The following is a 125,566-nucleotide window of genomic DNA, read 5'->3' on the forward strand; positions in this document are numbered from 1 at the left end:
TAGTGTGACCCGGGGCTTCTAGTCGCCATCAGGCTGTGGTAGCTCATAGAGCTAAACGCCCGGGCATGACGGGAGTTAATGTAAGTCTTCAGGGCCCAGTTTTTCAAACGTTATCTGGTCGGATTTCGGCAATTGGACAGGATTAAATGCATAGAAAAATGTATAAAATAGAATGGGCGTATCATTGACTTGAATGGGGACACCCATTCTATTCATTCTAACTCTGTGCATTTAATCCTATCCAATAGGCAAAATCCACATAGATAACTTTTGAAAAACTGGGCCCAGGTCTTAGGCAAGGTTACTTGTCACGAAAGCGTGGTTCAATGAACCAAAGCACGGGTCTGGTTTCGCATCTGTATCCAATGACGAAGTCCACAAGAGGAACAGCATTGCTTGTTTGATAAAAAACCTTACTAACATGCCATGCCACCCAATTACAATTGTTGGCTGACAAATGACTATATTTTGGGGGGGAAATTTTGTTTTCTATTGTTTTTTCACAGCACCCCACAAACAACACAAAAACAAAACACATTCCCCAAGGTGATCAACATATGGTTTCCAAATTTTGTCAAACACTTCCGGTTCTTGTTTAATTTTATAATATACAAAATATAATATACAAAATAATATACAATATACGAAATAATATACAAAATATACAAAACAGTATGTAGCTAGATAGTTCAGCCCTCCAGTTTGTTATTTAGGGTGGGTATGAGGCTTTCCAACTGATCGCCAATATTTACATTTCCCAACAGATACAGTGCCTTGCAAAAGTATTCACCCCCTTGGCATTTTTTCAATTTTGTTTCATTACAACCTGTAATTTAAATTGATTTTTATTTGGATTTCATGTAATGGACATACACAAAATAGTCCAAATTGGTGAAGTGAAAAAAATAACTTGTTTAAAAAATAAAAAAAATAAAAAAAATGGACAAGTGGTGTATTCACCCCCTTTGTTATGAAGCCCCTAAATAAGATCTGGTGCAACCATTTACTTTTAGAAGTAAAATAATTAGTTAAATAAAGTCCACCTGTGTGCAATCTAAGTGTCACATGATCTGTCACATGATCTCAGTAGATGTTCTGTAGATGTTCTGTCCTGTTCTGAAAGGCCCCCGAGTCTGAAACACGACTAAGCAAGTGGCACCACCAAGCAAGTGGCACCATAAAGACCAAGGAGCTCTCCAAACAGGTCAGGGACAAAGTTGTGGAGAAGTACAGATCAGGGTTGGGTTATAAAAAAATATCTGAATCTTTGAACATCCCACAGAGCACCATTAAATCCATTACTAAAAAATTGAAAGAATATGGCACCACAACAAACCTGCCAAGATAGGGCCGCCCACCAAAACTCACGGACCAGGCAAGGAGGGCATTAATCAGAGAGGCAACAAAGAGACCAAAGATAACCCTGAAGGAGCTGCAAAGCTCCACAGCGGAGATTGGAGTATCTGTCCATAGGACCACTTTAAGGTGTACACTCCACAGAGTTGGGCTTTACAGGAGAATGGCCAGAAATAAGCCATTGCTTAAGAAAAAAATAAGCAAACACGTTTGGTGTTCGCCAAAAGGCATGTGGGAGACTCCCCAAACATATGGAAGAAGGTACTCTGGTTAGATGAGACTAAAATGTAGCTTTTTGGCCATCAAGGAAAATGCTATGTCTGGCGCAAACCCAACACTTCTCATCACCCCGAGAACACCATCTCCACAGTGAAGCATGGTGGTGGCTGAATCATGCTGTGGGGATGTTTTCATCGGCAGAGACTGGGAAACTGGTCAGAATTTAAGGAGTGATGGATGGCGCTAAATACAGGGAAATTCTTGAGGCTGGGACGGAGGTTCACCTTCCAACAGGACAATGACCCTAAGCATACTGCTAAAGCAACACTCGAGTGGTATAAAGGGAAACATTGGCCTAGTCATAGCCTAGCCTAGTCAAAGCCCAGACCTCAATCCAATTGAGAATCTGTGGTATAACTTAAAGATTGCTGTATACCAGCGGAACCCATCCAACTTGAAGGAGCTGGAGCAGTTTTGCCTTGAAGAATGGGCAAAAATCCCAGTATTTAGATGTGCCAGGCTTATAGAGACATACCCCAAGAGACTTGCAGTGGTAATTGCTGCAAAATGTGGCTCTACAAAGTATTGACTTTGGGGGGTGAGTAGTTATGCACTCTCAAGTTTCAGTTTTTTTGTCTTATTTCTTGGAAAAATGCCAAGGGGGATGAATACTTTCGCAAGCCACTGTATAATCGTGGAGATGGATGGATATAAATTCCTAGACACAATGAAATGATAGCACATACGTTATCCCAAAATGGTGTCAGTTTGTCACAGGACCACAGCATACGGTGCTTTTTGCATCTCCAACAGACATGTGACATTTCTGGGTGCATTACATGCATTCTGGCAGGAGTGTAGTAACTCATATGAATTATCTTAAAATGCAGTAATTAATGTCTTAGGTCATAGGAGCAGGTATTAACATTTTCACATATCTGTGACCAATGGTTCTCCTCAATGTCTTCCTTAACATCTGTGTCCCATTGTTTCCTTATAGGTTCTGAACCACCAGGTAGAGTTTCAATCAACCCTTGATTTAACTTGATTGAATGAGAGCAGAGATCTATCATAATACACATGTTCAAAATGTATGGTGCCACTTTGGAACCAGGACTTAAAGGTGTATAGGGTATTGCTTTATAGGGTAAATATAAAACAGTCAATTTGATTATTTTCATTCCAAATTAAGTTGGAGAACAGGCCATTTATTTAACTTAAAAAGTTGGATGGAATATAAACTGACAGGGCCTGGAATAAATACGTCAACCTTAGTAATATATACATTTTTATTATGTTAACCCTACCTAACATAGAAATAGGGAGAGATCTCCATCTCTGAACATCAGATTCAATCTAATCTATTAAAGGAAAATAATTGATTGTATATGCTTCTTCCAGACTGCATGGTATCAGTACACCCCGGTATTTCATGTCTTTGTCCATTTCCACCTGAATGTACTTTCTAAGCTTGAGAAGTCATCATTAGAAATGGGCTTTATTTCAGTTTTCTCCCAATTCACTTTGAATCCTGATATAGCACCATATGTGTCCAACAGTTGTAAAACAAATGACAGAGATGTTGGAGAGGAACATTCAATATGCCTGTGGATGAGAGGGCACATGAGACATTGCTTCAGTTAGTCATGTCAGGAGAGAGTTGACAATGGTAGTGGTCATCACCTCTTAATCAGGGAGCAGGAGGGGACTTAGCTGGAAATACAAATAGCAGATACATTCCATTACAGCTGTGCCATCGTAGGTTCAAACAACAAGTTTATCCATGACGTTAAACACAGACTGCGCATCTCGCCCACATCAAAGTACCCCAAGAAACGTTTCTGAATTAAGCCCTGATCATCCCCATACCTGATGATAACTGACAACTGCAAGCAGACTGGTGGCACTATAGGTCCCAGAGTGGGGGGGTAATTTTTACCCCCTGGGGCCCAGAGTTTTTGCTTATCTGTTAACCTAACCAGGAAAACTCTGGACCCTATAAGGTATGTCAATGATTAATCAGTTGTAAAAAGGTTTTATAAGGGCTATGATGGGACCAGTTTTTTCTAATCAGGTCACATGAAACTGAAAAAAACCTCCAGCAACCTTATACTTGGACTAGATTAGGAGGTGGATTCTTCTACCCAGAGACAGAGACAACAACTGATAGACAATAGAACTCACAGGACTGAGCTTGCTTTATGCACGTTTGCGTCATGCAGGCCTATTCAACTGTAGGCCTTATAAAAAATTAACTCAAGTCTGTCATCACTATTATGTTGATTGATTAATTCCAGTGAATAATTAGTTATCCTGACCAGATGAACAGGGTGCATAGGCTGTATGCAGCTGCTATTGTTAGTAGCCTACAGTTGATCAGACTGAAAAATGGTCTCGTTTTCATCCCATACAGCATGTCAGATCTCTAATGTTTAGGTGTAGCCCAGGCTGCTGTAACATTTATGTAATGAGTTTCTGCTTGTGTCTGTCTGGAGTGGTTGCATTATCATCTTTGCTAAATAAATACCGGAGGAAAGTGGAAAGCATACTTGAGCACGAGCGAACAAATGCGCTGCATCAACCTCTCTTTAATCTAACTTTTAATGGATGATGCAATGGAAGCTATCAAATCTTTCTGAATTGATTTTGCCATCCCAGAGATGACAGTAGAAAGTTCCATATGTTCAACAAGTAATGTGCAATTACCACTGCAAGCTCCTTGTAGTTGCACTTGTTAGCGGAACTTTCCCTCTTGTCTTGTCCTCTAAAAACCAATTCTTGCATACCCAAAAACGCAGTGGTGTTGATAAGCTGCTTGAGAACATCCCTGTTTCTTCTTACTTTCTGGTTGTGTTGCGCATTTTGAATATGCAGACCTTCATCATGATAGATGCAGCTTCTTCCCAGAAGCTTGAATCTGATGTGGGCATTTATATGCTCCCTGCTTTTGTTTTGCCGTTTAGCTGAACGATCGATGTTCTTCATGTCACTGTACCCCTCTTTCGCTCAAGGCTCAGACTTTCCAAAAATCAGGCAAGGCCAGCAGTACAGGCGGCTTGATGAAAAGCTCCCTGTTAACCAGCTATACTTTTGATACCAGTTGGTATTGATGAAAAGCTCCCTGTAAGCCAGCTATACTTTTGATACCAGGTGGTATTAAACGCCCTCACCTTTTCATCCTTCTTCATGAAACTGATCTCAGGCAGAGGTCGACCCTCAGTTTTAATTTGCATCTTTTCCGTGTACCCCAGAGAATGAAAGTGGTTCTTCAACAAAAAGTCAACAAAATTTGCAGTAGCGTTGCTGGTGAAAATTGCACACTGGAGTTGGTAGCTAGTTAGCTACTGCTACTTGCTACTGAAGTTAGCAAGGCAAATTGAAATAAATTGCAATAACTGGACACAAAATAGAGTTCTAAAACCAAGAAAACTATTTATAATCTACCTCCTCCGTCTCCTGTAATTTGAAGAAACTAATTTGAATTGAATAATATATCCAATTAATGCTCAACTACCACTTTTCAATCTATATCCAATAACGTCACCAACTCATCAAGCTTCTCAACACATAAACTCAGCAAAAAAGGAAGCGTCCTCTCACTGTCCACTATGAACATAACAAGATTCAACAACTGAGACATAAACTGAACAAGTTCCACAGACATGTGACTAACAGAAATTGAATAATGTGTCCCTGAACAAAGGGGTGGTCAAAATCAAAAATAACAGTCAGTATCTTGTGTGGCCACCAGCTGCATTAAGTACTGCAGTGCATCTCCTCCTGATGGACTGCACCAGAATAGCCAGTTCTTGCTGTGAGATGTTTCCTCACTCTTCCACCAAGGCACCTGCAAGTTCCCGGACATTTCTGGGGGTAATGGCCCTAGCCCTCACCCTCCGATCCAACAGGTCCCAGACGTGCTCAATGGGATTGAGATACAGGCTCTTCGCTGGCCATGGCAGAACACTGACATTCCTGTCTTGCAGGAAATCACGCACAGAACGAGCAGTATGGCTGGTGGCATTGTCATGCTGGAGCGTCATGTCAGGATGAGCCTGCAGGAAGAGTACCACATGAGGGAGGAGGATGTCTTCCCTGTAACGCACAGCATTGAGATTGCCTGCAATGACAACAAGCTCAGTCCGATGATGCTGTGACACACCGCCCCAGACCATGACGGACCCTCCACCTCCAAATCGATCCCGCTCCATAGTACAGGTCTCGGTGTAACGCTCATTCCTTTGACGATAAACGTGAATCCGACCATCACCCCTGATGAGACAAAACCACGACTCGTCAGTGAAGAGCACTTTTTGCCAGTCCTGTCTGCCTGCCTTACAACAGGCCTTCAAGCCCTCAGTCCAGGCTCTCTCAGCCTATTGGGGTCAGTCTGAGCACTGATGGAGGGTTTGTGCGTTCCTGTCGTAACTCAGGCAGTTGTTGTTGCCATCCTGTACCTGTCCCGCAGGTGTGATGTTCGGCTGTACCGATCCTGTGCAGGTGTTGTTACACGTGGTCTGCCACTGCGAGGACAATCAGCTGTCCGCCCTGTCGCCCTGTAGCGCTGTCTTAGGCGTCTCACAGTACGGACATTGCAATTTATTGCCCTGGCCACATCTGCAGTCCTCATGCCTCCTTGCGGCATGCCTAAGGCACGTTCACGCAGATGAGCAGGGACCCTGGGAATCTTTCTTTTGGTGTTTTTCAGAGTCAGTAGAAAGGCCTCTTTAGTGTCCAAAGTTTTCATAACTTTCATAATTGCCTACTGTCTGTAAGCTGTTAGTGTCTTAACGACCCTTCCACAGGTGCATGTTCATTAATTGTTTATGGTTCATTGAACAATCATGGGAAACAGTGTTTAAACCCTTTACAATGAAGGATTTTTACGAATTATCTTTGAAAGACAGGGTCCTGAAAAAGGGACGTTTCTTTTTTTGCTGAGTTTAGAACCCCCCCATCATGCTTTGTAGCATAACCCCAATACAACACACTAGGTTCATTCTCTGATCCTAATCCTATGATTGAATGGACAACATGTCAGTACATACTATAAAAGCTTTGATTGGTTGGAGGTCGTCCTCTGGAAGTGGTCATAATTACCATGTAGGTCTATGGCATCGACTGTGCTACAAAACTATGCTGAAGTGGTCAAGTCCATATCCATTTTTCTAACACAGGGTTGCTACAGTTATTGTTATTTGTGGATGTAATCATCCTTTTTTGTAAAAAATGTTGTCCTGGCCAGTATGATAGGTATACGTGTACCTCTTGTTTTCCTTAAGCCAAAAGAAGGGAATAGGTTATCCCTCTCAGGGTCAATAGCAAGAGGAAAACAACATAAAAAGCACTTGCCATCACTGTGTTAATTAAGAATAAAATTAATTCGATGATTTAGGCATTATGCATCATTATAATATATTAAAAAGATAAATTAATTTAAATGAATGGAAACAGATGCAGGCCTATAACCACTGGGGTAGCCTACAGTTCCATCGAACTGCATACAACCACATGTGGTGCGCACTCCTTTTAAACCACCGGGGGGACTGAGCGGGCGGATTACTAGAACAGGTTAGTATAGTGACTTTATTGACATGAATGCAACATCCGTTCTACTCTGGGCATCAGTAGAGCCAAAGCGGGTGCAATTTATTCACTTGATTTTTCAGTTTAACGGCTACATGTTCAGGTGGCCTAGCTACATTTCTTGTACATTCCCACCTTGTGATTCAGTTAATGAATTAATTTCCATACCATTTCCAACAAAGAGCTGGAAATAATTATTGAAAGGTGCATAATTGTGGGCTTCGCACACATAGCGGGATTGTTTTTCTCTTTCTTTTATAAACTCTGTAATTGCCCATGTTTCTTCAACGTTCATTCAACCAATTCATTAACATTATCAATTGTACTAAAAGGATAATCGACACATGATAATATAATGTTTCCCAGGAGAGAGAGACCAATGGAAATAAAAGTACTAAGTGCTTACAATTTCAGCGTCTTATGCGGTTTGACATTTGATCTCTCCCAGTCTTTTTTCCCGTATGGGCCATTTCAATTATTTCCACCCACTCAGGCCTTTATAGCCTATTGGCTGGGAAGCATTCAAAAATAATTGTCCAGATCATAGCAATCATCATGTTGTCTTGTTCACTTGTCAGTTTGTTACTTAAACGAATTCCTATTCATTACCTATTCAGTATTTAGTATTGTATTAGGATCCCCATTAGTTACTGCTAAAGCAGCAGCTACTCTTCCTGGGGTCCACACAAAACATGACATAATACAGACCATGAATAGACAAGTACATCCCAAGGACAGAACTACATACATTAAAAATAAGAATACACGGTTTCATACATTTATGCCTTTATGCCTACTGAATGCAAGTGCAACACATGAAAATGGAAACGCCACAACAAGGAAGTACGTTGCAAGTAGGCTGACACTTCCCCTGACGTGAATATAGCAACCTTGTTTCGCAAAATTCTCCTGACATGAATTAAGCTACCTTGTTTCTATAGTTACTGTCCATAATGCGTATCCTGGGGTAAAGTATTAAACCTATTACTATTGTGAATGTTTGTCCTTGACGCTGTGTCTATTTGGGCTACGGTTTGCAACACGCACATCATTTGTGGTGTGTGTCTCTGTGTGTGTGTGTGTGTGTGTGTGTGTGTGTGTGTGTGTGTGTGTGTGTGTGTGTGTGTGTGTGTGTGTGTGTGTGTGTGTGTGTGTGTGTGTGTGTGTGTGTGTGTGTGTGTGTGTGTGTGTGTGTGTGTGTGTGTGTGTGTGTGTGTGTGTGTGTGCCTTATCATCTAGGTTTGGTTATATTGTGTCTGTTCACAGGCCTGCCTGGAGATATCACCTCAGATGGTCTGGAGGTGTCCTTCGCTACCAATCATGTGGGTCCTTTCCTCCTCACCAACCTGCTTCTGGGTAAGACACCACATATCTTCTGGGTAAGAAACCACATATCTTCTGGGTAAGACACCACATATCTTCTGGGTAAGACACCACATATCCTCTGGGTAAGACACCACATATCTTCTGGGTAAGACAACACATATCTTCTGGATAAGAATATCCCAATTGAAAGAGGTGATTCAGCCCAGCTTGAACAAAAGGAAATTCTTACACTTCAAAAACATTCTTTATGTACTGAACAAAAATATAAACGCGACATGCAACAATTTCAACGATTTTACTGAGTTAAAATTCATATAAGGAAATCAGTCAATTGAAATAAACTCATTAGGCCCTAATCTATGGATTTCACATGAATGGGAGCCAGGCCCACTTGGGAGCAAGGCTGAAGCCAATCAGAATGAGTTTTTCCTGACAAAAGAGCTTTATTATAGACAGAAATACTACTCAGTTTCATCAGCTGTCCTGGTGGCTGGTCTCAGACGATCCCGCTGATGAAGAAGCCGGATGTGGAGGTCCTGGGCTGGCGTGGTTACAAGTGGTCTGTGGTTGTAAGGCCGGTTGAAAGTACTTCCAAATTCTCTAAAACAACATTGGTAGAGAAATTAACATAAAATGATCTGGCAACAGCTCTGGTGGACATTCCTGCAATCAGCATGCCAATTGCACGCTCCCTCAAAACTTGAGACACCTTTGGCATTGTGTTGTGTGACAAAACTGCACATTTTAGAGTGGCTTTTTATTGTCCCCAGGACAACATGCACCTGCGTAATGATCATGCTGTTTAATCAGCTTCTTCGGGTGGATGGGTAATCTTGGAAAAGGAGAAATGCTCACTAACAGGGATGTAAACAAATTTGTGCACAAAATTTGAGAGAAATACGTTTTTGTGGGTATGGAACATTTCTGGGATCTTTCATTTCAGCTCATGAAACATGGGACCAACACCTTACATGTTGCGTTTATATTTTTTCCTGGAGAGTCACCCATTAAAGTGTCGTGGCCCGGTAAGGAATGTTTTTTCATGCTACATTCTACACCTTACATTGTATTACTGTATGTACTTCCCCTCCCACATCTCTCCCCTGCTCCTTTCTTTCCCTTGCTCCCTCCCCACCTCCCATCCCTTCCTCACTTCCTCCTTCCCTCCCCTCCCCCTCCATCCCTACCCCTCTCTCTCTCTCTCTCTCTCTCCCTCTATCCTCTCCCCCCTGTCCCTCCCCTCTCTCCTTACCTCTGTCCAGACCTGCTAAAGCGATCGGCGCCGGCGCGCATCGTCAACGTGTCATCTGTGAACCACTGGAGGGGCGTGGTCAACTTTTCACACTTCAAGGGCGAGAACCTGGCCTACACCATGGACAGCGTGTACAACCACACCAAGCTGCACAACATCATCTGCACTAACGAGCTGGCGCGAAGGCTACAAGGCACAGGTGGGTAGGAATGCCTCAGCAAGTTTTCATAAAGCGTCTCAGAGTAGGAGTGCTGATCTAGGATCAGTTTTGGCATTAGATCATAATGAATAAGATTACATGGACAGGGAGTACCTGATCCTATATCAACAAGCCTACTCTGAAATGGTTTTGGAATAAGGGCCCTGGTTCCATTTAGCTTGTACACAATTGCTCTATCCTGGCTGGCCCCTTACCCCACAGTTGAATCTCATTCATAGCACGTCTGATACTGATTTGGCTATATGACCGGCGTGTATATTGGTAATGTTTGGAAAAGTGCTACAGTCCTTGTTTAGAACACATAGTATAGCCATAAGCTCTTTCACTGCTGCTAAAACAACTGTATAAGTGCATAAGTAACATTATACAATGAGCATCATTCCTGAGGGGCCTAACGGGGAACGTGGTTATATAACGAAAGTTAGGCACCAAATATCTTCTGTGCAGCTGTAGATGGAGTTTCCCTGTGTGAGTCAAACTTCCCATGGAATCAGATTCAGGGATAGCAACGCAGGGTAATGGAGGGATAGGGGTAAGGGCTTTAGTGTGGTTTATAATGTGTTATAGTGTGTGTGTGTGTGTGTGTGTGTGTGTGTGTGTGTGTGTGTGTGTGTGTGTGTGTGTGTGTGTGTGTGTGTGTGTGTGTGTGTGTGTGTGTGTGTGTGTGTGTGTGTGTGTGTGTGTGTGTGTGTGTGTGTGTGTGTGTGTGTGTGTGTGTGTGTGTGTGTGTGTGTGTGTGTGTGTGTGTGTGTGTGTGTGTGTGTGTGTGTGTGTCTCACAGGGGTGACAGCCAACTCCCTCCACCCTGGGGTGGTGATGACAGAAGTGATGAGACACTATAACTTCCTGGTTCGGTTCCTATTCAACCTGATTGGAATCTTTTTCTTCAAGGTGAATACTTTGTATCATAACACTCTGGTGAAAATTAGAAGGAAAAAAATGTTTTTAACACTATTTTACAGTCCTGTTTCATGTAAGAAGTTAACAGTGGAACATTTCTGGTGACCCTGTTCCCAGGTCTGTTTGTGTTGTCTTGCCAACTTCTATGGTCATAATAAGACAGCACAAACATCTGTGACCAGGCTAATTTTCTGGTTCTTAGGGCTCTATTCAATCTGTATCACTGAACCGTCACAGATTGTGCGGTAGACATTTAAAGGTAATTTCACAAAATCTCTTTAGCAGATGTCTCTGAGTAAACATGGCAATTGTGTAAATGTTCTGAGCTCCAAGTTAAGGGACACTCCCCTTCCTGGCATTACTCAAAGAAACAAAGTCCCGACAAAGATATCTACTAGCACTCAATGTGCTTACACATTGTTGTCTCTTTTATGCAGAGGTGGTTAATGTTTATGCTCTCACCCACTTCTCCCATCTCTGTCCACAAAGTCTTCTGAAGAAGGGGCAGTGAGCACCATCTACTGTGCTGTCGCCGAGGAGATGGAGGGAATAACAGGAAAGTACATTGACAGCGACTGTTCCCTGGTCCTCCCCGCCCCTCTGGCCAGAGACACCGCCCTCGCAGTCAAGGACTTTGAGTTCTGCGAGAGATTGACATCCAAGCTCTGAATAATTACCAGAAAGATACGGAGAGAGAGAGAGAAAGAGAGAGGCTAGTTTGCAGTGGGGTCAAATTCCTTTTGAACTCCATTTTCCCTTATTATGAAGGATTAATAAAAAAATGCAGGGTCAAATATGTCTAGAAATTCTGTTTCTATCTTAAGTGTATTATTCAATAACAGACTATATAAAATACAGTTGAAGTCGGAAGTTTACATACACTTAGGTTGGAGTCATTAAAACTCGTTTTTCAACCACTCCACAAATTTCTTGTTAACAAACTATAGTTTTGGCAGGTCGGTTAGGACATCTACTTTGTGCATGACACAAGTAATTTTTCCAACAATTGTTTACAGACAAATTATTTCACTTATAATTCACTGTGTCACAATTCCAGTGGGTCAGAAGTTTACATACACTAAGTTGACTGTGCCTTTAAACAGCTTGGAAAATTCCAGAAAATTATGTAAAGGCTTTAGAAGCTTCTGATAGGCTAATTGACATCATTTGAGTCAATTGGAGGTGTCCCTGTGGATGTATTTCAAGGCCTACCTTCAAACTCAGTGCCTCTTTGCTTGACATCATGGGAAAATCAAAAGAAATCAGCCAAGACCTCAGAAAAAAATTGTAGACCACAAGTCTGGTTCATCCTTGGGAGCAATTTCCAAACGCCTGAAGGTACCACGTTCATCTGTACAAACAACAGTACACAGCTGTCATACCGCTCAGTAAGGAGACGCATTCTGTCTCCTAGAGATGAACGTACTTTGGTGTGAAAAGTGCAAATCAATCCCAGAACAACAGCAAAGGACCGTGTGAAGATGCTGGAGGAAACGGGTATAAAAATATCTATATCCACAGTAAAACGAGTCCTGTATTTTTGAGTAATTTTTTTATTTCACCTTTATTTAACCAGGTAGGCTAGTTGAAAACAAGTTCTCATTTGCAACTGCGACCTGGCCAAGATAAAGCATAGCAATTCGACACACAACAACACAGAATTACACATGGAGTAAACAAAACATACAGTCAATAATACAGTAGAAAAATAGGTCTATATACAATGTGAGCAAATGAGGTGAGATAAGGGAGGTAAAGGCAAAATAAAGGCAATGGTGGTGAGGTAAATACAATATAGCAAGTAAAACACTGGAATGGTAGATTTGCAGTAGAAGAATGTGCAAAGTAGAAATATAAATAATGGGGTGCAAAGGAGCAAAGTAAATAAATAAATATAGTAGGAGAAGAGGTAGTTGTTTGGGCTAAATTATAGATAGGCTATGTACAGGTGCAGTAATCTGTGAGCTGGTGCTTAAAGCTAGTGAGGGAGATAAGTGTTTCCAGCTTCAGAGATTTTTGCAGTTCGTTCCAGTCATTGGCAACAGAGAACTGGAAGGAAAGACGACCAAAGGAGGAATTGGCTTTGGGGGTGACCAGTGAAATATACCTGCTGGAGCGCGTGCTACGGGTGGGTGCTGCTATGGTGACCAGTGAGCTGAGATAAGGCGGGGCTTTACCTAGCAGAGACTTGTAGATAACCTGTAGCCAGTGGGTTTGGCGACAAGTATGAAGCGAGGGCCAACCAATGAGAGTGTACAGGTCGCAATGGTGGGTAGTGTATGGAGCTTTGGTGACAAAACGGATGGCACTGTGATAGACTGCATCCAATTTGTTGAGTAGAGTGTTGGAGGCTATTTTATAGATGACATCACCGAAGCCGAGGATCGGTAGGATGGTCAGTTTTACGAGGGTATGTTTGGCAGCATGAGTGAAGGATGCTTTGTTGCGATATAGGAAGCCGATTCTAGGTTTAATTTTGGATTGGAGATGCTTAATGTGAGTCTGGAAGGAGAGTTTACAGTCTAACCAGACACCTAGGTATTTGTAGTTGTCCACCTATTCTAAGTCAGAGCCGTCCAGAGTAGTGATGCTGGACGGGCGAGCAGGTGCGTGCAGTGATCGGTTGAATAGCATGCTTTTAGTTTTACTTGCGTTTAAGAGCAGTTGGAGGCCACGGAAGAAGAGTTGTATGGCATTGAAGCTCGTCTGGAGGTTAGTTAACACAGTGTCCAAAGAGGGGCCAGAAGTATACAGAATGGTGTCGTTTGCATAGAGGTGTATCAGAGAATCACCAGCAGCAAGAGCAACATCATTGATGTATACAGAGAAGAGAGTCGGCCCGAGGATTGAACCCTGTGGCACCACCATAGAGACTGCCAGAGGTCCGGACAACAGGCCCTCCGATTTGACACACTGAACTCTATCAGAGAAGTAGTTGGTAAACCAGGCGAGGCAATCATTTGAGAAACCAAGGCTGTCGAGTCTGCCAATAAGAATGTGGTGATTGACAGATTCGAAAGCCTTGGCCAGGTCGATGAATACTGCTGCGCAGTAATCTCTCTTATCGATGGCGGTTTAGGACCTTGAGCATGGCTGAGGTGCACCCATGACCAGCTCTGAAACCAGACTCAGTTACACCAGTTCTGTCAGGAGGAATGGGCCAAAATTCACCCAACTTATTGTGGGAAGCTTGTGGAAGGCTACCCGAAACGTTTGACCCAAGTTAAAGAATTTAAAGACAATGCTACCAAATACTAACCGAGTGTACGTAACCTTCTGACCCACTGGGAATGTGATGAAAGAAATAAAATATGAAATAAATCATTCTCTCTATTATTATCTTGGTGTTCTTTTTCCAGAGGAAAGGAATCTGCACAGGTTGGAAGAGCCAGTGCACAGTGTGTGTGTACCCTCTACATCTGCTATAGCATCCCTGAGAGAAGATGCTGCCACCACCTTTCAGCAGAGAACAAAAAATATGACCATGCATGAAAAGTTAGCCAGAGAATTTCATGAGCATAAAATGAAATATCTGATGGAAGAACATGAAAATGAAAATTCTATAGGTTGAATTGGATATGAAGTTGGAAGAGAGAGGCATGATCCAAAAAAGATACAGTAACGAAACAATTGTGATTACCAGCTATAGTGAACAATATGATATGTAAAAAAAATACATGTTTTGTCATTTGGATATCCATGAGTGAGAGTATTTTAATCACCACATACTACATTTTAAACCAGCCTTGGTTTAGTCACTCATTTAATTTTGCTGTGCACTATTTGAATTTTGTACAGAACAAACATTATCAAAGCAAAAATAAGCCATAATGAATACATTCCATATTTAAATGCATCTCATCTAGTTGAAGTGCTGCAATGTGAAAGCAACTCTGTGTGCAAGTCCTCGTTGGTCATTGCCTGCTGCTTCAGGTAGATGTGCAGCACAGCTGTAGCAATGACACCTTGCAGCATCTTCTTGACTTGAAACGAAGTGTATTGCGTAAACACTGGAAACGATTTTTCCATAATCTAAACATACGCTTGACCATCCCTCTCATGCGGATATGAGCTCTGTTGTATCGTTGCTGCTCAGCTGTTGTGGGATTTATGTATGGAGTGAATAAAAAGTTACTCTGACCATATCCACTGTCACCAAGTAGTAGTCCACTATGTTGTCCTCTCTGAAACTGAGCACACAATGAAGAATCGTGAGTTGCACCTTTCCAACGGGCAACAATGTTTGAAAACTCTAAATTAGGAGTGCATACAACCTGAACATTGATGGAAAACCAGTTCTTACGGTTCCTGTACTCCTCAGCATCAGGAGTTGATGGACACTTGATGGGAACATGACATCCATCTATGAAGCCAATCACTCCTGGGAAGTGTCCATGTTCATATAATTGCACTTTATCGTTGGCTTGGCCAGCAGCATCAGGAAACTTGATGTAAAGACTGCTCAGTTCACAAATGGCCCTTTGATCTATTCTACACACAGTTGCTTCACTGGCACCACACGAATCCCCAGTTTCACAATGAAAGATTCCAGACGCCAAAAACCTCAAAGTAATCAGAACTTGGAGAGAATTGGGTAAAGGCCTTCCTCTTTGAGACGGAGAAGAAAGTCTAGGCTCAAACCAAGATATTATCTCCAATGCATTTTCTTTGTACAAATGAAAGCGGTCTCGAAAAGCTATTTCAGCAAAGTAATTTAATGGATTACTCCTATCCACAAGTACTCATCTGGCTGGCCTCTGTAAGGCATGTTGGTCTTCATTTAGATATTCCAAATAGTCCATGCTCCCTCACAAACAGTACTAATCAGAAGTTAAACCTGCCTCTGAAGGTTAATTTAAGCTTCAATTTAGTCCTTGAGTAGCTCTAATCCTCCTTCTTGCAATCGGCTTTGTTTAATCCAGAACAGGCAAAATCTACGACCATTTTAAGATAAGTCTGTGCAAGTCGCTTTGAGTTAAGACAGCTCAAACATGCATTTTAGTCTGGGACTAGGCTTAAGCCTTGTCTGTGAAAAAGGGCCCATTAAGGCCTACTCCTGACTTAATCTAAGCCCTGTCTGTGAAACCGACCCTAGAAGTTTTACATTTCCTGATAGGCCAACAGGTGCCCAATCTCTCAACCTCATAAATATCTACCAAGAAGATGTTTCAGGCTATCAATCAAGTTAGAGTAGCTAGCTTGTCTAGCTACATTAGCTGCTTAGCTGGTATGGCTGCTGGCAAGGTTGGTAGACTTCAGAAATGCAACCAATTACTAAATGTACTGAACAAGGCTCCTTTCAATCTTTTACCCAGATTTTAGCAGAAATGCAGGGCATCATATTTAGTTTCTTAAAATCTCTTAATTAAGGATCCTCCTCTTTTTTTAAATTTTCGCCTAAAATGACATACCCAAATCTAACTGCCTGTAGCTCAGGCCCTGAAACAAGGATATGCATATTCTTGGTACCATTTGAAAGGAAACACTTTGAAGTTTGTGGAAATATGAAAGGAATGTAGGATAATATAACACAATAGAGCTGGTAAAAGATAATCCAAAGAAAAAACCAATCCGTTCTTTTGTAATTTTTTTGTACCATCATCTTTGAAATGCAAGAGAAAGGCCATAATGTGTTATTCCAGCCCAGGTGCAATTTAGATTTTGGCCACTAGATGGCAGCAGTGTGTGCAACGTTTTAGACTGATCCAATGAACCATTGTATTTCTGTTAAAAATGTTGTATCAAGACCGCCCAAATGTGCCTAATTTGTTTATTAATACCTTTTCATGTTCAAAATTGTGCACTCTCCTCAAACAATAGCATGGTATTCTTTCACTAATATCTACTGTAAATTGGACAGTGCAGTTAGATTAACTTTTACTGCCTCAGAAACCCGGATCCGGGAGCACCCCCCACCCCCCACACACTGATTAGCATAGATAGCATAGCTTCAGAAGTAGATAGTAGCATCTAAATATCATTAAATCACAAGTCCAAGACACCAGATGAAAGATACAGATCTTGTGAATAAAGCCACCATTTCAGATTTTTAAAATGTTTTACAGGGAAGACAAAATATGTAAATCTATTAGCTAAACACGTTAGCAAAATACACCACTATTCTAACTCCATCAGTTTCTTACTCCTTCAGGTGCTATCACCAATTCGGCTCAACTAAGATATTGATAGCCAATAACCTATAAAAAAAACCATCAGATGACAGTCTGATAACATATTCATGGTATAGGATAGTTTTTGTTAGAAAAAAGTGCATATTTCAGGTAGAAATCACAGTTTACAATTGCACCGACCATCACAAATCCACTAGAATTACTAGATAGAGCAACGTGTATGACCAATTTACTCATCATAAAACATTTCATAAGAATAGACAAAGCATAGCAATGGAAAGACCCAGATCTTGTGATTCCAGACAATATTTCAGATTTTCTAAGCGTTTTACAGCGAAAACACAATAAATCGATAAGTTAGCATACTACATGTGAAAACGTTACCAGAGCATCGATTCCAGCCAAAGAGCGCTATAACGTAATCACCGCCAAAAGATATTATTTTTTTCACTAACCTTCTCAGAATTCTTCCGATGACACTCCTGTAACATCATTTTACAACATACATATACAGTTTGTTCGAAAAGGTGCATATTTAGCCATACAAAACCGTGGTTACACAATGAAAATACTAGGAAATCAAGCCTCAATATGTCTGACGTCATCTATCAGAGTGATCTAGTTTAATTAAAAGCTAATCATATACTTGACTAAAAAATACAGGGTTGACAGGAATCGAAAGACAAATTAGTTCTTAATGCAACCGCTGATTTACATTTTTAAAATTATCCTTACTTTTCAATACAGGGTTGGCCAAGTGAAGCTATACAAAACAAAATGGCGAAAAATGCGTTTAAAATATTCCGACAGAAACACGGTTTATCATATTAAATATTGCTTACTTTGAGCTGATCTTCCATCATATTCTTGGGCAATGTATCCTTTCTATGTTATAAACGTCTTTTGGTCGATAGATGTCCTCTGTCCTTCGAAATGTCCACTAACAACGACCGAGACCGCGAAACGTTCCCAAAGCTAGAAAGTGCACGACAAATACATTCCTCAGAATCGCACTAAACGGATATAAATTGCTATAAAACGTTTCAAATTAACTACCTTATGATGTTTTTAACAACTATAACGACTGAAAACATGACCGGAGAAATAATGCTGGTTAGAAAACGATTTGGAACGAGGCAGGTCCGATGGCCTTCACGCTTGAGGCGCACGTTGAGAAAGAGGGGTCTCTGTACATTTTTGTCATTTATAATGGCTGTGAACGTCCCATCGAGTTCATTGAAAACGTGATGACGTACAGACACCCAGAGGAAGACGTAGGTAGTGTCGGTTTCTTCATAGCATTCACTGTGGCCTTATAAACAGACCCCAGATCAGAGGTAAAAATTTCTGAAATCTGAACCCTGTCATGAAAAGTGCTGTAAAAATTGTTCTGTACCACTCAGAGACAAAATTTCAACTCCTATAGAAACTATAGACTGTTTTCTATCCAATAATAACAATAATATGCATATTGTACGATCAAGAATTGAGTACGAGGCAGTTTAATTTGGAAATGTAAAAAAAAAAATAATGCTAACAGCTCCCCCTATTGACAAAAGGTTAACAAGTTTTCTGCCAATATCAGATATGTCTATGTCCTGCGAAATGTTCTTGTTACTTACAACATCATGTTAATCGCATTAGCCTACATTAGCTCAACCGTTCCATGGAAGGGACACCAATCCCGACTAACTTAAAATAAAAAAACACCAGTCAGGAGGATCTGGACAGCTCAAGATTTACACTACATAAAAAATTGTCAAAGACTCCAGCCGCCCTAGTCATAGACTGTTTTCTCTGCTACTGCACGGCAAGCGGTACCGGAGCGCCAAGTCTAGGTCCAAGAGGCTTCTAAACAGTTTCTACCCCCAAGGCATAAGACTCCTGAACAGCTAATCAAATGGCTACACAGACTATTTGCATTGCACCCCCCACCCACCCACCTTCTACGCTGCTGCTACTCTCTGTTATTATCTATGCATAGTGTCGTGGCTGAATCATAATTAGTTAGGTAACATAGATAGATAAGATGTTATTTTCATCATATGCTTGTGAGATACTTGTCATTAGAATGGTTCCCTATGGACTATAGGGTTGGCAGTGCATTTTCCCTTCTCAGCTAGGGCTTAGTCACTTGGGGCCCAGAGAGGGGAGAGGTCAGGCTTGTCTTCATATGTCAATGTATCTGTTAAACCATGTAGTGCTATGTAGAATATCAGAAGGGCAGGAGGACAGAATGGAACATTGTCTTCTTATGGGAATGTGTCTGTAACTATTCCTAAACCATGTGAAGGGATGGCGTTATTAATGGGGAACCAGTTAGTTATCTCATACAATGTCTGTACGCCAGTCACTCCCTACTTTTCTCATTGGGGGAAGGAGTATGGCAGTGTCTGGAACCATTGTATGTCCCCTCTGAGGTTGCCCTTATCTTGACCTAGTATATGACCTAAGAGGCTCACTGTCTTTTCTGAGCTTATCCAGGAGGGGGTGTATTTTAGATGGGAGTATCTAGAATTGACAATTGATATATGCCATTGGATGAGGTAATGTTTTGGTACCAAGCATGAGATTGAAACCTCGTCTTAGGAGACCAAACTGAACGATAATTTATAGCTAATGCTGTCTAGCTATGGGATACTCATCTTTCAAGTAAAAGGTTATTTGTAAGTTGAGAGGGGTGTATCTTGGCTATAAATGATACTAAGAATTGTTTTGTAGACACTCTCAGGGAATTCATTTATAGACACTGAATTGATCTGAGAGTCAAAAAGGGCTATGGTGAAGCTCATATATTATTAAAGATGGACTTTATAATATAACTCTGACTTGTGTGTGGTTGGCTCTCTCATCATTGAGTAATACAGGAAATTACCACGACAATAGTCACTTTAACAACTCTACCTACATGTACATATTACCTCAATTACCTTGACACCGGTGCCCCCGCACATTGGCTCTGTACCGGTACCCCCTGTATATAGCCCTGCTATTGTTATTTACTGCTGCTCTTTAATTTTTTGTTATTCTTATCGCTTGCTTTTTTTTAGGTATTTTCTTAAAACTGCATTGCTGGTTAAGGGCTTGTAAGTAAGCATTTCACTGTAAGGTCTACACCTGTTGTATTCTGCGCATGTAACAAATAAAATTTGATTTGATATATACAAAAGTATGTGGACACCCCTTCAAATTAGTGGATTCTGCCATTTCAGCCACACCCGTTGCTGACAGGTGTATAAAATCAAGCACACAGCCATGTAATCTCCATAGACAAACATTCACAATGGAATGGCCTTACTGAAGAGCTCAGTGATTTTCAACGTGGCATTGTCATAGGATGACACTTTTCCAACAAGTAAGTTCGTCAAATATCTGCCCTGCTAAAGCTGCTCCAGTCAACTGTAGGTGCTGTAATTGTGAAGTGGACACGTCTAGGAGCAACAACAGCTCAGCCGTGAAGTGGTAGGCCACACAAGCTCACAGAACGGGACGGCCGAGTGCTGAAGTACGTAGCTTGTAAAAATTGTCTGTCCTCGGTTGCAACAGTCACTACAGAGTTCCAAACTGCCTCTGGAAGCAACGTCAGCATAAGATCTGTTCGTCGGGAGCTTCTTGAAATGGGTTTCCATGGCCGAGCAGCCGCACACAAGCCTAAGATCACCATGCGCAATGCCAAGCGTCGGCTGGAGTGGTGTAAAGCTCGCCACCATTGGACTCTTGACAGTGGAAACGCGTTCTCTGGAGTGATGAATCACGCTTCACCATCTGGCAGTCCGACGGACAAATCTGGGTTTGGTGGATGCCAGGAGAATATTGAGAATTTTCCAGACCATGTGTGTTAATTATTAATTGCAGAAGAGCTAGTAAGATGAGTGCTCTCTACATGTGCTCTGGGTCATTAGACAGCATTAGACATGCACTTGTCTGGGGAGTGGACACGAAAGGTTAGTCCAGGAACTGTGTTATGGCCTAATATGTACTGTTGCTATGGTTACACCTCTTGGGACTTTTCCAGAACATGGGTGTCCCTTTCAGAGGAGTTAGCAGGATGACATGTCTGGTTATTTCTGTAAATTGCCAAGGACTGTTGCTATGGTCCTACATGCATGCACCTGTCTTAAGGCGAGTACATGTCTGTATTTTTTAACTATTGGTGTGTCTCTACAGTTTCCATGCCCTAATATGAAACCAAACAAAAATTAGTGCAAGGCAATAAGATAACGGTGGCTAAATGCCAGAGGGGATGAGTCATTAAGAGGAGTTACTATGGAAGTGACGTAAGAAGGAAAAATGTATAAGTAGTATGTGCCAAGACTGGAAGTAGTTGTTTTTCATGAACCAGCTCTGCTTTTATTATGTTGTAATAAAAGTCTATTTGAACTCACAGGCTCCGGTATTTGAGAAATATGATTGACTGAATATTTCCACGACAAGAACGCTACCTGCCCCAAAGCATAGTGCCAACTCTGAAGTTTGGTGGAGGAGGAAAAATGGTCTGGGGGTATTTTTCATGGTTCAGGCTAGGCCCCTTAGTTCCAGTGAAGGGAAATCGTTACGCTATAGCATACAATGACATTGTAGACGATTCTGTGCTTCAAACTTTGTGGCTACAGTTTGGGGAAGGCCATTTCCTGTTTCAGCATGACAATGCCCCGTGCACAAAGCGAGGTCCATACAGAAATGGTTTGTTGAGATCTGTGTGAAAGAACTTGACTGGCCTGCACAGAGCCCTGAACTCAACCCCATCGAACACTTTTGGGATGAATTGGAACGTCGACTGCGAGCCAGGCCAACATCAATGCCCGATCTTACCAATGCTCTTGTGGCTGAATGGAAGCAAGTCCCCGCAGCAATGTTACAATATCTAGTGGAAAGTTTTCCTCAAAGAGTGGAGGCTGTTATAGCAGCAAAGGATGGGACCAACTCCGTATTCATGCCCATGATTTTGGAATGAGATCAAATCAAAGTTTATTTGTCACATGCGCCGAATACAACAGGTGTAGACCTTACAGTGAAATATTACTTACAGGCTCTAACCAATAGTGCACAAAAGGTGTTAGGTGGTCGACGAGCAGGTGTCCACATACTTTTGGTCATGTAGTGTATGCTACAGGACTGTTTAGCTAGCAGAGACTGGAATATGTTCCGGGATTCATCCACTGGCATTGAGGAGTATACCACCTCAGTCACCGGCTTCATCAATAAGTACATCGACAACGTTGTCCCCACAGAAACTGTACGTACATTTCCTAACCAGAAGCCATGGCTTACAGGCAACATCCGCACCGAGCTAAAGGCTAGAGCTGCCGCTTTCAAGCAGCGGGACACTAATCCGGATGCTTATGTAACGGATGTGAAATGGCTAGCTAGTTAGCGGGTACGCGCTAATAGCATTTCAATCGGTTACGTCACTTGCTCTGAGACCTGAAGTAGGGTTTCCCCTTGCTCTGCAAGGGCCGCGGCTTTTGTGGAGCGATGGGTAACGACGCTTCGTGGGTGTCAGTTGTTGATGTGTGCAGAGGGTCCCTGGTTCGAGCCCGGGTATGGGCGAGGGGACGGACTAAAGTTATACTGTTACATTGATGCTGTTGACCCGGATCACTGGTTGCTGCGGAAAAGGAGGAGGTTGAAAGGGGGGTGAGTGTAACGGATGTGAAATGGCTAGCTAGTTAGCGGGTACGCGCTAATAGCATTTCAATCGGTTACGTCACTTGCTCTGAGACCTGAAGTAGGGTTTCCCCTTGCTCTGCAAGGGCCGCGGCTTTTGTGGAGCGATGGGTAACGACGCTTCGTGGGTGTCAGTTGTTGATGTGTGCAGAGGGTCCCTGGTTCGCGCCCGTGTCGGGGCGAGGGGACGTACTAAAATTATACTGTTACACTTATAGGAAATCCCACTATGCCCTCAGACGAACCATCAAACAGGCAAAGCGTCAATACAGGATTAACATTAAATCCTACTGCAATGGCTCTGATGCTCGTCAGATGTGGCAGGGCTTGAAAAATATTAAGGACTACAAAGGCAAGTGTCTTCACTAATATTTCAACCTCTCCCTGACCGAGTCTGTAATACCTATATGTTTCAAACAGACCACCATAGTCCCTGTGCCCAAGTAAGCAAAGGTAACCTGCCTAAATGACCTCCGACCCGTAGCACTAACGTCAGTAGCCATGAAGTGCTCTGAAAGGCTGGTCATAGCTCACATCAACACCATGCCGGAAACCCTAGACCCACTCCAATTCGCATACCGTCTCAACAGATCCACAGATGACACAATCTCAAATCGCACTCCACACTGCCCTTTCCCTCCTGGACAAAAGGAACACCTATGTGAGAATGCTGTTAATTGACTACAGCTCAGCGTTCAACACCACAGTGCCCACAAAGCTCATCATTAAGCTAAGACCCTGGGACTAAACACCTCCCTCTGCAACTGGATCCTGGACTTCCTGATGGGCCGCTTCCAGGTGGTAAGGGTAGGCAACAACACATCTGCAACGCTGATCCTCAACACGGGGACCATCGGGTGCGTGCTCAGTCCCCCCCTGTACTCCCTGTTCACCCACGACTCTGTGGCCAAGCACGACTCCAACACATTAGGTTTGCTGACGACACAACAGCCTGATCACCGACAGATGAGACAGCCTATAGGGAGGAGGTCAGAGACCTGGCAGTGTGATGCCAGGACAACAACCTCTCCCTCAATGTGAGCAAGACAAAGGAGCTGACCGTGGACTATAGGAAAAGGAGAGCCGAATAGGCCCCCATTAACATAGACGGAGCTGAAGTGGAGCGGGTCGAGAGTTAAGTTCCTCGGTGTCCACATCACCAACGAACTATCATGGTCCAAACACACCAAGACAGTTGTGAAGAGGGAAACTGAAAAGATTTTCCATGGATCCCCAGATCCTCAAAAAGCTCTACAGCTGCACCATCGAGAGCATCCTGACCAGTAGCATCACCGCCTGGTATGGCAACTGCTCGGCATCTGACCATAAGGAGCTATAGAGGGTGGTCCGTATGGCCCAGTATATCACTGGGGTCAAGCTTCCTGCCATCCAGGACCTATATACTAGGCGGTGTCAGAGGAAGGCCCAAAAAATTGTCAAAGACTCCAGTCACCCAAGTCATAGATTGTTCTCTCTTCCACCGCATGGCAAGCGGTACCGGAGGGCCAAATCTAGGACCAAAAAGCTCCTTAACAGCTTCTACCCCCAAGCCATAAGACTGCTGAACAATTAATCAAATGGCCACCTGGACTATTTACATTGACATCCCCCCTTTTTGTTTTTACACTGCTGCTACTCACTGTTTATTATCTATCCATAGTCACTTTACAAATGACCTTGACTAACCTGAACCCCCGCACATTGACTCAGCCTCATTATTGTAACATCTTTTTTACTTTGGTTTATTTAGTAAAGATTTTCTTAACTATTTCTATAACGACACAATGTGAGACCCAGATGCAGACACAGGAGGCAGATGGTTTGAGCTCTGATATTTATTATAGTCCAAGGGATAGGCAAAAGGCAGGTCGGTGACAGGCAAGAGTTCATAGCCAGGGCACAGTCCAAAACGGTACAGGGCAGCAGGCAGGCTCGAGGTCAGGGGCAGGCAGAGTGGTCAGGCAGGCAGGCAGGCTCAGAGTCAGGACAGGCAAGGGTCAGAACCAGGATGATGAGAAAACGAGAGACTGGGGGAAAACCAGGAGCTAAGAGAAAACCGCTGGTTGACTTGGCAAGCAAGACAAACTGGCACAGACAGAAAACACAGGGGATAATGGGGAAGATGGGCGACACCTGGGGGGGCTAGGGACAAGCACAAGGACAGGGGAAACAGATCAGGGTGTGACAAATTCTTGAACTGCATTGTTGGGTAACGGCTTGTAAGTAAGCATTTCACAGTAAGGTCTACACCTGTTGAATTCGGGGTCATGTGACAAATAAAATTTGATATGATTACATTTTAGCTATGCAGAAAAATGTACCGTTTTTACATAGAATTAAGCATAATGATAATGGCTCTAGATTGCAGGAAAAAGCTGTTTCAAATGCAAAATACTCCAACTTCCAAGCGGCCATCCTCACATATTTTGTGTGTGTGTGTGTGTGTGTGTGTGTGTGGGGGGGGGGGGGGGGGGGGGCCTAGTGGTTAAGAGTGTTGGGCCAGTAACCGAGAGGTTGCTGGTCTGAATCCCCGAGCCGAATAGGTGAAAAATCTGTCGATGTGCCCTTGAGCAAGGCACTCAGCCCTAATTGCTCCTGTAAATTGCTCTGGATAAGAGTGTCTGCTAAATGACGTAATTGTATGTGCTCGTGTGTGTGCTCATGCGTGCACATTTGTGCATGCTTATGTGTAAAGAAGAGGGAATGTTGTCAATTAACTCACTACCAGCAATGAGTGGTTGTTTCTTTACATTACATAGACACTGCAATCTAGAATATAGGGTATGTAAGTGTGACATATATGGATATACAGGAATTTCAAAAGACAAGCAAAGTAATGTTGAAATGATTGTTTCCCTTTATTCATATCATTGACACCTAACAAACTAGCTGTGCATGTATTCCTGGTCAATTATAGTATATTGGCCCCTTTGATGTCTCCTGTGGTCTTCTGTATCCTCATTTGGCTGAGAGAGAGAAAGAGAAAAGGAGCAGAGTGAGAGAGAGAGAGAGAGAGAGAGAGAGAGAGAGAGAGAGAGAGAGAGAGAGAGAGAGAGAGAGAGAGAGAGAGAGAGAGTACAAACATGTAAGAGCCTCTCAACTTTAAGCACTGTATACCTGATTTGTGTTTTTACCAGATTTTGTACCTGAAGTTTTTTGCAATATAGTACAACGTTTGAACATGCATTGCACAATATACATATACAGTTAAAGTCGGAAGTTTACATACACTTAGGTTGGAGACATTAAAACTCGTTTTTCAACCACTCCACAAATTTCTTGTTAACAAACTATAGTTTTGGCAAGTCGGTTAGGACATCTACTTTGTGCATGACACAAGTAATTTTCCAACAATTGTTTACAGACAGATTATTTCACTTAATTCACTGTATCACAATTTCAGTGGGTCAGAAGTTCATAGTTACATACACTAAGTTGACTGTGCCTTTAAACAGCTTAGAAAATTCCAGAAAATTATGTCATGGCTTTAGAAGCTGCTGATAGGCTAATTGACATAATTTGAGTCAATTGGAGGTGTACCTGTGGATGTATTTCAAGGCCTACCTTCAAACTCAGTGCCTCCTTGCTTGACATCATTTGAAAATCAAAAGAAACCAGCTAAGACGTCAGAAAAGAAATGTAGACCTCCACAAGTCTGGTTCATCCTTGGGAGCAATTTCCAAACGCCTGAAGTTACCAACAACAGTACGCAAGTATAAACACCATGGGACCACGCAGCCGTCATACCGCTCTGTCTCCTAGAGATGAACGTGCTTTTGTGCGAAAAGTGCAAACCAATCCCAGAACAACAGCAAAGGCCCTTGTGAAGATGCTGGAGGAAACAGGTTAAAAAGTATCTATATCCACAGTAAAACCTGAAAGGCCGCTCAGCAAGGAAGAAGCCACTGCTCCAAAACCGCCATAAAAAAGCCAGACTAAAGTTTGCAACTGCACATGGGGACAAAGATCGTACTTTTTGGAGAAATGTCCTCTAGTCTGATGAAACAAAAATAGAACTGTTTGGCCATAACGACCATCGTTATGTTTAGAGGAAAAAGGGGGAGGCTTGCATGCCAAAGAACACCATCCCAACCGTGAAGCACGGGGGTGGCAGCATCATTTTGTGGGGGTGCTTTGCTGCAGGAAGGACTTGTGCACTTCACAAAATAGATGGCATAGTGAGGATGGAAAATCATGTGGATATATTGAAGTAACATCAAGACATCAGTCAGGAAGTTAAAGCTTGGTCGCAAATGGGTCTTCCAAATGGACAATGACCCAAGCATACTTCCAAAGTTGTGGCAAAATGGCTTAATAAGGACAACAAAGTCAAGGTATTGGAGTGGCCATCACAAAGCCCTGACCTCAATCCTATAGAAAATGTGTGGGCAGAACTGAAAAAGCTTGTGCAAGCAAGGAGGCCTACAAACCTGACTCAGTTACACCAGCTCTGTCAGAAGGAATGGGCCAAAATTCACCCAACTTATTGTGGGAAGCTTGTGGAAGACTACCCGAAACGTTTGACCCAAGTTAAACAATTTAAAGGCAATGCTGCCAAATACTAATTGAGGGTATATAAACTTCTGACCCACTGGGAATGTGATGAAAGAAATATAAGCTGAAATAAATTCTCTCTGCTATTATTCTGACATTTCACATTCTTAAAATAAGTGGTGATCCTAACTGACCTAAGACAGAGAATTTTTACGAGGATTAAATGTCAGGAATTGTGAAAAACTGAGTTTAAATGTAGTTGGCTAAGGTGTATGTAAACTTCCAACTTCAACTGTATATTAAAGGTAAAACAAAAAGTAATATTTAAAACATTTAACCTTGTCTAAACAAAAAAAGGGTGACGTTTCAGCTTTGTTTTTGTTGTTGTAACTATACAGTTTTTTGGGGACTATTCCGTTGGTCTCACCAGGGAAATTAAGCACACCTCACTGGTCTGTATTTGAAATGCAGACCAGTCAGAAGATTTGACACACCTACTCATTCAAGGGGTTTTCTTTAGTTTTACTATATTCTACATTGTAGAAAAATAGTGAAGACATCAAAACTATGAAATAACACACATGGAATCATGTAACCAAAAAAGGGTTAAACAAATCAAAATATATTTTATATTTGAGATTCTTCAAAGTAGCCACCCTTTGTCTTGATGTGAGCTTTGCACACTTTTGGCATTCTCTCAACCAGCTTCATGAGGTAGTCACCTGGAATGCATTTCAATTAACAGGTGTGCCTTGTTAAAAGTTCATTTGTAGAATGTCTTTCCTTAACTTCTTTCGGATCAGTGGGACGCTAGCGTCGACAACATCCGGTGAAATTCCAGAGCGCCAAATTCATATTAATTTACTATAAATATTTAACTTTCATAAAATCACAAGTGCAATACATCAAAATAAAGCTTATCTTGTTGTTAATCCAGCCGCCGTGTCAGATTTCAAAAATAACTTACGGCGAAAGCATACCATGCGATTATCTGAGGAAAGCGCTCAGCACACAAAACATTACAAACAGTAACCAGCCAAGTAGAGGAGTAACAAAAGTCAGAAATAGCGATAAAATGAATCACTTACCTTTGATGATCTTCATATGGTTGCACTCACAAGACTCCCAGTTACCCAATAAATGTTTGTTTTGTTCGATAAAGTCCCTCTTTATATCCAAAAACCTCTGTTTTGTTAGCGCGTTTTGTTCAGTAATCCACTGTCTCAAACAACATCCGGTGAAATTGCAGAGTGTGAAACTCAACAAAACAGAAATTCTCATAATAAACATACATAAAAGATACAAGTGTTATACATCAGCTTAAAGATAAACTTCTTGTTAATCCAACCGCTGTGTCAGATTTTAAAAAGTCTTTACGGCGAAAGCAAACCACGCGATTATCTGAGAACAGCGCCCAGCAGACAAATCATTACAGTAACCAGCCAAGTAGAGGAGTAACAAAAGTCAGAAATAGCGATAAAATGTATCACTTACCTTTGATTATCTTGATATGGTTGCAATCCCAAGACTCCATGTAACACAATAAATGTTTGTTTTGTTCGATAAAGTCCCTCTTTATATCCAAAAACCTAAATTTTGTTGGTGCGTTTTGTTCAGTAATCCATTGGAACAAAGCGCGGTCACAGCAGGCAGATGTAAAATCTAAAAAGTACAATAAAGGTCCGTAGAAACATGTCAAACAATGTTTATAATCAATCCTCAGGTTGTTTTTGTCATAAATAATTTACCATATTTCAACCGGACAATAGCTTCGTCAATAGAAAAGGAAAAACAAGAAAGGCGCGCTCCCGGTCATGCGCAGGACTCATGTCTGGAAATTTCCACTGCCCTCTCATTGAAAGTAGTGTTTCTCCCTCATTTTTCAGAGTAAAAGCCTGAAACAATGCCTAAAGACTGGCCACATGTAGTGGAAGCCATAGGGATTGTGAACTGGGTCATAAGTCTTTGTATGGTGGATAGGCTTTCAATGGAAAAACATTTCCTGGATGGATTTTCCTCAGGTTTTTGCCTGCCATATCAGTTCTGTTATACCCACAGACATTATTTTAACAGTTTTGGAAACTTTAGAGTGTTTTCTATCCAAATCTACCAATTGTATGCATATCCTATATTCTGGGCCTGAGTAGCAGGCAGTTTGCTTTGGACACGCTTTTCATCCAAAATTCCGAATGCTGTCCCCTATCCCAAAAAAGTTAATGCGTTTGAGCCAATCAGTTGTGTTGTGACAAGGTAGGGGTGGTATACAGAAGATAGCCCTATTTGGTAAAATACCAAGTACATATTATGGCAAGAACAGATCAAATAAGCAAAGAGAAATGACAGTCCATCATTACTTTAAGACATGAAGGTCAGTCAATCTGGATAATGTAAAGAACTTTGAAAGTTTCTTCAAGTGCAGTCGCAAAAACCATCAAGCGCTATGATGAAACTGGCTCTCATAAGGACAGCCACAGGAAAGGAACACCAAGACTTACCTCTGCTGAAGAGGATAAGTTCATTAGAGTTACCAGCCTCAGAAATTGGCAATTAACTGCACCTCATATTGCAGCCCAAATAAATACTTCACAGAGTTCAAGTAATAGACACATCTCAACATCAACTGTTCAGAGGAGACTGTGTGAATCAGGCCTTCATGGTCAAATTGCTGCAAAGAAACTACTACCAAAGGACACCAATAAGAAGAAGAGACTTGCTTGGGCCAAGAAACACAAGTAATGGACATTAGACTGGTGGAAATCTGTCTTTTGGTCTGATGAGTCCAAATTTGAGAATTTTGGTTCCAACCGCTGTGTCTTTGTGAGACGAAGAGTAGGTGAACGGATAATCTCAGCATTTGTGGTTCCCACCGTGAAGCATGGAGGTGTGATGGTGGGGGGTGCTTTGCTGGTGACACTGTTTGTGATATATTTAGAATTCAAGGCACACTTAACCAGCATGGCTACCACAGCAACGATACGCCATCCCATCTGGTTTGCGCTTAGTGGGACTATCATTTGTTTTTCAACGGGGCAATGACTCAACACACCTCCAGGCTATGTAAGTGCTATTTGACCAAGGAGAGTGATGGAGTGCTGCATCAGATGACCTGGCCCCCACAATCACCCGACCTCAACCCAATTGAGATGGTTTGGGATGAGTTGGACCGCAGAGTGAAGGAAAAGCAGCCAACAAGTACTCAGCATACGTGGGAACTCCTTCAAGCATTCCAGGTAACTACCTCATGAAGCTGGTTGTAAGAATGTCAAGTGTGTGCAAAGCTGTCATCAAGGCAAAAGGTTAACCACCTTTTGCCTTGACAGCTTTGAATAATCTAAAATATATTTTGATTTGTTTAACACTTTTTTGGTTACTACATAATTCCATATGTGTTATTTAATAATTATGATGTCTTCACTATTATTCTACAATGTAGAAAATAGAAAAAATTAAGAAAAACCCTTGAATGAGTAGGTGTGTCTAAACTTTTGACTGGTACTTTATGCATTTGAACCAGGCTGTAAATGTCCCGTAATCACCCATGATGACAGACAGTTGTGGCTGTTATGTGCATCTAATTTCATGTGTTATATCTCTATGGTCATGGGTACCTTTCTTCTCTGCCTGATCCACCATTTCATGGATGATCTCTTCCAGCACGGGGGCCACATGCTCCAGCTGTTTGGCTGTCAGTCGAACACTTATCTCCACTGTCTTCCCCTGTCCACACACATTTATTAGACTTTTATAACACAAAATAGTCAACAACAAAAAACATTCACACATAGTGTGTGTGTGTGTGTGTGTGTGTGTGTGTGTGTGTGTGTGTGTGTGTGTGTGTGTGTGTGTGTGTGTGTGTGTGTGTGTGTGTGTGTGTGTGTGTGTGTGTGTGTGTGTGTGTGTGTGTGTGTGTGTGTGTGTGTGAGTGTGTATATACTTACAGGAGTTCCACCATCGTCCTCAGGAAGCTGTTGGATGGTGACATCCTGAAACTGTCCATCCTCTGACCGAGGCTCCATGTCCTTCCTCTCCAACTTATCCTGTAGGGCCTAAACACATACACAAACATACGTATTTTAAAATAATGTGTCTGAATCAACTACTTCTATTGGAAGTATTTTAAAGCATTTTCAACTAATTTCTGGAAAAAGCCTACTGTTTGAAAACATTTTTAAATACTTATATCAAATACCAAATAGACATGGGTTCAAATTCATGGGAGTATTTATTAATATTGTGTATTTGAGTCTTTTTTATATATTACAATATTCAACTACTTGTTTTCAAATCAAAAATATCAAAATACTTACTTTCAAATGTCTTTGAATACCCCAAATAATATTTGAACCCAGGTCTGACACAGATATAAAAATATTGTGTAGAACAGACATGCCTCAGCTTTAGAAATCATATCAGCTCTGGTCATGGCATTTTTATCTGCAAAATACAGTACAGTGCACCCTTCTTAACGTGACACTGGTATCTTCCCACTGGGCACAGACGTCAGTTCAACATTGTGTTTTGATTTACATTTGGTTGAGTTATCAACTAACATGAAATCAACAAAAAATGTCACCCTGTCATTGGTTTTAGGTTAGAAAAAAAGACTACATTCCCTGATGTTGATGACTTTTTGCAAATCCAATCCGTTTTCCACGTTGATTCAACGTCATCACATTGTTTGGTTGATTCAACCAGTTTTTTCCCAGTAGGTTGGCTGTTTTGTTTACCTCTGCCCCCCCCCCCCCCTTCCTGTGACTCACTTCACGCTTCTCACCTTCATCTCCCTCATCTCTTTGGGGCTAAAGAAGGAGAAGTGTCCCTCTGCCCGTTCACCCAGCATGGCCACCAGACACACCAGCACCACACAGCCTGTCACCGCTCCACGCATGGTCATCCTGCGTAGTCCTGTCCAACACAAACATGTTTGTACGATGTTGTTTGACCATTAAAGAATAATGATGCTGACCAAGACAATTGACTTGTGTAATGTAAACATCATGTAATGAAAGTAAACTGATTGCACAGATGGCTGTTCACACAAACACTCAAGCACAAGCACGTACATATGCAGACAGGCACACAAAAAAAACACACACACGGTGAGTAAACTCCTTCCAGAAGTGGGATTATTATAATTTTTTACTTCTGTTACGCAACAAAAGTTCTCAACAGATCATATCTGTCCACACTCAACACATGTTTCTACACTTATGTCTTCATATCTATAGTTGGATACTGAACATGGTTCTATTTACATAGATGTATGCACTCAATTAAAGAGCGAGAGAAGAGCAAAGGCTAAGAGAAGAAAAGAGACGCTGCAGGGAAGTCTGCAAGCAGATTAGGATAAGAAGTGGAAAACAGACAATACACACTGAAAGATAGACTTACCAAGCAAAGATTGACAAATATACAGAGAGAGAGACAGATACAGAGACACAGAGACAGAGACAGAGAGAAATAAATACAGAAAGACAAACAGAAAATGAGACTGACAAATAGAGACAGAGACAGATAAAGACAGACAGAAAAAGAGAGACCAACAGAGAAAGAGAGACAGACACAGAGACAGACACAGAGACAGACAGACAGAAAAAGAGAGACCAACAGAGAAAGAGAGACAGACACAGAGACAGACAGATCCATATCGCCAACTTGTTGAACTACCCACTCAGTTTTCCTGTGTGAGTCCCTCCTGGTGATGATCTAACTGTCTGTGTCCTGTTGTTCTGTCACCCTGCTAGAGACCCTGCTCTTTATATGGATCCCCATCCTCATCCCTCGGTCTATTTTACTGTCCCCTCTGACGTCTGCTCCTCAACAGATCTACCAGCCACTCTCCTCCAGCTCCCGGAAACACAGGCATGTCTTAATGGGAATGGGCTGCCTTTCTTCTTGAATCAAATCAAAGTGTATTTGTCACGTGTGCCGAATACAACAGGTGTAGACCTTACAGTGAAATGCTTACTTACAGGCTCTAACCAACAGTGCAACTTCTAAGTAAAAAAAGGCTTAGGTGAACAATAGGTAAGTAAAGAAATAAAAACAGTAAAAAGACAGTGAAAAAGAACAGTAGCAAAGGGGGTTACTGTGGGAAAAAAAGTAGAAAAGTAATCATATGTTTTTATAGGATTTATTATGTGTTTACAGTACTATTTCCCTTGTTATTGTCTTACTGCTAGAATGTCAGAGCACAGACAATTCTGATTAAAGAGGACATTTTGAGAGAGAAAATTCTATGCCAAATGTACATGCTGTTTTTGAGTGTTTGTTTGTGTGTGCGCATGTATGTGTGTGTGGGGGGGGGGGGGGGGGGGGGGGGCTGCTTCAGTTATAGCCAATAATACATTCTCAGCTCTTCAGTAATATCCTGTCTACCGTGACGTTTATGACCTGGCATTGTAACACTCAGCTCCACACATGGCACCACATACATTCATTTCTTGGTAACAGGTTACCGTGGATGGCTTTTACCATACCTTTTCCTGCTGTAACACTTCACTTGTTTACTATTTAATCAATCATTCTTGCATGGTATTTTAGAAAAAACATTTTAGATATCCTTCATATGACGTGGACCTTGTCTAAATGGACCGTAAATGGACATAATAAATTCATAGAGATAAATGTAAAATGTGTTTAAAGTGACTGGTCTTTGTTGTAGGCTATCCTTTGCTTGTTCTGACAGTGTTGTAACTTTCTCTTTTTATTTGTATGCAATAAGCGTGATTGACTGAGCATGAGGAAACCTTTAATGTCTAGATTTGGCCAGTTACATTTTTTGTTGAGTGGTTAGGGACAGGTTGAAATTTACTGGGGGGAGGGATGGTCCAAAATAGGAGAGGGGTTGTCAAACTTTAAAATGTTTGCTTTGAGGAGAGTTGTGTTTTTTTATTGGGCACAGGGGAGGGTAGTGCCCAATAAAACAAAGGTTTGCTATTGTGTGGCTATTATTAAGCTTTAGCTAATGCAGGCCTGTGAAATGAAGGCAGTGCACCCTGGCGGTCCAACTGACTCCGACAGGTGAGGTGAAGAAGACTGTTTCAGGCCTACCAGAGTTAATCCTATAATCTACAAATATAATGCTTATCTTTATACAAAATATTCTGATCGAACATTAACAAATTAGCCTCATTCTGTACGTCTGTATCTGTATAGCAAACGCAGTAGCCATCTGACATAAAGAAATTAATGTCGGTGTCATAGCAAGCCACCAGCATATCTCTATCTCTCTGGGGTTAGGACTAAGCTTCTGTTCCTTATATACAGTTGAAGTTGAGGTCAGAAGTTTACATACACCTCAGCCAAATACATTTAAACTCGGTTTTTCACAATTCCTGACATTTAATCCTTGTAAAAATTCCCTGTCTTAGGTCAGTTAAGATCACCACTTTATTTTAAGAATGTGAAATGTCAGAATAATAGTAGAGAGAATGATTTATTTCAGCTTATATTTCTTTCATCACATTCCCAGTGGGTCAGAAGTTTACATACACTCAATTAGTATTTGGTAGCATTGCCTTTCAATTGTTTAACTTGGGTCAAACGTTTCAGGGAGCCTTCCACAAGCTTCCCACAATAAGTTGGGTGAATTTTGGCCCATTCCTTCTGACAGAGCTGGTGTAACTGAGTCAGGTTTGTAGGCCTCCTTGCTCGCACACGCTTTTTCAGTTCTGTCCACCAATGTTCTATAGGATTGAGGTCAGGGCTTTGTGATGGCCACTCCAACACCTTGACTTTGTTGTCCTTAAGCTATTTTGTCACAACTTTGGCAGTATGCTTGGGGTCATTGTCCATTTGGAAGACCCACTTGTGACCAAGCTTTAACTTCCTGACTGATGTCTTGAGATGTTGCTTCAATATATCCACATAATTTCCATCCTCATGATGCCATCTATTTTGTGAAGTGCACAAGTCCCTCCTGCAGCAAAGCACCACCACAACATGATGCTGCCACCTCCGTGCTTCACGGTTGGGATGGTGTTCTTCGTCATGCAAGCCTCCCCCTTTTTCCTCCAAACATAACGATGGTCATTATGGCCAAACAGTTCTATTTTTGTTTCATCAGACCAGAGGACATTTCTCCAAAGGTACGATCTTTGTCCCCATGTGCAGTTGCAAACCGTAGTCTGGCTTTTTTATGGAGGTTTTGGAGCAGTGGCTTCTTCCTTGCTGAGCGGCCTTTCAGGTTATATCGATGTAGGACTCATTTTACTGTGGATATAGATACTTTTGTACCTGTTTCCTCCAGCATCTTCACAAGGTCCTTTGCTGTTGTTCTGGGATTGATTTGCACTTTTCGCACAAAAGTACGTTCACCTCTAGGAGACAGAACGCGTCTCCTTCCTGAGCGGTATGACTGCTGCGTGGTCCCTTGGTGTTTATACTTGCGTACTATTGTTTATACAGATGAATGTGGTACCTTCAGGCGTTTGGAAATTGCTCCCAAGGATGAACCAGACTTGTGGAGGTCTACAATTTCTTTTCTAAGGTCTTGGCTGATTTCTTTTGATTTTCCCATGATGTCAAGCAAAGAGGCACTGAGTTTGAAGGTAGGCCTTGAAATACATCCACAGGTACACCTCTAATTGACTCAAATGATGCCAATTAGCCTATCAGAAGCATCTAAAGCCATGACATCATTTTCTGAAATGTTCCAAGCTGTTTAAAGGCACAGTCAACTTAGTGTATGTAAACCCACTGGACCCACTGGAATTGTGATACAGTGAATTATAAGTGAAATAATCTGTCTGTAAACAATTGTTGAAAAAATGACTTGTCATGCACAAATTAGATGTCCTAACCGAATTCTAATTTCAGTTTGTGAATCATTGTACCATCTAAACCGCTGTGAAATATCTTTTCAATAAGCAAAATATAGCATTTTCAGCTGTTTGAAGCTGGTGGACAAAACCTAAAGTAAAAGATGTTAAAATGGAACTTAAGAACGGGAAGCATTGAAATAACGCACATAAAACAGATCTACCCCTTCTTAGTCTTGCATTCAATGTGAATGATAGATCTATAAATCCCATTTCTATTTGAATTTGGTGGGGTCGCCCAAAAAGTTACATATTGCAGCGTTAAATGTGTACAAATGTTACGTCCGTAGATGAGTCTCGGACACACCCCTCAGCACCACGTCATCTGCCCCCCCCCCCCAAAAAAAAAAAATTAGGGGCTGCCTCTCGGGTTTCCGTCGTGTCCTCTCCTCCTGACCACGCTGCTTGGTCCGTTTGTGGTGGGATCTTCTGTTACGTCCGTTGATGAAATGAGGAGACCAAGGGGCAGCGTGGTAGGCGAACATCTTACTATATTTTAAAATGAACACCAAAAACCAACAAAATACAAAACGAACGTAAAGTTCTGCAGGCTATACAGCAACTAACAAAATCAAGATCCCACAACCTAAGGTGGGAAAAAAGGTTGCCTAAGTATGATCCCCAATCAGAGACAATGATAGACAGCTGCCTCTGATTGGGAACCATACCCGGCCAACAAAGAAATAGAAAAACTAGAATGCCCACCCAAATCACACCCTGACCTAACCAAAAGGATAAATAAAAAGGCTCTCTAAGGTCAGGGCGTGACAACAAAACAAGTACAAACTGTTTGTTAGGTGTTAAGCCTGTGTTAAAATATCCTTAAAATGATTAAAATATAATAAAGTGATTGTGTAGAATTGTGTTCGGGAAATAAAGACAGACATGGTTTTTAAAAGGTAGAGGTAATATTTAATTCAGTACAGAGATTTCTAGGCGGCTTAATTTACCTTGTCCTGCGGATCAACATGCCCGGGGTAAATTGTGCCAAGAGACCAATTTTTTTGGACAGTCTATGTTTTAAAAACTATCATGTTTTCTAGGGATACACATCATCTTGAAATATATTTAGATATCTTTGTTAGAAAAAATACTGTATTTCCCTTGACTGAGGGATTGCTCAATTTACCCCACTCTCCTCTACAATTGTATTTACCCTGTTACTACCCCCCTATATTCCCTCCCAAACAACCACTGTTCAGACAAGCTTGTGGCATGAATGGATCTTTAAGTCTGCTACATTGAGGCACTGAGGGTAGAAGAGCATGTCGTCAACCTCTGGTCTCAGATCAGTTCAATTGCTCTAATCCTAATCTTAACCAACATGGGATGAAAAGCAAAAAACCTTATATCCATGAGGGTTGAAAGATTCTGGCAACTTTCTCAGGTTTTTAAGAAATCCTGGTTGGAGAATTACGGAATTCCTGCTTATTCCCTCCTGATCCCGGGAATCTTCCACCCTGGAAAACTTGGAAACCTGGAGGTCTGGAAAACCTGGTAATTTTGGGAAAATAACCTGGGCACCAGGCAAGCTGAAACTATAACACCCAATCATATAGAGACACACACACACACACACACACACAAACCCATACTCACTAAAACAACTGGTCCAGCTAGACTTGGGAGGAGCATGACCCTTAGACGAACAGAGGGTGAGCAGAGGAAACCAGCGATGACATCCATATAAATATACAATTGGTGAGTTATTGTTTTCTTACTTAAAAATTAAACATGTTGTTTTGAAATAACTTGACTCACTAGGCTATCCTTTGTCTTTGGAAATAAGTTGTGCGCATATACTAAAATGGGTTATTGGCCAAATACTATGAAGCACTGATCACTGATGTTGACATAATGTAGTAATACCTCAATTATGTAAAGTAGTAGTGCTCCAAACATCATAAAGTAGGAATTGTAAAGCTGTTATCTGTGATTTGAAAGACCAATTTGACCAACCTACTGACCGGTAGAATAGCAGCACTAGTTAACAAACTCTCTGTCAGGAAGGGATTTGAGCCATAGAAAACCTCAAAGTCACCAGGGTGGCAGTCGAAACTAGAACAGGAATAAGAAAACGTTGCATGACAACCTGAACATGACAAAACCAGAAATATTTCATTTCAACCTGGTATGTACCTCAGAGTTGTACCTCAGAGTTGGGGTCAATTCCATTTCAATTCAGGAAGTACAAGTACAATTCCATTTGAAATACTCTTCAATGCTTTTCAATAAGGAACATTTGGAATTGGGATTTGTTTTACTGTATGAATAAACTGGAATTTAAATGGAATTGGCCCCAACCCTGATGTACCCAAATCCTGTGGCATTCTTAGCATATAGGTTGTAGGGTGCACCCTGAGCATACAGTGCATTCGGAAAGTATTCAGACCCTATGACTTTTTCCACATTTTGTTACATTACAGCCTTATTCTAAAATTTAATAAATCGTTTTTTCTTCATTAATCTACACACAATGCGACATAATGACAAAGCAAAAACAGTTTTTTAGACAAAATAACCCAGGAAATATCAAATTTACATAAGTATTCAGACCCTTTACTCATTACTTTGTTGAAACACCTTTAGCAGCGATTACATCCTCGAGTTTTCTTGGGTAAGACGCTACAAGCTTGTCACACCTATATTTGGGGAGTTTCTCCCAATCTTCTCTGCAGATCCTCTCAATCTCTGTCAGGTTGGATGGGGAGCGTCGCTGCACAACTATTTTCAGGTTTCTCCAGAGATGTTCGATCGGGTTCAAGTCCGGGCTCTGGCTGGGCCACTCAAGGACATTCAGAGACTTGTCCCGAAGCCACTACGGATTTGTCTTGGCTGTGTGCTTAGGGTCCTTGTCCTGTTGGAAGGTGAACCTTCGCCCCAGTCTGAGGTCCTGAGCGCTCTGGAGCAGATTTCCATCAAGGATCTCTCTGTACTTTGCTCTGTAAATCTTTCTCTCGATCCGGACTAGTCTCCCAGTCCCTGCCGCTGAAAAACATCACCACAGCATGATGCTGCCACCACCATGCTTCACCATAGGGATGGTGCCAGGTTTCCTCCAGATGTGATGCTTGGCATTAAGGCCAAAGAGTTGAATCTTGGTTTCATCAGACCAGAGAATTTTGTTTCTCATGGTCAGAGTCCTTTAGGTGCCTTTTGGCAAACTGCAAGCGGGCTGTCATGTGCCTTTTACTGAGGAGTGGCTTCCTTCTGGCCACTCTACCGTAAAGGCCTGATTGGTGGAGTGCTGCAGAGATGGTTGTCCTTCTGGAAAGTTCTCCCATCTCCACAGAGGAACTCTGGAGCTTTGTCAGAGTGACCATCGGGTTCTTGGTCACCTCCCTGACCAAGGCCCTTCTCCCCGATTGCTCAGTTTGGCCGGGCAGCTCTAGGAAGAGTCGTGGTGGTTTCAAACTTCTTCCATTTAAGAATGATGGAGGCCACTGTGTTCTTGGGGACCTTCAATGCTGCAGACATTTTTTGCTACCCTTCCCCAGATCTGTGCCTTGACACAATCCTGTCTCGGAGCTCTACGGACAATTTCTTCGACCTCATGGCTTGGTTGTTGCTCTGACATGCACTGTCAACTGTGGGACCTTATATAAACAGTTGTGTGCCTTTCCAAGTCATGTCCAATCAATTGAATTTACCACAGGTAGACACCAATCAAATTGTAGAAACATCTCAAGGATGATCAATGGAAACAGGATGCACCTGAGCTCCATTTCAAGTCTCATAGCAAAGGGTCTGAATATGTAAATAAGGGTAAAAAAATTCTAAAAGACTGTTTTCACTTTGTCATTATGGGGTATTGTGGGAAGATTGATGAAATACATTAATTTTATAATTTTTAGAATTAAGCTGTAACGTAGCAAAATGTTGAAAACGGGAAGGGGTCTTCATACTTTCCGAATGCACTGTTTACCTGTCTTTATATGCCAGGTGAAGAGTTACAGTAATATTTTACCTGACCTACAGTATGTTACATATGACATTCAAAGAAAACTACAGCCCTGTACCCTATGTAACTCTCAACATTACAAAATATCAAAGGTCCGTTTTTGCTCTGAAGTGTAATGTACGTCACAAGCAATGCAAAGCAATGAAAATGACAGCCTTAATGATCACTATTCATCACTAAGGAAACCTCAAAACACCAATACCAGGCAGGCGCTTAAGTGAAACCCACAAGGCAAAAGGAAGGTTGGCTGCCCAAAGAAGACATTGAGAAGGATGAATGAGGAAGAGATGAAGAAGGCAGGAACCACCTGGAATGAGGTCAAGAAAACCGCAAAGAACAGAGTTTGCTTAATATGCACCGTTGAGGACCTTTGGAGCTGAAAGGAATAAATCGAGTAAGTAAAGTCCATGAAAGTCTAAATGCCAGTTGTGTAATATATTAAATTCAATTGACTGCCATGACAATACTGTGTGTGTGTTTCAGCTTGTGACCATGGCACGCTCCCTTGACCTCTTGGATGACCTGGAGCAGGATCAGAAGAGCTGCCGCAATGATTGGGTGCTAGAGCAAGAGAGGGGTATGAAAAGGTGAGTTTTTGTACTGCATTTATACAAACATTGTAATATCTCTTTAACTACCTCTGACTAACACAAAAGCTCACACTCTTGTGTTCAGTTTTCATGTCAGCCTGTAACCTTAAAAACATGACCTTTCTTAATTATGTGTTAGGACTGTTCTTAATTATGTCAAACTGAATGTGCAATTGTGGTTAAATCCCTCCCTCTTTCTAGTGAGTTGAGGGCTGGTCTCGTCTGTCCATTGTGCGAACAGGGGCTGAGAAACTCAGTGTCTTTCATCTGCGGACACATAGTGTGCAGACAGTGCATTGGTAGCTACAGGGACCAGCCTGTTCCATTAGGAGACCCTGCCTGTCCTCAGTGTGGAAAGAGATCCAGAACACATCCTGAATTGAACCTACATCCACAACAGCAATCTATTGTTAGACAACAAGAGAGTAAGACAAATTCTTTATAAGAACAAAAAGGTAATTTAAAAGTCGTCTAAGTTGCAAATCATGGTCCGGATTCAATCCGATGCCGCATTGTAGCACGCTAGACATTTAAAGGTAATTTACGATTGAGCCAACATCTTCAGCATTTCCTGTGAATGCCATCTCCGCGAACGCATAACATTGCCTGTGAATGGCGCTTTGTCGACGGTGCTCTACGGATTGAATCCAGGCCCATCTTATGTGAGCTTCTGTTGGCAAGTAGAGTCTCATTTTTTTTGTGTGTGTGTCAAAACAGGGTACCTGTGTGTTGAGGAGCACAGACCAGCCCCTCTCCCAACCTTCATCGCAGCTCAAACTGGAGGCGTTAAAGAAAGAGAGACAGGGAGAGAGAGAGAGGGAAAGAGAGAGAGAGACGTTGGGTTATATTAGGTTCAGAGTGGTGTTGTACTTTCTGAGGTTACGTTGGGTTATATTAGGTTCAGAGTGGTGTTGTACGTCTTAGGGCTAGGGGGAAGTATCCTGAATTTCCGCCTGTCTGACGTGCCCAAAGTAAACTGCCTGTTATTCAGGCCCAGAAGCTAGGATATGCATATAATTGGTAGAATTTGATAAAAAACACTGAAGTTTCTAAAACTGTTTAAATCATGTCTGTGAGTATAACAGAACTGATATGGCAGGCGAAAACCCGAGGAAAATCCATCCGGAAAATTTCTTTTTTGGAGGTCACAGGCCTTTTCAATGGTTCCCTATTGAATATACTTAATAGCTCCCAGGGTGCAGTACCTATGGCTTCCACTAGATGTCAACAGTCTTTAGACAGGGTTTCAGGCTTGTTTTTTGAAAAACGAACAAGTAGTTGTAGTTTATCCAAGGTGTTGTCATCAGGACAGTGAGACATTTGGAGCACGTGAACGAGGGCGTGCTATTCATTATTTTCCTTTTCTATTGAACACCGTTCTTTCCTTCTGAAATATTATCATTTATTTACATATTAGGGTACCTGAGGATTGATTAGAAGTATTGTTTGACTTGTTTGGACGAAGTTTACCGGTAGCTTTTTGGACTCATTTGTCTGTATGTTGAACGAGTGTATTACTGAAGTCAATGGCGCCAACTAAACATACTTTTTTGGATATAAAGAAGGACTTTATCGAACAAAACGACCATTCATTGTGTAGCTGGGGATTGGGATTGCAAACAGAGGAAGATCTTCAAAAGTAAGTGATTTATTTTATCGCTATTTGTGATTTTGTGACGCCTGTGCTGGTTTGGAAAACATGTTGGATGTGGGGCGCTGTCCTCAGATAATCGAATGCTATGCTTTCGCTGTAAAGCCTTTTTGAAATCGGACAACGCAGTTCGATTACCAAGATTCTACGCTTTTGAATGGTGTAAGACACTTGTATTTCCATGAATGTTTAATATTACAGTTTTTTATTTTGAATTTGGCGCTCTGCAATTTCACCGGATGTTGTCGCAGGTGCCACTGATCCCTAACAGGATTTATTTTAACATTGTCCCACATAAAGAAAACTCCAATGTAGAAGGCTCCATAAACATCAATGTCACTCTGCAAGCTCAGACGAAAGGTCAGTTGTTCGTTTCTCTTATGTACCCTTGTAACAGCATCATGTTGTGGGGGTGCTTTGCTGCAGGAGGGACTGGTGCACTTCACAAAATAGATGGCATAGTGAGGATGGAAAATCATGTGGATATATTGAAGCAACATCTCAAGACATCAGTCAGGACATTAAAGCTTGGTTGCAAATGGGTCTTCCAAATGAACAATAACCCCAAGCATACTTCCAAAGTTGTGGCAAAATGGCTTAAGGACAACAAAGTCAAGGTATTGAAGTGGCCATCACAAAGCCCTGACCTCAATCCTAAGGAAAATGTGTGGGCAAAACTGAAAAAGCGTGTGTGAGCAAGGAGGCCTACAAACCTGACTCAGTTACACCAGCTCTGTCAGAGGGAATGGGCCAAAATTCACCCAACTTATTGTGGGAAGCTTGTGGAAGGCTACCCTAAACGTTTGACCCAAGTTAAACAATTGAAAGGCAATGCTACCAAATACTAATTGAGTGTATGTAAACTTCTGACCCAGTTGAATGTGTTAATAGAAATAAAAGCTGAAATAAATTGTTCTCTCTACTAATATTCTGACATTCACATTCTTAAAATTAAGTCGTGATCCTAACTGACCTAAGACAGGGAATTTTTACTAGGATTAAATGTCAGGAATTGTGAAAAACTGAGTTTAAATGTATTTGGCTATGTAAACTTCCGACTTCAACTGTATTTTAAAGTGACAATATGTAACTTTTTGGGTGACCCTGGTCAAATTCACATAGAATGTGAGTTATAGATGTATCATTTTACTTGGAAGCAAGTCTAAGCAGTGGTATATATGTTCTATGTGTGCTTTTTCTATGCTTCCCGTTCTTAAGTTTTGTTTTTGTGTCCTATACACCAGCTTCAAAAAGCTGAAAATACAATATTTTTGTTTATGGAAAATATATTTCACAGTGGTTTAGATGATACAATCATTCTCTACACTATACTATATTATTTTGTCACATAAACTGAAATTAGGCTAACTATTAGAGTTTTAGCAACTAGGAATTGGCGGAGCGATTTCTGCATAATGCAACTTTAATATCTTGTTATCTTGCTTGTTGTATTTTTGTATCTTTGTTTCGCATTTAGGATGAGTCAGTGTTTTCTGACAGAGACATGTTGTTACACATTGGCAACAGTTCTCAGCTCAAACTCTTCTCCCTTGAGAGAGTTTGATGTGAGTAACAATGACCTGCAGGATTCAGGTGTGAAGCTGCTCTCTGCTGGACTGGAGAATCCACACTGTAAACTGGAGATACTTAGGTGAGAAATACATAGGTGGGCAAAGGGAGAGATGGCTAAATATACAGAAATATAATTTTCAATAATCAAAAATGTAATTTCAATATACAGTACCAGTCAAAAGCGTGGACACACCTACTCAAGAGTTGTTTTTATTTTTTACTATTTTCTACATTGTAGAATAATAGTGAAGACATCAAAACTATGAAATAACACATGTGGAATCATGTAGTAACCAAAAAAGTGTTCAACAAAATATATTTGAGATTCTTCAAAGTAGCTTTGCACACTCTTGGCATTCTCTCAAACAGCTTCATGAGGTAGTCACATGGAATGCATTTCAATTAACAGGTGTGCCTTGTTAATTCGTGGAATTTCTTTCCTTCTTAATGCATTTGAGCCAATCAATTGTGTTGTGACAAGGAAGGGGTGGTATACAGAAGATAGCCCTATTTGGTAAAAGACCAAGTCCATATTATGGCAAGAACTACTAAAGGACACAAATAAGAAGAAGAGACTTGTTTGGGCCAAGAAACACGAGCAATGGACATTAGACTGGTAGAAATCTGTCCTTTGGTCTGATGAGTCCAAATGTGAGATTTTTGGTTCCAACCGCTGTGTCTTTGTGAAACGTGGAGTAGGTGAACAGATGATCTCTGCATGTGTGGTTCCCACCGTGAAGCATGTAGGAGGAGGTATGATGGTGTGAGGGTGCTTTGCTGGTGACACTATCAGTACTTTATTTAGAATTCAAGGCACACTTAACCAGCATGGCTACCACAGCATTCTGCAGTGATACGCCATCCCATGTGGTTTGCGCTTAGTGGGACTATCATTTGTTTTTCAACAGGACAATGACCCAAAACACACCTCCAGGCTGTGTAAGGGCTATTGATAAAGGAGAGTGATGGAGTGCTGCATCAGATGACCTGGCCTCCACAATTACCCGACCTCAACCAAATTGAGATGGTTTGGGATGAGTTGGACTGCAGAGTGAAGGAAAAGCAGCCAACAAGTGCTCAGCATATGTGGGAACTTCTTCAAGACTGTTGGAAAAGCATTCCTCATGAAGCTGGTTGAGAGAATGCCAAGAGTGTGCAAAGCTGTCATCAAGGCAAAGGGTGGCTACTTTGAAGAATCTGAAATATAAAATATATTTTGATTTGTTTAACACTTTTTTTGGTTACTACATGATTCCAAATGTTATTTCATAGTTTTAATGTCTTCATTATTGTTCTTCAATGTAGAAAATAATCAAAATAAAGAAAAACCTTGAATGAGTAGTTGTGTCCAAACTTTTGACTGGTACTGTATGTGTTATACGTTTCAATTGATTTGTAAATATCAGGCTTTGAAGGCCCTGACGGTATGCCACTGGACTAGCTGTGCTTACATAACTATATTCAACCTCCAGCAGTCCTGTTGTAAAATCATGTTGACATCTCTCTGTAGGCTGTCATTCTGTGGTATCACAGAGGAAAGCTGTGCTTCTCTGGCTTCTGTTCTGAGCTCTAACCCCTCCCACCTGAGAGAGGTGTACCTGAGCTTCAATCACCCAGGAGACTCAGGAGTGAAGCCACTCTCTCCTAGACTGGGGGATCCACACTGTAGATTGGATAAACTAAAGTTTGTATGATAACTGTGTAAAATGTGTCTTAGGTCCCACTCTCCCCAATCACTGCCCAAGTCTAGTACCTAAGCAAGGGTCGTTACATTACAAGCAATGTGTCTGTCATTAACTTAATGTCTATTCCTTTGGTTAAGACCGGAGCTGCTTAAAAAGTGTAAGTGACTTTGCTAATGATATTGCAATTTAATGTAATTGCTATTGACCCACTGCTTCTGATACAATTTTCTGACTTCTCTTGGTTGTGCAGATGTTACTATGGTCACACTAGACCCAAACACAGCAAACATAAATATCTCACTGACTGAGGAGAACAGAAAGGGGACATGGGTGGAAGAGGAACATCCATATCATGATGACCCAGAGAGATTTGAGGATATGTCACAGGTGCTGTGTAGAGAGCCTCTTACCAAATGCCATTACTGGGAGGCGGATTTGATTGGGGAGTGTGATATAGGAGTGTCATATAAAAGTATCAGCAGGTGTGGAGATGAAAAGGATTGTAAACTGGGAAGCAATGACAAGTCTTGGTGTCTATTGCCTTCCACAATAATACGGAGATTAATATTCTTAACCCAACCCCCAGAACCGAACCCCAGAAAGTAGGAGTGTATCTGGACTGGCCAGGTGGCACTCTGCCCTTCTACAGCGTCTCCTCTGACGCCATGACCCACCTGTGCACATTCCAGGCCACATTCACTGAGCCCCTGTTGGAGGAATTAGATAATTCCTCTAATGTACTCATTAATTAAATTCAATCTGTCTATTTATAAGAATTTGTAAGATACTTATTAACATAAAATAGACAGGATACAGTCTTATTAAAATTAGATAATAGTATTTATTCTCGGAGCACGCTCCCATTTGACCATAATCAACAGTTTATATAACAAGATATGACGTCATAGGTTACAGAATAAATCTCCTCGTCCTGGCCTATATAAAATAGGTTCAAAAGTTCATTACAACTTCCCAGCGCACACACATGACACACAATATAATCTATCCTCCTGAAGGCTCACTATAATTTATTACCACTTTAGCAGACAACTCAAGATAATGGAAGACCTAAAAAGTTACCTACAGCCTTATCTAAACACCTCAGGGCTAAGTTGGGTCAGTTCAACCATAGTTTAACGACCCTTTCTGCTTATTTTATAACCCACAACACAAATCTCTTTTCACCAGGCGTGCAGAGTTCAATTAGTTATAGTTTTATCTAAAGCTAGAATTTTTTTAAATTATTTATTAACAAAATTCCTAACAGCCCCTCTACCCAGCGTTTGGTGTTTTGCATAACTCTTCAGTGTCCCTTGTGGATACCAGCAGTCCAGTGCCAGCTGTGAATCCCATTTAGTCTTGAATTAAGTAGAATTCCCTATGCTGGATGACAGTGCTTAAGTTGAGCTGGATCCTGCTGGAACAGGATTAGGCATCTTTCAATTTTGGACTGTTTCGTTCTGGAAACCATTTGCCAGGATCCGTTACCTCTCATGGCACAAACACTGTGTGCATTGTAAAAATTCCAATTAAATCAGACTATCACATTTACTTGAGTAATTCTCTATTAAGGTATCTTTACTTTTACTGAAGTATGACAATTGGGTACTTTTTCCACAACTGGCCATTGCTGTGATGAGAGAGGCTACAGGCACCTCTCTCTATCTCTCACAGAACTAGAATGAGAACTTTTTATGATCTCTTTCCCACTCTCTGCTCTGATAAACATGACATGAGCCTGCAACTGTCATCTCTCCAGAGTTGCACTTAATAATTAATTTCCTTATAGAATCATAGGGTGTTGGAGGTGCCGCAGCACCCCTAAAAATTGAAATACATTTGCCAAAGTTATAGAATGACTTTATAATTCAGAAGACTACACCAGGAGTAGGCCGATAATTTAACCACAGAGGATCAATAGCTTATAAAAAAATATATACCCTAGCTGTGGATTGTGTGTAGCCCAATCCCAAGGCATGCCTAATGTAGGGAATGCGCTGCAAATGTCAGTGAGCAGCATGCAGCAAAAACAGTCCTTGTGCAACATCGATTTGGAAAGCAAATGGATTCTGCTTAAAGGAGAAGACTGAACTGTGTAGGCAACCAAATATGTTATCAACTTCCAAATAGGCATATTGAGAGAGTAGCATTGTTTGACAAAGTAAAACAAGAGAGAGAAATAGGCTTTTGGCATGAGCGTATCACCATCGCTGGTGAGTGAGCTGAGCAACATTGGGTGAGTCTGAAATAAAACAAATTATACCTTTATTTAACTAGGCAAGTCAGTTAAGAACACATTCTTATTTTCAATGACAGTCTAGGAACAGTGGGTTAACTGCCTTGTTCAGGAGCAGAACAACAGATATTTACATTGTCAGCTCGGCGATTTGATCTTGCAACCTTTTGGTTACTAGTCCAATGCTCTAATCACTAGGCTACCTGCCATCCCAAATTTCTTCCTCATATTGTACAGTGTCTCCACACACCTAGGCCAAAAGGCTATTGATGGATTCAAGACAAGGTCGTTTTTATTCATCTCAGATTCTCAGTTTGTCAGTGTCAAAGTAGCCTGTTGTTTCGATCATTTGTGAGGTATTAAAACAAGATTCTGCTAAAGTCTCCAGTCATCTACAATTATGTAGAATCACATGAAATGTGTTTATAAAAGGCCTAAAAGGCTTAAAAAAATTCCTCATCTGTGCAACTTCTCCAAGTGTCTCTACTCTATTTCTCCAAGTGCCTCTACTCTATTTCTCCAAGTGCCTCTACTCTATTTCTCCAAGTGCCTCTACTCTATTTCTCCAAGTGCCTCTACTCTATTTCTCCAAGTGCCTCTACTCTATTTCTCCAAGTGCCTCTACTCTATTTCTCCAAGTGCCTCTACTCTATTTCTCCAAGTGCCTCTACTCTATTTCTCCAAGTGTCTCTACTCTATTTCTCCAAGTGCCTCTACTCTATTTCTCCAAGTGCCTCTACTCTATTTCTCCAAGTGCCTCTACTCTATTTCTCCAAGTGCCTCTACTCTATTTCTCCAAGTGCCTCTACTCTATTTCTCCAAGTGCCTCTACTCTATTTCTCCAAGTGCCTCTACTCTATTTCTCCAAGTGCCTCTACTCTATTTCTCCAAGTGCCTCTACTCTATTGCTCTATGCCAGCACACAAAAGCGATGCTAATACATGCAAAGCTTTATTATAAAGTTGTTGTTTTTTCATGCATTCTGAAACCTCAGAACCCCCCATGTCACCCCCCTCTCCGCTCACTTTTTATTCTGGCACCTCCCAATTTACAAATTAAGCACTGTTGGAGGATATTGCTTTTGCTATTACATTTTCATGACAAAGTTGAAGGGGGCATTGTTTAAAAAAAATCACTGACAGTTAGCTTGTAAATGTTTTAAAGAAGATAGAAAATGAATGAATTTCAAGTATTGACAATGTGTGAACAGTGTTGAATTGCAGAATCTAACTCCATTGACATTATTAATTTAAAATTCATTTCAAATAATAATATAGAATACAATTTGAATGACTGACTAATGAATTACATTCAAATCAGATTAAGCTAAATACTTATTAAAGATTGTATTCATTTGCAGATCTATAGGTATTTATATAGGCTGATATTATGGCTGTGATACTCCATAGAAATCCCCATTGCAATAATTTGCCTAAAGACCATAAGCCTCGTTTACAGCATCCCCTCCATCTTCTCTGTCCCTCCCAACTGAGCTCACCATTCACCAATCAGGTAGCGCACGACATGACGCAGAGTTCATGAATCTCGCGATACAAAGTCGACCCCACGGTAATACCGTCATGTAGCCGCGTGTTGAAAACTAAAATAGTCTTTATGCATTCGTGAAGCAGAGGAAAGGACACGCATAGCATCAGAGTTGTGCAATCATGGTAAGATATGTTTTTGTTATACGTTTCAGCATTTGAAATACCAACAAAAACTACTCATGATTAAACATGCTTTGGAAAATAACGTTAGTTTACCCAACTAGCTAACTTATATGGCATAGATTCCATTTCAGGGTCGAAAGATGAAGAGTTAACAAGTTAATAGTTACAAAAACGTGTTTGATTTATCATATCAGAATAAAATATTTACTGCATGCAATAAGCTTTCTATTCCAAATTGACGGTCATTACCCAACGTTAACGTTCTCAGCAAAGATTGGGAATGTGTTGGCAGCCTCACGACTAGGCCTCAGTCTAGTTAAAAATCCAGATTTGCGAAAGGAAAGCATACGTGATTTAATGAACACATTTAACATAGCTATTGATAACAGCCTAATTTGGTAAACATTTGCTATAACTGTTAAGTAGGTAATGGACTAGTTTAAATATCTTTACAATGTGCATGACATGGGTACTGCGTATTGATCCCCACAACACGTGGTGACCGTAGTCTTGTTTTAATGACGCGCAAGTTCTAATAGTTTCACGTTACAGTATTTTGGAGAAATACTGTCTAGTACCTACACTGAACTTAAATCTAAACGCAATAGAGGTTAACCATAGACACTAAAAGTTTCTCAAATTTTGGGTAGAAATGTGTTTACATCCCAGTTAGTGATCATTTTTTCTTTGCCAAAATAATCCAGCCACCAGACAGGTGTAGCATATCAAGAAGCTGTTTTAACAGCATGGTCATTGCAATGTGCAGTTTTGTCACACAACACCATGCCACAAATGTCTCAAGTTTTGAGGGAGTGTGCAATTGTCATGCTGCCTGCAGGAATGTACAACAGCTCTGTTGCGGTAAATCCGGTAAACTGCGAAGCACACAGGCATCTCCCACTCGCACAGCTGCCAAACTGAGCAGAGACCGCTGCTTCAGCAGAGAGTGCAGGTGCACTTGGCCAAATCAGTTCCAGTAAATAATTAAACGATTATAAATGTACACTGACACGTTGCGACCCGCCATTAACAGGAAGGTGGGTCGCGACCGACACTTTAAGAAATGCGGGATTAGGGCAGTATGAATTTATTTAGGTTGACAGATTTTTGTTTTATGAACTAACTTGTTGCATTTATTTTTGTGGGTATACATTATCAAGTCACACGACCCGTAGGCTGCGCTGACCATAGTCCACTTCTGGCATGTGACTTTATTCTCGCTAAACATCCTTTCTCTTGTCCACTTGGCATTATCTGCACCGCGTGGCTATTTCCATCATGTCAGTATACCGGCTGGGTGATAGTTGAGGGCATATCGGGGCAGAGTTGGGTTTTGTCATCGGTTGATTCCGAAAACGCTTTCCTGTACAACTGCAGTCCTGAAATTCATACTTTTAATAAATACGTATTGAATACAACTGATGTTTTCATTTGTTGCTGAAGTCAGCATGTGCCAATTCAATCGGTCTGCCCATTCAAGAATCCTTGGGACGTCCATACCCTTAATCTAACCATTTATTTCATCTTCAATGGGTGGTATGGTTTGGGCGGCAGGTAGCCAGCCTGGTGGTTAGAGCATTGGGCCAGTAACCAAAATGTTGCTAGATCGAATCCCTGAGCTGATAAGGTACATTTCTGTCGTTCTGCCCATGAACAAGGCAGTTTACCCACTGTTCCTAGGCCGTCATTGTAAATAAGAATTTGTTCTTAACTGACTTGCCTAGTTAAAAATAAAATGGTTGTCACAAGGATTCCAGATAGCATGGACCCAACTGACTCTCAGTTTAAGTAGGTGCACACGAGGGGGGAAAGTATATTCGCCATTACAAAATAATAGTAAACGTATGAATTTCAACACCGCGGAAGGACTGAAGTTGTACAGTTTAAATGTTTTCAGAATTACATTTTTTATTCAAATTGACTGACGGTAACTCACCTGGTAGCGGGATGTGTGAGCAACAACGTTATCAAAACTTCACCCTGCCTATGTGTGTGTGTGAACTGATTTGCATGTTCCTCAGCTAAATGCAAGCAGTGCGTTATTGCCCAAGCCCCATAATGTTTCGCTACTTGCATTGTGATTCCATTATTTGGTTAGCCACATTCGATACTGTAAAAACAGTGACAAACATTTTAACCTGCTCTGTCTTTTGCAGGTGCTGTTGCACGTGCTCTTTGAGCATGCAGCCGGGTATGCACTCTTTGTTGTCAAGGAGGTGGAAGAAATTGGCATGCTTTTGCCTCAGGTACGAATAACCACTTCCATATGTTAACATTTTTATTAGGATATACCCATAATTGATGACCGTTGAGCCAAGTTACTAATTACCCATATTCCACAGGTTGAAGACTGCATTCTAAACATGGGGAAATTCCATGGTATGGTGAGCCTCGCTGCTTTCTTCCCATTCAAGTCTGCTCAGGCTGCGCTAGAAAATATTAACGCCATATCGGAAGGTGAGTTGTTTGCTTTAATTTACTTACGTTCTTGTCCTTGCTCAGATGTAAAGCTGTATCAAAAATCTGTCAATCCACTGAATCAATGTGCTGACACATATCATCAAACCTGAACATCTGGGCCTGGCTATCTTTATGATACCAGATGGCATTAGTCACTATGTATGTTTCAACACACCCCCAACTGATTATCTTATCTTAATCTATTATAAATAATTAAAACATTTCCTCATGACACCCTGACTTGTTTCAGGTGTGGTCCACGCTGACCTGAAGCTGTTCCTGGAGACTAACCTGCCCATAGGGGGTAAGAAGAAAGCGATGCTGGGGGTGGGTGATGCCAAGATAGGAGGAGCTCTGCAGGAGGAGCTGGGCCTGTCTATCCAGACTGGTGGAGTGGTGTCAGAGATACTGAGAGGTGAGGACTCGCATGAACTACAGTAAAAGTAATTTGGGGGGGGGGGTTGTCATCTCATCTTTTATGTTGTGACTAGTAACTTGTGTGTAGCTGGCGATACCTGGCCTGTGGTGATGTCAATATAATCAACCCCTGACCCTCGTGATGGTTTATACTGACAATCTGAACGGGTCGTGAAAGTGCCTCCACCGTGCATACTCAATGTCACTACCCATCTCTCCCCTGAAGGTGTGCGTCTCCACTTCCACTCCTTGGTAAAGGGGCTGACTGCCCAGGCTGCCTCCAAGGCCCAACTAGGTCTGGGCCACAGCTACTCCAGAGCCAAGGTCAAGTTCAACGTCAACAGGTCCGACAACATGATCATCCAGTCCATCGCTCTCCTGGACCAGCTGGACAAGGACATCAACACGTTCTCCATGCGTGTGCGGTACGTACAGCTGCTGTGAATGTCAAGTCTCCCTCAGGGTACGTAGTAGTAGACCCAACAACCATCCACTTGGCAGTCTTGCTAACGGGACCAAATGATGATTATACCAAATCTGTCAATCCCCTGAACTCTTTATGTTGAGTGTTCCATCGGTGCTGACAGTCCCGCAGTATAAATGTCAGGTATGCCTTCAACCTGGTTGAGACTATCCTAACAACTTCTGCTCGCCCCTCCCCTTCTGCTTTATAGTGAGTGGTATGGCTACCACTTCCCAGAGCTGATCAAGATAGTGACTGACAACTCTACGTACTGCAAGATGGCCCAGCTGATTGGCAACAGAAAGGAGCTGAGCGAGGAGAGTCTAGAGAGCCTGGAGGAGGTAGTGATGGACAGTGCTAAGGCCCAGGCTGTCCTGGAGGCATCCCGCAGCTCCATGGGTCAGTAGCCAAGCCACACAGTATATTATACACACTTATAAAACCACCCCCTTTTTTGCCCATCTGGGACTTTAAGTGTCCTATATGACCAACACAGAGGGGTAGAGTATGATGGTTCTCTCATAAACCTGTAGTGTAGGCTCAAATCCTCACTGCGGATCCTGTCGGGAGATACAAAACGTATATATTTCAGTCATCTTCCCTTGTCTTCACAGTGGAGATGTTTGTACATTGAATTTCCGTGTCTGGGTATCGAGACTGCTGCTGAAACTGTTTTCCCCTGGCTTTCTGTAGGCATGGACATCTCTCCCATTGACCTGATCAACATTGAGAGGTTCTCCAACCGTGTGGTCTCGCTAGCCGCCTACAGGCTGGAACTCCAGGAGTACCTACGCTCTAAGATGAGCCAGGTGGCCCCCAACCTGGCTGCCCTTATAGGAGATGTGGTGCGTAGTAATTAGATTCAGCAAATGTCCAATCTACATACTCTTCCTAAGGGGACCGAATGATGTTTATACCAAATCTGTCAATCCCCTGAATTCTTTGTGTTGAGTCTTCCATCGGTGCTGACAGTCCCTGACACCTTCGCTCATGGGGAAATGTTCATCGGCCAACCTCTGACGTGGTGTTTCTTCCTTTAGGTGGGAGCACGTCTGATCTCCCATGCTGGCAGCCTGACCAACCTGGCCAAGTACCCAGCCTCCACCGTGCAGATCCTGGGCGCTGAGAAGGCCCTGTTCAGGTACTGGGGCACCCACTCCCTGCTGGGGAAACTGGCAGCTACTGTGATGGCAGGGCTGGGGCTAAGCAGAGAAGGGTGACTGGTGGTGTGACCCCTTCAGAGTGATCCCTCTCCCTTACGCACCCCCACAGTCTGAGCAGCTGCCTAGTGCACAGAGGTAGATACTGTAACTCCTACATGCCATACTCAACCAATAAATTATTGTGTAGAAGAATCAACAATCAACGGTTGGAACATGTTTCCAAAGTGACTTTCGCTGGAAACCCAACATCCATTCCCACCACACAGGGCTCTGAAGACCCGTGGCAACACTCCTAAGTACGGTCTCATCTTCCACTCAACTTTCATCGGCCGTGCTGCCGCCAAGAACAAAGGGCGTATCTCCCGTTACCTCGCCAACAAGTGCACAATCGCCTCACGAATCGATGCCTTCTCTGGTGAGTGTTAAGATGTCTGTTAACCCATGGGGAGAGCAGAGGACACACTTTGCTTGGGCCTAGTAGATCAAGGTCCTCTCAGCGGTTTGTTTCGGGTCCTGTTTATTATGACTCTTTTGGATTATTTGCAATGATGTTCTTATTTTTCGTCAACAGTAATCCACCTCTGGGTAGATGATGGTGACTAGCTAAATACTGAGCAAGGCTTTGGTCTCTTGACTACTGCTGCCCTGTGCTCTCCTGTGGTGGTATTGACGTTTCCTCTCCCTCCCTCTGACAGAGGTGCCCACCTGTGTGTTTGGCGACAAGCTGCGTGACCAGGTGGAGGAGCGCCTGTCATTCTACGAGACGGGCGAGGCGCCTCGCAAGAACCTGGATGTCATGAAAGAGGCTGTGATACAGGTGAGCTATGTCACTGACATGGGATTAATTTTCTTGGGTTTGTGAGGATGCTTTTACAGTTTTTGTACGGTAATAAAAATCCGAGAAGTAATGGAATTTTTACATTTTGATTTCTATGCCTGGAAGAGTTTTAGAAAATCATCAAATCTGAAACGTAATGGACATTTCTGTAAATTGAATTTTAAGCATGGGATCAGAGAGCAGCCAATACATTACGTGTACTTTTGTATGTGTTGGTCATGGGAAATTTGGTTACAAGTAATGAAATTCCATCTGTCAATGTGTATGAACCCTGCTTTTAGGACTCTTTTTCCTTGTAGATGTTTAGCTAATCTGCTGTGAGTGATGACGACACTTTCCCCGACTCAAACGTGGGGGTTTAACTGATTTAATGAGCCTGACACAGCTCCAAAGCACATCAGTGCCACTAGCAGCTAGTCTTCTAGAAGTATTTGCTGTTTAACCATGCTGTTTGGCTTACCACTCCTAGGCAGGAGAGGTGGCAGCTGAGATAAAGATCAAATTGGAGAAAAGGGAGAAGAAACGTAGGAAGCGGGAGAAGCTGGCAGCCCTTTCCACAGGCGATGAAGAGGTATGTATTGGTTTAGCTGTGTCCGGAAACTGAAAGCATGTTTAGATTTGGGATTTGACCCTTCTACATGGTTCTCTCTCAGTGTACAACATGCTAAACTAACTTGACTCCGAACCATTGGCTGGTCTTCTACTGTAGACCAAATCACTGAAGTGAGTCGGACATTACTGCTCTTGTCCTACTGCAATTAAAACTTATGCCATGGCGAAATTATGAAACATCCTAATGTGTTTTCTATTATGGGTTTATGGTGAGAAGGGAGAATGTGACGTCGCTGTGGTAAAGAAGAAAAGGAAGCATGCAGCAGAGGAAGCTGTCCAAATGAAGGAAGAGGCTCCAGCAACCGAGAATGGAGACCGCATAGCCAAAAAGAAAAGGAAACGAAAGAGTGAGGCAGAGGTGGTGGCTGAAGAGGCCCCCCAGACGGAGAAGAAGAAAAATGTTGAATAGAGGATTTGGATGAGACTGCAAATTTCTTAGTTCTGTACAGTATTTTTTTTTATATATATATATATATATATATATATTTTTTTTTTTACTTAAACCACCCAATGAGGTTGGAAGCAGATTGACTTGTGTAATCAGTGTTTGTCTCAATTTTATACCTTCCCCTCCCTATCCTCAACGCACTTCACACTGAAAGTGAATATTCAGCTCAGTGCCTTGAGGTTAATGTAATTATACATCCCCGTTATGTAAATATTTTCATGTCCATTTTCTCTATCAAAACTGTTCAGCGTAAACTTGCTTTCAACCATTTTTCAACTAAATATTATATACGCTACCTACCTGATGTCTGAAATATACTGAACAAATATATAAATGCAACATGTTTCATCAGCTGAAATAAAAGATTGCATAGATGTTCCATACACACAGCTAGTTTCACTCAAATTTGTTTACTTCCCTGCTAGTGAGCATTTCTAATCTGTCTGACAGGTGTGGCATATCCAGAAGCTGATTAAATGGCAAGTTTATTACACAGATGCACCATGTGTGTTTAAAGGCCACTAAAATGTGCAATTGGCATGCTGACTGCAGGGATGTACATTTCTCCGACATAAGCCGATTCGGGCGTCATTTTGGAAGTACGTTCAACCAGCCTCAACTGCAGACCGTGTATCCGTGCCAGCCCAGGACACATCTGGCTTCTTCACCTGCGGGGTTGTGAGAGCACCCAGTCAGACAGCTGATGAATCTGGGTTTACGCAACCAAAGAATTTCTACACATGTTTTCTCAGTGAAGCTCATCTGCAATTCTTGACCTGACTTCAGTGGGAAAATGCTCACCTTCGATGGCCACTGACACGCTGGAGAAGTGGGCTCTTCACGGATGAATTCTGTTTTCAAATGTACTGGGCAGACCGTGTATGGCGTTGTGGGTGAGCGGTTTGCTGATGTCAACGGTGCCCCATCGTGGGGTTATGGTATGGGCAGACAAACTAGACAAACACAATTGCATTTTATCGATGACAATTTGAATGCTGAGATACTGTGATGAGATCCTGAGTCCCCATTATCGTGCCATTCATCCGCAGCCTCATGTCATAAGGATCTATACACAATTCACAGGAGCTGAAAATGTCCCAGTTCCTCAATGGTCCGCATACTTGTTACCCATTGAGCATATTTGGGATGCTCTGGATATATATATATATATTTTCCACCTTTATTTAACCAGGCAGGCTAGTTGAGAACAAGGTCTCATTTACAACTGCGACCTGGCCAAGATAAAGCAAAGCAGTGTGACACAGACAAAACAGAGTTACACATGGAATAACATGGAATAAACAAGCCAATAACACAAACAAGTCAATGACACAGTAGAAAAAATTAAGTCTATATACAGTGTGAGCAAAAGGCATGAGGTAGGCAATAAATAGGCCATAGTAGAAGAATTACAATTTAGCAGATTAACACTGGAGTGATAAATGAGCAGATGATGTGCAAAAGAGCAGAAAAGTAAATAACAGTATGGGGATGAGGTAGGTAGATTGGGTGTGCTACTTACAGATGGACTATGTACAGCTGCAGTGATCGGTTAGCTGCTCAGATAGCTGATGTTTAAAGTTGGCGAGGGAAATATAAGCCTCCAGCTTCCGATTTTTGCAATTCGTTCCAGTCACTGGCAGCAGAGAACTGGAAGGAAAGGTGGCCAAATGGGGTGTTGGCTTTGGGGTTGATCAGTGAGATATACCTGCTGGAACGTGTGCTACGTGTGGGTGTTGTTATCGTGACCAGTGAACTGAGATAAGGCGGAGCTTTACCTAGCATAGACTTATAGATGACCTGGAGCCAGTGGGTCTGGCGACGAATATGTAGCGAGGGCCAGCCGACTAGAGCATACAGGTCGCAGTGGTGGGTGGTATAAGGTGATTTGGTAACAAAACGGATGGCACTGTGATAGACTGCATCCAGTTTACTGATTAGAGTATTGGAAGCTATTTTGTAGATGACATCGTCGAGGATCGGTAGGATAGTCCGTTTTACTAGGGTAAGTTTGGCGGCGTGAGTGAAGGAGGCTTTGTTGCGAAATGGAAAGCCGATTCTAGATTTGATTTTGGATTGGAGATGTTTAATATGAGTCTAGAAGGAGAGTTTACAGTCTAGCCGGACACTTAGGTATTTGTAGTTGTCCACATATTCTAGGTCAGAACTGTTCAGGGTGGTGATGCTGGTCGGGCGGGCGGGTGCGGACAGCAAACGGTTGATAAGCATGCATTTGGTTTTACTAGCATTTAAGAGCAGTTGGAGTCCACGGAAGGAGTGTTGTGTGGCATGGAAGCTCGTTTGGAGGTTAGTTGTCCAAGGAAGGGCCAGAAGTATACAGAATGGTGTCGTCTGCGTAGAGGTGGATCAGGGAATCACCCGCAGCAAGAGCGACATAATTGATATATACAGAGAAAAGAGTCGGCCCGAGAATTGAACCCTGTGCTACCCCCATAGAGACTGCCAGAGGTCCGGACAACAGGCCCTCTGATTTGACACACTGAACTCTGTCTGCAAAGTAGTTGGTGAACCAGGCGAGGCAGTCATTAGAGAAACCAAGGCTATTGAGTCTGCCGATAAGAATACGGTGATTGACAGAGTCGAAAGCCTTGGCCAGGTCGATGAAGACGGCTGCACAGTACTGTCTTATTGATGGCGGTTATGATATCGTTTAGTACCTTGAGCGTGGCTGAGGTGCACCCATGACCGGCTCGGAAACCGGATTGCACAGCGGAAAAGTGGGATTACGGTGGGATTTGAAATGGTCAGTGATCTGTTTATTAACTTGGCTTTCGAAGACTTTAGAGAGGCAGTACAGGATAGATATAGGTCTATAGCAGTTTGAGTCTAGAGTGTCACCCCCTTTGAAGAGGGGGATGACCGCGGCAGCTTTCCAATCTTTAGGGATCTCGGACGATACGAAAGAGGTTGAACAGGCTGGTAATAGGGGTTTCAACAATGGCGGTGGATAGTTTTAGAAAGAGAGGGTCCAGATTGTCTAGCCCAGCTGATTTGTACGGGTCCAGGTTTTGCAGCTCTTTCAGAACATCTGCTATCTGGATTTGGGTGAAGAAGAAGCTGGGGAGGCTCGGGCGAGTAGCTGCGGTGGGGGCGGAGCTGTTGGCTGGGGTTGTAGTAGCCAGGAGGAAGGCATGGCCAGCCGTAGAGAAATGCTTATTGAAATGTTCGATTATCATGGATTTATCGGTGGTGACCGTGTTACCTAGCCTCAGTGCAGTGGGCAGCTGGGAGGAGGTGCTCTTGTTCTCTATGGACTTTACAGTGTCCCAAAACTGTTTGGAGTTAGAGCTACAGGATGCAAATTTCTGCTTGAAAATGCTAGCCTTTGCTTTCCTGACTGACTGCGTGTATTGGTTCCTGACTTCCCTGAACAGTTGCATATCTCCTGTGCATAACATATATGCACAGGAGTTGTAGCGATGAGACAAGATAGTAATTACTAACAATTGGATACCACAAAAAGGGGGGTAAAATAAATAAATAAAAAAATCTGGTCATCTAGAGCATTGGGGACAAAGAATAAAAAGGAGCAGATTTCTGGGCGTGGTAGAATAGATTCAGGGCATAATGTGCAGACGGGTATACGTGTACGACAGCATTTTCTAGGTCCCGCCAATATCCAGCAACTTCGCACAGCCATTGAAGAGGTCACCAGATACTGTTTTTATGATCTACACCCCTATCTTAAATTAGGCCCTAATCTATGGAATACAGATACCTTATGTCAATTGACTAACTCAGTAAAATCCGTCACAAGTTGCGTTTATTTTGGTTCAGTGTATTTCCATGTGGCTAGAATTGCAGCTAATGCAATCTTATCTTTGAAGTTTCCTGAGCCAGGAATGACTGCAGCTAGTTGCGCGCTCATTGCATCATGTCAACTCAAATCCCTAGCAATCTGTATTGTTGCTTTTCTGTAATTGTGTTGTGTACAATAGTTTACAACTGGAAATATACATTTTAAGAGCCTGCCTTCTGCATAATGGTCATACATGGTATTCATGAAACTGCAGATTGCAAATTTAAGGAAAAAAATGTATGAATCAAATCATGGACAGTCCCTGCTTGCTTATCCTTGAGATTGTTGCCACGTAAATGGGGTGTCATGCAGAGTAGACAATTCCCGAACACAGCTAATGGAACGTTAGTGAACTTTGAATAACTAAACAAAGTACAAGGCATGTTGTCACTACATGTAAGCAAGCTTCCAAAGATCAAACCTTTGTATCTTAGTTTCAAAGTGGGAAAGGAGTTTATTTCACCCTGTGAGTTGAGTGACTAAACCAATGGTTGAGTACATGTGTTGAATCACAAGAATATGCTATGAGTGACTGGTTTACAGTACGGTATCATGTGGACCTGCAATGTTTTGTATAATAATCCAATAAAATACATTTATAATTCATAACTGTTCAGAACTTTTATTTGTTGGACAATGAAGATTAAACCAATGTTATTGACATCCAATGCCTGGCTGTCACACATCAGCCAACTAAAGGTGGGAATCAAATGTTGGGATAAAGGGGCCAAAAATAAAAAAACTCAAGCTATCAACTTAAGTCACCCTCAATAGAAAAGAGTTCAGATGGGAGAGACCGAAGTTACAAAAAAAAAAAAAAAAAGCTTTAAAAAAAAAGGCTTCACCATGAAAAATGATGCTTAGCAGTAATGTACATCAGGGTCATGTATGCATACAAAAATCGGCCACGCCACATGATGCTTGTTCTGGTTCAAGTATATTCACCATCAACTTCATAATTACTTCTCATGATCTTTGATGCTCATCTTCCTGACATTTTGAAATAAAACATCCTTCAAAAAAATAAAACAAATGCAGAAAACCACATTTCATGTCCTACCAATACATATATACTGTATAAATACATACATAAATATATTTTACATACAACAGCCATAAATTTGAAAGGGGGAATATTGAGTAGGGGGGGGATGGGTGGTAGTGTGTTTTAGCTCGGTGCTGTAAAATGGTTTGTCCTTCGATGGTCTGATCAGTCAAGATAGGTGGGCACGCTGCAGTATATACACTCAGACACACAGCCCTGTCAGTTGCCCCAGTATGGGGAGCTGCCGTAGCTGGATTTGTTGACCTGGCTCTTCTGCTGGATGCTGCTAGACTGGCCTCGCTGGCTAGGACCGCCCTGCAAACGGAGGAGACGAGTACACCGTCACAAACTGGACATGACCATCACAAGTAAGGTACCACACTGATACACAACAAAGACGTAATGGGAATATAAACCAGAGGTGGGCTATGTGATGGCTTGTGTGAGTGCAGGCCTTTGTTCAAGCAGCAATATATCTGATTGACCTAAATCAGCCTTGATTGAAGACTTGACAGGTAGGTTATACTGCTTGGCTGGAACAAAAGCCTGCAACCCCACCAGCACATGTAGGATTGTCCACCACCATCTAACCAGTGCCATTGTGTGGCATGTTAAAGCAAGTTTATACAGTACCTTGTAGACTACAGGCGGATGAGTGTTTGAGAGGAGTGTGTGTTACCTGTCCGTCCTGAGCCAGGTGATGGTGCAGCATCTGGGAGTGGGGTTGCTGGTGGGCAGGCTGCAGGATGTGGAGGAAGGGGGCAGGAGCATAGCCCCCCGGGGCCCCTCCAGGACCCCCCAGAGCTGAGGGCAGGTTGAAGGGAGGGGGAGTCCCCGTATGGAAACCCTGCTTATCAAAGGACTGGAGAAAGACGGAAGCAGAGCAAAGTAGAGGTCAGTGATTAGGTTTCGCTGGTGGAAAACAAACATGGAGAAACAAATACCATCACTGTTAAGCTCTGGCAAGGACTAGAATTTCAATCCTAATTGACAAGAGATTATTATGTGTTGGTGTATCTTATCCTAGGAAAATAAGCCCTGGTGGACTAATGGGTATGGTAATGAACTAAAAAAAATAAGAAATACAAACATGACTACATCAAAGATCTCACCTGGGTCTTGTTGTAAACACTGCCACTGATTTCTGGGATCCCGGTGTTGCCTGACGTTACAGAGATGCCGCCTAGCGTACAACAAAATACAAAATACTATAGTTGAAAACAAACATACAAATCACAGAATTAGGGGGGCATCGGTGCCTTCGGAAAGTATTAAGACACCTTGACCTTTTCCACATTTTGTTAAGTTGCAGCCTTATTCTGAAATTGATTAAATAGTTTCCCCCCTCAATCTACACACAATAACCCATAATGACAAAGCAAAAACAGGTTTAGAAATGTTTGCTGATTTATAAAAAGTAAAACAAACAAACAACTGAAATACCACATTTACATAAGTATTCAGACCCTTTACTCAGTACTTTGTTGAAGCACCTTTGGCAGCGATTACCACCTCGAGTCTTCTTGGGTATGACACTACAAGCTTGGCACACCTGTATTTGGGGAGATTCTCCCATTCTTTTCTTTTCTGCTCCTCTCAAGCGCTGTCAGGTTGGATGGGAAGCATTGCTGCACAGCTATTTTCAGGTCTCTCCAAAGATATTCGATCGGGTTCAAGTCCGGGCTCTGGCTGGGCCACTCAAGGACATTCAGACTTGTCGCGAAGCCACTCTTGTGTTGTCTTGTCTGTGTGCTTAGGGTTGTTGTCCTGTTGGAAGGTGAAACTTCATCCCAGTCTGAGGTCCTGAGCAGGTTCATCAAGGATCTCTCTGTACTTTGCTCAATCTTGGTTTCATCAGACCAGATAATCTTGTTTCTTATGGTCTGAAAGTCTTTAGATGTCTTTTGGCAAACCCCAAGTGTGTGGTCATGTGCCTTTTACTGAGGAGTGGTTTTCGTATGGCCACTCTACCATAAAAGGCCTGATTGGTGGAGTGCTGCAAAGATGGTTGTCATTCTGGAAGGTTCTCCTTCTCCACAGAGGAACTCTGGAACCCTGTCAGAGTGACCATCGGGTTCTTGGTCATCTCCCTGACCAAGGCCCTTCTCCCCTGATTGCTCAGTTTGGCCGGGCGGCCAGCTCTAGGAAGAGTCTCGGTGGTTCCAAACCTCTTCCATTTAAGAATGATGGAGGCCACTGTGTTCTTGGGGACCTTCAATGCTGCAGACATTTTTCGGTACTCTTCCCCAGATCTGTACCTCGAGTCAATCATGTCTCGAAACTCTACAGACAATTCCTTCGACCTCATGGTTTGATTTACCACAACTACAATCAAGTTGTAGAAACATTTCAAGGATGATCAATGGAAACAGGATGCACCTGAGCTCAATTTCAAGTCTCATAGCAAAGGGTCTGAATACCCCCCTTATTGCTATTATAAACTGGTTACCAACTTAATTAGAACAGTAAAAAGTAATTTTTGTCATACCCATGGTATAGTCTGATATACCAAAGCTTTCAGCCAATCATAAATCATGCCAGGACAGCTTATGACAATATACTTTCAAAATAATGCATCAGATGTTATTGAAATGACAAGTTACTGACAATATTATTTATTTATTTAACCTTCATTTAACCAGGCAAGTTAGCTGAGAACCAGTTATAATTTTCAAAAATTAAAAAGACAGAAACATGGACAACTCAAGAGACAAATTAGTTCAAGCATGGTAACAATAGGGGGACAGATGGTAGGTAAGATGACAGTGAAGTGATGGGTGATGTACCTTTACCAGCACCTGTAGCAGCAGATTTGGCCTGGCTCTGGGATGAGTTGCTGTAGCCTTTGCTGTAGTCCACTCCTGCTTGGCCCTGGGTCAGGTCCTCATACCCTGAGGACACCACAACAACATACTGACATCAACTCTGTCCTTTCCTCAGAGGTCGACTATATTGTTGGTGTTTGTGTGCGTCTCGCTCGCTCGCCATCTCACTGTAACCGACCTGAGCTGAAAGTGTGCTGGCCGTAGCCGCTGGGCTGCTGCTGGAAGGGGCTTGCTGAGGGGTTACCCAGACCCACACCGTGCTGTTTGGCTGGCCCTTGTCCCTGGGGCATGAACATGGTGTGGCCGTACTGGAAGGCAGCGCCGGGCATCCCAGGATAGTAGGGCAGGCCCGTGTAGCTGTAGCCCGGCGGGAGGAAGGCCTGCTGCTGCTGGCTGCTGTGGTGGCCCTGAGGCTGGGGCTGGCCTTGAGGCTGGGGGGGTTGAGGCTGGGCCTGGGTCTGGCCTTGTTGGGGCTGCTGTTGGGCTGACAAGCTGCTGGGGGGTGCAGGGGAGGTGGAGTCACCCCTGCCAAACTTTGTGACTTCACCTGCAGAAGGGGTGGAAGACATGGAGGTGTCTGCTAAGTGTCTGTGATTGTGCCGGATGCTATTTTCTAACTAATACATTTTTTTTTACAGGAACTTGTTTCTCTGGAACATTTCAATTGGCTGATTCCAATAAGTTGACCGACAAGTTTGAGAGTAGCGCTGCCAGAGTTGCTTACCTGAGTAGGGGTTATTGGCGAGGCTCCCATCTCTGCCAGAGAGTGCTGTGGGGCCAGGGAATGTGATTCCGTAATAATCCTGCAAAGAGGGCTTTACACAGAGAGACAGGATCAGAAAAGACATCCTAATGCTTGTCCTGTCTTTTCACAAACACTCCCATTGATTAGTGAAGGGTAAAAGGTTGAGACTCACCATAGGCAGTCTGGACTGTAGCATGTGGAGGTCCTCATAGCCATAGATCTGCTGTGGAATACACAGGGCAAGTACAGTCAATTGGAGGAATCGTAAATCCAGATAACAAAAGACAGATGCTTTGAAAGTAGTTTATGCGACAGGTGAGACAGTTGCACACACGCACACTAGTGTTACTGAACCCAGGTTTAGTATCACAATATTCAAATCAAATGTTATTCGTCACATGCTTCGTAAACAACAGGTGTAGACTTAGTCAGTGGTGGAAAAATTGTGATACTTGAGTAAAAGTATAGATACCTTAATAGAAAGTTACTCATGTAAAAGTTAGTCACCCAGTAAATTACTACTTGAGTAAAAGTCAAAGTATTTGGTTCTAAATATACTTAAGTATCAAAAGTAAATCTAATTGCTAAAATACACTTAAGTATACCATTTTTATTTTTTTATTTTAAATATACTTGATTTTACATTTTAGGGATAGCCAGGGGCACACTCCAACATCATTTACAAATTATGCATTTGTGTTTAGTAAGTCGGCCAGATCAGAGGCAGTAGGGATGACCACGTGTTCTCTTGATACGTGTGGGAATTGGACCCTTTTCCAGTCCTGCTAAACATTCAAAATGTAACAAGTACTTTTGGGTGTCAGGGACACTTATAATAAATACATAGACAAGTATAGAGTCAAAAGTACATAATTTTCTTTAGGAATGTAGTGAAATAAAAGTAAAAGTTGTCAAAAATATAAATAGTAAAGTACAGATACCCCAAAAAATTACTTAAGTAGTACTTTAAAGTATTTTTACTTAAGTACATTACGCCACTGGACTTAGTGAAAAGCTTACAGGGCCTTCCTAACAATGCAGAGAAAGAAAATAAGAGAAATAATAGTAATACCGTAATAACATGTAGTAATAAATACACAATGAGTAACGATAACGGCTATATTTTTGTTATAAGTGTTCGGATTAGTGTTCCACTCCTTGAAAGTGGCAGCTCTAGCCTTTAGCTCAGTGCGGATGTTGCCCGTCATCCATGGCTTCTGGTTGGGATATGTACGTAGTCACTGTGGGGATGACATTGTCGATGCACTTATTAATGAAGCCAGTGACTGATGTGGTAAACTCCTCAATACCACCGGATGAATCCCAGAACATATTCTAGTCTGTACTAACGCAACAGTCCTATATCTTAGCATCCACTTCATCGGACAACTTCTGTATTGAGCGCGTCACTAGAGTTTTTGCTTGCAGAAATCAGGAGGATACAGTTGTGGTCAGATTTGCCAAATGAAGAGCTTTGTATGTATATCTGCGTGTGGAGTAAAGGTAATCTAGATTTGTCCTTTAGTTGACAGGTGACATGCTGGTAGAAATTAGGTAAAACGTATTTTACTTTCCCTGTATTAAAATCACCGGCCACTAGGAGCAATGACTCTGGATGAGCATTTTCTTGTTTGCTTATGGCCCTATACAGCATGTTGAGTGCATTCTTAGTACGTGCTCATCGTCCTCACCGGGGTCTTGACCTGACTGCAGTTCGGCGTCGTAATCGACTTCAGTGGTCAAATGCTCACCTCCGATGGCCACTGCCACGCTGGAGAAGTGTGCTCTTCATGGATGAATCCTGGTTTCAACTGTACCGGGCAGATGGCAGACAGCGTGTAAGGCGTCGTGTGGGTGAGCGATTTGCCGATGTCAATGTTGTAAACAGACTGCCCCAAGGTGGCGGTGGGGTTATGGTATGGGCAGGCATAAACTACGAACAAACACAATTGCATTTTATCGATGGCAATTTGAATGCACAGAGATAAATGTGTGGAGATCCTGAGGCCCATTGTCATGCCATTCATCCACCGTCATCACCTCAGGTTTCAGCATGATAATGCACAGCCCCATGTCGCAAGGATCTGTACACAATTCCTGGAAGCTGAAAATGTTCCATGTTCTTCCATGGCATGCATACTCACCAGACATGTCACCCATTGAGCATGTTTGGGACGCTCTGGATCTACATGTATCACAGTGTTCCACTTCCCGCCAATATCCAGAAACCTCACACAGCCATTGAAGAGGAGTGGGACAACAATCCACAACCAACTCTATGCTAAGGAGATGTGTAGCGCTGCATGAGGCAAATTTTGGTCACACCAGATACTGACTGGTTTTCTGATCCACCCCACTACCTTTTTTATTTATTTAAAAAGGTATTGTATCTGTAACCAACAGATGCATATCTGTATTCTCAGTCATGTGAAATCCATAGATTAGGGCCTAATGAATTTATTTCAAATTGACAGATTCCCTGATATGAACTGCAACTCAGTAAAATCTATGAAATTGTTGCATATTGCATTTATATTTTTGTTCAGTGTATATTCAATTTCTTTCAGTAAAACACCTTTTTAAACAACAATATTTAAAATGTTCCTTCGGCAAAACCATATGAGACCATTTTAATCATCTAAACTATTTTAAAATGTAATTGGATACATATTAGGGCTGACCGCAATTATTCAACTTGTCGATTGTTTGTTCGATAGGCTGTTGGTCGACCAATATTTTTTTTAGTCGAGCAGTAGCAAATATACAGTGCATTCGTAAAGTATTCAGATGCCTTGACTTTTTCTACATTGATGAGGGAAAAATGCAGGCTTAGAAATGTTTGCAAATGTATTAAAAATAAAACACTGAAATATCACATTTACATAAGCATTCAGACCCTTTACTCAGTACTTTGTTGAAGCACCTTTGGCGATTACAGGGTATGACACTACAAGCTTGGTACATCTGTATTTGGGGAGTTTCTCCCATTCTTCTCTAAAAATCATCGCAAGCTCTGTCAGGTTGGATGGGGAGAGTTGCTGCACAGCTATTTTCAGGTCTCTCCAGAAATGTTTGCTCGGGTTCTAGTCCGTGCTCTGGCTGGGCAACTCATGGACATTCAGAGACCACTCCTACATTGTCTTGGCTGTGTGCTTAGCGTCGTTGTCTTGTTGGAAGGTGAAACTTCGTCCCAGTCTGAGGTACTGAACACTCTAGAGCAGGTTTTCATCAAGGATCTCTCTGTACTTTGCGCCATTGATCTTTCCCTCGATCCTGACGAGTCGCCCAGTCCCTGCCGCTGAAAAACATCCCCACAGCATGTTGCTGCCACCACCATGCTTCACCGTAGAGATGGTGCCAGGTTTCCTCCAAATGCGACGCTTGGCATTCAGGCCAAAGAGATAATTTTTGGTTTCATCAGACCAGAGAATCTTGTTTCTGAAACTCCAAGCGGGCTGTCATGTGCATTTTACTGAGGAGTGGCTTCAGTCTGGCCACTCTACCATAAAGGTCTGATTGGTGAGTGCTGCAGAGACGGTTGTCATTCTGGAAGGTTCTCCCATCTCCACAAAGGAACTCTGGAGCCCTGTCAGAGTGACCATCGGGTTCTTGGTCACCTCCCTGACCAAGGCTCTTCTCCCCCGATTGCTCAGTTTGGCCAGATCTAGGAAGAGTCTTGGTGGTTCCCAACTTCTTCCAGTTAAGAATGATGGAGGCCACTGTGTTCTTGGGGACCTTCAAATGGCACCCTTTCCCCAGTGCCTCGACACAATCCTGTCTCGGAGCTCTACGGACATTTTATTTTGCTCTGACACACACTATCAACTGTGGGACCTTATAAAGAAAGGTGTGTTCCTTTCCAAATCATGTCCAAGCAATTTAATTTACCACGGGTGGACTCCAATCAAGTTGTAGAAACATCAAGGATGATCAATGATCAGAATGCACCGGAGCTCAATTTCGAGTCTCATAGAAAAGGGTCTGAATACTTTTGTAAATAAGGTTTCTGTTGTTTATTTTTAATACATTTGCAAGAATTTCTAAAAACCTGTCCTCGCTTTTTCATTATGGGGTATTGTGTTTAGATTGATGAGGAAATCATTTAATTTAATGTAACAAAATGTGGAAAAAGGGAAGGGTCTGAATACCTCACGAATGCACTGTATATATATATATTTTTTATGGCACACGAGACACCTGTCTTATTTGCACCCATCTCAGTGAACTAATGCGAATGCAGAGGCCGAGATTAATCCATTGTGTGGATGGCACAGTCTAAGGGCAGTGTTGCTGCACAACGCACGTCTCTTTCCAGAATGCGCTCTCTCCGGCCAATTTGTGCACATTCATGTTTTCATAACTTCATTGTGTGAATGGTTTGATTGTTAGTGTCTATCAATTCCCCATTACATATATCACCAGTAGTACATTTACCATTCATTTCTATAATTTCTAATCTACAATGTTTGTTTGGTTACGGTAATGGCTGTTAATGCATTCAATATATTATAATTTTTATTTACTGTTCTCATTGTCAGAGTGGACACATTGTTTGCATAGCGAACAACCTATGCCACACTTGTGAGAAACGAGTTTTGTCAATTTAATCATTGTCTTTTGTTTGGAGCGCTCCTGTCAATGTTGAGTAAGGATGCGCACCTGATTACACAGAAGTAGGCCTATAGGCCACCTGGCCTGAGCGCATATGTACCATATAAACCTTTGGAGATCTGATAGTATTTTTGATTGGCTTAATGCACCACCACTAATGAGCTGTGAAGCTTTTCAAAGTAATGTTTTCTTCACCTCAAACAGCAAGCAAACAAAGTCTGTTTTTACATCCATTGAGAATGACAATAATTACTCAATGTATATGAAAAATCTTTCCAGCTCTATCCCTTTCGTTAACCACAAAAATGTCATGTTCTGATCCAGTGGAAAAACAAATAGCCTACAGCTGTCTCTCCCAAGCTCACTGCGGGCCCAGAATATTTTATACAATGTTGCAAGGAGCTTCAGACCGGACCCAAGTTAATAGTTGATACCATGTTTCAAGTTCGTTGCAGACAGGCCATGCGTAGCCAATATAAATCATTGAATATTTATTTTTATCTGGATATTCTCAACCTGCAGGCTGCAATGTTTGAATTTTTTGTCTTGATAGGCTATTTTTATATAGTTGGCAATGGCAGTAGAAGTTACTTCTTGGTTTGTATCATTTTCATTTAGATAGAATTTTGATCAACCACATTAATGACAGATACAAAGATATAATTATAAATTAAACTGTTCCATGAAAATGTGCATATGAAAACCATAACTGGCACGCAGATCGGTAGAAATGGTAAGATAAACTGGCATTCCACATGAGAAAGTTCACCGACTCCGTGTAGCTTATTACCGGCAACTTCAGGAAGAGTACTGGCAGAATTTGGGAAAGCCAGTAGGAGCGGGAGGAGGATGGTCGGGACAGGTTAAGGTTTTTTTCTTCTGGTTATCTTGAGTCATTTTGTCTCATTTCATCAAACAGTGAGCTTAAAGCATCAGACAAGCTCAATGCATATATAGTTGATTTTATTAAAACACATAGGGTGTGTCTATATATAGAAAAATAGGCTACACGGTTAAACATTTTGACCAATTGATAGGTCAAAAGAACAGATGACTTTCAGTCGACCAAGAATTTTCTATGTCGGGGATAGCCCTAATACATATCAGCATTAATTTGCTCATATATGAACATTATATTGGATCAAATTACATTCATTAGACCTATGATTCATTATAGCTAAATAACTGATTGTAATAGTTTAGTTCCACAATGACATAAAAACACTTTGAAGCTAATTTCTTTAGCTTCTATACTGCAATAGTCAACACACCATTGAAATACAATGGATTTTACACAGCATACTACAACTCCCAGAGTGCATTTCAACTCCCAGGGGCAATGGTCCGCCCAGGGCTGCTGGCTGGCTAGTGGCTACTGCTAGCAAGCCCAGGCAAAGCTAAGTAGCCTAAATATATTGCCGTCATAGCTAAGTTATGAGTGCATTTTACATTACTTTTGGGTTGTAATCATATTATAATGCTCACATGAATGTCATGCTGAATATTTGTTCATGTCATTGTCACTCAAAAATAATTTGAATTGAGTTGCTAGTAGAATAGCGTTACAATGCAAATGTCATGTGTAAAATAGTTTGTTCTTTTGCAAATAAACCTCCCTTGCACTGCACTGCTTTTCAACACCTTTTGAATACTTGCTTTGGTGGGCTGGCCATCATATGCTCTGTAAGCATTTCCATTTCATTTTGGAGCCAGTTCTGTGAAGTTGTGGGACGTGGAGGTATGATGTTTTCATTAGAAGGCATGCTGTTGCTTGCTTTTCAAAAGTGGCACATTCGCAAGAAGCCTGGCTAGTTCACTTCTGCCCCCTTAAGAAGATTCAGAAAAATTACTAGACAGACACGATCCTCTCAATCCGTATATGACGTGAGACACATTTGACAGAAGTACCGAAAGTTAAAATAATCTAGTTCCAAACTGTTTTTTATGTTGTAGTATTGAAAAAGTACCGAAGTTGCGGTATACCGTGCAACACTAATGCACACACACACTCACTCATTACCGGGTAGGCTGGCAGCAGGCCTCCTGGGCCCATGATGTACTGGTTGGGCAGTAGTGGGGGCCCTCCCTGGGACAGGTTAGGATGAGCTTTACCTGGATAATACAAGGACACACACGGCTTCTAGACAACTACAGTTTCACTTGTATGCTTCATGTTTCTGGCTAATTGTGTGTGTGTGTGTGTACACAAATATATTTGTGAGTACCAGTTGAGGAGGAGAGCAGCGGTGCGGTCCTGGGGGCCGAGGAGAGGTTTGATTGGGCTGTGGTTCCATTGGCGCTGAGCCCCAGTGCTTGGCTGGCGTGTAGCCCGCTGGTGCCACCCATGCTACTGACCATACTGTTCATGTGGCTCATGGTGCCCATGATGTGAGCCATGCTGCTGTTGACCTGGTGCAGCGACTGGGCCGGGGCCTGGTGCAGCGACTGAGCCTGGGCCTGGTGCAGCGACTGAGCCTGGGCCTGGTGCAGCGACTGAGCCTGGGCCTGGTGCAGCGACTGAGCCTGGGCCTGGTGCAGCGACTGAGCCTGGGCATGGTGCAGCGACTGGGCCTGGTGCAGAGACTGGGCCTGGTGCAGAGACTGGGCCTGGTGCAGAGACTGGGCCGGGGCCTGGCCAGTTGAGTAGGAGCCAGACGAGGGCGCCAGAGAGCTCACACTACTGTCCACACTGGTGTACTACAAAGAGAGGGATAGAGAGAGAGATAAGGAGGAGGTTGTACTCTGTATAGACCTCTCTAAAATAAATGTGCGTGTGAGTGTGTGTTATGCCATACTCACAGTGAGAGAGCTGGAGCCGAGCACTGAGGAATGACTACTGCTGCCATGACTACAATGTAGAGAGAAGACCCCTTAACTTTTTCCACATTTTGTTACGTTACAGCCTTATTCTAAAATGGATTAAATGATTTCCCCCCCACAATCTAAACACAATACTCCATAATGACGAAGCGAAAACAGGTTTTTAGAAATTCTTGCAAATTGATTATAAATAAAAAACAGAATTTATGATTTGAAAATGCACACGCCTGTCTATATAAAAAGTCCCACAGTTGACAGTGCATGTCAGAGCAAAAACCAAGCCATGAGGTCAAAGGAATTGTCTGTAGAGCTCCGAGACAAGATTGTGTGGAGGCACAGCTCCGAGACAAAATTGTGTGGAGGCACAAATCTGGGGAAGGGTACCAAAAAATGTCTGCAGCATTGAAGGTCCCCAAGAACACAGTTGCCTCTATCATTCTTAAATGGAAGAAGTTTGGAACCATCAAGAATCTTCATAGAGCTGGACGCACGGCCAAACTGAGCAATCGAGGGAGAAGAGCCTTGGTCAGGGAAATTTCTGACAGAGCTCCAGAGTTCTTCTGTGTAGATGGGAGAACTTTCCAGAAGGACAACCATCTCTGCAGCACTCCACCAATCAGGAATTTATGGTAGAGTGGCCAGATGGAAGCCACTCCTCAGTAAAAGGAACATGACCCCGCATGGAGTTTTCCAAAAGGCACCTAAAGGACTCAGACCATGAAAAACAAAAATGCAACTCCTTGGCCTGAATACCAAGCGTCACATCCGGAAGAAACCTGGCACCATCCATATGGTGAAGCATGGTGGTGGCAGCATCATGCTGTGGGGATGTTTTACAGCAGCAGGGACTGGGAGACTAATCAGGATCAAGGCAAAGATGAATGGAGCAAAGTACAGAGAGATCCTTGATGAAAACCTGCTCCAGATTGCTCAGGACCTCAGACTGGGGTGAAGGTTCACCTTCCAACAGGACAACGACCCTAAGCACACAGCCAAGACAACGCAGGAGTGGCTTCGGAACAAGTCTCTGAATGTTCTTGAGTGGCCCAGCCAGAGCCCGGACTTGAACCCGATCAAACAGAGACCTGAAAATAGCTGTGCAGCCACACTCCCCATCCAACCTGACAGAGCTTGAGAGGATCTGCAGAGAAGATTGGGAGAATCTCCCCAAATACAGTTGTGCCAAGCTTCTAGCGTCATATCCAAGAAGACTCGATGCTGTAATCGCTGCCAAAGGTGCTTCAACAAAGTACTCTGTAAAGGGTCTGAATACTTATGTAAATGTGATATCAATTTTACATTTTTTATACATTTGCAAAAATGTCTAAAAGCCTGTTTTTTCTTTGTCATTATGGGGTAATGTGTGTAGATTGATAAGAAAGACAAAAACTATTTAATCAATTTTGGAATAAGGCTGTAACGTAACAAAATGTGGAAAAAGGGAAGGGGTCTGAATACTTTCCGAATGCATTGTATAAAGGACATTCATTAATTTATATATACACCACTTGCCTTCTGCTCTTGATTTAGATATATTCACAATCAAGTATATTCATCTCAATAGATACTAGAAGGTAACTGCATTTGTAGCCTATAGTGGCAAACTTGAATTCTGTATGCATAAATTGCCTCTCACTCACATCAATACAAGCACACATCCAAAGACGTCAAGGGAAAAGTGAGTAGGCGTGTGTGTTACCTGCTCAGTGTTGCCAAGCTGGCAGAGGGCATGTCGTGTGGCAGACTGGGAAGTGCTGAGCTGTGGGGGGGTATGGAGGAGGGCATGAGGGCAGAGGGGGCAGGAGCACTGCTGGTACTGATGCTCGGAGAGGGAGACTCTGGCTTTGGCGTGGAGGAGGCTGATGAAGCCGGGAAGAAAGAGAGAGAGGGAGAAACAATCACATAATTTAACTACAAAAGTAGCAGCACTGAATGATTGATTTAATGAAATGTGTTACTTACTGTCCATCGCAGACGTCCTCACACCGTTCAGACCGTTCTGTTGAGACGAGCAAAAGACCAAGTTTGTATTCTTCACTCAAGTCAACTTATCTTTATTATCCGACAGTGGGAAATTATTTTATCATACAACAACTGGTGCGTCTCACAATTACACAAGCCATGACACTGTGTGGGAGGGTCTTATTCATTAGTGCACACCGTAGCAAAACGTTTTGCAACGGAAAATAAAAACAAACGCTTCTTATTGGACAAGTTCAGGTCGTTCCTCCATGTTTCAGTCCGTTTGGTGCCGAACGACTTTGACTCCGGTGGCCTTCAATGTTAGATAGATAACCTAAACATTGACTCACCATGATTGGTCCGGGGGCCTCTTTGCTCTGGGAGAAGGCCAGGCGTGAGTGAGGGGCCACAGGCCCACAGTCATAACCGCTTCCCAGTGAGACGAAGGGAGAAGTGGAGGAGGAGGAGGGCACTGAGGAGGAAATGGAGGAGGAGGGAGTGGAGGAGCTGACCATACCCATAGCGGAGGGGGCGAGGCTGGGCATGGCCACCGACGGGGAGTGGTAGATGGGCTCAGAGGAGGACAGAGGGAGGGGAATGGAGAGAGGGGTGCCCATAGATTCACTGGTGACAAACAGAGAAGAAGGTTTTAGTTATAAACATGCCATAAGTACAAGTTCATAGTATAAAGTATTTAAATAGACTTCTAGTCCAAGGGGTGTGGTTGCATGGTCTTCAGTCTGTTGGCCACCCCTGTGATCTGTTCAGGAGAGTGCAACATAACAGAATACATATAGCTAGGCATAGAATAACATAGAAATGTTGTGCAGAACAGATAGACAATCTACAATCAGGACAAAGGAGAATCACGTAAACTCATTACTTTCTATCTGCAACATTTAACCTAACTGAATACACCTGTGGTAAAAATTGTGACCCACCTGAGGGGTTTGGAGTAGAGGTTGGTCTGGCTCTGTGGGGCGGGGGCCCTGGAGGCCACGCTGACACATGTCTCCACGGGGCCAAAGTCCGGCAGGGCCGCCTCCGAGCCAAAGTCCAGCGCTCCGAACTGAACGTTGAGACCGGGGATGTCGGCAGAGCCGGGCATTTCCACCGCCGACGATGGGATCTGGACAGGAGGGGAGGGAAAGCTCTCACGCAAAGTGGGCATACTGTCGGTAACATTATCATTTACAATCCTTGTATCTGAGAAGATCAGCCTGTGTAAGGATCTGCAAAGATTTGCTTATCTTGATCCCCAATACCCTCAAACGCCCTTAGCTTCTTGGTTTAGAGCAGTGCTCTACAATGCTAAGCATTGATCAATTAAGCATCAAGACATTGATTAGATCAATCAGGTGTGTTAGATGGCGCCGGAGAAGAAGGCTGACGTTTTACGTGTTCCTATCCAATTGTGTTTTTTTGTTTGTTTGTTGGCATTGTTTGTAACTTATTTTGTACATAATGTTGCTGCTACCGTCTCTTATGACCGAAAATAACTTCTAGACATCAGGACTGAGATTACTCACCACGGACTGGCAGAATCCTTTTTTTCCTTTAACGAGTGACGAGCCTGATGCGAATTATATACTGCTTTCCCGGGAACAGGCCCAGATCCCCGTCATTTGCGTGAAGAGAAGGCGGAGAAAAAGGGGCCGGAGGGCGGGTTGCCTTCTGAGAATTCGTATGCGATTGAATAAACCCCCACCTCCTTCCATTCTGCTAGCAAACGTGCAATCTTTGGAAAATAAAATCAATGACCTACGCGGAAGATAAAACTACCAGCGGGACATTCAAAACTAATATCTTACGCTTCACGGAGTCGTGGCTGAACGACGACGTTATCAACATACAGCTGGCTGGTAATACACTGCACCAGCAGGATAGAACAGCGGCGTCTGGTAAGACAAGGGGCGGCAGACTATGTATTTGTGTAAATAACAGTTGGTACACAATATCTAAGGAAGTCTTGCTCACATGAGCTAGAGTATCTCATGATAAGCTGTAGACCACACTATCTACCTAGAGAGTTTTCATCTGTATTTTTCATAGCTGTCTACATTCCACCACAGACTGACCGCACTAAATGAGCTGTATTCCGCCATAAGCAAACAGGAAAACGCTCACCAAGAGGTGGTGCTCCTAGTGGCTGGGACTTTAATGCAGGGAAACTATCAGCATGTTAAATGCAAAAAAATAAATAATTTTAATTAAAAACTCTGGACCACCTATACTCCATACACAAAGCTCTCCCTCGCCCTCCATTTGGCAAATCTGACCACAATTCTATCCTCCTGACTCCTGCTTACAAGCAAAAATTAAAGCAGGAAGCACCAGTGACTAAATCAATAAAAAAATGGTCAGATGAAGCAGATGCTAAGCTACAGGACTGTTTTGCTAGCACAGACTGGAATACGTTCCGGGATTCCTCCGATGGCATTGAGTACACCACATCAGTCATTGGCTTCATCAATAAGTGCATCGATGACGTCGTCCCCACAGTGACCGTACGTACATACCCCAACCAGAAGCCATGGAGTACAGGAAACATCCGCACTGAGCTAAAGGCTAGAGCTGCCGCTTTCAAGGAGCGGGACTCTAACCCGGAAGCTTATAAGAAATCCCGCTATGCCCTCCGATGAACCATCAAACAGCCAAAGCGTCAATACAAGAATAATATTGAATCATACTACACCGGCTCTGACGCTCATCGGATGTGGCAGGGCTTGCAAACTATTACAGACTACAAAGGGAAGCACAGCCGAGAGCTGCCCAGTGACACGAGCCTACCAGATGAGCTAAACTACTTCTATGCTCGCTTCAGGGCAAATAACACTGAAACATGCATGGTAGCACCAGCTGTACTGGATGACTGTGTGATCACGCTCTCCGCAGCCGATGTGAGTAAGACCTTTAGACAGGTCAACATTCACAAGGCCGCAGGGCCAGAAGTATTATCAGGACATGTACTGCGAGCATGCGCTGACCAACTAGCAAGTGTCTTCACTGACATTTTCAACCTCTCCCTGTCTGAGTCTGTAATACCAACATGTTTTAAGAAGAACACCATAGTCCCTATGCCCAAGAACACTAAGGTAACCTGCCTAAATGACTACCGACCCGTAGCACTTACGTCTGTAGCCATGAAGTATTTTGAAAGGCTAGTCATGACTCGCATCAACACCATTATCCCAGAAATCCTAGACCCACTCCAATTTGTATACCGCCCTAACAGATCCAAAGATCATGCAATACCTATTGCACTCCACAATGCCCTTTCCCACCTGGACAAAAGGAACACCTATGTGAGAATGCTATACATTGACTACAGCTCAGCATTCAACACAATAGTGCCCTCAAAGCTCATCAATAAGCTAAGGACCCTGGGACTAAACACCTCCCTCTGCAACTGGATCTTGGACTTCCTGACGGGCCACCCCTAGGTGGTAAGGGTAAGTAACAACATCCGCCACGCTGATCCTCAACACAGGGGCCTCTCAGGGGTGCACGGCCAGGCACGACTCCAACACCATCATTAAGTTTGCCGATGACACAACAGTGGTAGGCCTGATCAACGACCACGACGAGACAGCCTATAGGGAGGAGGTCAGAGACCTGGCCGTGTGATGCCAGGGCAAAAATCTCTCCCTCAACGTGATCAAGAGAAAGGAGATGATTGCGGACTACAGGAAAATGAGGACCGAGCACGCCCCCCATTCTCATCGATGGGGCTGTGGTGGAACAGGTTGAGAGTTTTAAGTTCCTTAGTGTCCACATCACCAACAAACTAACATGGTCCAAGCACACCAAGACAGTCGTGAAGCGAACACGACAAAACCTATTCCCCCTCAGGAGACTGAAAAGATTTGGCATGGGTCCTCAGATCCTCAAAAGGTCCTACAGCTGCACCATCGAGAGCATCCTGACTGGTTGCATCACTGCCTGGTATGGCAACTGCTCGGCCTCCGACCGGCAAGGCACGACAGAGGGTATTGTGTACGGCCTAGTACATCACTGGGGCCAAGCTTCCTGCCATCCAGGACCTCTATAACAGGCGATGTCAGAGGAAGGCCCTAAAAATTGTCAAAGACTCCAGCCACCCTAGTCATATACTGTTCTCTCTGTTACCACACGGCAAGCGGTACCGGAGCGCCAAGTCTAGGTCCAAGAGGCTTCTAAACAGCTTCTACCCCTAAGCAATAAGACTCCTGAACTAATCAAATGGCTACCCAGACTATTTGCATTCCCCCCTTTTTTACTCCGCTGCAACTCTGTTATCATCATCTATGCATAGTCACTTTAATAACTCCACCTACATGCACATATTACCTCAACTAACCGGTGCCCCCGCACATTGACTCTGTACCGGTACCCCCCCGTATATAGTCTCGCTATAGTTATTTTACTGCTGCTCTTTAATTACTTGTTATTTTTATTTCTTATTTTGTATTTTTTGTAAACTGCATTGTTGGTTAGGGGCTCGTAAATAAGCATTTCATTGTAAGGTCTACCTACACCTGGTGTAATCATCCCATGTGACTAATAAAATTTGATTTGGTTTAGAACTAGGCTAAGAGCCTTAATAGCAAAGGTTGACCTGCACACTGGGTGAATCTCAGGTCTTTCCTTGATTCCCCCCGTCTTTGATTCCTTGACTTCACACAGGGAATCGAGGAAAGACTTGACTTTGGTTCCTTACCTTGGAGGTGGGAGGTATCCTTCGTTTCTGAGCCTTTAGCTGCGGAATGCGGTGCTGCAGCGAGCTGCTGCCCTGAGGGTCCGGCCCTGCGCTGGGGGCAGGCTTGGCACCGATGGCGGCCAGGGGGGGTCCCTGGCTGGGGGAGGGGGATTGGGCTGGCGGGGGGCTGGACTGGCGCGCCAGGGGCAGAGAGGGGGCGCCGTGTCTCTGGACTAGATGGCTCAGCACCAGGGACGGCTCAGGCTGCAGTCTAAACTCCCCTGGAGGGCAAAAACACACAAACACAGATCAGCCAGGCATATGGACACAAACACCACATGAAGACATTTGGTCATGTATTTTTTGAAGCCATATGCCAGGTATTTGAAATGATAGATGAATTTGTTAAATCTCTAATTAAATCTGACAAAAAGTATTTGAGTGTGTGGTGGGTGTTCTATCTTCGTGGGGATGTGAAATCCCCAAAAGTCCACACAAGGACAGTAAAACAAGGAAAATTCTTCCCACGTACCCCACTAGGACAAAGGCTTTTTTAAACTTAGGGGTTAGGTTTATGGTTAGTGCTACAATTAGGGTTAGCGGTTAGGTAAAATAGGATTTTGAATTTAAATAAAGTTTAGGTCCCCACGAGAATAGAAAAACAAGTGTGTGTGTGTCTCACGGCTGAAGTGGGAGGTGAGTGAGGTGGTGGTGGTGCTAGGCTCTGGGGTCTTGATGTCCCAGCTGGAAGTGGAAGGCGGAGGGAGGACCGGGGGTGCTACTCCTAACCCTGGGAGTCTACTCCCCAGAGAGGTGCTGCTGGTCCCCTGTGTGCTGGGAGGGGGGGCTGCCTGGGAGGAGGGGAGAGGACCCAGGCCTGGGCCCTTCAGCTGCTCCAAGATCTGGGCCCCTGGACTGGACTGACTCCTCTTAGACTGACCCAGGTCCCCAAAACCTGCCCCCAGCACTGACGACTGGCAGGGAGCGAGCGAGACAGAGAGTTAGATTGGGGTGCTCGCAAATTGTTTAAGACATATTTTCAGAATTAATGGGGCGCTATGATAATACAACAAAAATATGGTGATCATGTACAGGAAATATGTATCTGAAAACTGTAAAGGAAACGAGTGTGTGGGAGGGTATGGCTCACCAGGGCGGCATGTGCGTAGCTGGTACTGCCTGTGCCGATGGCCGACCCGTTGCGGGCGGGGTGATGGTGGGAGTTTGTGAAGACCAGGCTCTGAGAGGGGGCCTCTTCTCCTCCCACTGGCTTCTGCAGCATAGACGCATGGTCCAGGCTACAGGAGATACACATACAATTATTACAACATAATACTATTTCTATTATACACATACACAGTCAGAATGGGGACCTGCTTTAGAGATATACATCACAGCCACTATGAAAACCCTGTCTACAGGTGAAGGATCCATACATCCAGGATATTGTGCATGTATAGAGCTGGGCCAAACATATCACTCCATGGAATAAACCTGGCAAAGAGGTAAAACTGTTGTTTTGTGCACCGCTGGGCACTAGTATTGTCCTATATTTTGTGCGCCGCCCTATGGGACTCCCAATCACAGCCGGTTGTGATACAGACTGGGATCGAACCAGGGTCTGTAGTGACGCCTCTAGCACTGAGATGCAGTGCCTTAGACCGCTGGACCACTCGGGAGCCCATATATATACACAAACACAATACCAAAATCAGTGTTGAAATGTGCCCTAGTTGGTTGTGCGGATGTTGAGCAGGGAGTTACCTTTGCCCAGGTGTGATGTTGTTCTGAGGTGCCGGTGCACTTGAGGCAGTGAACACTTTGGTCTCAGAGAGCTGAGGGAAGACAGAGAGAGGGTTACTGAGTTGGTGACAAATGCAATAGGCAGAGTTGTGAGATGCAAGCAAATCTATGGTTTTGTTCAATTACAATCTAACACTGTCCACACTGTCAACACTGATCTAACACTGTCCACTTCAAGGAAAGCTCCATATCAACTAGCATAAACCTTTTTAACAAACAACTAACGCTGTATGATAACTTGTATATTGTATTTGTTCCATCTGAAGATACATCTCCAAAACGTGAACATAAGACTCACAGATCCCTCCACCCCCTGACCACTACTCCCCAGTACTCAGACTCACATCCTCGCTCCAGTCCTCAGCAGCCCAGTCCTCCAGTGTACTCCTCCAGGCCACTGCATGGGGAACACCAGTGAGGGGTTAGAGGTTATTGAATACAGGTCAGAGATGAAGGGGGAAAAACAGAGGCTTTATGAAGAGGCGTTAGAATATGAACTGAAGTCCAGGGACATTTCCCTAGCACCAGTCTACAAGGAACATTAAAAACAATGAACACATCCTGACCAATGAATACATCCTGACCAACGTTCAAAACGATGCAGTAATGATGTGATATTTTTTCAACTCTGCACCTGGGGAAATTGGTGGATGTGTGCACACAATTTTTTGAAAAGCCCAGTGTTTCATGGTCCTGGCCTCACCTGTCCCGTCTGTGCTGTTGATGGCTCCTGACTCCCAGGAGTCATCTTGTGTGGCCCCTGTCCTCTGTTCTGCAGTGTAGTCTGCTGGGTTAAAGGTCCTGAGGAGAGGAGGGGTCTAGGTGTAAGAAAAAGCAGTGTACGAGGAACCAGACAGGTGTGTGTGTAAGAGTTGGTGTGTGTAGGTGTGTGTATTCCATAACTCACCCCATTCCCTGGGCTGAGAACCTGCTTCCCGCTGGCACCCTGCCCCTTCCTCTGCCTCCAGATCCGACTGTAGCACACACACAGACAGACACACACTAGGTCAACACATAGAAAGCATGGAACCAAACAAATTGTGTGTAGTTAAGATACCACAAGTTACCTGGGAGTGTTGACTGGAACACATGAGAAAGTGCCACTAAATGACACTCACCTCTACCCCCTCGCCCCCCCCTGCGGCCTCGCTCTGACCCTCTGTCCACAGGGACCGCTTCCACACCATTCTCCTCTGGCCGCACTGCTCAGAGAGACAGAAAGAGAAAGGGGAAGGGACAGGACTTAGTAACTGGGTAAAATGATGTGTTGCCTTTTAACCAATTCTGCTAAATAGTGCATCAATGACTAATAATGGCTTAGTGACAAATAGGCTGCCAATAAATTCTTAGTAAATGCTCCATGCAGTGTTCCCTAATCCAAGGTATGGTCAATGAAATAAACACACAGACTCTAATACCCTTTACAGACAGATTATATGGTGTATTGGCTTTTAAAAAAATGCTGGCAATGTTTTATAGAGCCCAAATCATACAGTCCCATTTTTACCACATTCTTGCCGGGATAAGTCTTTTATATCACCCATGCACATGCCGGCAAGTTCAGGAATAGGAGTAGGCATGAGCGATGTGGGTGGACGTCTATTTTAATACATCCATTAAATATACGCCATCACAAAGAAACCCATTATTAATGTGTTCTAGGCAGGTCCTAAGAAACATTATAAGACTAATAAAATGTATTTTCAAAAGAATAGAAAGGCATGTTTTGAGTTTAATTAAGTTACTGGTCTGTGCACCCTACAGCCTACGCCATACTCATGAAATCAACAGTTATTTTAACAGAGGACTCACTTAGGCTACCCTGATCACAGTCAACACATAAGAATATAATGTAACAGAATAAAATACAAATAATATTTTCCCACACTTCCGCTTTTTTGATCCACGTTTTATCTCTTTCCTACCCTCACTCCACTTTGTCGGCAGCAGGCATAGGGTCTTACATTGAGAGTATCTTCATCATCAATCTATACTTTCAAAAGCATGCGAGTCATTTCACAACCTCCGCTGGCTTTTGGAGTCATCTACATGCAATCGAGCAAAAATAATAGGTCTAAACTTTATTTAGGCTACATTATTGAATGCTAAATGTTTCTGATCAGTGATAGATGAGCAAACGAATAGATGAGTTAAACCACCTCCACTTATTTTCCCAGCCAGAGAATTAACCAAATATACAGATGGAGAGTCAGTTAAACAAAATCCCATTGGTTGATTAAGACACAGGCTTTTGGTTGGGAGTAGACCTGACTGCAAGTCAAGAGCAAAATTATCAACTTGTTGGATAGCATGCTGGCAAAATGTTCTGATCAGTGCTAATGAATGAGCCAACTAGACAAGATGATCATGAGCAGAACGCACCTCAACTTAGCTAACATTTCCACAGCCTAATTGTAGCCTAACCAATAGCCAAACAGCGAATCGGTGAAAAGAAAAATCTGAAATGTATTGATTTATCAAGACCCCACGCTTGTCTCAAAGCGGCAGGAAACAGTGCTCAAATAGTTGACCACACGTCAGACTATTGCTTCAAATGTATTATAATAATTGGAAGACTGAGTTTCAGGAAGCAACAATTTGATGATGCCTTCAATGACATTAGCCTACTTTATCCCCATATTTTTCGTAATTCTGTCATATTTATTCCCAGTTATTCTCTATGGAGCCATCCCGTTGTGGCTAAGAAAACAGTGCATGTGGTGGGCTATGCAAAGAAATAGGTGAAGTGACATGCCTCGCAAAGTTTAGAGGATAGTAGCAACCATCAAGAGCTTAAGAGCATAGTGCATGCCAATCGCGTCTCAACATTACGGCTACATTTCATACTAAGCCGAAGGCAGGCCTTTACCGCAATCATGACTAGGTCGGTTCGCGGAAATAAAAGTTTAGGCCTTGATACCGGCAACACCATTCAGATATAAAGAAAAGGCGGAAAAGGTTGGTGGGATGCTAAAGTTGGCGGGAAAACATATTGGTTTGAAAGGTAATAAACAACTGAAATCCTAGAGAGCTGCAGACTTTGACTTATCATTCACCCTGGCTCTTAGGTGATCAATTAGGCAGTGTTATAATGCCTTGTTTATTAACAAATGGATAGAATTTGAGAGACTCCGTGGCCCCCTACCTCTCTCCCCCTGGCGGCTGCGATTGCTGACCCCTCTGCCTCTCCGGTTGCTTCCCCCGCGGCCCCTGCTGACCTCCCTCTCTCCTCCTCTCTTCTCCCGGTTCTCCTTGCCCTCCGCAGGACCGTCCTTCGCTAGGGGTTTCTTTTTCCCCACTGTCTCCCATGAGGTCTGAGAGAGAGAGAGAGAAGTTTTAAAAAGTTTGATCTCTCCTTATTGACACATCCTCACTTGCTTTGAAAGGGGGGGTGTATAGGGAAATGGGAGCAAGAGGTGGAGGGATGGAATTAGAGGGGGTGATAAGAGTAGAGGAAGGGAAAGAAGGGGAAGAGAACGACAGATTAAAAGGTTACAAGTCAGATCCTACAACTGCTTGAACTTCTTCCTTTCCCATGAACTTCAAAATAGTCCATGTGAGATAATGTATTTATGTAATCGACATACCACTACATGTGGTTGTGACTACAGGTCGACCGATTAATCGGAATGGCCGATTAATTAGGGCCGATTTCAAGTTTTCATAACAATCGTTTTTTTTTTTCACCTTTATTTAATCTTTAACTAGGCAAGTCAGTTAAGAACACATTCTTATTTTCAATGACGGCCTAGGAACGGTGGGTTAACTGCCTCGTTCAGGGGCAGAACGACAGATTTTTACCTTGTCAGCTCGGGGGGTTCAATCTTGCAACCTTACAGTTAACTAGTCTACGCTCTAACCACCTGATTACATTGCACTCCACGAGGAGCCTGCCTGTTACGCGAATGCAGTAAGCCAAGGTAAGTTGCTAGCTAGCATTAAACTTATCTTATAAAAAAACAATCAATTAATCAATCATAATCACTAGTTAACTACACATGGTTGATGATATTACTAGTTTATCTAGCGTGTCCTGCGTTGAATATAATCGATGCGGTGCGTATCGTTGCTCCAATGTGTACCTAACCATAAACATCAATGCCTTTCTTAAAATCAATACACAGAAGTATATATTTTTTTAAACCTGCATATTTAGCTAAAAGAAATCCAGGTTATCAGGCAATATTAACAAGGTGAAATTGTGTCACTTCTCTGGCGTTCATTGCTCGCAGAGTCAGTGTATATGCAACAGTTTGGGCCGCCTAATTTGCCAGAATTTTACGTAATTATGACATAACATTGAAAGTTGTGCAATGTAACAGGAATATTTAGACTTAGGGATGCCACCCGTTAGATAAAATACGTAACGGTTCCGTATTTCACTGAAAGAATAAACGTCTTGTTTTCGAGATGATAGTTTCCGGATTCGCCCATATTAATGACCTAAGGCGCGTATTTCTGTGTGTTATTATGTTATAATTAAGTCTATGATTTGATAGAGCAGTCTGACTGAGCGATGGTAGGCACCAGCAGGCTCGTAAGCATTCATTCAAACAGCGCTTTCGTGCGTTTTGCCAGCAGCTCTGCTGTTTATGACTTCAAGCCTATCAACTCCTGAGATGAGGCTGGTGTAACCGATGTGAAATGGCTAGCTAGTTAGCGGGGTGTGCGCTAATAGCGTTTCAAACGTCACTCGCTCTGAGACTTGGAGTGGTTGTTCCCCTTGCTCTGGAAGGGCCGCGGCTTTTGTGGAGCGATGGGTAACGCTGCGTCGAGGGTGGCTGTTGTCGTTGTGTTCCTGGTTCGAGCCCAGGTAGCAATACTAAAGTGCCTATAAGAACATCCAATAGTCAAAGGTTAATGAAATACAAATGGTATAGAGAGAAATAGTCCTATAATAACTACAACCTAAAACTTCTTAACTGGGAATATTGAAGACTCATGTTAAAAGGAACCACCAGCTTTCATATGTTCTCATGTTCTGAGCAAGGAACTTAAACGTTAGCTTTCTTACATGGCACATATTGCACTTTTACTTTCTTCAACACTTTGTTTTTGCATTATTTAAACCAAATTGAACATGTTTCATTATTTATTTGAGGCTAAATTGATTTTATCGATGTATTATATTAAGTTAAAATAAGTGTTCATTCAGTATTGTTATAATTGTCATTAAAAATTGTCCGATTAATCGGTATCGACTTTTTTGGCCCTCCAATAATCGGTATCGGTATTGAAAAATCATAATCGGTCGACCTCTAGTTGTGACCCTGTATACCCCTCCTACTGCAGTCTCACAACGTCACTGACAAAGACAGACATCATGAAGGATTCACGACCACAGGGTTGCGGGAGCAGCAGTAGTAGATTGGGCTTGATTGGAAGGGCTGTGGCAAGGCATGGAGCGATTCATTGCCTACAGAAAATGTAGCTACTCTATTGTTCCTGCAAGCATGGGGGGAGGCCGATGATAGAGGGCACCATCAGACCAACTCCTTGAACTTTGCAGTTGTCTCTCAAAAACACTATTTTCTGCACATGCTGCACAAAAACCTGTCCCTGATATTCACACCTCAATACAACACATTACATTTAACTTCACACTTTTTGGATATTGGATGTAGAACTCATTCTGATATGACATATCTGACATCACGCTCTGAACTCCCATATTCTATTTGTAGGACACGTAGAGATGCATTGTGTCATTAATTTCGATATGAGTAACATGGGTTTTGTTTTCACATGTTATTTCTGCACTTCTTTGCACTGTGCTATATTCTTTGGGCACCATGTTGTTTCAATAAATATCTTTATTTTGCCTTCAGGCCTCAGTTTTGGATCTGTTCCTTTTTTTGACAGTGTGCAGGTCTCTATTTCTTCCAGTATTGTTATTTTGACTTATACGGACCTGGAACAGACACTTTCAGTAGTAAGGACCTTAAAAGAGCGCAGAAGGCCTCTGATCAGATGTGAGTAACATACCATTATTTAGTGATCACACAGGGAGAAAATCTGCTTGCATCTCACTTTCATAGCTCAATGAGTAACACACTGAGTCCAAAGGCCGACACAAAACAACGCAGCCAGAGGAGAGGGTACCGGAGTGGTCTTCTAGTGAGGCCTCGGATGCGCGCACACCACCCACCGCTTCCGAGTATACTACTCACTAATGTCCAGTCCCTAGTTAACAAAGTCGATGAAATCAGGGCAAGAGTTGCTTTCCAAAGGAGATATCCAAGATTGTAACATACTCTGTTTCACGGAAACATGGCTAGCTTGGGACATGCTGTCGGAGCCCGTACAGGAACAATGGGATTTTCAGTGCAACGGGATTTTCAGTGCATCGCACCGACAGGAATAAACAGCTCTCCGGTAAGAAGAAGGGTGGGGGAGTATGTTTCATGATTAACAACTCATGGTGTAATTGTAACAACATGCAAGAACTCCAGTCCTTTTGTTCACCTGACCTAGAATCAATCAAATGCCGGCCGTATTATCTCCCAAGAGAACTCTCCTCCGTTATCGCCACAGCCGTGTATTTCCCCCCGCAAGCGGATACAAAAGACGGCCATCGAGGAACTTCACTGGACTTTATGCAAACTGGAAACCATATATCCTGAGGCTGCATATATTGTAGCTGGGGATGTTCTCAAATCAGCTTTGTTAAAAAGGCTACCTAAATTCTATCAGCATATCGATTGCAGTACACGAGCGAGTAACACGCTCGACCATTGCTACTCTACCTTCTGCAATGCATACAAGGCCCTCCCCCGCCCTCATTTTGGCAAATCCGACCATGACTCCATCTTGTTGCTCCCCTCCTATAGGCAGAAACTAAAACAGGAAGCGCCTGTGCTTAGGTCTATCCAACGCTGTCTGACCAATCGGATTCCACGCTTCTAGATTGCTTCGATCACGTGGACTGGGATATGTTCCGGGTAGCCTCAGACAATAACATTGACGTATACGCTGACTCAGTGAGCGAGTTTATAAGGAAGTGTATAGGAGATATTGTACCCACTATGACTATTAAAACCTTCCCAAACCAGAAACCGTGGATTGATGGCAGCATTCGCGCAAAACTGAAAGCATGTACAACCGCATTTAATCATGGCAAGATGACCGAATACAATCAGTGTAGTTATTCCCTCCATAAGGCAATCAAACAAGCAAAGCATCAGTATAGAGACAAAGTGGAGTCGCAATTCAACGGCTCAAACACGAGACGTATGTGGCAGGGTCTACAGACAATAACGGATGACAAAAAGAAAACCAGCCCTGTCGCGGACATCGACGTCTTGCTTCCAGCCAAATTAAACAACTTCTTTGCGCACTTTGAGGACAATACAGTGCCCCTGACACAGCCCGCTACCAAAGAATGTGGGCTCTCCTTCTCCGTGGCCGAAGTGAGTAAAACATTTAAATATGTCAACCCTCGCAAGGCTGCCGGCCCAGACGGCATCCCTAGCCGCATCCTCAGCCCAGCTGGCTGGTGTGTTTACAGACACACGCAATCCCTATCCCAGTCTGCTGTCCCCACATGCTTCAAGATGGCCACCATTGTTCCTGTTCCCAAGAAAGTAAGGTAACTGAACTAAATGGCCATCACCCCGTAGCACTCACTTCTGTCTTCATGAAGTGCAGTATGATGAGAGACTTTGAGAGACTAGTCAAGGATCATATCACCTCCACCCTACCGGTCACCCTAAACCCACTCCAATTTGCTTACCGCCCCAATAGGTCCACAGACGATGCAATCGCCATCATACTGCACACTGCCGCCCTATCCCATCTGGACAAGACGAATACCTATGTAAGAATGCTGTTCATTGACTACAGCTCAGCATTCAACACCATAGTACCCTCCAAACTCATCATTAAGCTTGAGACCCTGGGTCTCGAACCTCACCCTGTGCAACTGGGTCCTGGACTTCCTGATGGGCCACCCCCAGGTGGTGAAGGTAGGAAACAACATCTCCACTTTGCTGATCCTCAACACTGCGGCCACACAAGGGTGCGTTCTCAGCCCCCTCCTGTAATCCCTGTTCACCCACGACTGAGTGGCCATGCACCCCCCCAACTCAATCATCAAGTTTGCAGATGACACTACAGTGGTAGGCTTGATTATCAACAACGATGAGACAGCCTACAGGGAGGAGGTGAGGGCCCTCGGAGTGGGGTGTCAGGAAAATAACCTCTCACTCAATGTCAGCAAATCAAAAGAGATGATCGTGGACTTCAGGAAACAGCAAAGGGAGCACCCCCCTATACACATCGACCGGACAGCAGTGGAGAAGGTGGAAAGTTTAAGTTCCTCTGTGTACATATCACCAACAAACTGAAATGGTCCACGCACACAGACCTCAGGAGGCTGAAAACATTTGGCTTGTCACCGATCACTAACTTTTACAGGTGCACAATTGAGAGCATCCTGTCGGGCTGTATCACCGCCTGCTACGGCAACTGCACCGTCCTCAACCGCAGGGCTCTCCAGGGGGTGGTGCAGTCCGCACAACGCATCACCGGGGGCAAACTACCTGCCCTCCAGATTGTTAAACAGCCACCACTAGCAGAGAGGCGGCAGCCTACCTACAGACTTGATATCACTGGCCACTTTAATAAATGTCTAGTCACTTTAATAATGTCACTTTAAGAATGTTTACATATCTCGCATTACTCATCTCATATGTGTATACTGTATTCTTTACTATCTTTTGCATCTTAGCCGCTCTGTCACTGCTCATACATTTATTTCATACTTATATATTCTTATCCCATTCCTTTACTAGATTGTGTATTAGGTTTTGTTGTGGAATTGTGAGATATTACCTGTTAGATACAGCTGCACTGTCAGATCTAGAAGAATAAGCATTTCGCTACACTCGCAATAACATCTGCAAACGATGTGTATGTGACCAATAAAATTTGATTTGAGCTGTTATGTTTTGGGGGAGACATATACTTCAGGGTCATATTCATTAGAGCACAAAACATATGAAAACGTAGCACATTGTTTTGTGCCAGAAGACAAAAATGAGCCTTTGAGACGACTGTGCAAAACTAAGCTAGCTACGACTAGCTGCCCATCACCCAGAGAGGGAAGGAAAGTGGTTGAAGGAAATTGAAAAGGTAGCATTAGCGTTAGTCCCCTGTGCCCTACCGTGTCAGAGGTGCTCTCAAGGAGGAAGTTGATGGCTCTGTTGACATCCTCGTTGCAGTCGTGGAGCGCTACCATGCACTCGTCCTGGTTCTTTCCGGTCACCTCCATCAGCTATGGACGTACACACACGGGCACACACAAATATACACGAGTGCTTCATTTGAATCCACAACAAAACATGACAGAATATACAAGGACCCTATGTATACTGATGTATGTTGATAGTATGTACAGCTTGTGTGTGTGTCTATCACAGAAGGAAATATTTGTCACTTCTAGTTGCATAGACAGTATTAGAAAAGGTCTGCACTCTTAGAATTGAGGTGTGTGGGGGGGGCATTTTATTCTAAAATTGCATAATATATATATATATATTTATTATATTAGTGCGGACCCTCTTTTTCTAGTACATGCAGTCACAAACATACACTCACAGGCTTAGAATGGTTTCCAAAGTTAACAGGTGAGCACAGCACAAGTGTGTTCATTCCTGCTGATTCAAGTGGAATTAAGGTAGGCCTCTTAATGGGCAACAAACACCCCAACAGACACACGCCAGCATTCAGCACTGACACAATGGCCTCGGCAATGCCCACCCATTCACCTGGTTCACTTTGTCCTCAAAATCAGAATCATTCTTGTCATAGATCATCTGGGCGAGCCGGATCTGCTCTGCGGTCGCCTGCAGGTGAGAAGAGGTAGAGCGAGGAAGGATGAATGAGGAGGAAAAGAGGAAGGTGGTGGAGGAAAAGAAGAAGGTGGGGGAGGAGGAAAAGAGAAGGGAGGAGAAGTAATGTTTTGAAGAAAATCATTAACACCGGAAGACCTGCTAAGTATGATCAAGTGAATTGTACTGTGTGTGTGTCTGTGTCCCTCACCTGGAGCTGTTTCTGTGGTTGAGTTGTGTGGGTGGCAGCAGGCAGCACTTTATCCCGAGTGCCCCGGGCTTTGTCACCACCCAACGAGGTCATCATATACAGTATATACAAAACAATGTATGTACAAAATAGAAAAATCTGGAAGACAAAACAGAGAGAAAGAGGGATTGGGGTGGGGAGGAACAAAGGTCAAATGTGGATAGAAAGTCACACCAATAATGCAATCAGTATTTTCCCTACTCACTGTAGACAGTTAAATAAAGGTTAAATAAAAATAAAAATAAATTACAGATAAAAGACAAACACTTATTTAAATTTAGGCCTAGGTTGTTAGGATAGTCCTGATTTTATTTTATTGCAGTTTCTTTTGAGCTGAAATGCATTCCCTGGTCTGTGGACACGAGTAACCTGTATCAGACATCCACACATCAACAAAGTCGGATGGGATTGCGCAACACCAAGTCTAAACACACACAGTGATCTGACTGTATTGGCATAAATCTACCGTGAACAGTATCCATAGACATACTTTATAAACTAGACTGTATAAATTGAATACGGAGATTGAATAGTGAGAACTTCACACATTACACTCCTTGGTTCATATCGGACAATGCAGCTGCAGGTCAGGGGCTACCATTGGCAACTTACAGTAATGCATCCAAAAATACGGGCTCTAAAATATGATTATTTAGAGGAGCAACATCAGTTTGCCTTTGCGAAAGCAGTGGACTCGGGTACATAGCAACTAGTCTGACAGGGCCTATATTTGTATTTACAAAGCGAGTTCATTATCATGAAAGCTAATGAGATATTGGATCATAACACTCGCCAAGAGATTTCACTGCTGTTGTGCAACAACAAAACAAGTTACCGTAGCTATCGAATTTGGCCTCATCACCTCTAATAGTAGCTGGCTACTCATAAATCATTAATCTAGCTAGACAATATATGACAAACACACTCGAACGGTAAAAATATAGAACTGTTAGCCAATATAATCACGGCCATCAAACGCAAACAATACTTGTTATTGATAGCTTGCCATAATTAAGTTAGAATTAAAAAATAATGCATACCTATATAAATGACATTTAACAAATTCCGTTTGTCTTCACACGTTCGATACGTTAACTCAAATGCAAGCGCGAGCGTTTCAAATACACGAATGTGTATTCTAGTCTAGCTGCCAAATAATACACAACAGTGACAGACAGTGGGACCCCTTTGTCCTAGTTAGCTAAGTAGCTAGGTAGCTAGCTGGCAATGCAATTTAGGCTATTTATTGCAAAAAAATATACCAAAACACGACGAACGGACATTCCTGTTCATACATTATTGAATGTTGACCACCGGGGGTTCTCCCCAAGTGACAATAATAAACAACCGTTCTTCAAGTATCAAATCATGCTAGTTTGCTAGCTAACCACAAAGCTTTATCAATTCAATTCTGACGAAAATGGCCACAGCGTATGATAAAAGCTCCGACATTACTTGCCAGGGAACAAGCCAATAGAAAATAACGAAATAAAGAGTGAAAAGCTGTTTTAAAGAGACGAATGAATCGGTGATATTACACTTCAAGAGGGACAAGACTATACAAGGGTTTAAATTAGCTCAAGTATAAAGATAAACATTGAGTGCCTGAACGAGATTTGTTTTTTGTATTACCTGCTAACCGCTAACACGCTCTACTCAGTCAGCAGCAGACAAGGTCACGTGATATACAGCGTAGCTGCTGTCGTTGCTTTCCTCAGTGGCAGACAAGTGCGCAGACCCGCGTCGTCCTCTTGGGAGTCATTGATATTCACAGCAAGCCATAAAGGGTCGTTGATATAAGCAAAAGTTTTAGAGTATAGCCAGGGTCACCTATGATGTCTATGAATAATGTATCAGTAATTTGTCAGTAACACAGAAACCCTGTCCGTACAATGAATTGAACTTCGTAAGTACTGTAGGGCTACAGCATCACTCAATGAGCAATTTGAGTGATTGAGTTAACTACGGCACAAATATAATGAAATAAACCACACACAAACAGCAATATGAAATAAGAGAAATATTACATATTTTTTATTTATCATTATTTTCATTTTAAAGATGTATAGGTTGGTTTCGGCTGTTGTTGACATCATACAATATCCCCAGGTTCAGTAATTTCTAAAAACATTCATGAGGTGTGTAAAGGTATAAAATAGGTCACCACCAAAGTAAAGACAGGGGTCAGTTCACACACTTCCTGGAACATATACATAAAAAGGTATGCATTTCACACATACACATTTATAAAATACACTTTAAAAGTGGTTATTTGTTCAACTTATGGTCGTAATTGGGTCTCTTTTTGTTCTCGCATTATCATGAAAACTCTCAAAGTTCCAAAAAGCAAAACTATGTCAGCCTACAAGTCTTTCACAGAAAGACTATAGAAAGGCAACAAAGTCACTCAAATATACCCTGCCTTTGCACACAAGGAAAAGAGCAACTACACTCATCCCTTGATAAAAAAAATAAAAAGTGACAAAAACGATGGTGCCTCCAGATGTATTCAACCCCAACCCCTTGCCCCTACATCCTATGCGCTTGTCCAGGGATGTATTCATTCAGACCATGACCTTAGCGAACCATTTACTCCAAACGAAAAAACCTTTCCAATGAAAACAAGAGTTTCTATTGGGCCAATTCAGGTAAGTCTCTCCCTGCTTCATTCTGCTTGCTTCTAGTGAATACAGCTAAGATCTGTTAATATTGGGAAAGTCTTGGCAAAATGGCAACAATGCCACCTGGCCTATCAGAGGGCATTGATGGAGCTGTCACCATATTGCTTACACCTATTAAATTCTCTCAGATCTACACAAGTGCCTAGGAGGAAAGGACAAGGGTCTGATTTGGGATTCAGGCGCTTACGGTCAGCACTGTCTGCAGGTTTTCATCCTTGTTTTTAAATCAGCAGCTGGTTTAGAACATGGACACCACGGGGTTATGTCACAAAGCAGGATCAAAGAGTTAGCAAGATAATGTTTCAAAAATGTCCTCAAACAACTCCATATTTCCTAGTTCAAAAAGCAAGAGGGTGTTGAATTTGAAATGGTGTAAGTAAGGGATAATCCACAACATCAACAGCCATGTATGAATGTTTATCCAAGTTAGCTAGCTGAGTTAATGATCGTGCTTTGTGATATACACAACCACTGACATGAATGGACCAGTAACTGGGAAGAAAGAGAACCAGCAGACACTGCATTCCGCACGGTCCTGACGTTGAATGCCCCGGCCATAAACCATTACTAAGGGTGATAGTGAGAAGGGGAAAATAAATTATAATAAAGATAGTAGTAATATCAACAAGTGTACGTTTATGTCAAATCACACAGTCAGAATCAAAATAAAATAAGCATTCTTCAGGATTATTATTAATTGCAGAATACCTACGGCATTTAGCATCTACAGTCATCACTCCTTTACATCATCAGTCAGGGAAAAACAAAAAAACAAGTGGCTGCCGCTGTCTGATTGGTTGTACTCATCCTCTGCTTCTTCTCACCTTGCGTCTGTTTGGGTAGTTTTTCCATCGCTACGGCTTATTGGTTGCCATGGCACAGGGTGGTACACTACCAACCAATGACCATGTTCTTTTTCAGTTTCTTAGAAAAGTCTAACTATACTCCTGTTCCTTCCTTCAGAACTTTGTCTCTTATGTTCCCCCCATCCTCAATATTTTATATTGCCATCAGTTTCGGAGAGAGAGAGAGAGAGAGAGAGAGAGAGAGAGAGAGAGAGAGAGAGAGAGAGAGAGAGAAGGGGAACAGTAAGGTGAGTGTCGCCAATGTCCGCACAAGGAAACGGTCTATGCCAGTATGACATACTCCCAAAAACAGACCAAAAAATTGTAATAAAAAGTTAAACTTTCATTTGAGTTTTTCAAAAGCGGACCTCTCAGCTCATTACAACATCACTGGTTAATCATCTATATAAACAAACAGGGAGCAGAGATGAATAAACTGAATATAAACAGGGCAAAGTGCAAGGGAGGATGGAGGGATGCAACGAGGAGGTGTTGACGAGATACACAGTGGCAATATGGAAGAGGTGTTGACGAGATACACATTGGCAATATGGAAGCCGTGATAAGAAAAGGTCCAAGATCATGCTCCTGAGTCCACTAAGGAGGGACAACAGTGAGTGAAACGTTAAAAGGAAGAAGAGGAGAAGAGGAGAGAGGGGGGCTGGGTAGTGGGGTAAGGAGAGAATAGCGAGACTGAGGAGGAGAAGGGAAGGCTAGCTCCAGAGGGCTGCGTAGTTGCCGTGAAGGCCCGAGCACAGAGGTCCGCCGGCCACAAACAGCTTGGTGCCGGAGTCGTCGTAGCAGTGTGTGTACACGGCGTTGGGAAACGAGTTGATGTCCGAGAAGTAGCTCCTCCACGTCTCGTCGTGGTTCTGAGGGAGAACGAGAGAAACAGGTGTGAGGGGAGGGGATGACATCAGTGTTTCCCCTATATGTATTTAAATTGTGGCCTCCACTGGGGGGGATGGGGGGAAATATATTTTCAGGTGTAAACAGCTTTAACAACTAAAACCAGATATAAAGCATGTAGAAAAATTATAATGGAGCAATATATTTTTAAATTAAGATCATTTTTGAGACCTAACACCGCTGCTGAAAACAAGGGTGAAAGAACACTGAGGGGGAAATGGTTCTTGTTGTCTTGTGCTAGCATCTTGTCAAGGCAGGTCCAAGATAGACTACCAACACGAGGTCAGGCGTCACTGAATCACAGTTTCTTTTAGTGTACTCTAAAGTCAGCTGTTCAGAAATATGTTCCGTGTCATGATAATATTGTCAATAGTCACAATCTAGAAATGCTGGAGTAACCAGTATTTCATGTCATTCTTACAACAGCATTAAGGAGATACACTTTGTATACAAAAGTGTGTGCACATCCCTTCAAATGAGTGGATTCAACTATTTCAACCACACCTGTTGCTGACAGGTGTATAAAATCGAGCACACAGCCATGCAATCTCCATAGACAAACATTAGCAGTAGAATGGCCTTACAGAAGAGCTGTGACTTTCAACGTGGCACCGTTACAGGACACCACCTTTCCAAAAATTCAGTCTGTCAAATTTTTGCCCTGCTAGAGGTGCCCCGGTCAACTGTAAGGGCTGTTATTGTGAAGTGGAAACTTCTAGGAGTAACAACGGCTCAGCTGCGAAGTGGTAGGCCATACATGCTCACAGAATGGGACCGTCAAGTGCTGAAGCTCGTAGCATGTGGAAAAACCGTCTGTCCTCGGTTGCAACACTCACTACCGAATGCAGTGCCAACTGTAAAGTTTGGTGGAGAAGGAATAATGGTCTGGGGCTGTTTTTCATGGTTCAGGCTAGGCCCATTAGTTACAGTGAAGGAACGCTACAACATCCAATGACATTCTAGACGATTCTGTGCTTCCAACTTTGTGGCAACAGTTTGGGGAAGGCCCTTTCCTGTTTCAGCATGACAATGCGCCCATGCACAAAGCAAAGTTCATACAGAAATGGCTAGTGGAGATCAGTGTGAAAGAACTTGACTGGCCTGCACAGAGCCCCGACCTCAACCTCATTGAACACCTTTGGGATGAATTGGAACGCCGACTGCGAGCAAGGCCTAATCGCCCAACATCAGTTCCCGACCTCACTAATGCGTTTGTGGCTGAATGGATGCAAGTCCCCACAGCAATGTTACAACATCTAGTGGAAAGCCTTCCCAGAATTGTGGAGGCTGTTATAGCAGGAAAGAGGGGACCAACTCCATATTAACACCCATGATTTTGGAATGAGATGTGTGAAGAGCAGGTGTCCACATACTTTTGGTAATGTAGTGTAGTACAAACAGACCAGCACAGGCTGCTCCTCCCAATCCATGCAGAGGCAGGTATTCACACAGGGTTAATGAACTGGGGACACAGGAGACACCTGAACCAGCAGATCTACTAAACTGTGAAAATGTGGATATAACATCAGAGAGGGGAGAGATATTCACAGATCTCTCAGCCATCAATAGCAGTGAGAACATTAAACAAAAAATGTACACTGGGGCTACAACACGTTGACCCAAGCACTCCTGTTGACCACTCAAACACAGTGAATCTAATGGCTTATGGAGGACAGGTGATTAAGACTTTTACTGCCACTCTGGACTTCACATGTGGAAAATTACAATTCCATGTGGTGTATCGTGAAGTCAAACCACTCATTGCCCTCCCTGACAGTATCAGACAGGGCTTAGTTAATCTCCAACCTGAAGTGCATGCAGTCCAGCATGAAGCCCCTGAGCAGACTGAATACAGAGACCTGTTTGACTGTAGCACAGTGGGTAAGCTACCAGCCGTTTACCACATGCGGCTGGATGACTGTTTACCCCACAGCGTGGGCTCCCAGAAGCGTGCCACTCGCCATAAAGATACTACTGCAGTGTTGGAGCTAGGAACACAAGCATTTTGCTACACACGCAATAACATCTGCTAAAAATATGTATGTGACCAATAAAATTTGATTTGAAGGAAAAAGTGATCAAGGAGATAGACCGAATGGAAGGACAAGATCTCATCACGAGAGAAGAGGCCATGGAATTGGTCTCAGCCATGGTGGCTGTAAAGAAAAAGGATAGAAGAGTGAGAATATGCATTGATCCAGTCCATCTCAACAAAGCACTCCTCAGGCCACATCATCCCATGAAAACAGTGGAGCAGGTGATCTCAGACGTGCCTGATGTAAAGCTATTCTTCATGTTGGATGCCAAGTTTTGGTTCTGGCAGAGCACACTTAATGAAGCGTCAAAGCTCACAACCTGACCCCAGGGGGCAGATATCACTTCCTACGCACGCCCTGTGTAATCTCTACATGAAGTGAAGTGTTTCAGGAGGTGCATGGAGGAGCAGCTATTCGCAGAACAACCCTGTCAAAATCATTATGGTCGACATCCTGGTCAGGAACACGACGAGCCGCTCCGCCAGATCATGGACAGGATAAAAGCTCTTAATCTCAAACTAAATCCAGACAGATGTCGCTTCAGGGTCTCAGAGGTCCAGTATGTATACCCAGTATGTTCCCAGAAGAGTGAAGGCTGTATTAGCAGCAAAGGGGGTACCAACTTCATATGAATGCCCATGATTTTGGAATGAGAAGAGCAGGTGTCCACATATTTTTGGTCATGTAGTGTATATAGTAATAGCAGGACACTTCAAGTTAAAAGTTCCTGAGAGGGGTATACAAAAGGGGAATAATAAATAAAATAATTGTACCAGCCAGCCCTTCCCTGTGGTGAGTTTGAGGATGCCCTCTCCTGGGCGCTGCCGGAACCCGCCGGCCGGGCTGGAAGGGTCCTCCAGGAACCTCTGGGCTCTGATGTCATAGAACAGCAGGGAGCCCTGGCCTGTGCCCACAGTCACTATGTGTTCATAGAAACTCACAGAGCGGATGCCTGTGAACGAGCACACGCAAACAAATTAATACCTTGCCTTTAATAGCTTTATAAACGTCTTTAAAAAAGCTGTAATAAATGTTCCTTTCAAAAGTACTGCCTCTGCACTTCATTGTAATGCTGCGTTCAAATGCTACTCGGAAACTCGCATTTCCCAGTTGGTGAAGTCGTAAATACGACATCAGTGTGTCCAAGTGCTTTTGAATTCGGAACAACCCTTCAACCAATGATATTTTAGCTAGTTAGCTAACGTTGCTAATAATAATAATAATTTAGCAAGCTGACTAACGTTGCTAATAATAATTTAGCTAGCTGGCTAATGTTGCTAATAATAAATCTAGCAAGCTGACTAACGTTGCTAATAATAATTTAGCTAGCTGGCTAATGTTGCTAATAATACATCTAGCTAGCTAACGTTCCTAATAATATTTTAGCTAGCTGGCTAACAATATAGCCAATACGTTAACAATATAGCCAAACTAGCTACATTATTCACATTAAAATAATGTACAAATAATGTAAATGGATTTGTTTAATCATCTTTTGGTTGAAAAGGACAATGATGAAACGGCACAACTCGTAAATTCGGGTTTCATTATTTTCTCCCGCCTTTCCAACTCGTAATCCCGACATGGAGGGTCATTCAAGTGAAATTTCAGAGTCGGTAACTCCTATTTCCAATAATTCCGACACCACTTGAAGGCAGCATAAGTGCAGAGCGGGTCTTGGCGAATGTTTGGGTTTTGTTTTGCTTCTTGGTGGAATGTGTTTGTAGTACCTCGTGTTGCCTCTGGAAAAATGGAATGAAATGAAAGTTACAGAAAGTTTACAGAATGTATGCTATAGTGTTCTATATATATATATTCACCAATACACCCTGTGTGTGTGTGTGTGTGTGTGTGTGTGTGTGTGTGTGTGTGTGTTTCAAACATTGTAGTGTGGTGTCAATTCCTTACCACTTCCCCTCTCCCGGGAGCTGACTGATTTGATGTTGTGAGTGGGCTGCCGGGGGTCTAGGAAGGACACATGGGCCTGAGAGCCCACCGCATACACCGACCAGTCCTGACCATATGCCAGACACACATTCTCTTTGCAGTGAGGCAGCTTTGTGGACAGCAGCTATGAACAACAGATACACAGGCTTGTTAGACGGGGATAGACATGTACAGTACCAGTCAAAAGCTTGCACACACCGGGGCCTCCCGAGTGGTGCAGCGGTCGAAAGCACTGACTCGCAGTGCTAGCTGCGTCGCTACAGATCCTGGTTCAATCCCAGGCTGTGTTGCAGCCGACAGCGACCGGGAAACCAATGAGGCGACAATTGGCCAGCGGGTTAGGGGAGGGTTTAGCCGGCCAGGTTGTCCTTGTCCCATCGGGCTCTTGCGACTCCTATGGCAGGCCGAACACAATGCAGGCTGACACGGTAGTCAGGTGTAGTGTTTCTTCCAACACATTGGTGCGGTTGGCTTCTTGGTTAAGCGAGTATTGTGTCAAGAAGCAGCGAGGCTTGTCGGGGTCGTGTTTTGGAGGACGCATGGCTCTCGACCTTCGCCTCTCCCAAGTCCGTACGGGAGTTGCAGCAATGTGACAAGGACTAACCACCAATTGGATATCACTAAAATTGGGGAGATAATCACTTTCGTTTTACAAAAATAAATAGACAAGCCTTGACACAATTGAGACATGGATTGTGTCTGTGTGTTATTCAGAGAGTGAATGGGCATGACAAAAAAAATCGAAGTGCCTTCGAACGGGTTATGGTAATAGGTGCCAGACGCAACGGTTTGTGTCAAGAACTGCAAAGCTGCTGGGTTTTTCCACGCTCAACAGTTTCCCGTGTTTATCAAGAATTGTTCACCACCCAAAGGACATCCAGCCAACTTGACAACTGTAGGAGTGGAAGTCAATATGCGCCAGCATCCTTGTGGAACATTTCACACCTTGTAGAGTCCATGCCCCAACGAATTCAGGCTGTTTTGAAGGGAAAGGGAGGGGGGGGGGTTGTGCAACTCAATATTAGGAAAGTGTTCCTAATCTTTGGTATACTCAGTGTATGTTGTAGCCTACATTTCTAATAATAGGCTATTATTAGAAATGTAGCCTATGTAAATAGGCCTACTCTACATGTCGCTGCTTTCATGTTTTTAGGTTATTCAAAAACAACTTCAAACTTTGAGATAGCCTAGAACTTGGTTAGATAAATAAATGCATTGTTTAATAATGAAATAGCACGGCAGAAGACAGCATGCATAAAAAAGTAAGTCATATTCATATCAAATGGAGAGAAAATACCAAAGGTGGATTTTAAAATAAGACACCAGAGTGTCCTCTATAAAAACTAAAATAAGCTTCAGATCAACCGACATTGTTAGAAAAAAAAAATTTCACCGTAGGGATGGTGCCAGGTTTCCTCCAGACATGATGCTTTGCATTCAGGCCAAAGAGTTCAATATTGGTTTCATCAGACCACACATGGTCTGAGGCCTTTAGATGCCTTTTGGCAAACACCAAGCGGGCTATCACGTGCCTTTTTACTGAGGAGTGGCTTCCATCTGGCCACTACCATAAAGGTGGAGTGCTGCAGAGATGGTTGTCCTTCTGGAAGGTTCTCCCATCTACATAGAAGACCTCTGGAGCTCTGTCAGAGTAACCATCGGGTTCTTGATCACCTCCCTGACCAAGGCTCTTCTCCCCAGATTGCTCAGTTTGGCCTTTCAGACAACTCTAGGAAGAGTCTTGGTGGTTCCGAACTTCTTCCATTTAAGAATGGAGGCCACTGTGTTCTGGTATCCTTCCCCAGATCTGTGCCTCCACTGATTCCTTAGACCTTATGGCTTGGTTTTTACTTTGACATGCACTGTCAACTGTGGGACCTTATATAGACAGGTGTGTTTCTTTCCAAATCATGTCCAATCAATTGAATTTACCACATGTGTACTCCAATCAAGTTGTACAAACATTTCAAGGATGATCAATGGAAATACGATGTACCTGAGCTCAAATTCGAGTCGCATAACAAAGGGACTGAACAACTATGTGCGTTAGGGTTTGATGATGTTACAATGGTATCAGATATCGAAGATGATTGACAGCCATCGTCGATTTCAAAATTGTCTGTACCACGCAGTAAAGAGCTGACCGGGCAGCCCACAGCAGGCCCTGCCAAATGGCCTATTCCTTTGCTATGGCATGCATAACCTACATTTTGTTACATTACAGCCTAATTCTAAAATGGATTAAATAAATAAAAATCCTCAATCTGCACACAATACCCCATAATGGCAAAGCGAAAACATGTTTTTAGAAATTCAAATAAAAAAACAGAAATTCCTTATTTACACAATCGTCTTAACCAGAAATGTTTGGTATGCGAGGACATTCAACAAAAATGCAGTACTGTTTAATATTGACTCATGACGACACCAGCCAAGTCTTCATAATCTCCAATGTCCCCAAACAAGTACACAGTCACAGAACCAAACAAGCATTGCTATGCAGAGCGGAAACAGATGTACTCAAACAGACCTTGCTCAAGTTTTGCTCTGCCTTCCAAAGGTGGAAATAGCCATCCAGGGACACTGCACCAAGCTCCTGAGAGAAGGCAAAACAAGATAGTGTGTAGGTCCCCGTAAGTACAGGGCTATAGTACAACACAGATTTTTACTAGAACACAGGCTGTGGTTTGTCTAGGAGGGAGGTATGTCTGACCTTGTGGTTGTTGTTGAAGGCCAGGGCGCGTACTTTGCAGTTGTAGGGGTTGGTGTATTCCTTGGGGATGTCCTCCAGGGCACGGTGGGAGATGTGGGAGTAGCAGGGGACCCCCTCTTCGTCCTGCTGTCTCATGGAGTGGCTCAGAACCACCTCAGACACCTCCCACAGCCCCATTGAACCGTCCCGGGACCCTGAAGAACCGCATCACATTGATTGGTTGGTTGATTTTATACAGAGACAATATTACACACATAAAAAACTATCGCAGATGAACAATAGTGTGAAGGTCTTCCAATGGCTTAGCAGTGTGTCACTTAACACCCACCTGACACAGCCATTCTGTCGCTGATCCACGCAATGGAGAAGATCCAATCTTTATGGCCATCCTGAAAAACAGAGAACAACTTGTTTCAATGTATGATCCGGCTTGCTTAGGCTGTCTCAGCCACCAGTGCTGTCTCACTTTGTGTAGCTCAGTACCAACACACCAAGAAGAGAGGGGAACCACTCACGTCCCCCACGCAGACGGGATCCAGGGTAGGCAGCCGGTAGACGGCCAGGCTGTTAGGGTTGTCTCCCCCGGTGGCCAACAGAGTGCCGGAGGGGTTAAGCTCGATGGCGTGGATCCCACAGCCTTGCTGGTCCAGCCCAGACACTGAGCCACTACCAGGGAGGAAGGGGGCCCCTATTGTCCCCGCAACCCCCCCGGGGGCCCCTCCGCCGTGTCGGTCCTTCAGCATTGGGATGCGGGTGATCTGCCCTGTCAGAACATCTGCCACAAATAGCTGGGGAGAGGAAAAAAGAAATCTGTTAAGAGAAGTCGCATTTTTTGGTTCATAATAGCTCAGTTCAAGGTTTTCCGGTTAACAGCAAATGTGTATACACTTTTTTTCCATTTTGAAAGAAGAAAGCAGAGTAGAGTAAAACAAGAGGCCAATGTCTCACCGTATTGCACTTGGTTCCACACACCACCTGGCGGTGGTTGAGCCACTGGGAGGCAAACACCTTGTTGAGGCGGCCAAGGGAGAACTCCCGCTCCTTGAGGATGCCCGGGAGGCGGCCAGCAGCAAAGCCCCGCAGGCTACGCTGGAGCCGCCACTCATGCTGCTGCTGCGGCCGAAACTCTCGGCCCCGGAGCGCACACACCACCGAGCACTGACTACGCCACCACTGCTGAGCGTGCCGGGACGAGGAGGACACACGCGTCCGCTTGCTCGCCGACTGGCACCAGGCCACCTGACGGAGGAGAGAGAAAAAGAGAGGAGAAAGGTTAGTACAAGGTTTAAATGAAATGAACAGCACCAAGTAAATCAAGAACACTGACTATTTAGAACAGGGTCATTCCAAGTGAATATGGAACAAAATGTTCATAAAATTTCCCATGCTCCTGCAATTCAATAAACAAAATTGTATTTTAGGCTAGAGAACGTATTTTGACAGTTTGACTTTATGTGCATGTGTCTGTGTCGCTTCACAGTCCCTGCTGTTCCATAAGGTGTATTTTTATCTGGTTTTTAAATCTGATTCTACTGCTTGCATCAGTTACCTGATGTGGAATAGAGTTCCACATAACCATGGCTCTATGTAGTACTGTGCGACTCCCATAGTCTGTTCTTGACTAGGGGATTGTGAAGAGACCTTCAGTGGCATTTCTTGTGTGATATGCATGTGTCCGAGCTACGTGCTAGTAGTTTAAACAGACACCTCGGTGCATTCAGCATGTCAACACTTCTTACAAAAACAAGTAGTGAGGAAGTCAATCTCTGCTCCACTTTGAGCCATGAGAGGTTTATATGCATATCATTAATGTTAGCTCTGCGTGTACATTTAAGGGCCAGACGTGGTGCCCTGTTCTGACCCAATTGTAATTCCCTCTGTGGCACTTGACCACACAACTGAACAGGAGTCCAGGTGTGACAAATATATGGCATGTAGGACCTGCCTTGCTGTTGTTAAAAAGGCAAAGAAACTATTTATTATGGAGAGACTTCTCCGCATCTTAGTTAATTTGAAATCAACATGCTTTGAGCATGATAGTTAACAATCCAGGATTACCACATTTATTAAAGTAGTCAGTTGAGGTTTAGGATTTAGTGAATGAATTGTCCCAAATACAATGCTTTTATTTTTTAGAAATAGTTAGGACTAACTTACTCTTTCCACCCATTCTGAAACTAACTGCAGCTCTTTGCTAAGTGTTGCAGAGATTTCACTCGCTGTAGTAGCTGACGTGTATAGTGTTGAGTCAGCCACATTCATAGACACACTTTACTCAAAGCCAGTGGCATGTCGTTAGTAAAGATTGAAAAAAAGGGACCTAGACAGCTGCCCTGGGCAATTCCTGATTCTACCTGGATTATGTTGGAGGCTTCCATTAAAGAACACACTCTGTGTACTGTTAGACAGTTAACTATTTATCCACAATATAGCAGGGGGTGTAAAGCCATAACACATACATTTTTCCACCAGCAGACTATGATCGATAATGTCAAAAGCCGCATTAAGTCATGCCTAAGTTTGATAATCTTGCCAAATATTTTTTTTTTTTAAGTAATTGGCCAAATCTGTGGGTTTTGTGATGAATGAGCCATCTGATTCAATGAATGACAGAGATGAGTTTGCCCTTTTGCCCAACATTTCATTTAAGGTACTCCAAAGCTTTTACTATCATTCATCTTTGTTTCATAGAATAGTTCATTATTTCTATTCAGCTTAGTCACATAATTTCTCAATTTGCAGTATGTTAGGCAATCGGTTGTGCTGCCAGACTTATTTGCCATTCATTTTTGCCTCATCCCTCTCAACCATACAATTTTTCATTTGCTCATCAATAGTAATTTCTTAAATGGGTGCATGCTTATTAGTAACTGGAATAAGAAATGTCATAAATATGTCAAGTGCAGTGTCTGCTTGCTCCTCATTACACACCACAGACCAACAAATATTAATTACATCAACAACAAAGGAATCACTACAAATCTTCTTCTATGACCTCATACACTATATACTGGAACTTGTATACCTTTCTGTTGATATCACGTGTGGTCCTCCCACTACGACTCGCCAGGAAAGCATGCAGTTTATTAGGCTACAGATGAAATAAGTTATCACGGGGTGGTGAAAGTGCAAGGTGATGAGCTTGATGCTCCTTTACAATAAATATAGAGGGACTTATTCTGGTGACATCATCATCGATACTTGGCTGCCTTTTGACAAATAAACAATCTTGCTCTTTTTAATCTCATCATGTAGGCTATACATGCGCTCTAGTCAACAGTGTGCCGTTACAGTACCTCATCTGCGCGCTTTCAGCTAGAGCACACGTGCCAATACCAGAGGGGACACATGCTATATAAAGCTTTTTTTTATTTTTACGTGAGACAAACATTAGTAGAGTTGAAAATGCAATGGAAACCCATTGAACTTGTATTTTTTATTCAGTAGATGGGAATTGAACCGCAAAAGGTATTTTTATGTGCACGCACTGCCGTTTACCTGCAACAACTCTATTTAATGGAAACATCTCTGATGGGAAAATGCACATGTTGATTTGATGCAGATTTTAGAATATTCACATGAAAATCTGTCACCAATTGGATGGAAACCTAGCTATTGAAAAGTTAACCTTTCTAACGATACCCTTCTTATATCTCAATTCAAATTGCGAGCAGAGCAGACTACTAAAATGAGAGTATGAATGAACATTGATTCTGGGAAATAATTCCTCAGTTTGTCGCACTCGGCATTGCAATACCAGTAGAAGCATTTTAGCCAAAGACTGCTATACTTGCTGTTTAGTCTGCGTTTAAAAAAAAAAGTGCAATAACCATAAGGCACAACTATATACGGAATTGTCAACTAGTTCTCACTCTGAGAAATAAGGTAGGCTACTTGATTTCAACATGGACAGGCTAGAATGCTGTTCAAACAGTTGGAAACGGACAGAAGGGTGTGTTCATAACAATTCAACTGCCTTGTAAGCTAGAAAAATAGATCCTAGTTGGCTAAACTTGAAATATAATGATTATCTGGCTACTCACTAGCATGTGGGCTTGTGCTTGAAATTGTTTATGAGACCTGTGTTAATTAAGCAATAAGGCCCGAGGGGTGTGGTATATGGCCAATATACCACGGCTAAGTGCTGTTCTTAATCACGACACAACGCGGAGTGCCTGGAAACAGCTCTTAGCCATGGTATATTGGCCATATACCACAAACACCCGAGGTGCCTTATTGCTATTATGAACTGGTTATCAACGTAATTAAAGCATTAAAAATTAGGGATGCACGATATATCGGTTAGCATATCGGAATCGGGCGATATTAGCTAAAAATGCCAACATTGGCATCAGCCCGATGTCTAATTCAACGGAGATGTGCAAAACCGATGTCAAAGCTGACATGCATACGTATATAACGTAGGTAGATGACGTAATGACAACACAACAAATATATATAGCGCTGCACAGCCTTCTTAACCTAGCCCACAATGTCTGCTGTGTGGATCGAGCAGTCAACAAGTCAAGCAGTCATTTGAAAGAGTAAGAACATTTCAGCGAGACAACTTAAAGGCGAAATCCATTAAAGCCAAGATAATGGAATTCATTGCCCTTGAAAATTAACCGTTTTCTGTCGTGGAAGATGTTGGCTTTTGCCGACTGGACGAGCACTGGTACACCCTACCAAGTATGCGCTATTTTTCAGATGTTGCCCTACTGGAGTTACAGCGATGTCAGCCCCATGAGCATTATGAGTCTGATAGCACAGTGGGTCGACGAGGATTTCGTACTGAGGAAAGCCGTATTGCATGCTCAAGAATGTGCTGGTTCTCATACCACTGCTGCCATTGAAATGGCATTTGAGATGTTTGAAACATGAACACTCCTAGCTCCATTCGAACAACTGACTCGAGAAATAAGCTCAACTGCATCTGCAGCAGACGTGATACCCTGTCATGGCATTGAAATGCCTGCTCAACAAAAATGCCAACACAAACCATCGGGTTAAGTCGAAAAGTACTCTAGTAGAGGCTGTGAAAAAGTGATGCAGTGGCATTCTCTCTGAGCCTCTACTGTGTCACCACCATGCTCGATGCTAGGTACAAGGACCGCTACTTCGATGCAGACAAGAAACAGAGTTTACATGAAATGTTACAGATACAGCTGGACAAAATGGAAACGGACACAGTAACAGCGTGTACAGAGGAAGAGGCCACGGACAGAGCTGAAACTTCACTGCTTGACATGTATGATGAAAACCTGGTTGATACTGAACAAATGAACAACGAAACAGCACAGCAAGTAAGTGGGGACATAGTTCCTGTTCCTAGGCCGTCATTGAAAATAAGAATTTGTTCTTAACTGACTTGCCTAGTTAAATAAAGGTAAAATAAAAAAATAAAAAATAAATAGCTGCAGGCTGCATCATATCCGCAGTGATTGGGAGTCCCATAGGGCAACGCACAATTGGCTTAGCGTCTTCCGGGTTCGGCCCGGGGTACGCGGTCATTGTAAATAAGAATTTGTTCTTACCTGACTTGCCTAGTTAAAGGTTACTTTATTTACCATTTACAGACACCATTCTGTATACTTCTGGTCCCTCCTTGGACACTGTGTTAACTAACCTCCAGACGAGCTTCAATGCCATAAAACTCTCCTTCCGTGGCCTCCAACTGCTCTTAAACGCAAGTAAAACTAAATGCATGCTATTCAACCGATCACTGCCCGCACCTGCTCGCCCATCCAGCATCACTACTCTGGACAGCTCTGACTTAGAATACGTGGACAACTACAAATACCTAGTTGTCTGGTTAGACTATAAACTCTCCTTCAAGACTCACATTAAGCATCTCCAATCCAAAATTAAATCTAGAATCAGCTTCCTATTTCGCAACAAGGCATCCTTCACTCATTCTGCCAAACATACCCTCGTAAAACTGACCATCCTACCGATCCTCGACTTCGGTGATGTCATCTATAAAATAGCCTCCAACACTCTACTCAACAAACCGGATGCAGTCTATCACAGTGCCATCCGTTTTGTCACCAAAGCACCATACACTACCCACCATTGCGACCTGTACGCTCTCGTTGGTTGGCCCTCGCTTCATACTCGTCGCCAAACCCACTGGCTACAGGTTATCTACAATTCTCTGCTAGGTAAAGCCCTGCCTTAGCTCACTGGTCACCATAGCAACACCCACTCGTAGCATGCGCTCCAGCAGGTATATTTCACTGGTCACCCCCAAAGCCAATTCCTCCTTTGGTCGTCTCTCCTTCCAGTTCTCTGCTGCCAATGACTGGAACGAACTGCAAAAATCTCTGAAGCTGGAAACACTTATCTCCCTCACTAGCTTTAAGCACCAGCTGTCAGAGCAGCTCACAGATTACTGCACCTTTACATAGCCCATCTATAATTTAGCCCAAACAACTACCTCTTCCCCTACTGTATTTATTTATTTTGCACCCCATTATTTCTACTTTGCACATTCTTCCACTGCAAATCTACCATTCCAGTGTTTTACTTGCTATAATGTATTTACCTCGCCACCATGGCCTTTTTTTGCCTTTACCTCCCTTATCTCACCTCATTTGCTCACATTGTATATAGACTTATTTTTCTACTGTATTATTGACTGTATGTTTTGTTTATTCCATGTGTAACTCTGTGTTGTTGTATGTGTCAAATTGCTATGCTATATCTTGGCCAGGTCGCAGTTGCAAATGAGAACTTGTTCTCAACTAGCCTACCTGGTTAAATAAAGGTGAAATAAAAATAAAAGTTTTAAATACGTAAATGCCAACAAAATAACTTTTTGGTCAGTGTGTGTGTGTGTGTGAACTATTTAACTGTACTAGAATGCTTAAAAGACCGGTAAAATTGTAAATATCGTTATCGTTTTTTTGGCAAGGAAAATATATATTGGCCAAAACTTTCCTATCGGTGCATCCCTAGTAAAAATACATGTTGTCATACCCATGGTATACGGTCTAACATACCACAGCTTTCAGTAACTCAGCATTCAGGGCTTGAACCACACAGTTTATAATTGTCTTTATACCATGGCATTGTTGAATACTTGTTCCTGATTGTCTTGAAGAGTATTTTAGAGGATCGATTATTTCCCTATAAACACACTGTATATTTACAAGGTAGAATTCAATTGCTAAAGTTCATTCTTATATGTTCTATGTTTGAGCTGCTTTTGAAAGCAATAGTAAAAGTGAAAACATTACTGACATTATGAAAATCGAATTCAACAATGGCAGGCTAGGACAGATGGTTTGGTTAGCAAAACTAGCAAGTTTGTTTTAACTACTGTAGCTATCTATTGCTAGCTCCCGAGTGGCGCAGACTAAGGCACTGCATCTCAGTGCAAGAGGAGTCACTACAGTCCTTGGTTCGAATCCAGGCTGCATCACATTCGGCCGTGAGTGGGAGTCCCATTGGGCGGCACACAATTGGCCCAGCGTCGTCTGGGTTTGGCCGTCATTGTAAATAAGAATTTGTTCTTAACTGACTTGCCTAGTTAAATAAAAGTTAAAAATTAAATAAAAACAGGTGTCATATGTGCATGAATTCAATTAACATGTCACCTTTGGATTTCTTGGTCGTCAATTAATACTTGCATTGTTGTAACATAGGAACTACCAGTGTTATTACTTGGACATTTCGGCAGTATGGGCTTTGTATGTGGCCGTGGTACATCAACATTGGAACACAATGCCGGATGTGGCACTGAATTTGGGGGCAATACTTTAACAACTATTTTTACATTTAATTCATAAAAATGTTTACCTAACCAACCAAATCTAAAATAAGTACTGAAATTGAGTTGAACGCAACTGCAGTCCGTATACAACACATGGCTTAACCACCCTTATCCAGTCGAATAGGACATAACCTAGCTAAAATTCCTATTATTTACACAGTTACTGAAATTGTATTCCATTCTCAGAATGACTCTTCTATATATTTTTCCATCCATCCCCTACGATCCAATAGAACATCCGGTGCTTAGGAAAAAGCATTAGTGGTTGTAGGCCTAGGGCCTAACTAGAAACACTCACACAAGTCTAATTTAACTAGCTAACTAAATTAGCTAGCCAACCAGTTAGAGAAACGGTCCATGTAATAAAAAAAGGACAGTTAAACGACATAAAACATTTAAAATAGAAACATGAACTAACATAAGCAAGCACACTAGCCAGTGAGCTAGCTAACGTTAGCCATGGCATTCTAGCTAGTAACACGGATTGAGTTCCTTAGGAAGCTAACGTTAATGTTACTAATAGTTTAGTTACTGTAACGTTACACTTTAAAAAACGAACGTGCTTTTTATCTGCGTGGCGTTAGCTATCGAACTAAATTCGCTACGAATATGTTAGTAGTTAGCTAGCTCAACCAGTCAACGCAAAGTGGTAACGTTAGCTGGCCAACTAGGCTAACCAAGATTTGCTAGAATGGCTAACGGCAATTGACTGAAACACCAGTCTGTTTCCTCATACCTGTTGTTGTTGGTCCTTGGACTCCCCTGCCTTCCTTTTCCTGCTAACTGTTTTTCTCGCCATAATCTGACACACACAAATCCCTCACCCACATGGAGGCCAAATAATGACGCTAAGTACTGGGTCATATAATGGCGATAAGCTATTTTGTTGTCTTGCTCTGAGTATAGCAGCGCCTGGCGACGTGGAAGGACGATCACATAAGGGTGAGGTTGACTAGCTAGCTTCCACTCCGGCCTCCGAAACTCAAACTCTAGCTACGCGCGTAGATTAGCTTGTAACCTACTAAAATGTTTTTCGGTCGAGGAGGCAAAATATGCGACTCCCCTACAGTACAAATCGATTTTTATATTTTATCCAATTGTTCTTTCTTTACAAATCGCGTCACCAACGGCAACAACATTCTGCCGCGCGCAGCCGCAGTCAAGTTAAACATCAACAAAAACAAGGTCGAACGTGCATGTTTACGGTAAAGCGTGCGCGTTCACGGACCATTTGTCATTGGCGTCATATTTATGCTTCCGAACTCTTTGCTCCAATGATTTCTTGAAAAAGCACAATATTTTTTCAATTCAGAGTTCAGATTTCATGCAAACATCAAATGTATGAGACTAACAGATTACATTGATCGTGCCAAAATGAATGTGCATCACATTACATTTACATTTAAGTCATTTAGCAGACGCTCTTATCCAGAGCGACTTACAAATTGGTGCATTCACCTTATGATATCCAGTGGAACAACCACTTTACAATAGTGCATCTAACTCTTTTAAGGGGGGGGGGGGGTTAGAAGGATTACTTTATCCTATCCTAGGTATTCCTTAAAGAGGTGGGGTTTCAGGTGTCTCCGGAAGCTGGTGATTGACTCCGCTGACCTGGCGTCGTGAGGGAGTTTGTTCCACCATTGGGGTGCCAGAGCAGCGAACAGTTTTGACTGGGCTGAGCGGGAACTGTACTTCCTCAGAGGTAGGGAGGCGAGCAGGCCAGAGGTGGATGAACGCAGTGCCCTTGTTTGGGTGTAGGGCCTGATCAGAGCCTGAAGGCACGGAGGTGCCGTTCCCCTCACAGCTCCGTAGGCAAGCACCATGGTCTTGTAGCGGATGCGAGCTTCAACTGGAAGCCAGTGGAGAGAGCGGAGGAGCGGGGTGACGTGAGAGAACTTGGGAAAGTTGAACACCAGACGGGCTGCGGCGTTCTGGATGAGTTGTAGGGGTTTAATGGCACAGGCAGGGAGCCCAGCCAACAGCGAGTTGCAGTAATCCAGACGGGAGATGACAAGTGCCTGGATTAGGACCTGCGCCGCTTCCTGCGTGAGGCAGGGTCGTACTCTGCGAATGTTGTAGAGCATGAACCTACAGGAACGGGTCACCGCCTTGATGTTAGTTGAGAACGACAGGGTGTTGTCCAGGATCACGCCAAGGTTCTTAGCACTCTGGGAGGAGGACACAATGGAGTTGTCAACCGTGATGGCGAGATCATGGAACAGGCAGTCCTTCCCCGGGAGGAAGAGCAGCTCCGTCTTGCCGAGGTTCAGCTTGAGGTGGTGATCCGTCATCCACACTGATATGTCTGCCAGACATGCAGAGATGCGATTCACCACCTGGTTATCAGAGGGGGGAAAGGAGAAGATTAATTGTGTGTCGTCTGCATAGCAATGATAGGAGAGACCATGTGAGGATATGACAGAGCCAAGTGACTTGGTGTATAGCGAGAATAGGAGAGGGCCTAGAACAGAGCCCTGGGGGACACCAGTGGTGAGAGCACGTGGTGCGGAGACAGATTCTCGCCACGCCACCTGGTAGGAGCGACCTGTCAGGTAGGACGCAATCCAAGCGTGGGCCGCGCCGGAGATGCCCAGCTCGGAGAGGGTGGAGAGGAGGATCTGATGGTTCACAGTATCAAAGGCAGCCGATAGGTCTAGAAGGATGAGAGCAGAGGAGAGAGAGTTAGCTTTAGCAGTGCGGAGAGCCTCCGTGACACAGAGAAGAGCAGTCTCAGTTGAATGACTAGTCTTGAAACCTGACTGATTTGGATCAAGAAGGTCATTCTGAGAGAGATAGCAGGAGAGCTGGCCAAGGACGGCACGTTCAAGAGTTTTGGAGAGAAAAGAAAGAAGGGATACTGGTCTGTAGTTGTTGACATCGGAGGGATCGAGTGTAGGTTTTTTCAGAAGGGGTGCAACTCTCGCTCTCTTGAAGACGGAAGGGACGTAGCCAGCGGTCAAGGATGAGTTGATGAGCGAGGTGAGGTAAGGGAGAAGGTCTCCGGAAATGGTCTGGAGAAGAGAGGAGGGGATAGGGTCAAGCGGGCAGGTTGTTGGGCGGCCGGCCGTCACAAGACGCGAGATTTCATCTGGAGAGAGAGGGGAGAAAGAGGACAAAGCACAGGGTAGGGCAGTGTGAGCAGAACCAGCGGTGTCGTTTGACTTAGCAAACGAGGATCGGATGTCGTCGACCTTCTTTTCAAAATGGTTGACGAAGTCATCAGCAGAGAGGGAGGAGGGGAGGAGGAGGAGGATTCAGGAGGGAGGAGAAGGTGGCAAAGAGCTTCCTAGGGTTAGAGGCAGATGCTTGGAATTTAGAGTGGTAGAAATTGGCTTTAGCAGCAGAGACAGAAGAGGAGAATGTAGAGAGGAGGGAGTGAAAGGAAGCCAGGTCCGCAGGGAGGCGAGTTTTCCTCCATTTCCGCTCGGCTGCCCGGAGCCCTGTTCTGTGAGCTCGCAATGAGTCGTCGAGCCACGGAGCAGGAGGGGAGGACCGAGCCGGCCTGGAGGATAGGGGACATAGAGAGTCAAAGGATGCAGAAAGGGAGGAGAGGAGGGTTGAGGAGGCAGAATCAGGAGATAGGTTGGAGAAGGTTTGAGCAGAGGGAAGAGATGATAGGATGGAAGAGGAGAGAGTAGCGGGGGAGAGAGAGCGAAGGTTGGGACGGCGCGATACCATCCGAGTAGGGGCAGTGTGGGAAGTGTTGGATGAGAGCGAGAGGGAAAAGGATACAAGGTAGTGGTCGGAGACTTGGAGGGGAGTTGCAATGAGATTAGTGGAAGAACAGCATCTAGTAAAGATGAGGTCAAGCGTATTGCCTGCCTTGTGAGTAGGGGGGGAAGGTGAGAGGGTGAGGTCAAAAGAGGAGAGGAGTGGAAAGAAGGAGGCAGAGAGGAATGAGTCAAAGGTAGACGTGGGGAGGTTAAAGTCACCCAGAACTGTGAGAGGTGAGCCATCCTCAGGAAAGGAACTTATCAGGGCGTCAAGCTCATTGATGAACTCTCCAAGGGAACCTGGAGGGCGATAAATGATAAGGATGTTAAGCTTGAAAGGGCTGGTAACTGTGACAGCATGGAATTCAAAGGAGGCGATAGACAGATGGGTCAGGGGAGAAAGAGAGAATGTCCACTTGGGAGAGATGAGGATCCCAGTGCCACCACCCCGCTGACCAGAAGCTCTCGGGGTGTGCGAGAACACGTGGGCAGACGAGGAGAGAGCAGTAGGAGTAGCAGTGTTATCAGTGGTAATCCATGTTTCCGTCAGTGCCAAGAAGTCGAGGGACTGGAGGGAAGCATAGGCTGAGATGAACTCTGCCTTGTTGGCCGCAGATCGGCAGTTCCAGAGGCTGCCTGAGACCTGGAACTCCACGTGGGTCGTGCGCGCTGGGACCACCAGGTTAGAGTAGCAGCGGCCACGCGGTGTGAAGCGTTTGTATGGTCTGTGCAGAGAGGAGAGAACAGGGATAGACAGACACATAGTTGACAGGCTACAGAAGAGGCTACGCTAATGCAAAGGAGATTGGAATGACAAGTGGACTACACGTCTCGAATGTTCAGAAAGTTAAGCTTACGTTGCAAAAAATCTTATTGACTAAAATGATATAGTACTGCTGGCTGGTGAAATAGGCTAGCTAGCAGTGGCTGCGTTAGAATATACATAGAAGATATTGTAATATTTCCTGGACAGGGAATCCCCCCCAAAATTATAGAGAAGTCACTCTGTAACAGGCTGACTACAGCGCGAGCGTTGCAACATAAATTTAGAAATCTATATTATTCAATTATTGCGCCAACGAGTGTCTGCGTTGCCAAGGGCTAACACGGAACCCAAACCGGCTGCGCCCGTGAGCCATCGTGCATAAATGTATTTTGTCCCCCCACACCAAACGCAATCACGACACGCAGGTTAAAATATCAAAACAAACTCTGAACCAATTATATTAATTTGGGGACACGTCAAAAAGCATTAAACATTAATGGCAATTTAGCTAGCTAGCTTGCACTTGATAGCTAATTTGTTCTTTTTAGCTAGCTTGCTGTTGCTAGCTAATTTGTCCTGGGGTATAAACATTGAGTTGTTATTTTACCTGAAATGCACAAGGTCCTCTACTCCGCCAATTAATCCACACATAAAACGGTCAACCGAATTGTTTCTAGTCATCTCTCCTCCTTCCAGGCTTTTTCTTCTCTTGACTTTATATTGCGATTGGCAACTTTCATAAATTAGGTGCATTACCGCCACTGACTTCGTTTGTCTTTCAGTCACCCACGTGGGTATAACCAACGAGGAGATGGCACGTGGGTACCTGCTTCTATAAACCAATGAGGAGATGGGAGAGGCAGGACTTACAGCGCGATCTGCGTCAGAATAGAACTTACTTCTATTTTAGCCCTTGGCAACGCAGATGCTCGTTGGCGCGAGCGCGAGCAGTGTGGGTGCTATAATTGAATAACATAGATATCTACATTTATTTTTGCAACGCTCGCGCAGCCGAGCAGTGTAGTCAGCCTGTAAAATAGAAGTCAGTTCTATTTCTAACGCAGATCGCGCTGCAAGTCCTGCCTCTTCCATCTCCTCATTGTTTTAACAGAAGCAGCTACCCACGTGCCATCTCCTCATTGGTTACACCCACGTGGGTGACTGAAAGACGAACGAGGTCAGTGCACCTGATTTATGAAAGTTGGCAATCACAATATAAAGTCAAGAGAGTGTTGGTCCCATGTTTCATGAGCTGAAATTAAAGACCCCAGAAATGTTCCATATGTACAAAAAGCGTATTTCTCTCAAATTTTGTGCACAAATTTATTTACGTCCCTGTTAATGAGCATTTCTCATTTACCAAGACATTCCATCCATCTGACACGTGTGGCATAACAAGAAACTGAATTAACAGCATGGCCATTACAAAGGTGCACCTGGTGCTGGGGACAATAAAAGGCCACTAAAATGTGTCGTTTTGTCATACAACACAATGCCACAGATGTCTCAAGTTTTGAGGGCGCGTGCAGTTGTCATGCTGACTGCAGGAATGTCCACCAGAGCTGTTGCCATAGAATTGAATGTTCAATTCTTCGACCATAAGCCGCTTTCAACGTAATTTTAGAGAATTGGCAGTACGTCCAACCACCCTCACAACCTCAGACCACCATGTCTGTCCAGGACCTCCACATTCGGCTTCTTCACCTGCGGGATCGTCGTATTTGTCTGTAATAAAGGCCTTTGTGGGTAAAACCTCATTCTGATTAGCTGGGCCTGGTTCCAAAGTGTGTGGGCCTATTCCCTTTGAGAATGGATAAGTTATTAATTACACTTTTGGATGGTGTATCAATACACCCAGTCACTACAAAGATACAGGCGCCCTTCCTAACTCAGTTGCCGGAAAGTAAGGAAACCGCTCAGGGATTTCACCATGAGGCCAACGGTGACTTTAAAACAGTTACAGAGTTTAATGGCTGTGATAGGATAAAACTAAGGATGGATGAAAACATTGTAGTTACTCCACAATTCTAACCTGATTGACAGAGTGAAAAGACGTAAACCTGTACAGAATACAAATATTCCAAAACATGCATCCTGTTTGCAATAAGGCACTAACGTTAACCTTCAAAGAATGTGGGATAGAAATTGACTTCATGTCCTGAATACAATGTGTTATGTTTGGGGCAAATCCAACAGAACACATCACTGAGTCCCACTCTCCATATTTTCAAGCATGGTGGTGGCTGCATCATGTTATGGTTATGCTTGTCATCAACAAGTACTAGGGAATCTTTTAGGATAAAATAAAGTGAATAGTGCTAAGCACAGGCTAAATCTTAAAGGAAAACCTGGTTCTGTCTGCTTTCTAACAAACACTGGGAGACAAATTCACCTTTTCAGCAGGACAATAACCTAAACACAAGGCTAAATATACACTGGAGTTGCTTACCAAGACAACATTTAATGTTTCTGAGTGGCCTTGTTACAGTTGACTTAAAATCGTCTTGAAAATCTATGGCAAGACTTGGAAATGGCTGACAAGCAGTGATCAACAACCAACTTGACAGAGCTTGAAGAATTTTTCAAATTATTTCCAGACCTACCCAGAAAGACAAAAGGTGTTGATTCTAACATGTTGATTGACTCAGAGGGTTCAATACTTATCTAATGAAGATATACTGAGTGTACAAAACATTAAGAACACATTCCTAATATTGTGTTGAACCCCCCCTTTTGCCCTCAGAACAGCCTCAAATCATGGGGGCATGGACTCTACAAGGTGTCACATTCCTAATATTGTGTTGAACCCCCCCTTTTGCCCTCAGAACAGCCTCAAATTATGGGGGCATGGACTCTACAAGGTGTCAAAAGCATTCCACAGGGATGCTGGCCCATGTTGACTCCCACAGTTGTGTCAAGTTGGCTGGATGTCCTTTGGGTGGTGGACCATTCTTGATATACACAGGAAACCGTTGAGCGTAAAAAACCAAGCAGCGTTGCAGTTCTTGACACAAAATGGTGCGTCTGGCACCTACTACCATACCCTGTTTAAAGGCACTTACATTTTTTGTCTTGCCCATTCCTCCTCTGAATGGCACACATACACAATCCATGTCTCAATTGTCTCAAGGCTTAAAAAATACATCTTTAGCCTGTCTCCTCCCTTCATCTACACTGATTGAAGTTGATTTAAAAAGTGACATCAATAAGGGATCATAGCTTTCACCTGGATTCACTTGGTCAGTATGTCATGGAAAGAGCAGGTGTTCATAATGTTTTGTACACTTATTTTTTTTTAAATAAATTTCTTACAAATGTTAGACTTTTTTTCCACTTTGACAGAGCATTGTGTTGATCGTTGACAAAAAAAAATACAATTAAATCTATTTTAATCCCACCTTGTAACACAACATGTGAAAAAAAGGCAAGGGGTGTGAATACTTTCTGAAGGCACTGTTTGTGTGCAGCAATGCTTGATTGTGTGGTTGATGTTAACACACAGGTCTATTTTCTGGGTGACCTGAACATTGACTGATTAGCTACTATCTGTCCTCTCAAGAGGAAGCTTCTAACTGTGACTAATGCCTGTAATATGATCCAGGTTATCGCACAACCAAATAGAGTGCATACCAATAGTGTTAGATGTGACATCCACTTGTATTGATCATATCTTCACTAATGCTGCATAGCTTTGCTCCAAAGAAATATCAGTTCCCACTGGCTGTAATTGCAGTGCTTGAGGACATCACAATTGCCATAAAAGTTTGCTTATCGACTGGTGTGGGTGGACAAAATCAACATGCGCGCGAGCGGTCTGGTCAGCATGTTAGGCAGAATATGAGTCATTCTGTCAATGAAAGGGACATTGTTTATTCTATTGACCAAATCATGTCATCAAAAGCCTGCAGTTTCACATTACCACAGGTATCAACTGATGAAGTGCTCAAAGCATTAATGTGCTTACCTGAGGACAAGTCACCTGGGCTCGATCTCATTGACAAAAAACGACTTTGACTAGCAGCACCCTATATTGCAGCTCTAATTAAGCTTATTTTTAACCTCCCATTACTCAAGGGAAAGTTTCCTAAATTAATGGAAGCATACAAAAAATTGTGTCCAATTCCAAAAGACAAAAAAATTACTTTTTAATGTATCAAAAAGTAGACCAATTAGCCTACTGTCATCATTTAGTAAGAATTTGGAAGCAAATGTCAGTAACCATGTATGGGAGTATATAGAACAAATGAAAATGATCACAGCCTACCAGCATGCATACCGTACAGATCACTCGACTGCAACAGCTCTGGTTGATTTAACAGATCAATAACTTAGGGCATAAAACATCTTCAGTGTATCCCTTAAGGATTTACCTCAAGGAATAATTTCCCCTTACCTAGGGGAATTGTTTAAGGCGGTTGCATAGAGCCGCGCAAATGTTTTCCTTAGGTAATGGCATACTTAAGGGGTTTTACAGTAGTTTGAAGGCATGTATGGCAGAAATTCTCTGGTTACAACGGAGATGACCCGATTCACTGTATGAAGGTGATCTCTTGTCAAATAAAATCACATTTATTTTGGGAGATCACAAAATTGAACTTCTACATTCAAGACAGGATAAACAAATTGATTCAGAAGATAATAAAACATGTTTCTTGGAGTTACTTTTTTCTCAACTAGTTTCTATTACTTCCTAGCACGTCAGGTGAGCTTACATAGTAGGTAGGTAGCGAGCTAGCCAGGAAGCCATGGATTGTGCACATTCCATTGTTTAGCTAAGTAGCTAGCTAGCTATACACCTAGCTTGCTGGTAGATATTTTCCATCTGCAACCAGGGCAGAGGAAAGCAACATTCAACTCCAAAAATTATATATAAATTGACACCCATACTGAATGAAGCACTTAAGGGACCTCATGGGCACCCTTAACATTTTCCACTTAATTTAAGAGGGAAATTAGCCATAAAATGTTGTACTTGCTGTATACAACTCTTTTCCCTCTGGTGCTATCCAAATATATGGCAACCATTTTTGCTGATGATACCACTGTCTATGTAACAGGCAATTCTGTAGGGCAGCTGAAAAAGGCTCTTGAAGCTGACATAAGTATTTCAAATTGGATAACCCAAAACAAATGAGTGCTAAATATAAAGGAAACCAAGGCAAGAGGAGGAGGAGAAGGAAGACGCTACCCTCCTTACAGCTGACAGTTGGCGGGACACCCACAGAAGAGGATTTAGAGATGCGGCTGTTTGTTGTTTAGCAGCACACTGTCTCTCTTGTTCAGCACACATTTCACAGCTCTGCAACAAAATCAGAACCTCGTGTATGCACAGAAGGATTGCGAAATATATGCCAGAGCAAATTTTAAAACCAACCTCACAAGCTCTCATCCATAGTCAAATGAACTACTGTCGTCTGGAGTAATGGAAGTGTTGGTGACCTAAAGAGACTGCAGATAGCACAAAATAAGGCAGCCAGAATGGTTCTACAATGTGGTTACAAGAGGTATCCAAAGAGTTACATAATGCACTCAAATGGTCGACTGTCAAGGAACTGACAGAAAATACACAAATCCCTTTTCATAAAATGAACCACTGAAAGACCAACCGGTATATATGATAAACTGAATATGGTGAAAGACAAACGCTGTCGTAACACAGAGCAGAACCTAGGCCTCCTTTAGACCACCAAACCCCAAATTAGAGCTGGGCAAGATAGCTTTTAGTTTCAGGGCAGTAAAGACCTGGAACTTCTTGCCAGAATGTTCCAAAAACTTGCCAAATAGTTGTTTTAAGAGATTAATTCACAAATGTCTTGAACAACTAAAGTTGGTCTTAGAGGATATTGTAATATGTTATGTTTATATTCATACAGTGGGGAGAACAAGTATTTGATACACTGCCGATTTTGCAGGTTTTACTACTTACAACGCATGTAGAGGTCTGTCATTTTTATCATAGGTACACTTCAACTGTGAGAGACGGAATCTAAAACAAAAATCCAGAAAATCACATTGTATGATTTTTAAGTAATTCATTTGCATTTTATTGCATGACATAAGTATTTGATACATCAGAAAAGCAGAACTTAATATTTGGTACAGAAACCTTTGTTTGCAATTACAGAGATCATACGTTTCCTGTAGTTCTTGACCAGGTTTGCACACACTGCAGCAGGGATTTTGGCCCACTCCTCCATCCAGACCTTCTCCAGATCCTTCAGGTTTCGGGGCTGTCGCTGGGCAATACGGACTTTCAGCTCCCTCCAAAGATTTTCTATTGGGTTCAGGTCTGGAGACTGGCTAGGCCACTCCAGGACCTTGAGATGCTTCTTACGGAGCCACTCCTTAGTTGCCCTGGCTGTGTGTTTCGGGTCGTTGTCATGCTGGAAGATTCAGCCACGACCCATCTTCAATGCTCTTACTGAGGGAAGGAGGTTGTTGGCCAAGATCTCGCGATACATGGCCCCATCCATCCTCCCCTCAATACGGTGCAGTCGTCCTGTCCCCTTTGCAGAAAAGCATCCCCAAAGAATGATGTTTCCACCTCCATGCTTCACGGTTGGGATGGTATTCTTGGGGTTGTACTCATCCTTCTTCTTCCTCCAAACACGGCGAGTGGAGTTTAGACCAAAAAGCTCTATTTTTGTCTCATCAGACCACATGACCTTCTCCCATTCCTCCTCTGGATCATCCAGATGGTCATTGGCAAACTTCAGACGGGCCTGGACATGCGCTGGCTTGAGCAGGGGGACCTTGCGTGCGCTGCAAAATTTTAATCCATGATGGCGTAGTGTGTTACTAATGGTTTTCTTTGAGACCGTGGTCCCAGCTCTCTTCAGGTCATTGACCAGGTCCTGCCGTGTAGTTCTGGGCTGATCCCTCACCTTCCTCATGATCATTGATGCCCCACGAGGTGAGATCTTGCATGGAGCCCCAGACCGAGGGTGATTGACCGGCATCTTGAACTTCTTCCATTTTCTAATAATTGCGCCAACAGTTGTTGCCTTCTCACCAAGCTGCTTGCCTATTGTCCTGTAGCCCATCCCAGCCTTGTGCAGGTCTACAATTTTATCCCTGATGTCCTTACACAGCTCTCTGGTCTTGGCCATTGTGGAGAGGTTGGAGTCTGTTTGATTGAGTGTGTGGACAGGTGTCTTTTATACAGGTAACGAGTTCAAACAGGTGCAGTTAATACAGGTAATGAGTGGAGAACAGGAGGGCTTCTTAAAGAAAAACTAACAGGTCTGTGAGAGCCGGAATTCTTACTGGTTGGTAGGTGATCAAATACTTATGTCATGCAATAAAATGCAAATGAATTACTTAAAAATCATACAATGTGATTTTCTGGATTTTTGTTTTAGATTCCGTCTCTCACAGTTGAAGTGTACCTATGATAAGAATTACAGACCTCTACATGCTTTGTAAGTAGGAAAACCTGCAAAATCGGCAGTGTATCAAATACTTGTTCTCCCCACTGTATATGCACATGAGGTTCGTGTATTATGAGGTGTGTATTATGTATAACTCGTATTATGTAAAGGTAATAGGAATGTGAGATCCTAATAAAATCAAAAAACTGTTAGAGCCCTCTGGATTGATGATGAATTGAAAAACTGCATGGTTCAAAGAAATGATGCCTAAGAGGTGGCAAAGAAGCCAGGCTGCTCCGCTGATTGGTTAACATAACTTAAATTGAGAAATGTTGACTAAACTTAACAAAAAAAAAGAAATTATATTACAAAACCAAGATAAATGACATAAAACAAAATGGAAAAAGACTTGAGTACCTGATATCATGGGCAGAAACCTAAATTAATCTCCATCGTTCATTGAAGTTGATGGGTCATTTATAACAAAATCTTTCAATATTACCAATCACCCGAGTGGTGCAGCAGTCTAAGTCACTGCATCTCAGTGCAAGAGGCATCACTGCAGTCCCTGGTTCGAATCCAAGCTGCATCACATCCAGCTCTAATTTTGAGTCCCATAGGGCGGTGCACAATTGTCCCAGCGTTGGCCGGGGTAGGCTGTCATTGTAAATAAGAATGTGTTCTTAACTGACTTGCCTAGTTAAATAAAAAACATTGAAATATATGTTTAAACATTGAAATATATGTTTATATATTTCAATTACTATTTCACTAGGAAAGTGATATAAAATATCTAATAATGAAAGAATTTGGTCAAGTTAATGTGGGAGGTGGAAAAACAATTGTTATCCATAAGCCGCCAGGTATAGACAACATTGTTGGGATACTATTGAAAATGGTAGCAGACTGAATTTCCACCCATATTTGCTATATCTTTGGCTAAAGCTTAAATGTGTCTGTGTCCACAGGCGTGGAAGGAAGCTCAAGTAATTCCACTGCCTAAAAATAGTAAAGCACAATTTGCTGGCTCTAACAGCTGCCCAAATCAGTTTGCTGCCTGCTCTTAGTAAACTGATGGAGAGAATTGTGTTTGCTATTTTTCAGAGAACAAATTAACTGACTTTCAGCATGCATATAGAGAAGGGCACTCAACTTGTACTGTACTGACTCAGATGACAGATGATTGGTTAAAATACATGGACAATAAGATGATAATTGGAGCTGTATTGTTAGATTTAAGTGCAGCTTTTGATGTTAATTATCATAAATTGTTATTGAAGAAACTCACTTGCTATGGCTTTACATCACCTACCATCAAGTGGTTGGAGAATTATTTATGCAATAGAACCCAGTGTTCTTCAATGGAAGCTTCTCTAACAGCAGATATGTACAGTGCGGTGTCCCTTAGGACAGTTGCCTTGGGCTGTTACTCTTATCTATTTTTACAATTGATTTGCCACTGGTCTTACACAAAGCTAGAATGACTATGTATGTGGATGATTCCACTACATTTCATCACCCAAAGTCAGTGAGCTCATTGACATTCTAAATAAGGAATTACAGTCAGTCACAGAATGGGTGATAATAATAAACGGGTCTCAAATACAACTAAAAGCATTGTATTTGGTTTAAAACATTCTAAGACCTAAATCGCAACCATTGAGCAAGTTGAGGAAGCTAAACTCCTAGGTATAACATTGGAAGGTCAATTATCATGGTCAAGTCATATTGACAGTGGTTCTGAAGCTGTTTTAAAAAAAAATTATGTTTTTTGGCACAACAATCAATTGTACTAGCTGTTCAGGCTCTGGTCTTGTCCCATCTTAATTACTGTCCGTTAATATGGTAAAGTGCAGCAAAAGAAAGACCTCAAAAAGCTACTGCTGACTCATAACAGAGCAGCACACCTTGCCGTTAACTGCACATACAGAACTAACATCAGCAACATGCATGCCAGTCTTTCCTGGTTGAGGGTTAATGAGAGATTAAGTGCTTCTCTACTAGTTTTTATAAGATGTAGTAATGTAATGAAAATTCCAGATTGTCTGCATAATGAAATAAAATTCAGCTCAGACACCCATACATTCTCCACAAGATATTTACATTTAAGTCATTTAGCAGACACTCTTGTCCAGAAGGATTTACAGCATTCATCTTAAAATAGCTGGGTGAGACAACCACATATCATAGTCATAGCTACTTCATTGTGTACTTACTATCAGCAAAGTCAGATATAGTAAGGGGGAAAGATTCAAGTGAGTGTTAGTTCACAAAAGGCTTTTGGAAATATAACACTCAACAAAAATATAAATGCAACAACTTCAAAGATTTTACTAAGCAAATTCATATAAGGAAATCAGTCAATTGAAAAAAATTAATTAGGCCCTAATCAATGGATGGGAATACAGATATGCATGTTGGTCACAGATACCTTAATAAAAAAGGTGCTTCACAATGGGCCTCAGGATCACATCACAGTATTTCTGTGCATTCAAATTGCCATCGATAAAAAGCAATTGTGTTCGTTGTCGGTAGCTTATGCCTTCCCATACCATAACTCCACCGCTACCTTAGGGAACTCTGTGCACAACGTTGACATCAGGAAGCTGCTTGCCCACACGACACCATCTGCCTGGTACAGTTGAAACCGGGATTCATCCGTGAAGAGCACACTTCTCCAGCGTGCCAGTGGCTATCGAAGGTGAGCATTTGACCATTGAAGTCGGTTACGACACCGAACTGCAGTCAGGTCAATACCCTGGTGAGGACAACAAGCATGCAAAGGAGCTTCCCTGAGACGGTTTCTGACAGCTTGTGCAGAAATTCTGGTTGCTGGTCTCAGACGAACCCGCAGGTGAAGAAGCCGGATGTGGAGGTCAGGGGCTGGCCTAGTTACACGTAGTCTGCAGTTGTGATGCCGGTTGGACATACTGCCAAATTCTCTAAAACCGCATTGGAGGCAGTTTATGGTCTAGAAATGAACATTAAATTCTCTGGCAACAGCTCTGGTGGACATTACTGCACTCAGCATGTCAATTGCACACTCCCTCAAAATATCTGTGGCATTGTGTTGTAGGACAAAACTGCACATTTTAGAGTGGCCTTTCATTGTCCCCAGCACAAGGTGCACCTGTCTCATGATCATGCAGTTTAATCAGCTTCTTGATATGCCACCCCTGTCAGGTGGATGGATTATCTTGGCAAAGGAGAAATGTTCACTGACAGGGAGAAATAAGCTTTTTGTGCATATGGAACATTTTTGGGATCTTACATTTCAGCTCATGAAACATGGGACCGATCTGTTGCGTTTATATATTTTTTCAGTATACATGTTTTTTTTTTTGGGGGGGGGGTTCTGTGGGACTATTTAAGATACTCTTTGAAGAGGTAGGGTTTCAGATGTTTTTTGGAAGATAGACAGGGACTCTTCTGTCCTAGCTTCAGGGGGAAGCTGGTTCCACCATTGGGGAAAGAGGACAAAGAGGAGCTTGGACTGGGTTGAGTGGGAGCTGCCCTCCCGAAGGGGTGAGAGGGCCAAGAGACAAGAGGTGGCAGAACAGAGTACTCGGTGTTGGGGTGTAGGTTTTGAGCAGAGCCTGAAGGTAGGGAGGGGCAGTTCCTCTTGCTGCTCCATAAGCAAGTGCCATGGTCTTTTAGTGTTTGCAAATTTTGACTGGAATCCAAAAAGCAGAATGTGCAGAGGAGCGGGGTGACATGGGAGAATTTGGGTAAATTGAACACCATGCAGGCTGCAGCATTCTGGATAAATTGCAGGGGTTTGATGGCACAAGCAGGGAGCCCAGCCAACAGCGAGTTGCAGTAGTCCAGATGGGAGATGACAAGTGTCTGGATTAGGACCTGCGCCGCTTCCTGTGTGAGGTAGGGTCGTACTCTATGGATGTTGTAAAGCATGAACAAGTCACTGCTTTGATGTTGGTAGAGAACGGCAGGGTGTTGTCCAAGGTCATGCCAAGATTCTTTGCACTCTGGGATGGGGACACTGGAGTTGTCACCACAGGACTCTTTACAGTCCCCAAGTCCAAAACAAATTCACGGCAACGCACAGTATTATACAGAGCCATGATGATCGCATGGAACTCCATTCCATCTCCAATTACAAACAACAAAATTACCTTAACTGCAGGGACTGTGATGGGACATAATGTTTTGTTGTATTGTTTGTATTATATTGTTTAAATATCATTGTATTTTACATTTGTGTGAATGTCCTTGTCTACAAGTGTACCAATGTTTTGTTACTTGTCATGTTTTGTGTTTTTTGTGCACCCCAGGAAGAGCAGCTGCTGCTTCTGCAAAAGCGAATGGGGATCCAAATAAACGACTTGTGCTTGCCTGTTCATGTCATTGCAACGTTACACCAGCCCTTGATCATGACTCTCAGATCCATTACATTACACATAAAACATTGGACGAAGGCGTCTTCTGTATGGGGGAGTTGTGTTAAGAGCCCCGACACTCTGTCTCAATGTTAACACGCGTTGCTTGGGTTTTAGAAGCATAAAGACCTTATCTTTCATATTTGCAAAAAATTATTTTCAAAAAAATAAAAACACCTACACACTTTTATAAGGTTATGGCTAGTGTTCCCACACAGCCATATTTCCATGTTCCTGCGTTTGTTTACGGAAAACAGACTGAAGACAGAGTGCACCACCTGTGC

At 42.9% G+C, this 125,566-nt stretch overlaps 5 protein-coding genes, 1 long non-coding RNA gene and 2 other non-coding genes across 14 annotated transcripts in view; 5 read left to right on the forward strand and 3 right to left on the reverse strand.

Annotated features, from left to right (window-relative positions):
- Window positions 1-11,653, forward strand: part of LOC139536167 (retinol dehydrogenase 12) — a 15,666-nt gene extending 4,013 nt beyond the window's left edge. Inside the window, exons 3-6 of the mRNA XM_071336418.1 lie at window positions 8,428-8,517; window positions 9,750-9,938; window positions 10,741-10,850; window positions 11,349-11,653. Coding sequence (XP_071192519.1) covers window positions 8,428-8,517; window positions 9,750-9,938; window positions 10,741-10,850; window positions 11,349-11,528 — 569 coding nt within the window. The 3' untranslated portion in view covers window positions 11,529-11,653. The remainder of the gene's footprint in view (window positions 1-8,427; window positions 8,518-9,749; window positions 9,939-10,740; window positions 10,851-11,348) is intronic.
- Window positions 11,654-25,491: 13,838 nt separating this feature from the next.
- Window positions 25,492-32,916, reverse strand: mlnl (motilin-like). Its single transcript, XM_071334577.1, has 5 exons — window positions 32,823-32,916; window positions 31,926-32,056; window positions 31,090-31,197; window positions 30,760-30,868; window positions 25,492-25,623 (listed from the first exon to the last, which is right to left on the reverse strand). Exons 2-5 carry the CDS (start codon window positions 32,043-32,045, stop codon window positions 25,616-25,618), a joined length of 345 nt encoding a protein of 114 aa, XP_071190678.1. The 5' UTR covers window positions 32,046-32,056; window positions 32,823-32,916; the 3' UTR covers window positions 25,492-25,615.
- Window positions 32,917-49,219: 16,303 nt separating this feature from the next.
- On the forward strand, window positions 49,220-56,128 carry LOC139536169 (nucleolar protein 56-like). 2 transcript variants are annotated; one of them, XM_071336422.1, is made up of 12 exons: window positions 49,220-49,338; window positions 51,495-51,584; window positions 51,681-51,795; window positions 52,049-52,213; window positions 52,442-52,640; window positions 52,890-53,077; window positions 53,372-53,523; window positions 53,719-53,819; window positions 54,108-54,256; window positions 54,537-54,658; window positions 55,149-55,250; window positions 55,506-56,128. In XM_071336422.1, the coding sequence occupies exons 1-12, from the start codon at window positions 49,336-49,338 to the stop codon at window positions 55,698-55,700; spliced, it is 1,581 nt and encodes a 526-aa protein (XP_071192523.1). In that variant the 5' UTR covers window positions 49,220-49,335; the 3' UTR covers window positions 55,701-56,128. The 2 variants fall into 2 exon arrangements, with proteins under 2 accessions (XP_071192523.1, XP_071192524.1); XM_071336423.1 differs by having other exon boundaries at window positions 55,509-56,128.
- Window positions 53,133-53,256, forward strand: LOC139536626 (small nucleolar RNA SNORA26). The gene has a single exon (XR_011667352.1). It is a non-coding gene; the product is annotated as a small nucleolar RNA SNORA26 (small nucleolar RNA).
- Window positions 54,996-55,062, forward strand: LOC139536625 (small nucleolar RNA SNORD57). The gene has a single exon (XR_011667351.1). It is a non-coding gene; the product is annotated as a small nucleolar RNA SNORD57 (small nucleolar RNA).
- Window positions 56,129-60,165: 4,037 nt separating the features above from the next.
- Window positions 60,166-91,881, reverse strand: LOC139536168 (ubiquitin-associated protein 2-like). Of its 3 annotated transcripts, none has more exons than XM_071336421.1 (27): window positions 91,761-91,881; window positions 90,090-90,227; window positions 89,816-89,893; window positions 89,212-89,322; window positions 83,194-83,362; window positions 81,167-81,250; window positions 80,956-81,022; window positions 80,752-80,849; window positions 80,393-80,445; window positions 80,010-80,080; window positions 79,396-79,543; window positions 78,928-79,219; window positions 78,267-78,526; window positions 74,509-74,696; window positions 73,918-74,191; window positions 73,568-73,604; window positions 73,305-73,464; window positions 71,585-71,633; window positions 71,011-71,482; window positions 70,806-70,897; window positions 64,347-64,397; window positions 64,154-64,244; window positions 63,608-63,976; window positions 63,391-63,495; window positions 61,717-61,787; window positions 61,284-61,466; window positions 60,166-60,919 (listed from the first exon to the last, which is right to left on the reverse strand). In XM_071336421.1, exons 2-27 carry the CDS (start codon window positions 90,183-90,185, stop codon window positions 60,824-60,826), a joined length of 3,765 nt encoding a protein of 1,254 aa, XP_071192522.1. In that variant the 5' UTR covers window positions 90,186-90,227; window positions 91,761-91,881; the 3' UTR covers window positions 60,166-60,823. The 3 variants fall into 3 exon arrangements, with proteins under 3 accessions (XP_071192522.1, XP_071192520.1, XP_071192521.1); XM_071336419.1 differs by having other exon boundaries at window positions 81,116-81,250; XM_071336420.1 differs by lacking the exon at window positions 91,761-91,881 and adding an exon at window positions 91,169-91,696 and having other exon boundaries at window positions 81,116-81,250.
- A 254-nt stretch (window positions 91,882-92,135) lies between these two features.
- Window positions 92,136-110,213, reverse strand: LOC139536170 (DDB1- and CUL4-associated factor 12-like). 4 transcript variants are annotated; one of them, XM_071336424.1, is made up of 10 exons: window positions 109,770-110,213; window positions 102,208-102,498; window positions 101,751-102,047; window positions 101,588-101,648; window positions 101,260-101,453; window positions 101,077-101,142; window positions 98,508-98,670; window positions 98,330-98,341; window positions 97,373-97,551; window positions 92,136-94,526 (listed from the first exon to the last, which is right to left on the reverse strand). In XM_071336424.1, exons 1-10 carry the CDS (start codon window positions 109,830-109,832, stop codon window positions 94,368-94,370), a joined length of 1,485 nt encoding a protein of 494 aa, XP_071192525.1. In that variant the 5' UTR covers window positions 109,833-110,213; the 3' UTR covers window positions 92,136-94,367. The 4 variants fall into 4 exon arrangements, with proteins under 4 accessions (XP_071192525.1, XP_071192527.1, XP_071192526.1 ...); XM_071336426.1 differs by having other exon boundaries at window positions 101,775-102,047; window positions 109,770-110,212; XM_071336425.1 differs by lacking the exon at window positions 98,330-98,341.
- LOC139536172 (uncharacterized) lies at window positions 93,859-96,625 on the forward strand. Its single transcript, XR_011667266.1, has 2 exons — window positions 93,859-94,143; window positions 94,179-96,625. It is a non-coding gene; the product is annotated as an uncharacterized lncRNA (long non-coding RNA).
- Window positions 110,214-125,566: the final 15,353 nt, after the last annotated feature.

Source organism: Salvelinus alpinus, chromosome 12, assembly GCF_045679555.1.
Source record: "Salvelinus alpinus chromosome 12, SLU_Salpinus.1, whole genome shotgun sequence".
In the NCBI taxonomy this organism is placed as follows: Eukaryota; Metazoa; Chordata; class Actinopteri; order Salmoniformes; family Salmonidae; genus Salvelinus; species Salvelinus alpinus.

Coding starts and splice junctions, on each gene's coding strand:
- LOC139536168 (XM_071336419.1), bottom strand. CDS start 90,185: ATGATGACCTCGTTGGGTGGTGACAAAGCCCGGGGCACTCGGGATAAA. Junction 79,220..79,395: donor GCTACGCACATGCCGCCCTG/GTGAGCCATACC, acceptor GCTCCCTGCCAG/TCGTCAGTGCTGGGGGCAGG. Junction 61,788..63,390: donor TGCTACAGGTGCTGGTAAAG/GTACATCACCCA, acceptor GTTGTACGCTAG/GCGGCATCTCTGTAACGTCA.
- mlnl (XM_071334577.1), bottom strand. CDS start 32,045: ATGACCATGCGTGGAGCGGTGACAGGCTGTGTGGTGCTGGTGTGTCTG. Junction 31,198..31,925: donor AAGAGATGAGGGAGATGAAG/GTGAGAAGCGTG, acceptor GTATGTGTTTAG/GCCCTACAGGATAAGTTGGA. Junction 30,869..31,089: donor AGGACGATGGTGGAACTCCT/GTAAGTATATAC, acceptor GTGTGTGGACAG/GGGAAGACAGTGGAGATAAG.
- LOC139536170 (XM_071336424.1), bottom strand. CDS start 109,832: ATGGCGAGAAAAACAGTTAGCAGGAAAAGGAAGGCAGGGGAGTCCAAG. Junction 102,048..102,207: donor GTGGAACCAAGTGCAATACG/GTGAGACATTGG, acceptor TCCTCTCCCCAG/CTATTTGTGGCAGATGTTCT. Junction 94,527..97,372: donor CCACAGGGAAGGGCTGGCTG/GTACAATTATTT, acceptor GTTCTCCCTCAG/AACCACGACGAGACGTGGAG.
- LOC139536169 (XM_071336422.1), top strand. Junction 52,641..52,889: donor ACGTTCTCCATGCGTGTGCG/GTACGTACAGCT, acceptor TCTGCTTTATAG/TGAGTGGTATGGCTACCACT. Junction 53,820..54,107: donor GCTGAGAAGGCCCTGTTCAG/GTACTGGGGCAC, acceptor CCCACCACACAG/GGCTCTGAAGACCCGTGGCA.